Source organism: Mustela nivalis, assembly GCF_964662115.1.
Source record: "Mustela nivalis genome assembly, chromosome: 16".
Classification (NCBI taxonomy): domain Eukaryota; kingdom Metazoa; phylum Chordata; class Mammalia; order Carnivora; family Mustelidae; genus Mustela; species Mustela nivalis.
The window spans coordinates 65116128-65236358 of record NC_139035.1 but is presented as its reverse complement, the minus strand read 5'-3'; the positions used below and the strand labels follow the sequence as shown (position 1 = coordinate 65236358).

The following is a 120231-nucleotide window of genomic DNA, read 5'->3' as shown; positions in this document are numbered from 1 at the left end:
GATGAGCGTCTGCCACACCATGTGTGCTATGAAAGACCACCCCAGGCGGCTCCTTCCGTCTGCGGAGCGCAGTGCTGAATTTCATCGTGACAAGTCACGCCGTCGGGGAGATGCCCGCAGAGCCAAAAGGCTCTGGGCTCCCTCGGGCTTTCTGGATCATCGGAAACTTACCTGTTTCTCATTTACCAGCGGGAAGGCAGCCTGTGACCAGCTGGGAGAGCCGGACGTTGGGGACACCAGGTGGGCAACAGAGGGACAGAACAGCACAGGGGACTTTGACATTATCGTCCTCAGCCCACCGACCGTCGGGGGTGATGGAATTGGCTGCACGGCGTCACGGCCGTGTGGGGCAGACTCGGAAGCTGTGTCTGGGATGCCGGGATTGTCCCTCTCCTGACCACAGGGCCAGGACCTTGCTTCCTGGGTGGAGGCGGGGAGACTCCGGGAGCCCCGGGAGTCACGCAAGCCTGGGTCTGGGCACGACCTACAGCTTCGGCCTGGCTTTCCCAGGGACATCCCAAAGCACACGCCCCTGAGGAGGCAACTGCTGGTCATCGATGGAGCCCGGACGCCTGGACACTGTGGGCTCCACTCGTGCCCCAGTGCTGTTCCCTCCGTGTGCACGGCTCAGAGTACCTGTTCCTGAGCTATCTCCATTTATCAGCTGGATTTTCGTCGTCATCCAACCCACTGAGTCTCGCTCCCCCCCTCTGTCTTTTAGTCAGAGAAAGCACAGTGGTCTTGCTAAGAAAGGACGGTCCCGCATGGGAGGTGGACAGGTTTGCACAGCAGCTCCCGGCCGGGGTGACCGGCCACCTGCCCAGGTGCTTCACATATGTTTCCGTTAAGGCTGTTACCCTGTGCCAAGGGAGCAGGAGCTCTACCCACTCCTGTAGATAAGGAAGCAGAGGTTAGGAACCCCGTCAGGCAGATTGGCGTTCTTGGAAGGGCGCTGCAAGCAGTGTCCTCTCCAGCCTTCAAACCCCGGCCCCTGCAGGTGGCACAACACTGGCGCCCGGCAGCAGCGCACACAACTACACTCTAACCGGCAAGACGGCAGGAGGAGCAGGTGGGAGACCCAGAGGCGCCTCTAGGTTCCGGAGGCTTCTGTCTGGGGCTGTTCGTCCTGCCCAGCTGCAGCCGGCTTCCCTACTCAGTCTCTCTCTCTGGTTCTTCCTTCACAAAGACACCTCCCAGTTTCATTCCTTTGCTCTTGGGGCAGCTGGAATGCTGCACAAAGCGCAGGGCCACTCAGCTTGGTTCTTCAGGGTCTGGAGCAGCCCAAAGACATTTCCCCGAGCCTCCAAATCCCAAATCCTGACTGCGCCTGTCTGGAAGCTGCAGAGTGCCCCACGCGTGCCGGAGGCCCCTTGGAGCAGTGGCTGCCCGGAGAGCCGAAGAGGGCTGCCGACTTGAGGGTGCACCCTCGCCAGGGGTCTAGCAGAGGCTCACAATCCCAGCCCGCTCACCTGGCTGGGACAACTGCAGGCCCCCCGACTCCAGAGACCCCGGGAGATGGGCTGAGGCCCGCCGCCCCTTATGTCCACCTTCACCCTTTGCCCAGTCCGCCCCGCCCCCGGCTCCTTTCAGGGGCTCCCGAGTGCACCCTCCCAGAGCCACCCCACAGGCCAATCTCGTCTGTTTCTTGGGGGGCCAACCTGAGACAACACTCAGCCCCCACACCGGGCGTGTGACAAACGCTGTCCCTTTATGTGGAGTCCAGGGGCCCCGGGGAAGGTCTTTACCAGAAGGGCACCTGCCTGAGGTAGAAAGAACTCGTGAACTGGAAGTCAGGCAAGGAGCCCTGCCCCTGCCTCGCCCCACCAGAGGGGGCCTGGCCTCACGTTTCAGCACTTTGTGCCCCTTGAACTCCCTGACCTCCAGGCGTCTCATCTCTAGACTAGTTAGATATTCTCTACGCGCACTCTCGGCTGAGTCCAAAACTTCATCTTAAATCTTCCTAATGAAACCTCTGTCTTTCCTACAAGGTCGTATGAAGGTTACTTTTGTTTTGTTTTTGCCCTGAGCTGAGCATCTGACGCTCTCAGGTGTGACGCGAGTCTGGGGTCTTTCCGCCAGCGCCTGCATCAGATGTGGGTAAGGCGTGGAGCGGCTCGAGGAAACCTCTGAGCCGGCGAGTCTTGATCCCCTTCTGGGGTAAAGCTCTCTTTCCAGGAGATGCTGAAGATGTTCACTAGGAAACGCTCTGCTCAACCACGTGAGCCGGAAGGGTCTTGGCCACAAAGACTCAAGCTCTTCTGGGGTAACTTCCCACCGACCTTCCTTCCCTGAGCTGCCTCTTCAAATGGAAACGCAGGCTGGAACGGTGGGAAAGACGAATCAGCTGAGTGAGAAATTTTAGTCCGAAGCCTTGCAGAACTCCGCTTGCGAGGTCCTCTTCTGCCCTAGGAGAGCAGGGGAAAAAAAAACAAAACAAAACCCAAAAAACTCAGGAAAAGATAAAGCAATGTAAGTAACATAGTTGAAAAAATTTGTGAGATAAATTTTACTCACTAGCATGGAGGACAGGACTTCAGTGGGATTATAACCAAGCGTGCTTGGAAGGCCTCTGAAAAGAGCAGGGCTGAGTCAGTGCACAGTGACACACTTGTCACACGGGCCTGGGGGACCCTGTCTCTCCATTTTCATTTTATAGGTTGGGTTCCTTCCCGTGTGCCCTCTGGGGAAGGGGAGGAGGAACGCCCGTGATCCCTGACGACTCACAAGTCGCGAGACCACCCTGTATGTTTGGGGGCAAACAGCGTGTCGCCGAGGACAATGAACAACACTGCACCCATGGAAGATACCGGCGTCCCGTGCGTCCTCATCATCTCTGTCGCGGGAGCAGCCTGGAGGATAACGTGAATCAAGGCAACCAGCTCAAGGTCTCCTCTCTGGTCCTTTTGCACTCGGGAGGGCTGCAATGCAAATGAAGTGTTACCACGTGCCGTGTGTGTGTGTGTGTGTGTGTGTGTGTGTGTGTGCTCATCAAAGTGCCTGCAATTTCCAAACCAAACCACAAGAAGTGTCTTTGTCCCTCTCCATTGGAAAACCCGTCGTAAAGGGGTGGATATCTAAACCCATGTCATCTACAAAGACGTTCTGTCACGAAGGGGGCTTCAAGGGCACACGGGACACAGAGAACAGGAGGGAATGGTGTCCTTGGAGTTTCGTAAGGGAACGGGGGGCAGAGGAGGCAAAGAGGGAGTTTGTCCAAAGACACACACCCTCTCGAGAGAGCCTTGATTCTGCTCACAAATGAAGGAAGGACACGACCGACGTGACGTCCTTAGATTTGCCGGGACCTTACGGTGACTTAAAGGTGCTGGAAAAGAGAGAGCAAGCGCCATAAGGCAGCGACGCCCTTGCCGGCGCATCACCGAGGGAGCCCGGGAGTGAACTCAGACCTAGCGTAAGTGACTACTCAGCCTAACCCAAGCTGAACAGTCAACACTGAAAACGCGACCTGCAGAACTGAGAGTCCAACCACCAAAGGTCACTGAAGAGGAACGTGACACAGGGACCCGTGTCCTGTGTGATCTGAAAACAGGAAGTCACTCGGTGCCGTACACGAGATGACCTACGTTCTGGGCATATATATGCCGCAAGCGCTGGACGGCACGTAGTACTTTCCACCCTAACTGGGCAGAAATTAAACTCCACGAACATGCCCCACCATTACACAGATTAGCAACTCGCCTGCCCCACAGCATCAGACGGGACCAGGCCGAGGTTCTCTTCTGGCGGGGGGAGCACATGGGGCCTGGGGACACAGACAGCCGATGTGGGGAAGCTGAGAGGGAGAAGGGGCATCCTCCTGACTTTTCGGGGATTCTCCAGGCCCAGCCACAGCCCTGCGGATGGGACCAATTCTGGTGTCCGTCGTTCAGCCAGAGAAACGAAGGGTGAGGAGGCTAGGTTACCTGCCCAAGGTCACAAGGACATAGTAGACGAGTCAGAATTTGATTCCAGGAAGTTTTTCTCCAGAGCCTAAAATCTTAACCAAATACCAATCTGTTTCTGCATAAATAAAAAATATGACAGAGATGTTCACACACACACACACACACACACACACACACACACACCCCTCCGTGACATTTACAAATAGAAAAAGTATTGGCGGCCGCACGCGTAATTCCCACGGCCTACGGGTCCTTCAGCTCTCCTCCCTGGCTCTGTGAATATTCAAACATCTGGAGTTCCTGTGGGCTGGAGGAGGGATGTAGCCAGGCACGTGCGATGCAGGGGAAACGATTTAATCTCTACAACAGATTACCTAGAAAAAATATATATATATTGATACTGATTAGTGCCTCTGCAGGTGCTTTGAAATGTGCACATCTAGAATTCTGATTTGTAGATAGAATTCAGCCTAGAGAAACACTATGTGTGTGCGGTGGGGGGTACCAGGATTCTGTCGTGATCTAGCTGTTGATCATTCCCTCAGAGCCACGGAGAACCCTGGGCAGGTGTCTTGAAAACCCAGAGACGGAAGTGGACGCTTACGGATATTTTGGTCGGCACCACAGAGAACTCAGATAACCTAAAAGCACCAGAAAATTCATACACCAAAAATTGGCAGAATTAATTTTCCTCAAGTTAAGTTATGGAACAGGAAAAAAAAAATGTATCTGTGCATATTTGACCAGGAAGAACTGTGTTAATCGTACGTTGCATATTTTATTCCATATGAAATAAAAAGGAAATGATACCCATAAATCCATTTCAATCGATTGAAAACCGAGGTGAGAAAGACAAAATCGTAACACTTTTAGGTGAAAACATAAAACAAGAGCTTCACGGCCGTTGAGGGGCACAGGATCCAGGATGGAAACCAGAGGGAAAGAGGTTGATAAATTATATTACATTACAATAGAGACCCTCCGTTAATTAAAATAAATCAGAGAAAGTGTAAAGAACACGCCAGAAACGGGGAGAAGGTGCCTGCAGACCCATAACTGAATGACCATCCGTGTGCAGAACACACCGAGTGGTAAGTCTGCGAGACGGACGGAAGCCCCGCAGCAGACAAACGAGCCACGGTCGGGGGCGGCCCTCGGCACAGACGAACTCGGCAGAGGCCGCTGACCCTCCTCCCAGGGCATCCAGGAAATGAGCGCATCAGCCGCGGTGAGACTGAGCTTCACGGTCCGCAGGGAAGCAGGTGCAGGTCTGACCGATCCAAACCCGGGCGGGCGTGAGGCTAAACAGGAAATTCTACCCCTGCAGGCAGAAGCCTGGGGGGGCACGGTGTTTGGAGCAGAATGTGGCATTACCTGTTAACAGCAATTTTTGAGATACGATTGACCTACGAGTGTAACGTCCACGACGATGATTCAACATCTGTGTGCATCGTGAAAGGATCACCACGGTAAACCCAGTTAGCACTCACCCACACCCAGAGTCACAGTCCTTTCCCCAGTGATGAGAACGTTTCAGACCTACTCTCTTTGCTGTGACACGGTATTGTCACCTGCAGTCACTGTGCGGGACGCCACATCCTCAGAATGTTTCTATCTTACACGTTTGTACCTTCTGACCCCCTTGGCCCGAGTCCCCCAGCCCGACTCCCCGTCCAGCAACCATAAACCTGACCTCTGCTGGTATGAGTTTGGCTTTTCCTTCATTCCACCTGGAAGTGAGGGCACATAGTATTTGTCTTTCTTTGACTTGGCACAATGCTTTCCAGGTACATCTCGGAGAGAACGCCCTCTCGTGTGGCTGGATGACACCATTGCAGATACACCACGTCTCCGCTACCCATTCGTCTACCGATGGACACTTGTCATTTTCCTGTCTCAGCTACGGTGAGCAAAGCCGCAGTGAGTGCAGGGGTGCCCGGATCTGCCCAGGACAGTGATTTTGTTTCCTTCGGAGTTATACCTAGAAGCAGAATTGCTGGTTCGGGTGTGGTTCTGTTTTTAATTTTTTGAGGAACCTCCCTACTGTTTTCCACAGTGGCTGCGCAGTCTGCATTCCCGCCAGCAGTGCGTGAGGGTTCCCTTTCCTCCGTGTCCCTGCCAACACCTGTTATTTCTTGTCTTCTTGAGGATGGTCATTCTAACAGGTGAGAGGTGATATCTTACCATGGTTTTAATTTGCATTTTCCTAATAGTTAGTGATGTTGAGCATCTTTCCGTGTACCTGTTGGCTACCTGAGTATCTTCTTAGGAAAAGTCTCAATTCAGGTTCTTTGCCCATTTTGAAATTGGAGAATTTGTGGGGTTTTTTGCTATTGAGTTGTATATGAGCTTCTTATTTATTTTGGATATTAACCCTTATCAGATGTGCAGTTTACAAATACACACTGCTTACTAATTTTACAGATACACCTATCCTGGGGTGCCTGGGTGGCTCAGTCGTTAAGCGTCTGCCTTCGGCTCAGGTCATGATCCCAGGGTCCCGGGATTGAGCCCCGAATTGGGCTCCCTGCTGGCTGGGAAGCCTGCTTCTCCCTCTTCCACTCCCAGACCTGCTGGTGTTCCCTCTCTCACTGTGTCTTTCTCTGCCAAATAAATAACTAAAATCTTAAAATATATATATATACACCTATCCTATGACACAGCACTCCAAGTCCTAGAGGATTTTTAGAAGCAGTTTGTTAAAGCGAAAAAAAAAAAACATTAACCAACTCCCAAGTGAACAGATAAATTGTGGGATATTCATAGATTCGTGTACTGGGGTATCACACAACTAAACTGTGGCAACAGTCCTGATAAAAACACAAATCCGTCTTACCGAGCTGCAGAAGAATTGCACAATATGATTCCATTTATTTGACACATAAAAGTGAACGTATCAAATAATAAACTGTTGATGCAAAACTTGAAAGAAAAGGAGAAAGATAAATACCCACAAATTTCAGGTTTGTAGTTATTTCAGGGGAGCAAGAAGCGGCCAGGCCTGGAGAGCAGCGGGGAGTTCCAGAAATGACAGGAATACTGTATTTTATGTGTTGGGAGACTGGCGCAAAGGAATCCATTCTGCTGTGTCCTACTATTTGCATCTGAAACAGGGGCTGTGTTTATCTACGCCGTATTTAATAATTTTGAAGAGTCAAATGTTCTCAATGCTTTTTTTAAGTCTTGGCAGCTAGGCACAGCACAAAACTCTTCTGCAACTGTTTATAAAGATTTTCATTTTTAAAATTATTTTTTCCAAAGTTCAGGATTTTGTTCCACCTTTCTGTTTCAGATGTTCAACTTATTTTCAGCCAGTTGTTCCTGTTCTAGGCGTCGATGCGAGAAAAAAAAAAAGTAAAACAAGGAATATGAAAATAATTATTTTACTTTTCCTTTCATTAAGCTCATGCTGTTTTCTTTTTGTTGTTGCTACAAAAGCAATTGAAATCATGACTGAAAACCAGAAAATGTAGCCAAACAAATGCAGAAAAAAGCCAACACTCATAATCCGCCGTCTAGAGAGACAGGATCCCTGACCCTTCTGGGATGAGCCTTTCAGACCATTTTCCTCACTGGCTACAAGTCAGTGTAGTTAAAGGAAGAGAAGTGTTTTGTTGTACATGTTTTATAATCTCACATAATACGATCTATCATAATATAATCTCACATAATCTAATTCGAAGTGTAGACATGTCTGGGTTGTCCACTCTCTTTCTCCTCTGCATCCTAAGGGACTCGATCTTTTCCCCAGGGCGGAACACGCCAGAGTCGGGATGGAGAGTAGTTTGCGCCATTAGTGTGGACGCCAGTCAGCCCACAGCGGTTGCCTGGGTTCTGTTTTGACTCACTGGATAGGGAGGCAGCTGAGCCTCGGGCTCTGGGCTCCGTCCGCGCCCAGGGCAGGAGAGGCAGGACAAGGGAGCTCAGCCGAGTCTGCAGCCCTCTGTTCACACCAGCGCTCCCTCTGCTGTCTCCCAAGCTCAGTGCTCTCGAAGACTCTCCAGTCTAAACAAGGGGAGGTGAGAAGACTCGCCTCCCCTTGTTTATTTCCTACGTCACAGCCTGTATTGAAAGGAGCCTACGGCGCCTGGGTGGCTCAGTGGGTTAAAGCCTCTGCCTTCAGATCGGGTCATGATCTCAGGTCCTGGGATCGAGCCCCGCATCGGGCTCTCTTCTTGGTGGGGAGCCTGCTTCCTCCTCTCTCTCTGCCTGCCTCTCTGCCTGCTTGTGATCTCTGCCTGTCAAATAAATAAATAAAATCTAAAAAAAAAAAAAAGAAAGAAAGAAAGAAAGAGAGCCTAGTTCATCTAATAGCCCAAGTGTCTGCAACTTGAGCTCTCTAAGTACCACACTTGACTTGAGGTGGAAAGACCCACTCTTGAAGCATCATGGATGCCTGGAAATCCGCAGTGGTCAGAAACACTTAAAATTTTAATAGCCTACCTGGCAACACTGTACATTGTATACTAGCAAGAATTCCCCAAGGAGGAGATAAGAACACTGGAAAGAAAACATCGCAGCCTGGATTTGTCCTTTGTACTGATGAGTATAGAAGTTTCTGTTCAAGTCAAGGCCACCCCGGTGACGGGAGGAGCCAACCAGAGAAGGGACCGCGGACAGTATGGACTTGGACCAGGGTTTCACATATTAAATCTCAACGAAACTGGAGCCATCACATCACACCCGTGCATTTTCATAAAATCTCCCCGGTATCCTAAACCAGACTGTAACTCATCTCGGTGGAATAGGTCTTGGCTCTAAGAAGGGTCTACCACCAAAAGAGAGGGTGCTGGTTCCTGGAACCCCTGTCTTTAGAACCCGGTGCGCTGCCTCTGCTGTGCACCCACGGTGTCACTGCACACTGGGGACACCCCCTTTAGCTCGTCACCCAAGACGTCTCACTTGGGACTCAAGGCTGGCACACCAGTACAGGGATAGGAGCAGGGTCTGTACAGCGTCAACATACCTGTGCATCCTCCCGGCACCAGTGCTGGCCTTTGGGCGTATGGCTGAGCCTCTCTGAGTCTTATCGGAAAAGAAAGACATCGCGTCCACCTTGCAGGAATGTTGTGAAGAGGAGCAGCCCAACGTGCCACCATCACCCGGCCCCCAGGCTAGCTCAGTGGTTGCTGGCTGGGCCATGCATGGAAAGCCAGCGAAGAATCACCTAGGCTTTAACAAATCAATGTTGCCATTTATTTTCACTGGGAGTGCTTTATGGATTCCGATGCTGTTCATCCGTCACTTCCTTTTCCAGATTTCAGAGACATCTTTAAGTTATTGCTTTGCTGGGCAGCCGTTCCACATTTTGTGTCATGCCCGTGGCCTCCCGGCTCTCCCGTGAGGGGTGAGCACAACCAGAACAGCAGGTGGTACTTTCAGGGAGACACACGCAGGGCTCCTCGCTGAGGTCAGAGCCGGAGCGGGCCACCAGGAAGGCTGGGAGCCTCAGGATGGACGCAGCCATGAGCGCACGGCCATATACGTGGACTGTGGGTGACTCATCTCCTGGAAGGGGCTGGCCTGGCCTTTACTGACATAACCTATTCTGTGCTTATGATCTGGGTTACCTCCCAGACGTTTGGTTCCTCTGATATTAAGGCGACTCTAAGACACAGAAAATCTGAAATTGCAATAAAGACCTCAGGCCTCTCTTTCACGTTAGAGGAAAATGAATCCTTGAACTGCAGGGTATAGAAATGTCATAATTCCCCGCAAATCTTCGGTAACTCCCTAAGTCCTGTAACTGTGTAATCTCTGAGCTCTGGCACTGCTTAACAGCCGATGTGCCCGCATTTTAGGTTCTTTGCTATGCATCCTACTTCGTGCTTTATAAAGTCCTTCTACCCACACGTTTTATGTAATTTTGAAAACCAAATGAAATAAGTAACATTTCCCAAAACTTCATCAGTAAGAAACCAAAGGCTCTAATTCCAAGGTGAATTCTTTGCCCTCCAGACTGTGCGCCACCCCATGCCTTAGTCATTCAGCCCCTGCCCTGCCAGGTTGGACACGAAACCACTGAGTTTGGGAAGCTCACCCCACAGGCACGCACACGATGCCACAGCCCACGGCACACCCGCGGTCGGACGGATGAGCACGGTGAGGGCGAATACTGATTGTCAAGGCAACACAGCGAGAGCAGAGCCTCAGTGCGGGGGTTCAAACCCGTTCCTGCACTTCACTGACTCAGCACAGTGACCGCAAGCAAGGCACATGGCCCAGGTTTTAACTTCCTTATCTGTAAAGTGGAGAGAATGGTGGAACTCGAGGGTCGTGTAAATTAATGCGTATAAGTCACTTGGATGGACACTCGTTGTAGGGCTCAAACCTTGTTCGCTCACATCACTAAGAGGTAGTAGTCCATGCCTGGGGGGAGAGCCTTCATTTTTCTTGTTTTGGAGACCTTCAGACAACTCATGAACATGCATTTTAAAGAATGCGCCATACAGTTCAGAGCAGAGGCAGAAGCAGCATTTCTGTCAGGAACTCCTCTACCTGGAGCCTCGCACGTCTGCACACCTTCTGCACACACGATAGAAACTTCAATCTCTTGAGCTCCTCAGCACAGACCCCCAAAGTGCTGTGAAACAGAATTTCTTCACAGGGAGCCTCCATCTCAGCACTGTAGGGATCAGTCCGTAAGAGTCACACTGTCTACAGTTTTCCCGGGAACCTGTGCTGGGAACTGGGACAGAAGAGGGACCACGGTCCCTCGCCTCACAGAGCCCGTGGGCCCTCCAACAGCCATGCCCCCACCACACGTGGCTCTTTAAATTTAAAACTGAGTAACACCAAATAAAAGCAAATATTCTCTCGGTTCCTTTGGCCACACTGCGGGTGCTGGGCAGATCTCTCCTCTCATCTGCCCTGCTGGCTGCAGAGGTGACAAGAACTTCCTCCCCGAGTGCCAGGTCGGAAGCAGGGAAGGGAATTCTAGGAGGAGCGAGTTCCCTCTCTTTAGTTTCTTACCAATCCTCTTCCTCTCCCAAGTTCACCCACGCCAACTCAAGGGGGATGTGCAGGGCTTTCCGCGGAAATCAAAGGACTGATTCCAGAGCCTCATTAAGCAAAGGCTCTGGCCTGCAATCTAATCTGGCTATTCTCTCCACCCCAGATGGCTAAGAGAGAATCCAAGCTCCCTGGAATTCTCTTGTATGTTAAGCAGAGCTAGTAAGGAAAACCCACAAAATTTTTTATTAGTTTTATGACCGTGTTTACATTTCTCCAAGCATGATGTGGGACCTGTGTAATTCGGGACATTGGACGTTAATGCTAAAGATGAAGACGGGAATGATGGGCTGAATGTCTGAAGATCCAGAAAACTCAGGAGAAGAGGGTCATAAGAACACTCAGGAATGGGGCAAATGGGGCCAAGCCAAAATGGCAGGGGGCCGCTCCCAGAAACCAGAGCGGTCTGGCGTCATGGGCATGGACCTGGCCTTCAGAGCCCCCTGCACAGCAGCCACCAGCCACAGTTGGTTTTAATTTAAAAACTCATACTCGGGGGCGCCTGGGCGGCTCAGTTGTTAAGCATCTGCCTTCGGCTCAGATCATGATCCCAGGGTTCTGGGATCAAGTCCTGCATCGGGCTCCCTGCTGGGTGGGAAGCCTGCTTCTCCCTGTCCCACTCCCCTGCTGTGTTCCCCCCTCCCTGTCTCTCTCTGTCAAATAAATAAAATCTTAAAAAAAAAAAAGCTCATACAGTTCAGTGACTGGAAAGCTTTAGATATGATTGAAATAATTTGAGTATGGAAATCTGCTTTTTCAACTATATGCATTTAATGAAATCTCAATATAGTTTAAGTATTTCCGATTAAAATTTAGAAGCCAAACTGAGATGTGCTCAAAGAATAAAATGCACACCGCACTTAGAAGACTTACTACTAAACTGTGAACTATTAAATTAATAATTTTTATAAGGTTGCATATTGAAGAATTCAAGTTTTGACATATTGGGTTACAACGGAACACATCTTTAAAGTTCACTTCATTTGTTTCTTTTAACATTTGTTTCTTATTGAACTATAGCTGATGCCCAATGTTACGTTAGTCTCGGGTTTACAACATAGTGATTGCACACCTCTGTACCTCTGTACCTTGTGCTCTTCTCACCACGAATGTAGCTGCCATCTGTCCCAAGACGATGGCATTACAGTACCATTGACTATGTTCTCTATGCTGTGCCTTTCATCCCTGGGAATTACTCATTCCATAACTAGAAGCCTGTACCTCCCACTGCCCCACCCCTGGGGTAACCACCAGTTTGCCTTTGTATTGATGGGTTTGTTTCTGCCTTTGTTTTTGCTTTTTAGGTTCCACATATAAGTGAAATCCTATTTGTCTTTTGTATTTGTCATATCATATTTGTCTTTCTCCATCTGACTTACTTCACGTAGCATAATACCCTCAAGATTACATGGATGTTTCTTTTCACTTTTTTTTAAAGATTTAATTTATTTATTTGACACAGAGAGAGATCACAAGTAGATAGAGCAGCAGGCAGAGAGAGAGGGGGAAGCAGGCTCCCTGTTGAGCAGAGAGCCCGATGCGGGACTTGATCCCAAGACCCTGAGATAAGGACCTGAGCAGAAGGCAGATGCTTAACCCGCTGAGCCACCCAGGTGCCCCATCTTTTCACTTTTTAATGTAACTACTGGAAGATTAAAAACCACATGGGTCTTATATTTCTATTGGACAGCACTTTTCCGGAGCACTTTTCTGGGCCACGTGGGTTCAAATTCCCTCTCTTCCAATCTCTAACTGTGAGATGGGCTCAAATGTGCTTTTAGGACCTTTGCGGACATGGGCAAATAATAATGTCTGCTGTGGAGAGCTGATGTGAGATGTAGGTGAATTACCCACGCACTTGGAATAGTTCACAACACGCAGTGTGCTTAGTACAAGGTAACGATTATCACTATTGTTGTGTGTACAGTTGTCTTGGTTGTTAGAGTCGAGGGACACGGGGAGGGGACTGTGAAATATCATAAGAAAGAGATTTTTTTCTGTTTCTTATGAAAGCCTTTCATGAAGTGTCCATTTGGATCTGGATGGAAAATGCCCCTGGCCTTGCTCCTTTAGTGTCCATTCAGCTGTGTCTTGGGACGGGGATGGCATCCTGTCATGTGCTGTGGGTCACGACATTCTGTCTCCTGCATGCTTTCCCCAAAGACCCCAGAAGGCACGACTAACGAAAGGGTGTCCTGATGTAATTAGAAAGGGACATCAGACACAGGGAGGCACTAAACCAGGCATGGGAAGTCACTTTGCCACTTAAACACTCTGCTTAAACATAACTAGCCATATATCTTGCAGGAAATCATTATTCTCTCTGGATTATGGTTCCTCATAAACGGAAGAGGGATAATGCAGCATGCTATTATAAGGATTAAAGAAGACAGTGGGATTGGAGAGCTCCATAAACCACATAGCGTGACGCCAACGTTGATACTTTTTTACTTTTAGAACCATTTCTGCTGGTTTAGCCTATCTTTTAGATAAAATAGAGAGATGCTTCTGTGGGATTATTTCTAGGGATTCTAAACACTTGCCTCTTTTCCAGGTTTCCCTTAAACGGGTCTGTGACAAAATGGTCAAGTCCAATGCTGTAAAATGTCCCAGTACTCCTCTGGGAAATAAAAATAAAAAAGATATGCAGTTGAGGGAAACACTAGGAAGTCATCACCAGCTAGTAACCCTTCGGATCTTTACAGCTACACAGTCACCTGGCAAGTCTTTGGGGAAAACAGAACTTGACTTTTCATTCATTCTTTCAACAAGTGTGTACCGATGTTTACTGTGGGAGGCGTTCGGGGGCTTTTCTGATACACGAGGGAGCAGAAACAAGGCCTATGGTCAACCTATGTCTCACTGAGAAGGTAAAATTTAAGCAAAGACTTGAAGGAATTGATTATGCAGATAAGCCATGGAAGAGTGTTCCAGAAATAGAAACAGCTCGTGCGAAGGCTCTGGGGGCAGGAGCACAGCCATGGGCTCAAGGAACAGTGGGGGGCTGGGGACAGCTGCGGCAAGCAAGAAGGGGAAATAATAGGACAGAGAAATACATCGGAGGGGGTGGGGGCGGGGGATGGAGGGCCTTAGAGGACGAACAGACATATGCATCGTCCAAACTGGGCCCACTTCAGAGTAAACATGGGGCATTAATAATGACGTGGGGACAATAGCCACAAACCAGGCAAACCGGGACGATGGGCGGCGCTACGGAACAGACCTCTGGCTTTTACGTTAAAGCGAATGGGAAGTCACATGCAGAGCAACGTCTCCCTGTTCTCAGAAACCATTCCAGTGTCAGAAGGGTCCTTGGGAAGGGTACGTGCAGACCTTGCGCCAAGTTCCTGGAGGCGTGGGCGGGACAGATTCTGGCTCCGCAGAGCAGGTGCCTACAGGACCACGAACGTCGCAGAAGAGAGCCCTCTTCTATCCTTTGGAAAAGGAGCAGGATGGGCTGGCCATGGGCGGACGCAGGGAGGCTCGGCCGATAGCTCGCTCAGTGAGCTCCACGCTGCTGCCCTTTGCTCCACTCAAACAGCTTCCTTAATGCGACAAATATTGTTTTTTTCATTATTGATTTATTTTGCTGTGCACTCACCAATGGCAATACGGTTCAGAATATATTTTAGTGGGAGAAACAAAAAAAAAAAAAATGCGTCCGGTGGCAAGAAGATCAATGAAAAGAAATCAATGAAATAAAATGACTGAACTCGTAAATTAAACTCAGGTCATCGGAGCCGCCGCTCCTCTCAGTGCTCCGTCCACTTACCTCAAAGAGACCTCCGGATACTCAGACAGCTGCCGGAGAGCCCCACGGCCAAGGAGGAAGGGGGGTCCATCACAGAAGCTGTGAAGAAGAGAGAATTTCCAGACCCCGCGGTGTGTGTCATCCCGGGTGACCATGACCTTGCTGAGTCACGGGACACAGCTGGGCAGTGACCGGCCCACAGAACAGAGGCCTCGGCGGTGACAGGACAAGACAGCTTCAGTCTCTTCCTGATGTCTGAGCAGGTGGCTGAGACCAAGACCAGGGCCCTTCCTCCCCAGGAAGGAGGCCTTCTCCAATGAAGGCTTTGGGAACAAGAGTCTGAGCTGCCCAAAACATTCAGGCACAAACATTTATTCACAAAAATGTGAACATTTATTCAGAAAACGCCCCAACACTACAGTCTTCCGGACCCTTCCATTGTGCCCTTGGTACCAGGGTCTACGGGCCTCAAGTATCATTCAACAGCAACAACAACAATGCAAAGCTCCTGACACAGCTGTCCCCCACTTTTCGGCGAAAGAGAAAGCCATCAGCGCACAACCCTTATACCACCAGCAGCCCTTTGCCAGGGTGTGGGCGCCTCCCTGAAGCACTCGCTGACCGCAGTCTGAAGCCCCAGTGGACCCCACCCACCCCCCTCACCTACAAGCCAAACGTGTGGAAGACATTTTGTCCCTCCCCCAATTCCTGCCCCGTCAGGTTCCAGAAGTGGGGTCTGCACCACATGGAAGACTGAAGTCAGACCCTTCCCTGCACGTGGGTCGATGATATAGTGGCCAAGATGTCACCCATTGTCATCCTCCTCCTTTGCCGGACGCTCAGGACTTACCGTGTCTGCAAGGCAAGGGGAGACCGCGGGGCAAGGGTGAGGGCACCGGGCCCTGGCAGCTCCCATTCCGTGTGTGGGGATCACACACTTTCTCCCTAATGCACGCAGGTGGGGGGAGCCCATCAGCCTCCAGCCACACCCCTCGCTGGGCGTCTTCCTGGGATCCAGCGTTCGGTGTCTGTAATAAACACACGTCTGAAACCAGTGCAGTGTTCTACGTCCGTCACAGCTCAGTTTTAAAAATTACAGAATCAGGCAGGGGCGCCTGGGTGGCTCAGTGGGTTAAGCATCTACCTTTGTCTTGGGTCATGATCCCAGGGCCCTGGGACTGAGCCCCACATCAGGCTCTCTGCTCAGCAGAGAGTCTGCTTCTCCCTCTCTCTGTCTTTCTTTCTTTCTCTGTCCCTCTCATATAAATAAATAAAATCTTTAAAAAAAAAATAAAGTCAGTAGGACAAGACTCAGTTAGAAGAAGGTATCCTTGCTGACACTAGCTCAGAACGCGTCATATTTTGGAACTAGACAGAGGTGACAGCTGTACATTATGGATATACAACATGCTGTAGAATTACTCACTTTAAAATGGTTAATTTTAGGGGCGCCTGGGTGGCTCAGTGGGTTAAAGCCTCTGCCTTCGGCTCAGGTCATGATCCCAGAGTCCTGGGATCGAGCCCCATGTCGGGCTCTCTGCTCTGCAGGGAGTCTGCTTCCTCCTTTCTCTCTCTCTGCCTGCCTCTCTGCCTACTTGTGATCTCTGTCTGTCAAATAAATAAATAAGATCTTTAAAAATAAAATAAAATAAAATAAAATGGTTAATTTTAGAGTCTGTGAATTTCACCCCAATTTGCAAATGAGAAAGAACTTGTTGCTAGATACTCAGACAAAAAGGCTGCATCAGGAAAAAACTTGCTGGGACTAAGAAAATGGCGTGTGGCCACAGACACAGCAAACAGGGTTCAAGGGAAATGTGTGAATATCGGTCCTAGGAAAGGATTTTATTTTATTTTTTTTTAAGATTTTATTTATTTATCAGAGAGAGAGAGGGGGAGAGAGCAAGCACAGGCAGATAGAATGGCAGGCAGAGGCAGAGGGAGAAGCAGGCTCCCTGCCGAGCAAGGAGCCCGATGTGGGACTCGATCCCAGGACGCTGGCATCATGACCTGGGCCGAAGGCAGCTGCTTAACCCACTGAGCCACCCAGGCGTCCCCTAGGAAAGGATTTTAAAAAGAAGGATGTGAACCTAGACCAGAAAGCATAATATGAAAACAGATAGTAACACCAAGTCCAGACGTGTCAGTCCCTCCCCTACACATAAACTAAACTCGCCGGCTGATGGAGGGTGTCAGAGTGGATTGCGACGTAACGCAGCTCTGGGGCTGTTTGCAAAAACACACACTCAATGCATGAAAGCACCAAACCCTCGGGAGGCCAAGTTGGAGAGGAGATACATCAGCCCAATGTCAACCGGAGACAGCCAGTGTGGCCGCGTTAATGTCAGCCGCAGAAGACGCTAAGGCAAACCGCATCATTCAAGAGAGTTTCTGCGGCTGATTCAAGCTACCAAAGCCATGCAACCCCTCTCAACACGGACGTGCGTGACGAAGGAGACTCTGGGTCCACACGGCAAGTCATCGACTTGCAGGCATGATCTGATAAATCGCCGTGAACGTGGGAGCCACAGCACGCGGCTCGCCGTAAATCAGACCTCAAGCAGCCACCAACCTGCCGCCCAGAGAGAAGAGTCGAACGACACAATTAAAACTTCCATCCGACGGCACGTTTAGAAATGTTTATTATATTTTCTGTAAGGCTTTAAAGATGTCTCAGCAAGTTTTAAAGGAAAGTAATCACAGGACATGAATTTGTTCCCCAAAGTCTGGGAATTCAGCTGTGACTGTGAAAAAGGGGGCCCGATCTCAAATGGACGGAAGTAAAATTTCCGCCATCAAACAGACTACAGAAAATGGAAATGAAAATGTGGAAGAGAAAGCATTTAAAAAGACATCGTTCCTGGGCTCCTGGCTCATCAGGGAGACTGCTTGTCCCGGGCCCTCCCCTCCTGTTGGCTCTCTCTCTCTCTCAAATAAATAAAACCTTCAAAACAATATAAAAAAACCAAAGGACATTCTTCTTGCCTATCTGAGTTTGTGGAGTGGGAGTTCATCTGTGAGGCACTTTTTTCCTAATTGCAGGAATATCGTAGAACGCAGTTTTGTGCTCGGATGTCAACCTGCTAATAATTTTGTCACGCCGTGGCTCTTGCCTTTTCCCTGGGAACTGCTCCCCGGCTCTTAAGCTTCCCGCTCCTTCGGCCAGAAATCAAAAGCCTCCGAACACAAGCGCGTGTCGATAAGACACCCGCCGACCAGCACCCCCAGAGAAATCAGAATTCCTTTTAGACTCCATCTGGGTCAACCTCCTGCGCAGCATATCCTAACTCCCACCTCAGCCAAATGCATTTCCGTTGTTAAGGTCTCCGTCGTGGTAAAATAAAAGGTGACATCTACCCCCTCCCCGTCCCCTGAAGGTTTAAATTCAGACAACCCACGGCCTTTCCTTTTCTGGAATAGAGTCAGTAGCTGCTCTTCCTCCCACGGCAGAAACCGGTAACTAATGTTCTGATCAGCAACTGGCTCCCCAGAGCTTCTTCCAGAAAACCCCACCCAGGCCTTACCTGGCGTGGCCCTGGCTCCTCAGCAGACTTCTCCTTGAGCCAAAGGCTTCAGGGGGGACTGTTTGTCCTGGTGCAAAGACATGCTCGGCTAAGCTCTGCGTTTATTAGCAATGGGACATGATAAAAAGAAGGTTTTGAAAGACAAGGACAAGGCGCTGCCTGCTTGCTTCTACTTGCCAACTGGACCGGCTCCTGTAGGTCAGTGGGTGCTGAGCCCCAGAAGCAAGGGTCCTCTTACGGCAGGGCTGTAGGGCCCCTCCCTTCAAGTTCCTAGCCTTCTGTTTCCTTTTTCACTCAAGCCAGAACTGCTTTTCTCCTAATCACTTGAGACCTCAGCCAAAGGCGTTTCAGGAGCAGGGAAGCGAAAGCAGAGAGCTCTTGCTTCGTCTCCTCTCCCTGTTTTCGAGGGAGTTCGTGCTTAGGGTTGTGGTCCCTGGGCCAGCAAAGTCAGCGTCACCTGGAAACGTAGTAGAAACGGATCACCAGATCTAATAAATCTAAAGTTCTTGGTCCCCAGCAAGCTGTCGCCATGGGTAAAGTTTGAAAACCACCGCCCAGAACATGCCTCTTTTGTTAGGTTTATTCCTAGGTGTCTTGTGGTTTGGGTGCAACTGTAAATGGGATCGATGCCTTAGTTTCTCTTTCTTCTGTCTTGCTGTTGGTGTAGAGAGATGCAACTGCTTTCTGAGAATTGATTTTATGTCCTGACACTTCACTGAACTCCTGTATGAGTTCTAGCAGTTTTGGGGTGAAATCTTTTGGGTTTTCCACATAAAGTATCATATCTGCAAAGAGCGAGAGTTTGACTTCTTCCTTGTTGATTTAGATGCTTTTATCTTTTTTTTTTTTTTTTTTTTTGTCTGATTGCTGAGGTGAGGACTTCTAGTACTGTGTAGAATAGTTGTGGTGATAGTGGACAGTTCTTGTGGCTCTTATATTTCTGCTGGACATCAGCCTGGTCAGCTACTGACTTGAATTTACTATTTCTAATATGGTCTGTCCGATCATCTTGTACCTTGTGTTTGAGCTGATACCATGCTGGACATTACCATATGCAGAACCCACCTCTGGTGTGGGGGTGCTTCCAAGAGAATCTAGACATGGCTTTACGTGCCCCTGCCTCGGGGCTGGGAGAGTATCTCGATTTCCTAGTGGATCTGCCCACGCCAGCTAGAAGACCTCGGCGTCGGACCAGCGTGGTAACTGGTGTTACCAGCCCCCTCACTGCCCCGTTTCTCTGGTGGGGTTTGCCAGCTCACTCGCTGCTCTGCCTGGCTACAAGGGTAACCATGACTGCAGCCTGGACCTCACTCGAAGCTCCAAGAATGTATCAGCACAGAGAGATCCAAACAGGATCGTCTGAGGCACACAAAGCCGTACTGAGATTGAAAATTCTTGTCTACACATCCCAGAACAGGGATAACCCCGTTCTTCTGGTTGCAAGACTGAAACCCCAAGTGTCGTGACAGGCGCAGTCTCATCCGAGAGCAGCTCGGTATCCTGTTCTGAGACCCTCCCCCGGGCTGACTGCACCCTTAGCTGTCACCCGGAATCAGGGAGGATGCGTGGGGAGGCTGCCCGTGGCGGCCGGCAGGGCCGTGAGAATGGTCATTTAGCAGACAGCACCTGGAGGTCAGCTGTGCTCATTGCTCCGGGACAGAACGGCTTCCTTTCACTGCACAAAGCAAACTCCGGCATCTTCTCTCCCCGCCCCTTCTCCCCGCCTCCCCCCTACATATGGATCTATAACATAGATTAACCCTTCACATGGATTAGGTCGTATACAATACATGCTACAGTTTATACGGATTATGTGCGATCACATGACACATGATTTTGAGCTTGTATCGATGTTAAACTTAAGCTTCTTTGCTTCTGTATTTTCTCTTTTCTCATATAATGAAAACCTTGAGCAATGCACCTGATGGTCCGCAGATCTGTCTCTTGCTTCAACAGTGTTTGGATGGAACAGACCCAAGGATGCCCCTTACCAGCCTCCGACCATCTCCGACCTTTCTGCCAGTCCTAACCTTCAGAGCCCTCTCCTTGGCCACCCTCTGTCTCCAGGGCCAGCCAACACCCTATTTTGAGCTTCGCTCCTTATTAATGATCAACCGTGAGCTCCCAGATTCGACAGAATTATTCCACAGACGTTGAAGCCTCTGTCCACTCCTGATCACCCTCCATCTGTGGGCCTCCTACACCGGCCTCTCTCTGAGCTTCTGTTTCCACCAGGAGGGTGTGGATCTGGAGGGTGTCGGCCATTTCTGCAAGCCCACTGAGAAGTGTGAGGGTGCTGAGTGTCTCTCAAAGACGCAAACTCCTCGCCGCAGCCACAACCCTTGGCACGCTTGCACAGAAGCCACCCTAAGAGGAGTGGGGTGAAGCCTCCCTGATCTAGAGGATGAGCCTGACCAGACCGGTGTGGATCTGTATGGCTCGGGTTCTGCCCACGCAGACCCCATCTCTGTGCCTTCTCTAGCCACTTCCTAGACGAGGAGTGAAATTCACCAAGATGGTGCGCGACTTCCTGACTGGCCTCTGCCGCCTGCCTGGCCCCTCGGCGGAGCTGGGCAAGCGTCTCTGCAGAAGGCTCATCCCCAAGGGTGACTAGGAGCCTCTGGAGCCCAGCAGCCTCTGAGGGGCCCCCCGGCCTCCCTCTGGTGCTAAGGTTTGTGCCTGAGCTTCTCCCTACGGCCGTGAGGCAGCTTTTTAACTCCCCTGAGCCCTTTTCCAAACTGTGGGCCAAATGGAAACAATAAAGCTTTTTGCAGGAAAAAAAAAAAATGTGTGTATATATGAAATGAAAATATTGGATTCTAATATCACCAACAGCTTTTACTTATTTAGTTTATTCTACAACACACATACAATAATCTCAAAATTATAACACCTACAATGAAACAACTCATTTCCCTGAGTCCTTTTTATACTTAGAAAACATTGCCCCAAAAGATGTTTGGAGTCCTATGTGCAAAAGACACTTGAACTCACTCCTTTTCCGGGGCAGTCACATGTTACCTACCATACAGGCCACCCAGCCAGCTTGCCACAGCCTCTAGGAGCCTGGCTCACAGGAGCTCACAGGAGCCTGGAGGACCAGGCACATAAGGTCTGTCTTGCACAAGGAGCCTTGGGCCACTTGCTCAGGGGGCCAGTCTCCTTTCTAAAGGCACGTGGTATTGTCACAGCTGTTGTTCTGTCATTTGCTCCTAGACTTAACTGTCGGCCGCCACAGAGCTGGGGAAACTCGAGGTAGTCCGTACCCCTACACCAACTTCAAACTCTCCCCCACCGTTATAACTGAATATTAAACTGAATATTTGCATACATTGAGAATGATAACCACAAGAAATCTAGTTGACATCCATCACACAGTTACAAATATGTTTTCTCGTGATGAAAACTTTGTAGAGCTAATCTCTGAGCACTTTCCCTTATGCTGGAGTCCGTACGTGATGTGCCTTGTTAGAGTTCTTGAGCCAGACCTCCAGGCTTGGACGTGCGTGTGTGTAATGGCCAGCAGGGCGGGGCCAGGATTCCAGGGAAGACGGGGAGAATCCATGGGGAGAAGGGACGGAGCTGCCCGTGAGAGAAAAGCCTTGCGCCTGACCGTGCTGCTGGAAGGGAAAGCCTAGTTACGCCTGGCATGACGCACAGACTGGTCGAGTCACCGTGTCGTATACCCAAAGCTGACCTGGCACACCGTGTCAGCTGTGTTCACATGGAGGCAAGAGTCCGAGGGCACGATCAGCTGTGTTCCCTTCCAACAAAAGCCCCAAAAGGAGGAAATGCATTTAACTCACAACAGAAAAACAATAGCGATGGCCGATTGTGATCGAGCCGTTACCGTTATAACGATTCACATCTATTAGCTCGTTTAAGCCCTCTGGCAACTCTCTGTGGTAGGTCGTACGATTATTCCCATGACTGATGGGGAAACTGAGATAATTTGCCCCAAGTCCCAGAGACAGTAAGTGGCAGCGTCAGGCTTCCAAGCAGAGTCCCGTCAGAATCCAGCTCATCACGCTCTGTCCCTGGGAACCACGTGTTTGGGGACAGAAGAGTTAAAGGCTGATTCAAGACAGATGGGATTGTCTAGTTCCTCTAGGAACGAGTGGTAGGAGCTGTGGAGGGAGCCCTCACACCCCGTTCCCTGTTCCGGTTAAGCCGCTGAATCACTCACGGGACTGGGGAGGGATTTCCTTGCTTAGAAACCAGGCTTACCACTCGGCTGCTCAAGTGACAGACGCCCTGAGCACAAACTACTTGACACTGTGAGTACCCGTGAGCACATGCCCCTAAGTGGGAAAATTATGGGATCTCAGGGACTAGTCTGGTGTGCTTTTGTAAGAGCCTATTTTTGTTTGGTTTTCTTTCCTAGATTTTTATTAATTAGCCGAGTACGGGTGATTTCAGCCTTCGGCTTCTCTTCTTTCCAAGTATTTAAATCTGGGCTCTGGGCACCGAACACGATCTTAGGTGGGAACAACGGTCTGGTCTTCCGGGGTCAACCTGATATACCAGGTAATGACCATAGGGTGCTCCACCGACAGATCCTACATTTCAAGGGCACAGTGCCAAATAGAACATAAGAAATGAAGAAGAAACAACCCCCCTAGGTGTAAAGTGGTGGCAAACACTTTTCCTCCCGGCAACATGGAGTCCCACCAAGGGAACTTATGGACTTTCCCGCCACCCCGCACAGGAGCTTAGACCAGGTGCCCACCAACATCCGTCCCTGGGCCCCATCCAACTCCTGGGCTGTGGCCATGCTGCCCAGTCACGTAGAGGGAAAGAAGTGAACGGGTGAAAAACAGAATTCATGAGTGAAGCAATCATTGTTCTGTTCCCTTTGCTCTTTGTCTCTGTCATTACTCATCCGAGGACACGGCAGCGGGGAGGGTGGAAAGGATCCGGAGAGCGGAGGGAGAGGACGGGCTCAACAGGAAGGTCTAGTTGATCCCACATACAGAGAACAGAACAGTCTGGGAAGGTTTGAGAAGATCAGAGACCATATGAATCCACGTCCCAATAGCGGCTGCCCCAGAAAACCCCAAATCCCGCTGGAACACGGACTTGCTGCTCACATCCCAGTCCCGTGAAAGTGCTCTCAACCGGGCGGCTCTCCTTCAAGCAGGGACCCGGATGCCCCCTTTCCTTCCATCTGGGGCCCATTTCATCTTCAAGACTTGGTGTCATCAATGTCTAGTAAGCAGCAGACAAGAAAAAAGAAAGCAGACAAAAGGCTTTTGAAGCACGTCGGCTGTAAGAGACACACATCAATCCACTCACGTGCCTTGGCACCCAGCCCCATCCAGACACAAGGCGGCCCTTGGAAGGGGAGCATGGAGTTTGGGTGGAAACGTATCCGTCCGCGTCATCATAGCTTCAAGAGGCTTTGTCCGGACGCTGTTCTAAGAATATGTGTTTGGGGAAACACAGCCCCAGGAAGGAACTCAAAGGAAGAAAGGTCACCAGCTGTCATTCTCAGACACCCTACTTCTGGGCAGGACAAACCCGCCTCCATCACAGTCGTGCCACCCGGTGCCCAAGACCTTTGCTCTCTTCCCGAATGCCTTGTTCCCACCCAGTGTTCTTCTGACAGGCATCTGCTGCTTTCGTGGTGACCCCAAGCTCTCCAGACCCCTTCGGGGCAACTCTGCTGCTTTCCCTGAAGACACGGCCAGGGGACCAGCTAATCAGGAGCGAGGATGCCCACGGGTGAATCGGGTCCCGTCCTTGATACATTTGGTTTTAATGTTTCTTATTTTCATAACCTGAGGACTCTAGAGACTTCAGATCCCTGGAAATGATTTAATCGCGTTGTCACAGTCCGATTCTGCAGAAATCTGACAGGCAGTTTGTCCCTGGGAAACCCGTCCATCCCAGGACACAGCCAGGGGTGCGCCAGGAAAGTCAGCCAGCTACTGCAACACTAACAAGTAAGAATAAAACACTGAAACGAATAATATCTCTGCCGTAATCATAGTTCTTAATACTCTACAAAGTGCTTTTGTGCCCGTGTGCAAATCCAAACAGTGGAATGAAATAGAAACAAACAAACAAACAGCAACAACCCTATTACCTCCATCTCCTCGATGAGGAAACAGACTCAGCTGAGCTCACCGGCCGGCGGCCTCGGCTGGGAAGGAGCCGGCTAAAGACCAAAGCCAAGATACTTCAGGTCTCGGTTCAGGGCTCTTCCGGAATTCTGGGGAAATGGGTCTTTCTTGGGATGGCCGCTGTTTCTAGGGTATTTAAAAATCTGTCTTTCAAATTATCTTCTGGCGAGGAGTAGCCGGTTCCCCTGTGTTCCCACCTGGCTTAGCACGGGACCGTCCTTCCTCCTTTTCTCCCAGACACCTGTTACCTCTCAGCTCCTGTTTGGATTTTCCCCTTCGCTGCCTTGAACAGTTTCTGATGATCTGGGCGTGAAAACGGCTTGTGTTCTGATGAGAGTTACACCCCTGGTATTCCTGCATTTGCTTCGCGATCCACAGAGAACGTCCCGCAGCTCCTGCTGTCTCCTACGCAGCCACCGCTGCCTTCGGACGCCCCACGGCAATGGCTCCTTCCCCTCCCGCCGGCCTCCCTCTCTCTCTTCGATCCTGAAACGGATGGAAAGAGCATAAACCAGCCGGAGAGCGGCAGGAAGGTGAGTGAAGGGCCGTGACGGGTCATGGTTGAAAGAGGACAGCAGCGGCGGCCACAGAAGGGAACGAATCCCCACTCAAGTCCCCACTCAAGTCCCCACTCAAGTCCCCACTCAAGTCGCCACACAGCAGGGCGCGTGTCTGCCGGCTTAGGAGAGAGAGACTCTGCCTCGCTCCCTGCGCCTCCCCGGAGCCTCACCTGTGCTCCGGACGCTGCGGGCTTCCTCTCCCTTCCCTCGTCCGTTCTGTGTTGCAGAAACTGCTGCCCGAGTCGTCGCGCTGGATCCGCTCTCTCGGCTCGTCGCGCTGGATCCGCTCTCTCGGCTCACGGCTCCCCTCAGAACTGATGCATTCAGACGCCCACGGCGCCTCCCCTCCTATCCCGGGGCTCTCGAGTGGAGGGTGTCCTCACAGGGCTGGGCTTGGCAAGCGACAGGCCCCGTCAGCCTGTGGTCCAGCTTGGTAGGGATCCCAAGCTACGAACGGTGTCTGTAGTTTCGACGGGATTGTAAATCCACACAAAGGTTTATGTTCCACAGGACAGAAAGGCCCACAAAGCCTGAAACATTTCCTACCTGACCCTCGGCGGAAAATGCTGGCCAGCCCCTGTTCTAGACCCAGCAAAGCCTCAGGAGTCTTGTCTGTCGCCATTCCCAGGAAGCGTGATTGTCTGAGATGCTCTCCCCAGTTCGAGAGCAGACGATCCAGGTTCCAGCAACCCGCTGCCAGGGGAACTGAAGCCAACGGCCCCGTATTGGCCTTCCCGGGCATGACCCTCACGAGAAGAGTTTAGGATTCGTTCCACTCCATCGTCCTGTCTTGGGGCTGGCCACAGAGAACAACGCCTCAGATCATGGCCTGGACATTCCCGACGCCCACAGGGTCCGCTGGAGAACCAGGTGAAGCGGCCCCAGCGTGGGAGGCAGCAGGACGGTGCGCGGGGGGAAGCGCTGAGCCATTTCTCCTCCTGGTTCACCCCACGTGGTGGCGACTGGACGTCCCGAGCCTACAAGAAGGAGACAAATATTCCTCTTTTCCTACATTCGAGTGATATGGCCTCGCTCTGGCCCTGCCCCGTCAGCAGGCTGAGGTGTTCTCAGACAAGTGAAGGGCCTAGGAGGCCGTGATGGCCGCGTCCCCAGGGACCGGGACACTGGCACGCTGGGTGTGCTGTCAAGCCTGACTGCTTCTCAGAGACAATCGTCGGAGCCAGGGACGGGGGAGTTCGTGCGTTTGCACGTTCCAGGAAAGTCTCCACTAAGAGCCCCGAGCATTAGGAGGGGGGTATGATCTTGGCCAGCAAAACAGGGCGCGAGCAAAATAACACACGATCCCCAAGACACGGAAGCCAGCCTGAGAGCCAAGACCGGCCGGACGGAGGCACACGGGAGCGGCAGGCTAACCCCACAGGCAGTGCGCGCCGACCTCGGAGACAGACACCAAGACCATGAGCATAACAAGGTCAGGGAGAAGGACCCTGCGGGGTCCGGAACGCCGCTCTTACTAGCACGGACGGGGCCTCGTGGTGATTTTCACTGTTACACAAGGGGTTACGGGAACAGCTACTTTTTCGTCTAATGTCCTTGTTGAGGCCACAGGGCGACAAAGGACCGGACGACAGAAGAGCGGGGTCAGATTCCACAGGTGAAATCAGACAATGCGGATGCACTGCTTTGGACACCTCGAAACAGGTCCCCGCCCCCTCCCCGAACCTCTGTTTTCTCATCCCCGAAGTTAGCACGGCCCCTACTCTTCACGGGTCTTGTGAAGATTAGACTCTTTCTCTAACGTGACTGGCTCAGGGCTGAGCCTGCAGGGAAAGGGAGGGTGCACAGGGTGCGCAGGGGCCCGGCCCGGCGTTCCAGGAGACGCGGTGGCCCGAGCGTCAGGATGGCGCGACTTCCATCAGTGATCCCACACTTCTGTGTCCGTTCGGGATCAGTGACTCTCGCGGCAGCCCCACAAGGACTATGGAGGTCCCAGCTGCAGAATCCCTCCACTCTGGTCCAGGAATTACGGCCAAATGTGGGCCAGTCAGCCTCCCCCCATCCCAGGGCCCGACAGGCCTTCCAGACTCCCCAGCGCCCTCTGCCCTTTCTGCCTCTGACCTCTCACACCTCCTGCTTGCAGACATCCTCAGCCTCTGGGATGCCCCCCAAACACCTCCACGTGGTCAGAAATTCTCCTGTCTGAGAACAGGAGTTAGTGAAGGAAGAAAGGAAGGAGGAAAATGTGCGGCCAGAGCGTCTCTGGCCTGCAGTGTCCCCCATTTCCTGCAGTGCAGCCGTCTCCGGGAGCTGACCCGGCGGGAGCTCTGCCTCCACATCGGCAAAGTCTCTGGGATTATCGGTAACGGAAGTGCAATCCAAAATTGGGAGAATCGCTATAGAAGTAATGACACATGTGCCGGTAACAGTATAGCCTAAGATTCAGCAATCTCACTCCCGAGCGTATAATCTGCACAATCTAGCACTGGAGATACAAGACTATCCCAGCAGCATTGCTTATAAACGAGAAAGCGTGGAAACAGACCACGTGTCCACCAAAGGCAAGGTATGTTAGTGAATTGGGGTGTCTTCCTGCCATGGAGCCGTGTGCATGGATGAAAGCAGGTTAACTGTTTTGCCTCTAAAAGCCAGGATAAATCTCAAAAAACATAATCACTAGCGAACAGAGAGAACATATCTCCATGTATAAGAAGTTTAAAAGTAAGCAGAACCAGGTACCAGCATTTCGGGATAGCTACATTTGAGGTCTATCCACGCAGAAAGCTAAGGGGATGGGTGAGGGCTGTGCACGGGGGCTGAGAGCAAACACCCAGGAGCTGTCCAGGGAACGGGCAGGGGTCTCATTCCCAGCCCACTCGTTGGGACTTGAGGATTTTATGATTGAAATGACATGTTTTCAACTGTGTCTGTATTGTATAGTCGTCATTGGGTAGGAATAATTTATTTCACAATAAAGAATTAATGGAGCCCAGATGAGCACGGGCCCCTTGGGCAGTCCCCGCTCTCATGCACGCTATCCTGGGTCCAGCAAGGGCACCGGAGCAGCCTCCGGAGTCGTGGCGACTGGACTAAGTCTGCAGAGGGTGGAAACGCACTTTCTGTGCGGCACAAGGGCCTTTGCCTCACGCACCTCCATCCCGCTTCTTCTCTACGATGCTTGCAGGTGGTCCTTCCCCAACAGCCGTCTCCTCCAAACCTTCGAGAAGCCCCTCTGTCAGCCCTGGCGAGTTCTTCTCCCACTTCACAAGGCCCACCGGTCTGCCGGCTGTTGCCCGCAAAGTATGATATGCTGCCCCAGGCACCGACACAGAATTTTAAATCTCATTAAAAAAAAAATAAAATAAAATAAAGCAAAAACAAAAAACCCCAAAAAACACAACAACAACAACAACAAAAAACCCAAATAGAAACTGCCACAACCAACAACTTTCAGAAAACAAAAAGCACAGGTGAACAGGAATCCACTCATGGCCAAAAGCAGCAGAAATCCAAGACGGGCGTGGATGGTCTCTAACCAGCGAGTGAGTGTCAGCCCCACGGGGAGAACGGATGCTCCCTCGGGGAAGGACGTCACCTCATTGCTTGGTGAGAAAGTAGAACCGCTGGGTGCACAGTCCCGCCTCCTACCTAAAACCCACCTCCGAAGCCTCTCTTCTTCCGGATCTCCCCCAGATCAGTGCACGGCCACCCATTACCTGCCCCCTGTTTTGTCGTCGGCGCCCGCAGATCTGATCACACACATCAGCAAACCGAAATCAACGCTTATCTTTAGAACCCCTCAGACCTACAACCTTGTGTCTTTCCTGCCATTACTCCCTGGACGGTACCGTCCCCTCCGCTGTGATGCTCCTGCTGTGCCTCCCCTCCCCGCAGTACACCCTGGACAGGGACCAGCCCAGGTCCCTGCACAGCCCCGTGTGCATCCCGGGGAGGACAGGCCAGCCCTTTCCTCTGTCCCAAGCCGCCTCTGGAGGACTCCCCAGTTCCCTCCCATGTCACCCACTGACCAAGACGTCGAGTTCCTCTTCACCAAAGTAAGGCCACCGTCCTCTCTTACTTATTCCCGTCACGACGAACTCACTACAAAGGGCAACAACTCTGCTCCCTGCTTCCGCCGGCTTCCCCTTGCACCTGGTCAGTCTCTGCGACTGGCACCCCGGCCTCGCCAGGGTCGGGACCCTGTGGGTCGTGTTTCTCATCACGCTCCCGGCTCCCGGCACCGTGACCTGCATTGAAGCGCTGCTCCACGTGGCTGCAAGCGAGAGAAGGACAGACTCATCCTAAGCCCACAATAAAATGACATCAGTCTCGAAGAAGTCACCCCACCTCCTGTGTTAGTCCATTGCATGGGGGGACAGAAATAAAGGACAAGCAATCCCTCACGGAGAGCGCCATGGCAGGAGCACCGGCGATGTGATGTGACAGCCAGGGCGGGGGTGGGGGGGGTCAAGAAAGGCCCCAGGGAGGAGCGCATTCCCTGAGGGCAAGTCCCCTTCCTGGACCTGCAGGACGAGCTCACCCGAGAGGGCACGGCTCCAGCACCACAAACGCGCAGGGAAAGCAGAGCCTCTGCAGCCAGAGCTGGGACCCGCCATCCAGGAACCTTCCAGAACTGTGTGTTAATGAGAGGCTCCTAGAGCAGCAGTGTTGAAGGTGCACTTTAAAAAAAAAAAAAAATTATTTGTCAGAGAGAAAGGGAGAGAGAGAAAGAGCATAAGCAGGGGGAGAGGCAGGCAGAGGGAGAAGCAGGCTCCACACAGAACAAGGAGCCCAGTGCGGGACTCGATCCCAGGACCCTGGGACCACGACCTTAGCCCAAGGCAGAAGCTTCACCAACTGAGCCACCCAGGCATTCCAGTTGAAGGTGTTCTATCAAAACCTTTATTACTGGGGGTTTGGGGGAGAGGCAGGTAAGGAGACAGTGACAGACCCTGAGTGTAATCGCCGGTTTCTAAGATCTGCGGATTCACAGGTGCCGTTTCTGAATTATACTCCATTAAGAAGATGTTTCCACACCAAGAACTTGGAATTTTGCTTTAAAACACAAAAGTTATAATTAGAAGGACCTTGAGAAATAATCTTGTTCACCCTTCATTTTATAATTGAGGAGAGTAAGACCAAAATATTGAGATGATACGTGCAATCAAGGCAGTTGTGATGGTTAATTTTATGGGTCAATTTGACTGAGTCACGGGGGCCCCGACAGTTAGTCTAACACTGTTTTGGTGTGTGAACAGGTGGGCTGAGTAAAGCAGACTGCCCTCTCCAGTGTGGCGGAGCCTCCGCCGGTCAGTCCAAGGTCTCAGTGGGATTAAAGGCAGAATAAGGCAGAACTCTTCTCTGCCCGGCTGTCTTTGAGCCGAGACATCAGTGTCCTGCCTTTTGAACGAGTACTTGGACTGGAACTTACATCACGGACTCCTGATTCTCAGACCTTTGGACTCAGACTAGAATTATACAATCAGCTCTCCCTGGTCTGAATTCAGCCTCGGTCGTGTGGGAGCCAATTCCTTCCTCCCCTCTCGGTCCCCTCCTCTCTCCTCCTCCCCTCTTCTCTCTGTCTCTCTCTCTCTCTCTCTCTCACACACACACACACACACACCCCGTTGGCTCTGTCTTTCTGGACAATCTACAGGGATGACAGGCACCCCAGGACAATCACCGTGCCCAGCCTCAGCACCTCCTCCAGCCGCCCCCGGTGCTGGAGCTGGCTCTCACTCCACACCCTCAGCAGCCTCCTCCACGCTGGCCCTGCCACCGGCCCGTGGGCTCTGTGTCCGCACGGTGGCCTGTCCAGACTCCTGCCTTCTCCATGCTTGACTTTTCCATCTCTCAACCGTCTCTTTAATTCTGCTGCAACCGATTTCTTTTCTTCCTGTGAAACACTACAGCCCAAACCCCATGCTCTGAGCATAACTTTGTATGAAGACAGCCGGTTCACGGACTCCTCCCAGGGTCTGGCCTGCAGGGACCGTCCATTCACCCCGTCTGACTTCACTTCCCTGCACATCTGGCTTTATGTCCACGGCTTCTCTAGAAAACCACGCTCGCCAACATCCTGAACCCTGTCGGTCTCTGCCTTCCTTGGCACTCACGGCCCGCCCCAGACTAACTCAGCCGTGTCAGTGGTCGGCCCAGGCGGCTCATTGCCACCAGAGGAGCTCGCAGGACTCTATGCACATGACAGCTGACTTGCTCTGCACAAACACTCAGCCGGCTCCAGACACCAACAACAATTGCAGCAGGGTCACTCTCCGCAGAAACTCGATCCTTCCCCGTCTGAGTTCGCGCTCAGAAAATGACTCCTGTTCCTCCCTCCCAGAAGATACGGCATCCCTTAGGAAGGGCTCCCTCAGTTTTCTAGTTGCAGCAGGACACACAGGCTGTGCCCAGATCTTCCAACCCATGGACGTGACCTTATTTGGAAAATGCATCTTTGCGGGTGAGATGAAGTTCAGGATCTCGAGATGAGACGGTCCTGCGTTTAGGGTGCGTCTTCGATCCTGTGGCAGATGTCATCCCAGGAAAGGGGCAGAGAGGTTTGGGATGCAGAGAAGCCAGCCGCACGAAGACAGAGGCAGACAGTGGAGGTGTGCAGCCCCGCGTCAGAGAGCCCCTTTTCGAGATCTTGCTGGCCCGTTAACTGTAGACTTCCAGCCTCCCAAACTGCGGGAGAATAAGTCCCTGGGGTTTGTAAGCCACCCACTTTGGGGTAACCTGTGACGGCAACTCTAGGAGACTAGTAACTCCCACCACCTTGACACCTGCACCCCCCCCCCCACAGGGTCACAGGGTGGGGCTGGACATCTCCTACTTCAGCCTCCAGCTGGGCTGTGGATCCCGTGACAGGATCTCAGGGTTAGTGTCTCGAGTCTCAAGACAGATGCCTGGGGATGAGTCTCAGCTCTACCGCTCCCCTCGAGGCCTTGGCTCCTCCCAGTATCCAACCGTGCCTCAGTTTCCCCAACTCAAAAACTGGGGTCCTAACAGCAGCACCTCTCTGAGAGGGTCTGTATAAAAGGGACAATGCTCTCGGAACGGCTCCTGCATCCAGATGGGCACGACGGCGGTTGGATTAACTCTGGCTGCCTCCTCAGGGGCTGCGCTCCCTACGGACGACCCCCGCTGGATCCCTTGGCCTTCCGTTCTGTATGTGATAACTTCCGTAAGTAGTGACACACTCTCAGTTACCTCATTTCCAAAAACAGAACATCCCTCCCTCATCACCCCTGCCCCTTGCCTCCCATTCCAAAGGGGGAGATGAACTTAATCAACTCGCTGTCTCCACTTCCTCCCCTCCACGCACTGTGAACTCCCAGAAGCCCACGGTCACTCCACCAGGACCCCACCTGACAAGGCCACACTACTAAGTCCCAGAGAAAGCATCGGCCCCTCTCAGGAATGTGTACGCTCGGTCATCTGCACCCTTTCCAGAAGCTTCTCCCAATCGGCTCCACGCCGGCCCTCCTGGTTCTCTCCTCTTCTGACTGTCTGATTTGCTGGCTCCTTCTCCTCTAACAATTCGTCAGACGGCGGGGCCTCGGGGCTCCTTCCTGGCTGCTCTTCCTTGCTCACTCTGCCTTCTGGGAGCTGCTGACCACAGCCAGAACATCAATTCACTCCCTAGAGGACGGTGACTCCTAACTTGTATCTCTGGCCCAGATTTCTCTCCAGGGCACCGGGCTCCTTCCTCCAGACGCTCCCTGACATATCTGCCTGCACACGTTGATGTCTCAAACTCGGCACGTGCAAAGGGGAAACACTCATCCCCCGGCCATCTGGTGAGTCTACTTCTCATTCCGTACTCCCTGTCTTGGTAAATGAAACCTCCATTCTTCCCTCTGCTCAAGACAGAAAGCTAAGCTCTTCTCCTTCCCATACCTCGACAACCAATTTCCAACAAGTCGCACCTCTGCAACCTCTCTCCGATCCATTCACTTGTCTCCGGCTCCCCTGCCCTAGCAGAAGACGAGGCCCCATCACGCATACGTTTGTACCCACGTCCAGCCTGTTTCCCCCTCAGTCCTGCTCCAAACTTCAGCAAAAATAACCTTTCTAACATATAAGAACCTTCCCAACATAGAGATCTGAGTGTGAGCAGCACCTCGCTTACACATACACACTGAGAATCTACCTGGTATTTGCTCCTAAAATAAAGTCTTGGAATAAAGTCCAGGGTACTGGCCAGGGTGGGCGACATGGGTAAAGGTGGTCAAAAGGTGACAAATTTTCAGTTATAAAATAAATAAGTCCTGGGGGTGTAATACACAGTGTGTTGAGTATAGTCAATAATATTGCACCATATATTTAAAAGTTGCTAAAAGAGTGGCAGTTTCAAAAAAGAAGTTTTTAAAAACTTCTTAAAAATTCTCATCACAAGAAAAAAAAAAAAAAAAAAAACTGGGGCACCTGGGTGGTTCAGTGGGTTAAAGCCTCTTCCTTCAACTCAGGTTATGATCCCAGGGTCCTGGGATCGAGCCCCACATCCGGGCTCTCTGTTCAGCAGGGAGCCTGCTTCCCCCTCTCTCTCTGCCTGCCTCTCTGCCTGCTTGTGATCTCTGTCTGTCAAATAAGTAAATAAATAATCATTTAAAAAATAAAAAAATATAACTGGGGATGGATACTGACTAGACTTATTGTTAAAAAAAAAAAAAAAAAAAAGTCCAAACACCTTGAAAAAGCTTCTCAGCTTGTCCATAATCTGGCTCTCACCATTAGGCTTCTGCCCCACAGCCCTCCTGGCATCATTCTGTTCTCCCCTTCCGTCATGGTCAACACCCCTTCTTCCAGGAAGCCCTCCATAACTCTAGCTCCCAGGCACTGCGCCACGTTCTCCGGACTTGCCCCGCCAGGGACCTCACCGGGAGTCCTCTGGGATGAGCTCATCAGTGTCGCCCACACTGTATAGAAAGTCCCGCCAAGACGAGTGGAGCCGGTCCCGCTCGCTGAGCCCCCACGGGCTTCCCACCCTGACACGGAGTCGCCCCGCAGGAGGCCGCCGGGGCAGCGAACGGAGACTTGCTCCTCGGGGACGTCTCCGTCCCGCCGTCGGGCGCTGGTCCGAACCCCGTGAATCACGGCTGAGTCTGTATGGGTGAAATGACCGTAATTAAGAGTCAGTGACCGGACTGAAGGAGAGGACGCCCTCGGGGTGACTGGCCGCGCCCTCCCGCAGCGCGAGGGAATCAGGGGACGGGGACGGGGTTCCTGGACGCAAACCTGGACCCCGAGGGCAGTGTCGTGTGACCTGGACATCTCGCAGAGAAAACTCTTTGACGGACACGCTGCTCTGGGCCCGTCGGACTATGAAAAGGTCACTCGTGGCAGAGCACAGGGTCCTAAAGGGTCGCCCTGGAAACCCGGAGGGAGCCCGTGATGGAGCTGGGCGGAGCCGGGGACCGCGTCCGGACTGACCGCTGCAGAGACCCGCCTGCCCGGCCGGGACCAGCCAGTTTCCATAGCAACCGCGCCTCCCCGCGGTCCCGACGGCGGCGCCCGCTCCTGCGGCTGCGGGTGAGTCGGACGCGACCTTCTCCCGACGGGCGCCGCAGGGCGACGCGGGCTCTGGCCGACACCAGTCAGGACCGAGTCAGGGAAGAGCGCGCGGCCGTGTCCCCGCCCGAACGCGCAGCCGAGCAAGGGGGCCTCACGGCGCGGGCGAGCGGGGGAAGCCGCCGGCCAGAAGGGGCCTTTGCCCGGAGGAAGTGTCGTCGGGTCGCGCGGCCGGCGCCGTGGCACGGGCGGTCCGGCAGGTGGCGCCGCGCAACCATCAGTGGAGACCCGGGTCGCGCCGCCCCAGTCCCACTGCGCGCGCAGAACCGGGATCGCCTCCGCCGTGGGATCTGCGCGCTGCCCGCACTCTCGGGGCTGCGGGAGCCGTGTCCTCCGCGACACACGCGCGCGCGCACGGACAGATACGCGCGCACACACGCGCGCATGCACATGCACACACGCGCGCACACGCACAGACACACGCGCGCACAGCGCACAGACACACGCACGCACACACACGGACAGACACACGCGCGCACACACAGACACGCACGCACAGACACACGCGCACACACGCAGACGCTCCTCTGCCAGGGAGCAGAGCAGCCGCGCCCCGCCCGGAGAGCAAACACTGGACCGGCCGCGGCGCACGCACGCCCGATGTGTGCCACCGGAGCCTGTTCCTCCGGGCCAGTCCAGCTCCCGCAAACGGGCCTTGTGACCGTCCGGAAAGGGGTCCACGGGTCTCCGCACCGACTAAGCCCGCGTCCCGCGCTCCCTTCGAACGCCCCGCGCCTCCTGCTTCCACCTGCTCGGAGCCTAACTGAAAGGGAGGCGGCGGCGGCCTCGGAGGACGGAGGAGCCGCCGTCTCTCCTCTCCCGACGTCCGGCGTGCAAGCCCGCCCCGCGCACACCTGCACTGCACGCTGTCCGCACCGCAGCGAGAAAGGAGTGTCCGCCGGCTTCCCCCGAAGCCTGGGCAGGCCGGCAGTCTCCTCCCCTCCACCTTCTCACACCCTCCCAGACCCTAGCTATCCCCCGGCCTCCCTTCTCTCTCTCTCCATCTCTCCAGAATGTTCTGACTCCCCTGTGCGATGACCTGCTTCCCCGGGGACACAAACTCAGTGGGGTGGCCACCAGCCGATCACCTTCCAGACCGAGCCATGGCTCTGGGAGGGTTCCCGACACCATCCCGCCTGGTGTATTTATGTGTGAAAGTGTCCATAATTGGACGTTTAACGGTAAGAAAACAAGAAAGGCCTTTCTTCTTGTTTGGTGCCCCCGCCTTTGCCTTCGGGCTCACCAGCTTCTCAGCCAAACTTCTGAGAGTTGCTTCGACCTGCCTCCCTCCCGGCTGCCTTCTGCTCCCCCTTCAGTTCCTTGCTCTGACGCTCTGCAGATGCCCAGACGGCGCCCACGACCAACCTCCATGCCACTTAACCTAACGGTGGCTCGGGCTATGACCATTCTGGACATGCCAGGAACATGTGGCACCCACCACGGCCCTCTGTGGACACTCCCTGGGCTTTGGGAGTGGGGCGGTTCTGGTCCCCAACCTACCCCTCTTGCGTGACTTCTCTCTCTCTCCTCCGTGTTGGAGTTGTCTGACCTCCCTGATCCCTCTCACTCCGCACTTTCCGCCAGGTAACCTCACGCAAACATCTGTCCCCACACGCAGAGGACTCCCCAGATCAGATCACCACCCCAGGCCCAGCTCCCAACCTCACACACACCCTACATCTCTTGGAAATCTCCAAAGCACCTGAAAATGGGAAGCCCAAAGGTAGGCTCACCGTTTTCTGCCCTGTCCCTGCTCTTCTCACAGTGGTCCTTATCTTGGTCAGTGGGACACGAGCCAGAAATCGTGGAGCCGTCCTGGGCAAGTCCTTCCTCTTTCTACCATTTCCATTCTGTCACCAAGTCCTGCATATTTCAGCTCCCACACTTCCCTCGAACCCGCTTCTCCACTTTATCCCCACCGCCACCCCCACAGCCGCCACCGCCACCTTTCCCGAGCCGTGCCACGCCCCACTCGTGGCCACTCCGCTCCAGCGTCTTCCCCGGGCACCTTCTACACTGTTCTCTGAGCTGCAGAGGGATCATCTTCCTAAAATGCAAATCTAACCACGCAGTCTTTGGCTTAAACTCTCCAGTGACTTCCTTTCGTTTCTCAGAAAAGGACAAAACGCGCTACAGTTCCTACGCAGCCCTATGGGGTCAGCCCCTGAGTCCCTCTCTGACTCCACTCCCTGCCACCTTCTGCCTCCCTCTCCCCGGTGCGACCACCCTTGCCTCCCATCCTCTGCCCTCTCTGCCACCGGGACACCTCGAGTTCCCTGTTCCTCGGTCTAGGAAGATCCTTTCTTCGCTCTCGGCCTTGCCATTTCCCAGTGATTGTTCAGACTCCGCTCCAGAGCCGCTGCCTGGAAGAAGCTCCCGGCCTCCCTGAAGAGCTCAGCGCGCCGGCCTCGGGCCTGCCTGCCCCATGGATGGCCCCTTCACTCACAGCCCCAATTTTATTGTGATCATCTGTGTCATCTGCTCATCAGTGTGTCCCAGGACCTAGTTCAATGCTTGGCACGTAGTAGGCACTAAATAAATGTTTGCTGAATGAGTAATGAATTCATGTGCATTCCCGGCCAGGTTTCCAGCCCCTTACCCTGTCTCCAGAGTATCTACCCCTTCAGCTCTGAGTGGATGCTCAGGGGTCGCAGGCTTATTTTTCACAGGAATGTATTTCTTTTCTTTGTCACTCGGCTAAGCCAGGCAGCCGTATGTGCAGCACACCACGTACCAGGCTTATCATCAGATTTAAGGCCAGCTAATTATTTCTGTACTTAAAAAAGTGCAGCTATAAGGAAATAGAACCCCAAATTTGTACTAGAATGTAGCATAAAGGAATGTAAGCCTTCAAGAAAATGCTGTGCTTGGCCAAAGTCACTTTGCCTTTGCTCCTGACATCTGGGGGTCAGCAATCCTCTCCTCTGCTGTCAGGAGCAGGCTTGCATATACAGATTTTAACAAACATTGTTAGAAGTTTGTGCATCATTAAAAAAGAAAAAAAGTTTGGGATTCCTTCAAAATAAATAGAATCGGTACAGAATTGTCTGCTATTCTGAATGCTGCCGTTTCTCCCCCCCAAAGGGGTCTGTAGATGTAGCAGAAGCGAGAAGAGACTATGAGGGGCTGTTAGTGACTCCCGGGGGACGCGCGTCCCAGACTTGGGATGGAGGAGGGTCTGTGGCAGGAAGCGCTCCCAGGAAGGGCCCTGGGCAGGAGCCAGGAGCCAGGAGCCACTCTCTGGGCTCCTCTCCACACACCATGGGGATGGACTGGCCTCACCCCCGGCTTTAAAGCCCTGTGCTCCGCACCAAAGAGGCTTCCCACGGGCCTCTCCACAGGCCTGCCGAGGCTTGTTCCCCATCCCTGCACCGTCTCCAGGGTCAGCCCCAGAGAGAAAGGTGGGGTCCCCACAGCAAGCGCAGGGAGAGGACGTGCCCTGGAAAGGTAACTCCGTGCCTGTCTACTCCCCCCGCACTGCATGACAACCAGGCATTTCCAAGGGACAATGACATGTGGCCCATGGCCAAGTCCCCCACATCCTTACCACGGTCTCCAGGAAACCAGCCTGATGGCTGGAACACTGTCCACAAACAAAGGAAGCTGGTTTGTGTTCTTTCCCCTACTGGGTATCTTACAATCCAGACAGTTTGACATTTTACCTTCTTTAATTCTGGGAATGATTTGGCTCATCTCTAGTTGAGGAAACCAGGCTCAAGCGGCCTCGTGCACCTCTGGGTCATACAGCCAGCAAACAGCAAGACCTCAGACTGAGTCCCGGGTCCTCTGTCCCCCAACCGCCACTTCCTCCCCAAGCACCTGCTCCCAGGGTCATCTATCATATGCACGTCCCATGTCCCACCACTGCTCTATCAAGGACCCCTCCTCGGGGTGCTCAGGAAACAGCGTCCCCATCCCAGAAGCAGATGGATCCAGCTCCCAGGGAGGACACGGCGAAGTTTACAGACATCCGGTTCCATTATAATTTATAGAAATTACTGAGGACGTAGACACTGAAATCCTGTCTGGGGGAGTCAGTTCCATTTGCTATGGCTTTTAAACACAGACAAAACGCACATTTTTGCTCGTAGGTGACAACCATTGTAATGGCAATAAATAAAAGTAATTAGTTCGCAGACAAAACGTAAGTGATCCATGCCAGCTCCACTCTGCCGAGATGATAAATCACTTTTCTGGGCGGATATTGTTACAAAGCCTCTGCGGCCGGTGGTACCATCACACCACTTGGGGAACGCCGTGCCGCATCTCTCTGCTTCCACCTGCGACATGCCCCGTCCCCGGCCATGCTCTTCTCCACCCACAGCCCAAATCAGCCTCGGACCCTGTGAATGAGAAGCCATCGCTCCTCCGCTCAGACCTGCCGACGGTTTCCATGAGCATGAAGGAACGCCCGACCCACAAGCCTTAAGTCAGAGCTGGCTGGTGGGTCTCAAATTGCCCCAGGAAAGCATTTTGAAAATCTGGTGTAATTTCTGATTTGGTGAAGACTGGGCACCGCGACTCGCTGTAGAGAAGAAGGGTCCCTGGGCCTGGCGCGTCTCCCGCAAGGGGCAGGTGCATCTCACATGATTCAGGCTTGCCTCCTGCGTGTACTTCCTTTGAATGACCTATTGAAAAGCGAGCTGTTGGTATCTGGGCCTCGAATCTCACTTGTTTTTACATATAAATACAGAGAGCTTTCTGCATGGTTGAAAATGTCCTAAAATATCCATGAATGCAAAACGCTGCGATCTTTGCCAGAAGATTGAATTTTGTTTGGATCGCGAATTTATGGACAGCGAGCTCCAGTCTGGAAAGGGACAACAGCATCCCGTGGGGTCTTTAAGTCGCGCGGGAGGCGCGCCTGCTCTGTCCTGCCCTCACACAGCCCCAGCCCGGCCCTGAAGGAGACTCTTCAGGTCCACGACTGCAGGTATGCATACAGGTCAATTATTACAAACTTACTTCCTTTTACTTTTGTCTTATATTACAATGAGGATATTATGTTGATTTAATTTTGTGCACAGGAAGCTTACATGACCTAGGAATGTCACTGCTGGAAAGGAAAGAAGAAGCAAGTAAATCTGGCCTGACTTTACAAGGCCAAGTTGGGTGTGACAGGCCAACAGTATCACCTGTGTGACACGCCCCAGATTAATGTCTGACCTGGTCTCCCCATGCCTTCCTCTGCCCTGACCACGCGGACCTTGGTGCTATCCTCCAAAGCCATCTAGCTGGTGCCCCCCTTCCGGGTCTGATTGCTCCCTCTGGTTTCACTCATTCTTCACCCAAATATCTCCTCCTGAGACAGTCCTCCGTGATTGCCAGGCCTATCGGTCTACCTCTTCTCTTCAGTTAAGTTCCTCCCGCAGGTACCTCTACCTAGGATGCTACCGGGATGGTATCTGCCCATCTGTCCTTCATTTCAGCCACAGGAACACGCACCCACTGCAGGAAGTGGGCGATGGTGTTGTGAACCCCGGGACGGACATGGCAGGTGGCAGGAAGCAGGAGCCCGAGGAATGTTTGTAAAGTGAATGAATTCCTGCATGAAGATACTGCCTGTGTTCCTGGTTCCTAGAAGCTACATTTCTTTCTCTCCCTTCTACATAATTTATAGCCAATCTAAGTCAGCATTAATTCTCTAAATATATCCATCAAATGCCTACCATATTTCAGACACCGAGAAAACAATAATAAATAAGGCACATCTTGCCCGCATACCTGGGAATTAATGACCAGCTCTAGCACGCTGAAGCATTTGACTCCTCCACTGAAGTGACTTTATAGAAAAAAACCACCGACTTCTATTCTGCATTCTGAGTAACATGACAATACAGAAATTATGATCTTCATAAATCAGAAGTTACCGCTCATGTATTAAGAAGGAAGCTATTATCTCATATAAAGAAATTTTTACCAGTGTGAGAAATCTTGCCCCCAGGGCTTATGAGATCCTTCTACAAGTCCCCAGGACACCACTCTCAGAAACTGGCTGGTGTGTGAGTACATGGGAACTTCTAGTTCCCCTTGAGTGACAGAACTAGCGGGGACCTCAGCCTGCCTGGCTGAGACCCAGCTCCCAGCTAAGACACAGAGGGAGCGTCTCCTCTCTGAAGGACTCCACCAGCTGGAAAGATCAGTCCACCCTCTCTCCTGGGCAGCCCAGGGCTCAAGTTCAGAGAGGTTTTCTTAACCCAAGGTCTTCGAATTCCAAGGTCCCCAGTGGAAATGACTGGCTGAAAGCAGGTTTGGGGTGGTCTGTGGGCTTCAGTCCTCGCTGGCGGAGAGCCACTCCCAGGAGCTGGCCATATTGTACGCTCATCAGACCTGTCGACAAATCGGAGTGCAGTGCCTGCAGGGACACACAGCCCCTCCCTGCTTCCCCAACCTCCCACCCCCACAATGTCATGTGGAGCCTTTATTCCTCGAAAGCTTCTAGAATTGAGCAAACCTTGGAACAGGCCACAATGAAATCGTACCCTTGTCCTGACCTTGAACGACCTCTACCTCTCACTGCGAGCAGCCCTGTTCCAACAGAATGACAAAGAGGAACCAGAAGGAGGTAGTACGCTGGCCATGGCTGAAGAAGGTGACCGGCTGCTTTGCCAAACGCCCTCACCCCACCCCAGCCCACCCCACAAACACCGATTTTCCCTCTCAGGCCAGAGCTTAGAGCAAAAAAAACACCTAGCATAGGCAGAGCTAACAATAAAAGAAAGACTATGGAAGGGTCTGCCTGGAAATTTCTGGTCCACACGCGTATCCTCCAAAGGGCACATCCACGAGGCTGGTGGGAGAGAGTTGATATCTGAATTGATATTCTGCCCAAAGAGCTCAGAAAGGGAAATTTTTATGGGCTCTTAACGGCAAGAATTTTAGGTCCCTTTAAAGCACCAGAGTACTTCGAGAGAAGCTCAGGTGTTTCAGTTTGGTACAAAGATCAGGTGTCCTAAAGGCAGGACCATCCCTCTCCCACCCAAGTGCTCTCCCCTGTCAGTTCCCGCCTCTTGGCAGGGTTTGGTGGAACCCTGTGTGGATTGGCCCCCTCTCCCCACGCCAGCTTCCTAGAGCCTCAGGGCAAGCCTGTGTCCGCTGGATGCCCGTGCACAGCCGCACATCCCAGCAAAGGGAGGAGAGGTGTGTGTCTCGGGTTTCCTGGGTTCACCTGGGGTGGAGGTCACTTCCTGGCATGGGCAGCTCCCTCTAGCTAATAGGCTGGAGGCCACGATATGCAAGGGAGAGTGAGAGCCAGCCCAGCCCAGAATAGAAACCCAAGCTCCCGATCTTGCTGAATGTGGCCATTAGACGAGGCAAGGAGGGAGAGCAGAAGTGAATGCCAAGCGAGAGAAGGGTGAGATGTCGTGATGGAAACAGAATTATGGAAAGAACCCGACCACCGCCACCATCCAAGCTTGCAAACAGGCAAAGCTACCAACTTTTTGCAGGAGCATGAGACCTTTGAGTTTCCTGGGACAAGTTTGTCAGCGCTGATCATTCCTGTGCTGCTGGGCAGCTTATCCCACCGAGACAAAGAGCAATGAGTACCTCTCACCTTGTCGATGAAAAACTGAGTGATGAGCATTCGCACAAAAAGCCCCAGGAGTGACAAAGATGGTGAATAAATTGTCCTCTGCATGACCCCATCCATCTCCTGACCGACCCCGGTCAAGGCGACCCTTACCTTAGAGGACAGCTAGACATTTCCTCATAGGCATGGGGGTCCATCTGCCTTTTTGTGTTCTCAGAGGAGAAGGAGGGAACCACCGTGGTCCCAGAACCCGTGGTCTGGCACCTCGGTCCCTGTGTGCCCGTGATCCTCCTAAGAAGCACAGGAATCAAAGGCTGTGTCAGTCCGGCTGCCGACATCTGAGCCTTCGCTAGACAATGAAAATCCATAAAAGAGGAACAGAGAAAGAATGAAGGGGGAGGGAAGGGAAAAGGAGAGGAGGTCCAGGATTTCTGGGGAAAGGGGTTTCCTTTCTCTTCCCCAGAACCTCCAGGGACAGATAAATACAGTTATCAACCTGGCATGACAACACACAAAATAAAAGAGGCACCTGCCAGGTGACCATCTCTGCCGGGACTCGAACCCGGAACCTCTGGATTAGAAGTCCAGCGCGCTCGTCCATTGCGCCACAGAGACCTCACCACACACACAGCATCAGCACCAGAACTGAAAAAGCACATACCTTCTGCATCACCAGCCATCTCGGCATCCTGCTCCGAGCGGTGGGGGGGCAGGGACAGCTGGAAAATCCGGAGTGGAGAATCCACCCGCCGGCTCCGTCGGAGCTTTTCTCAACACTGTGGGTTCTGGGTCCTCGGGGATCGGAGGAATGGGGCGGTCGTCATTTTCAGTCCCAGGAGCTCTGATGGGGTAGGATGGAGCTAGAGCCTTTGCTCCTTCCTCTCCATCCCTGAGGGTGGATGCAGGAAAGTGTCTCTGTTCTCATGCTAATCAAGCAGAGCCGACCCAGCTCAGGGAGCAAACGGAGCTGCTCTACCTCCGCACCCCTCTCCCTCATTGTGGTTTCATCCCAATCCCGCTCCACTCAGATAGGGGCCGGGCAAAGCTGGAGGATTCAGGAAAGCCCTCCTTCCCCGAGACAAAGGAGCTGCTCCCGTCAAGAAGCCCTGTGAACGGCGGTGGCGGCGCAACCCGGCAGGGAAGCTGGGCTCCTGGAGGCAGGTCCAGCTCTCCGCTGTAAGAGCTGCATCTGTCAAGCCCAGGAAGAGAGACCCAGAGTCCGATGTGATGTGCCTTCAGCATCTTCACTGGAATGATGGATGGGAAGGAGACAGGAGAGTGGTGAGTGTTTGTGGTGTGTGAGTGTGTGAGTGTGTGTGTGTGTGTGTGTGTGTGAGAGAGAGAGAGAGAGAGAGAGAGAACACAGGGAGGAGGGGAAGACTGGCGCTCCCTAATGAAATGCAGGTGGTCCACACACAGCCCTCCCGGAACACCTACCTGCTCCCTTCCCCCACCGTCACTAGCTCCAAGGCTGCCATCCTTTCTCCCCAGGACTGCCTAATCTAAAGAGCAGGCTCTCTCAGCTGCTGGGTTCACAGAGGCATCCCAGGAGAATCAAATGGGCCAGCCCTCCGCAACCATATATAAAGACCTCCACACCCAGCCCAGGTCCAAGAAGACAGCTCCTCTTTTTAAAAGCCTCCTTGAGAAGATGCAATCCCTAATCCCCGCTGGTTGCGGTTTCACCGTCCTGCTTCTCAGGAATGTCTAACCCGAGTCCTGCCTGCCCCACCTTCAGCCCGCTCTCTCCTGTTTGGTTGCTAGATGCACCAGGGGACAACTGCCCTTTATGCTCCCAATGACAATGCATTGATTTAAAGACAGATTCAGTGTTCCTCAGCTCACTCCCACTCACAAGGTTACAATAAAAGCGGAGAACTGACTCGGGCTCCCCGCACTCCCCTCCCAGTAAGAGCTTCCTTGGCCCACCACCTGGGACACCGCCAGCTGACCCCAATCTCAGCTCAAGACCCAACCTTCTAACCTTGAGACTGGCTGATGGCCACGGGAAGAAGAACGTAGCAACACAACGTGGTTAGACTGGAAGGTCTTGACGGGCCCTTAGAACTCTGAGACTCACGTTTCCCTGCCCATTCTGAATGAGATCTGGGCAAGAACACGACCAAGATGCTTCAATCAGGTCAGGGGGTCAAGGAGATGACCAACGCCCAAGGGAAAGCAGCCACCCCAACCAAGCATGTCTTCCCCCTGGGACGCAGGGCCAAGAGCTCAGAATAGGGAAACTGATGTTGTATCTATACTAAACATAGAGCAAAAGAGCCCAGAACAGGCCATTCTTAATCCATGTACCCCAGACCACTCCAAGAGCCTGAAGCACGGAGACTTACACCGACCAGATATTGCATTACTTGGGGCAACTAGGAACAAGATGTCAGTCGAGAGACGAGTCAGGAGGTCCAAGTGCCTACAAAGCCCACATACCAGCCAAGAGCCACATGGCTGCCAAACAGGTTCTCAGGACATGTCCCACCAGGCTCAGTCAAAGTGCTCTTAGATGTAGACACACCCCCTGCTCTTCATAAAGATGTTGTCCTCCATGCAAGACATCCATCTGTCCTGAGCCTTGCCCAAAACTTCGTTGCGTCTGAGGAGCTCACGTGTCCTCCACCCCCTGAATGAAGAGACCAGGTCCCCAGCGGGTTCCAAGAGCCTCACTCATGGCTTGCCATGCTCCACCTTGGCGCTGGGGATAGAACGATGAGGGAAAATAAGGACACGGTCCCAACCTCCAGCACACTGTGAGCAGATCCCCATGTAGGGACTACACTGAAGGACGTATGAGAGAGAAGAAAACCAATCTTACTGCCCGCCAAATAAGGCGTCAAGTTTCCAAGTGTCCACAAAGACCCCAACTCTCAAAGCAGAAAGATCCAGCTGAAATAGCCAGCTGTAACCCACTGGCCTCAAACCCTGTGAAAATTACCTTCTAAAAGCCCACCACTTCCCCATTACAAAGTAGGGCCAATACTCGACACTATGGACACAGATGAGTCAAGCCTTCTCGGTGCAGGAGTCATCCTCTTCCTGCCCCACGAGTTACAAGTGTTGGCTCTGCTGCCTGAGTCACCTCCTTCCTGAATAACCTTCCTTTCTCTTTCTCTTTCTCTCACCCCTACAGCAATCCCCCATTCTAGCACAAAACCCCTTTCAGGACCCCTTAGACTCATCATCTACATCAACAAAAATCCTCCAGACTCCCCGAGGGCAGAGATGTCTTCACTTCATCATCCACGAATCAGCGACAGCTTCTTGATAAGTGTGAATAATGCCTCTAAACTTGTTTTTTAATTTAAAAATAAGGAGGGAAATAATCAAAGAAAGTGGCAGCTTTAACGAGGCAGGATGGAGGGTAAGCCCTTCCAAATGACTGAAGACAACACATCTTTTTCTTCTTTGAAACTAGGTGTGCCATTTGGGCTTATGCAAACCGAGTCGATTCCCCTTCCAAAAATTTTTCGTGCTGATTTAATTCTCTGAAGATCTGTGACTCAAGCATGACTCATGCTCTCGCTGAATACCACTCTTTGACCCCACAGACAAACTGGTGATGCTCATACATTATTTCATTCATAAAGTGTTGCTGGGATACATATGATAAATGCCAAAAAAATGTCTCCCGTTGGCCCAGAAACAAATACAGTTAAATCCTACACGCTACTGTGGTCTTACTCACAGCTTCCCTGGGGGCCTGTCCCGACCAGCCCGAGTTTTAAATGCTCAAGAATTTAGATGGAGTAGCACCATGGGCCAGACATTCGGACAACACAGCCTTGGACAATCCGTGGTAGTCTCACCTTCCAGGGCCCGCCGTGCCCCAAACCTGATTCATTCACCTCCACTGTGGGCATTTAGAAGGGGCTTAGATAGGCCATCTCCTGTGTCCCCAACCACCACCAGTCTCATCCCTTCTTCTGCTCCTCCCGCCCACTCCCCTGCTGAGCACCTCTCGGCAAAGCTGAAAAAGAGCTCGGTGAAGTCGGGCCCACTCGGCACAGCTCGCAGATGCGCAGCTCAGAACTCCCTGTCCCTCAGAGAAGGGTGGCATGGACATCCCTCCAAAACAAAGGTCCCTCCATTCTTTTCCAGACTTTTCGTCCTCATGGGGTCTTGCCCGGTGCTCGGGTCTCTCTTTCTCATGCATTTTTTCTAACCCATTATGACGAAGCATTAATGTTCCTAAAGCATTTTGTTTCCTTCCTTCCTCAGCTGAAGAACTGGCTGAAGATTGTTTATTCTCTCCTGGTCCCTTTTCCTATCCTCAAAGAGGGAAGAAGTGAGATGATCCAGGTAATTAGTGGGTCTAGAGTCAAGCCAAAGGAGGACGGAGGAGAGCAAATTCTACCTAAATCATTACATCCGACGTCCCAGGTCTAGCCCAGCACAATGGGTTACTCACAAGTTTGCCCGAAGTTAGACCTGGACCCAATCTGTCCTGACAATGGACCACACCTCCAGGCACTAGCCAAGGTCACAACAGAGTCTACGCAGAGGTCCACCCTCAAGGGAGTCTGAGGACGGCATCTTCCTGTTTGCCTGCCTGTTCCTCCACTCTCAGCCTCCTCTAGGAAACTGTCCAGAGAACTCTAGAGCCTGTGCTCCAAGGATGCAAATTCTCTGTGGTCAAGAAGCACGAGGAAACCAGCAGCATGAAATGAAAGGAGAGGCAGTGGGCTAGCACGTCCCACCAGATCCTTCTGGGAATTTGGAAGGAGACTCTGCTTTCCTCCAATTTTCCAGTGAGTGAGTGAATTCCTGGTGCTACCCCTCCAGCTCAACCCCCACTTTTCCTCTCTAGAATGCAGGCTCTCTCCATGCCTGTAATCCTGACCCCAGGCCACCATCCTCGTGTGTGTCCAGTACTAGCTCCCCACTCTGTCTTCTTCTTGTGCCTTGTCACGCCCTCAATCTGCCCTTCTCCTGCCGAGCAGACGCATCACCTATGGTCCGTCCTGACGACGCATCACCTGTGGTCCGTCCTGACGACGCATCCCCTGTGGTCCGTCCTGACGACGCATCCCCTGTGGTCCGTCCTGACGACGCATCCCCTGTGGTCCGTCCTGACGACGCATCACCTGTGGTCCGTCCTGACGACGCATCCCCTGTGGTCCGTCCTGACGACGCATCACCTGTGGTCCGTCCTGACGACGCATCCCCTGTGGTCCGTCCTGACGACGCATCCCCTGTGGTCCGTCCTGACGACGCATCCCCTGTGGTCCGTCCTGACGACGCATCCCCTGTGGTCCGTCCTGACGACGCATCCCCTGTGGTCCGTCCTGACGACGCATCACCTGTGATCCGTCCTGACCTGAATGCCCTCCCTCTCATCTCCCCCTCCGCAATGTCCACATGTCGTCGGCGTTCCCTAATCCTTCCCCGTGAGCTCCATCCTCTGACATGCCCAATTTCTTGGCCACTCCCATCCATTCTCATCTAGGGTCCATCTATTCCAAACACCACCGTCCACATGCGGCGTTCCTCGTCTCGGGCACACTCGGGCCACTGCTCCTGTCTCGGCCCCCAGTGCCCCTGGCCGTAAGGCTGTCCGATCTCCCAGACCTCCGTCCTGGCCTGTGATCTCTGGGTCTGCCACTCGCTCCAAAGTGTTGGCTTGTCCGCTCCTTGGCCATCAGGCCCCTCTTCCTTTCCTCTGGATCCCATGCTCCAGATCGCTTTACTTCCCACCCCACCCCGCCTTTCCGTCCAGATCTCTCCTGCTTCCCAAATCTTCCGTCCGTAGGACCCGTTCTTCTGAACCTCCTTCCACCCCATCCACACAGGCCACATTCCTGTCCAGAACGGCCCTTGCCTTGTCCACCTCCAGACGCCCGTGAGCTTTCTGCTCTGATGGGCACCTGTGTCTGCTCTCCCTCCGTGCAGCTTTAAAGCTGGGCCCTGCTGGTGCCCCAGCTCTGAGAGACCGTGAGGACGGCCCTGCTGGTCCCCCAGCTCTGAGACACCGTGGGGACGCCTGGCAATGAGGCTCCCCAGTCTTCACAGACATCACGGGGACCCTGGTCCATAAAAGGGCAGAGGCTCTATCTAGGCCAGATACTCCAGGCCAGAGGCCAGAGAGTTAGAAGACAGACCCTTCGAGCATCAGTGACTCTGGTCACAGGCCCAGGGGCTCGGCTGTGCCTAATATTGGGAGTAAAAGGGATTTCTTTGTCCTTTAGCTACCTCAGCTCCTCTTCCCATTCAGCCTGGAAGAAGCCAAGAGGAGAACCTCGTACGGAGACTCTGTAACAGCCGGAGGAGAACGGCGTCCATCTTCTGCAAGGCCTCAGTTTCCACCAAGCGGGACCAGGAGCACCTCCCTCCCAGGCACTAAGGCTGCCCCACACAGGAGGCCTCCGTCTGACGAGTCAGAGGAAGGCCTGCACCATTGTCCTTATCCAAGAACATCCAAGAGCCGGTCCTAACCTCCGTGGGACTGGCCTTCCCGAGGCTCTCCCAGCGAGCGCGCGGTCTGCACACTGGACCCGGGCTCAGAGGACGGGGTTTGACTTTGAGGAACCAGCTAATCTCCAGGCTCAGATTCTCTTCCTCTCTAAGGAAGGCGCGCTGCATTTCCACGGTCCTCTCTCATCCATCGAAGAGTCTAAGAAACAGCATTAACAGGGGGCATCGTGATGATAAAAGTCTTTTTAATTAATTAATTCTTTTTAATTCTTCATCTCATCATCAGAACTCTCCTCGATTATGGAAAGAGTGATGATCATCATCCTCGTTTTACAAAAGGAAGGCCTCGACCGAGGACAGTTTGGGGCTTGCCAAAGTCCTCAGCCGGGAAGCAGTGGGCTGAGCAGAGCCTCTGGTGCTACTCAGACCTCTACCCTCCGACCTCTTCCGCCACGGGCAGGTGTCCCCAGACGGTGTGCTCTGAGAGCCAGGCATCCTGTGACACTGGTCTGAGACCCTCCCCACAAGTCTCTCCTCTGCCCTTGTAATCGAGGGGTGGTGGCCCAAGGGCAGGACAGGAGGACATGTGTGGAGGGTAGGTCTGCAGGCCAAGCAGATCCAGGCTAAGCAGACAGAGAGTGGCGCCTGGTGAGGGTGAGTAAGCCCCTGCCCCGTGGTCTCCCCTCAGTGATTCCTTGTCCCTTCAGTCACCAGAGGTCAAGCAGAGGAACCCACGTCCAGATAAACAAACTGCCTTCCTCCAGGTCGGCCGGTCACTCACAGAGCTGCGTCCAGTCCCGGGCTTTCTGGTGGCTCCTTGAGGGCTCTTGGTACACTGCTATAGGGTCAGACCGGTGGAGTCTCCATGCAGAATGGAGTGTGGGGAAGGGACGGTATGCTCAGTCTTCGGTCATCACTGAAAATGAGAAAATCGAAAGGATCAAGTAGCCTCGTCTCGGAACCACTGAATGCCCAGAACGGAAAGAGATTTTAAAATAATTTAAGTTTCATGTTTAACATTATGCATGAGTTGAATTTTTACCATCTGATCGTATTACTTTAATAAATTAAGAAAAAAACTAGTTTGAAGATTAAGTCGATAATGCTAAGTGCGTAAATATTTGCTCTTTATTTTGTATATTTCTGGAGTCTATAATTTTTGTCAACCCTCTCATCTGTAATTACATAGATTAGTAAACTCATGCCCATAGAAATTAAATTACTTACCCAATATTACAAAAATAGACTAACTGCTGTGGTCCGACCAGAAAAATACAGACTTTAAAGTCCAGATAGACCGAGGTTTGAACCCCAGCTCCGTCACTTACTGCCTGACAGTGAGTGCCTCAAGGAACCTTCCTGGGGCTCAGCTTGCCTATTTCTTTCAGAACTCACAGAAGCGAGAGCGCCTGCCTTGTGGGCCCATCACAAGGCATCAATGAGACAAAGAGGAGAAACCCCGGCAGCCCCGTGCCTGGGTCTCTGTTTCTACAGAGGAGGTGCTTGCTCAGGTCGCTAATGGCCTCCTCTCCTCGCCATCAGATTCACAAGGATCCCGTCAACTTTCTGCAACATTTCACACCAAACCCACTTCGCTCTCCAGAACGTTCACTCCCCTGCTGTCCGTGGCGCACTGGCCTCTCCTATCTCTCGTCCCCTCCTTCTCTGGAAGGAGCAGCGGTTATCAGACCCCCAGTCAGAATGTCCGCAGCATTTCACATCATTAAATAGAAGAGACGAGAAATGGTAGCTTAGGTTAGGACCGGAGGAGGCAGAGCACAGTAGAACAGAAAACGGCAGAAGGCATCTCCTTCTAATAAGACCCTGGATTATTTCCTGAAACATTGTTCTAGTTAAACGTACAGGTCTTTGTGTAGACATGTGTGTTCTCGGTTGTAAGAAAAAATAAATTGATTTCCTCTGTGGGTTGTGGTCAAACACACTGCCCTCAAGTGTGCGTGGCTTCTCTTATCTTCTATTTTCTCCCTAAATCATCTGAAAAGACACCTCAGCACAGATTACCCACTAGGAGCTGAGCGTGTCGCTCTTCCCACCTGACGGCTGGCCTGGCTTATTCAGCAACCTGGAAATAACCGCCCCTCTGTGACTCATGGGCATTTCAGCGGTAAAATGTACAAATCCCAACTTACATTTCCCCGTAAATCTTCTTCTTTCCACGATCTACTGATTCATTTAATGGCAGCGCCATCCACCCCTCGTCTATTAGTTTATTTATTCTGCCAACCCATGAACATGTTCTCCATGTCGAGAGATGCGCTGGGCACCGGGAGCACAGAGATTCTGAGGAAGCCACATCCGCCCTCCCCAAAGTCAGAGTCAGAGACAACAACCGAGCAGAATCACATGGGAGATTCACGCAGGGTGAATGGTAATAGGGATTGTGGACAGGCTAACCCTGATGAGGGTCTGGGGAGGTTTGCTGGAGCCACAGACATTAGCTGTAGAAAGCAGGGAGCGGTGTTCCCCGGAGCAAAAGAAGGGGTTGGGTCAGGGAGTGTTTGCATGCACGGGCATGTGTGTGTGTGTGTGTGTGTGTGCGCGCGCGCACGCGTGTTGGGGAAACGGGCAGAACAGGGCTCTAAGAGAGGACAGCAGGATAGAGAGAGGCCCCAAACCCTCTATCTGTGTGAGAAACTACGAGAAATGGGGGGTCGCGAAGCCCGGAGTCCCAGCAGAGCGTGACAGCCCGTGGCTGGAAGAACAGATCGGGCAGACCTTCCCGTGTCATGTTCGGGGCCTTTGATGTTAATCCCACAGGAGATGCAGGGGCCTCGAAGGGTTTAAAGTCAGGGAGAACTGCGATCTGAGTATTTCAGAGAGATCGCTCAGGCTACCGTGAGCTAGAACATTCCCAGAGGGCACGTGGGGTGGAGACTTTGGGCCCTCGCCAAGGTAAGACCTAACAGAGGTCCGCACCCCAGGCATAGAACCGGCTACACACAGTGGATTGAAAGGATGAGACCGATTTGACAGAAAAGAGCACGAGGGAGACAGGAGCGGCCGTCGGGTCACCCACGCACGAAGCCTGGAGTCTGCGGCGACACCTTCCCTCAGTCGGTTCCCCGGTCACAGCAGCCCCGGAGCCCTGGGAGTTCTGCCTCTCTGGGACCCTCAGATCCAGCTGCCCCCGGCTCCTGGAATATTTTCATAACCCCTCGCTTGTCCACCTGCACCTGGCCCTTTCCCCATCCACCCTCTGCCGCACAGCCCATGGTGCCATGGTGGTTTTTCTGGAAGGAAAACCCGTAGCCTAGAGAAGAGCCCAATGGCGATCTAGAGTCTGACCCCCACCCCTCTCTTCAGGTGCCTTTACGGTCATTCCCCACTCACGCCTGGCCTCATGTTGCACGATGCCCAAATACTCATAATCCCCTAAACACACACACACACAAGCACTGTGCTGGCGATGCCTTGGTATGGGCCCTTTCCTCTTTCCAGAATGCCCTTCCCTTTCCCCGCTCCCACATCCGCCTGCTAACTGCTCCTCCTCCTTAAAGACTCAGGTCATTCTCCCCCAACACCCACACCAACCGCCGCAGACTGGAGCCCACCCAGCTTCACACGGCGACTGCCCCGTGCACACACGCCTCTTGGAGCACGGGGCACACGGCGCTGCCCTCACTGTATGCGCGTCTGAGTCCTGCGGGACATGAAGCAGCAGGAGCCCCTTGTGCCTTGTCAGTCTGCACAGCGCCTGGCCAGTGGTAGTTACTCAGTAAATGTGTGCTGGGGGAAATATGGATAAATAGTGGATAGAACAGGTCTCTGTCTCCCTAGCCTGGAGACTGTTCCAGAACACCATGTGTGTTTATTTTTATAATGAAAATATGACACGGGAACCCTTAAAATGAGACCTGAGAAGTTAAGACTTTTTCCACCCTTCTGCCTCAAAGTGGTGTCGAAACAGTCAGCTCTGTCCAGGACTCCAGTTTCTGCGCCCCGTCCACCGAATGTGTGGTGTTAGTGTGGGCCCCAGAAGCCCACCCTCAACACAACTGACACAGAACGAATCTCCCTCCGTCTCAAAGTACTACACCTCACGAAAAGATCCCACAGTTCAGCACCTCCCAGGTCCATCTCTCAGCCTGAGAGCGGCGTCTGCCTTCTCCCTCTCTCCTCCTACAACCACCTCCAAACAGAGCCCCTCCTTGTGTTCCCAATGTCACCATCCCAGCTCGGAACCTCCTGACTTCATCCCCGCATTTCTGTAATTACCTTTTAACAGATCTCCTTAGAATGAGCTTTTAAAATTGTTTTCTAATCACTCCACTCAGAAGCACGGGATCACTGTAAAAATATTAAATATATCATATAAACAATTAGAGTTCCCCTCCCTTATGACTTACCTCTCACTCCCACCCCAGAACTCCTAATTTTCCAGGATCAGAATCATCGGAGCACTCCTCAAGTGCCTATGTGCCATGTATCATTCAAGGAACTTTAAATAGATTAATTTATTTCCTCACACTCTACAACCCTAGGGGATATGATGATTATCATTATCTCTATTCTCCACACGGGGAGAATAAACACTGAGAGGTTAAGCACCTTGTCCAAAGTCACACAGCCGTAAGTAGCAGTTCGACTTAAACACACATTTACGTGGACATGAAATGTAACCGAGGCACATCTACTGTTCGAGGCTTCTTTCTTATTTTTCACAAAAAGGATAATAGCATGTGTACCTTCTTTGTATTTTCATTTAACAATGCATCTTGGTTATCTTTCCAACTTGGTATATATAAATTCACCTCATTCTTTTTAACTGTTATGTGTTATTACAAAGTATGGATATAGTATAATTTATTTAACCAATTCTCTATTGATGGATATTTTGGTTCTTTGCCATTTTTCACTGCTGGAAACAATGACATGATTCACATCTATGCACATAAATTACGGCACTCGTGTGTGACTAGACGTATAGCACAGATTTGTGGAAACAGCACCACTGGTGTTTCAATTTTTAATTTTGATACATTCTGCCAAAATATCTCTAAGACGGCTGCCCCAATTTACATTTTCACTAACAATAAATGAAGGTGGCTATTTCCCCCAAACACTTGCCAACACTAGATGTGATCCATCATTTTAATTTTTAACAATCTGATGGGTCTTTGATACTTTTTTAAAAATTGATGGATTTTGAAAGAGAGAGAGAGAGAGAGAGACCACACAAGCAGGAGGGGCAGAGGGAGGAGAGAGAATCTCAACCAGCCTCTGTGCTCAGTGTTGGAGCCAGGCGGGGGCTCAATCTCACCACCCTGAGATCTTGACCTGAGCTGAAACAAACAGCCGGATGCTTAACCCAAGGTGATACCCAGGTGCCCCTCGGTCTTTGATACTTTTTAACAATCTCAGATCTCTTTGTTACTTTGACTCCTATTTCTCCAAATTCAAATGCCCTTGACCATGTTTTCAGATGTTTAATAGATAAGTGTGTTTCTCCTGAGAATTCCTGCTCCCATACTCTGTCTAATTTTCATCTGGACTGTTTGGCTTTTTATGTGATTTATTAGGTATTTTGCATGTTATCCATGGAACACTTAGCTATATGTATTGTAAATAAATTGTCCCCTGGCTATAACTTACTTTTATTATTTTTTTTTAATCTATGGTATCTACATTTATATCATTAAAAAAAAAAAAAACAAGCAGTAAAACTTGTCAATCCTTTCTTCCATGGATTCTGGGTTTTGTGTCTGGCTTAGGAAGGCCTTTGCCACTCTGGGGTTAAATATATTTTTCTACAGTGTTTAACGATTTCTTTTGGTTTGCTTTGTTTATAAAATTTAGTACTTCAGTCTAGCTGAAATTTATTTTTGCATTTGGTATGAGGGAGGTCTCAACATACCCCATGCCAGTTGGCAGATAGATCATCTATTATTCTGATACCATACATTAGACAGTCTAACCCTTAGTCAGTGACTAGAAATAATGTATGATATAATGCATGATTCCTCACATACTAAATCTCCATACCATTTTGTGGCCATGACCTCTTCTTTCCTGCTCCCTTGAATCTGTTATGTGTTCCTGGACAATACTTCAGTGTTCTCATTGCCGTAATTTTAAAGTAACTTAGGATAGCTGGAGCACCATATCTCTAATCTCCCCGACCGCATGTGTTAAAATATATATATGTGATCTATGGTTATTCTTGACTTTCTTTTATAGGGAAATGTTAGGATCAACTGATCAAGTCCCATACAAATAAAATACTAGAGCCTAGGTGGTACAGTCAGTGAGGCATTTGACTCTTGACTCTCAAATAAATAAATGAATGAATAAAATCTTCAAAAAACAAAAATAAAATAAAATATTGAGATTTAGCATGGGATTGGCACTGAATTTAAAGATTGAGAGGGATGGGGCGCCTGGGTGGCTCAGTGGGTTAAGAGGATTTTTATGACTAAATAACCTATGGAGGGGCACCTGGGGGGCTCAGTTGATTTGGCATCTGCCTTCGGCTCAGGTCATGATCTCAGGGTCCTGGGATCGAGCCCCGCATCGGGCTCTCTGCTCAGCAGGGAGCCTGTTTTCTGCCTGCCTCTCCGCCTGCTTGTGATCTCTCTCTGTCAAATAAATAAATAAAATCTTTACAAAATTATAATCTACGGCAATATGCTGTTGTCTCAGCACTTACCGGTCAGTGCTGACTTTGTGTCCAACAAGCAACATCATGGGACTTTGAAACCCAAAGCGACCTCTCACCGTGTCTCCGGTGGCATCTCTCACGGATGAGATGCATATTACAAGGGATGAGGACTGTTTAGAAGAACTGATCTCATACTACCTGACCAGACAAGACCAAAATTAAACTGAACTCTGGTTTGTGTGTGTGTTGGAGAGACCGAGACCGAAGAGTCAGGAGCCAGTTGGCGAGGAAGCTGCGAGAGGCTGCACTACAGCAGCGCGGCCACACGAGGGGAGCAGAGGACCGGGAATGGGGCGGGGTCAGGGCGGCCACAGGAGGGGAGCAGAGAGCAGGCGGCATGGCTGCGCTCAAGGGAGGCGGGATCAAGGAGTTGGAACAGAATCTCTTGGTCCAGGTAGCACTTTCTACTCAGACAAGAATCTGTGGTCCACCCAGGCAGCCGGAGACAATCCCGCCTCCCTCTGCTCCAGGGCAAAGGGGCACAAAGAGAGGGACAATAGGTACTGAGCTCTTAGATCAGACCAGGATTTCCCATGAACATGCATGTCCTCCCTCTTCACCAGGAGACCCTGAGGACAGATGTCTCGTGACTAACAAATGAAAAGACTGATCTCAAAGGAGGAGGCTCAGTGGGTCCGTCTTCAAGCACAGGGGAGCCCAACTTCAAAACCCACAGTTTCTCCCTCTCCGAACTGTGTCTTCAGTGAGTCAGGAGTGGCTCCTCAAACTTGCTTAGGTTTCGTAGAACAGGACACAGTCACTCGGCCCAACACTAGCCAGAGCTCCCATGAGTGGAGTGAAAACACCCCGAGTGTGCCCCCGTGTCCGGTTCAGCCATGGGAACAGCAGCAGCACTGGGCAGCCCAGCAGGTATGCACACGTGCGCGAACTAGTCCACGAGGAAGCCCTGGGGTGACAAATCTCATCAGGTATCACCTGGCAAAGGTTACCCTTAGCAGCAGCAAGCTCTGGAACTGTAGGGCTTACAAAGGTGTTCAGACCAAAATGGACCATAACTGACCATGAGAGAGCTGAAATCAAGAACAGCCGAAAAACAGGGCACCTGGGTGGCTCAGTCGGTGAAGCATCTGCCTTCAGCTCAGGTCATAATCCCAGGGTCCTGGGATCGAGCCCCACGTTGGAGTCCCTGCTCTGTGGAGAGCCTGCTTCTCCCTCTCCCTCTGCCTGCCTCTCCCCCTGCTTGCGCTCTCACTCACTGTCTCTCTCTAATAAAGAAAGTTTTTAAAAATAAATAAATGAAAGTGGTCATCCCTCCTGAAAAAAATAAATAAATAAACAAAACAGCAGGAAAACATACAAGAGAGGCAGCAGGAGCATGAGTGCCTGTAATCCTCAGACAGGGCCTTCCTCACCCTCCAGGACCTGTTCTGAACCCAACGATCTAAGTGAGGATGGTCAGAGACGAGGTTCCAAAGAGATAAGAATAGGCAGGAAGTCAGGAGTTAGGACACACTCACCTGACACCCGGGAGGCTGAGGGGCAAGGTCCCAACAGTCTCAGAGCCTGTGGAAGATGCTACATCGAGCCTAGTGAAGACAAAGAGACGTTTTCTTTCATGAACCAGAGGGAAACAGCTTACATGGCGCATGATGAGTGAGAACGTTCTCCTTCGTGCATTTACGCAAACATTTAAGAAGCACCTACTATGCGCCAGACGTTGTTACGCGCGATATCCTTCAGCTCCTGGCAACACTTCCGATCCAAGCTGACAGGGCTCCCCTGCCTTGTGGAGTTTCCCTCTACCGGGAAAAGCGGCACAGACCGCGAATACGCAAACCAGAGACACATGATTAAGATTGTAGCCGAAAATAAGAGGTGTTTGCAAGGCGGTGGGAAGGCCTCTCAGAGGAGACGACACTGAAGCTGAGATGTGCCAGCGAGAGCAGACTCCTGCAGAGCAGAGGGGAAGGTCCCGGCTCCGGAGGGCACAGCAGCGAGCACCAAGGCTTGTGTGGCTTAGACGCGGATGCTCAAGGCAGAACCGTGTGGCCACCAGGTTACAGGGCGTCAGAGAGCTAAGAAAGGGCCAGAGTGCTCAGGGCTTTGTAGATAATAAACATTCAGCAATGGTTGCAGAGGAAAAGTCAAGAAAACTACTTCCTGAGAAACTCAGTCATGTTTTGCTTTTAAAACTTAACACAACTCGATTCTACCAAGCGACTTACACCTGGGGTCCTCTCACGAGTCAGCGGGGTCTCTGCGAGGAGACGTGGACTCAAGACTGTTGGGGTCTGGGCCTCCTCTGCGGGCACTTGCTAACAGTGAGGCTGGGAATCTTGATTATGAAGTTACGAAGCCAGGAACCCTGAGTAGTGCACATGCTGGATGCTGGTACGTCGGGCACTTTGGAGACACAGCGGCGCTGAGATCTCAGTTCTGCCAGGTAATGTGTGACTCAAAGGAAGCTACCACATTTCCTGAGACTCTTTTTTCTCATCTGGAAAATGGGAATAATTCTACCTCCCAGTCAATGAGAAGACTAAATAAATGAGAGAGCACCTGCCCGGCGAGCCCTCCGCGAACGCGGGATGAGTAAGTGAGCGCATGAATATCGGAACGTGAGCGTGAAGGAGAAGCTAAATGCACACGTTCAGCCTCGGCAATGCCTGCTCTCCTCGGTCTGTCATGTTCCCTACCACCAGCAGAGAGCCCAGCGCCTCGGAGAGGGGGGTGGGGCCCCGGGCAGAAGCCAGCCTCCACACTCTGTCTCCTACTCAGTCTTTCTCTCTTTTCCCTTCAACGGGCCCAGCTCTTTTGAATCACCACTATCCCCACTGACTCCCACCTCTCCCCACCCCTAAAACATGAACTAACTCAGCTTTCCTTCCCCTCCAGTGTGCCCTGGAGATGACCCCCGGCGGGTTGCCCGGGAGACGGTCCGAGTACCAGGTGCCACTGAGCAACTGTCTGTTGACCGACCACCCCAGTTTGTCCAGCACTTTCCCAGTCTTAGCACTGAACGTTCTGGAAAGTGCTTCAGTCCCTGGGAAGCAGGACGGTTGGCCTTCGTACCTACCCCCTTCCTCGACACAACCCTTTCCTGTCTCCACAGCACTGTTGAGGGGGGGTGCGGGGTAATACAGATGGCTGGGTCCTAAAGCTGGGCTCTGGGCATTATCTCTTCTCTGCCCACAGGATCAGACAAGCCCACACTCCGTGGGTCCTACTCAGTGTCGTGGTACCGGATCTGTGGTCCCCAGAAGGGTCAGTCTTCTGAATCAAATGATGGGCATCCTCCAGTCCATCCATCCACTACTGACAGAGCTATCGCTCTAAAATGCAAATCTGGCACTGACAGTTCCCTGCTTAAAACCCTCCAATGGCTCCTGGTGGGCAGAATTAGGAGCTATCTCTGGTATAAAATCGTTTCACAATCCAGCAACAACTGACCGTGCTGCTTCTTGCTTTCCTGCTTTTGTGCCCACTCTCCCCTCTCTTGTTAATGCCTTCATCCTCTTTATACCTGGTCGACTCCCAGTCCTTCCTTAACGTTTCCCACAAATGTAATCCCTGTCTCTTCTGTGATTCTACGGGCCATATTTGGAATCGCATCACAGTATTTATCACACGGTGTAGCAATTATGTGCGTACATGTCTATTTTCCCTACTGGACTCTGAGCTCCTTAAAGGTTAGTTTCAGACTTGCTCATCTCAAGAGCCCCGCACCAGACACTGACATTTTGCTGTAGCATTTTTTAACATTCACTCCTATCTTGTGATTCTAAAAAGCAAACCATTACTGCCAGACTAGTCTTAATTACCAAGTATTTTGAATCCCTGAATATTATCCTATCCCTGACTTTCGTATATTTCCTCACAGATAAAATAAGACTCAAAACTGGGTTGGAAATTGGAGAGGGGTTAAGAACAGCCACTGATCATTTTATTTTGTAATTGGAAAAAATAAAACCTGAGGGTTTACAGACTTTTTTTTTAATAGATTGCAACAAAACAGCTGGGTCAAAACACCCGATTTCAACTAGCATTGTGCACTGCACATAAAAACTCCATAGCTGCAAGTGAAAGAATGAAGGAATCATCAGAGAGTTCTATTCTTGGACATACGATCTCTTGTGTTCTTATATCCAAGCAAATATGTCCACCAGGTGTGAGTACAAAATGACAACACTCTTGCTTAATTTTGTTTGTATTAACAAATGGACCAGAATGCCATTGCTCAGAAATTTTCTAGAACTTCTCTTAAGAACCACCATGTTAGTCAACCAGTCATCTACTATTACCTCTCCGTCAAATCCTGTTTTTGTATTACCCAACACGAACCACCACTTATCCATAACGCTTGGATCCTAAGGACATTCGGCTATTTTCAAAATTAAAAGCCATCCTCAAAGGATGAATATTTTCCACAACTGAAGACATGCAAAGGATATAGCAAGCTCTCAAGTCAATTCCCAGAATGACAAAAATGGATCTTGAATAAGTAGTTGGAAATACGTACATGTATATTAGACATGTTTAAGTATACATGTATAAGTACATGTATATTCGAATCATTCAACTTATTTTGGATACATTGTATCTACTTGAAGGCATATGTAGCGGCAGGGGATATGCCAGTGAAATGTGCTTGGTTATATACATGTATGTACTTCTGGAGAAAAATGGTTCATCAAGCTTCTGTGTTTATAAATACGCTATTTCAGCTAAATGCAGTAAAATTAACAGAATCTACTATTTTTCTGTTTCTACACTAAGCACTGGGAATACAAGATTTGTGAAATACCACGTCTGCCCTCAAAGAGCTCACAGTCAGTGAAGAGAAAGACAGACAAATCCTTGCACCACCATGAAAGGTTAACGGGAGAAGTTTATTCCCCCTTTAGTGGTAGCACCTAGCAAGGAGTGATCATCTCTGGCTGGAACACTTCACAGAGGCAGCGGCACCTCATCAAAGTTTGGCTAGATAAACACAAGCGCCAGTTTCATCAGGCTTAATGAGATGAGCAATCCAGGTATAGGAAATAGTATGTGCAAAGACACTGAGGCATGAAACAAAACAGTGTGTTTGGGAAATTACAAGCCATTTAATACTGCTGGAGCACAGAACGCAAGGAGAAGGAAGCCGAGATACTCGTTGGAGAGGCTGCAGATACCCAAGTAACTGAAAATGTGCATTTCTGTTTGCAGATGATTCTGTGTGTCTACTGTCTTTCCGAAAGACATCAATCACCCCATTGCCGAAGAAATAGTGGCACACACATTTATTGCATGATTTTACATTTGCCTGAATTTATCACAAAAACCGCCCCCAGTCTCAGCTCGTATTTGTTCTCTGTCCCCGATGACTTGCACCTTGCGCTCATTCCCCTCCGTGTCCCGGTCATCCCGCTCAGTTTCCCCTTGCATGCCCCTCCCGGATCGATCTGCGTCCTCCTACAGGCTCTCGGGTCAGCCTCCTCTCTAATGTCAAGCAATGCCTCTTCCCTCCTGCAGAACAAAGCTCAAATGACCTCCTCTATCTAACAAGTCTGCGGGCTAAACCCAGGCGCCGAACACGTAGGCTCTGGGGTAAGACGCATCTGGATCTGAAACCTGGGTCTCTGTGCCCTTGGGCCAGTCGTTTGGCTGCTCCAGGCTTTTTCTCCACCTGAGGCTCAGACACGATCACGCCTGTCTGTCCAGGAGGGGTAATGCACACTGTCGAGAAAGCTCGGGAGCACCAAAAGGAATACTAACGGGAAAGAACTTTGTGTAGCACCTGGCATATCGTTGGCCTTTAACAGTTACTGTTAATCATAAATTCAAATTGTCTTGCGATTCTCATGCCTACGTCATATATGGCAATTTCATGGGCAGGGACTGACCTTGACTCTTTTTGCTGTTGTGATGTGCTGTGGGAGGCGGTGTTGCTGGACAAATGCAAGGCCAACAATGTCCCTCTCCCCCCTGGTGGAGGCTGGGCAGCATTCGATGAGTCTGGGAAGGAAAGGAGGCTTTTCTTCCAGAGTGTTTCTGTCTATAGTTTAATTATTTCAACTTCACAAATACATTCATGTTTTCAAAGTGTCAATGAGATTTCTGGGCAGGGAGATTTGGGCTTCTTCTTCTTTTTTTTTTTTTTGGTTAGTGTATTTGCTTGGTTTCTATTTTGTGCCACAATTCACTAAGCAAACAGATAAAAACCCTAAATTAATAATACACTGCAGGGAAACTCAGTATTTTAGAAGTCATTCTAGTCAAATTTAGTTAGGATTTTAGGAGAGGGTTGATCAGAAAGTATGTGTCGACAGAAAGAGGAATGAGCACAGGCTTTCAGCTCAAGCAGACCTTAAATAGTAGATCTGGACCCACTATTGACAAATGACATAATCTCTTAAGCTTTTGTTTCCTCATATTTGTAAGGCAGCTAATAATTCCAACCACTTTCAGGTACTTTCTAGCTCCTCAATGAGATACTCTGCACGTAAAGTACCCAGTGCCAAATGTGGCAAACATCGGACTCGGTACCCGTGATCGTTTTTGTTATATGTGTGTCGCTGTCCTAGTTGCTGGCTCATAGCAGGTTAGAATGAAGATGCTGGCTCAAATCGACAATTAAATTGGGGTTGGTATGAGGATTAATAGTTAGAGTCTGTAATAGATTAGGGTTAGGATTGAAATTAGAATTCAATTAAGGTTAGAATTAAAATGCATACAGAGGTGATTATTAAGGATGGGGTTAATTAAAACCGGATAATGGGAGAAGGAAGCGGTATGAGGAGTACTGGTCTAGTTGGGCGGAAAATTAAAGAGGAAAGAAATGTGGAGACCCACGTAGAATTCACTGATAAAGGGAAAGTCTCAGAGACGAGAAGGATTAGAGTCCAGAGCAGAACTGAGCCAAGGCTTCTGAGCTGTTTCCTACAGGTGCGGTCATCCCCTTATTGGATGAGTAATACCTAGGATTCCCCCTCGGCAGAGCCCCCCCCCCCCCACATCGGGAGCAGGAGCAGCCAGCGTGGGGAAAGGAATGCCCAGGGCCCACACAGCTGCGTCCAGCCCAGCACCGATGCCAACACATTCCACACCCCCCCCCCCCCCCGCTCCCCAGGCTGTTGCTGAGTGGACAGGAGCAGCCAGGAGCCAAAACCCGCCTTCTCCCTACCCTCCTTCTACACGTCTCCCCCTCCCCCAGCCTCCACTGAAACTACCAGCTTTTTAATCCCACAGACAACCTACTCCACACTTGGTGCAAGTCTCTTAGAAATGCATATTGTGTGTCACAGCATTTTAGAGTGGAAAGTAACCATAGAGATCACAACCCAACATGGATACTTTTATTTTACCTATTTACATGATGGAGATAATCCTTGTAGGTCAGACTTGCTTTGCAAAGACTCTCTACTCGTAGTGAATGGGACTGAGACGCTGGGTGTGCATGCATGTACAAAGGGCATTAGAATGATTATAGGCAAGGAGCTATTCCCAATGGAGACATCCACATCCGCAGGAGAAACTACCCTTGCCCTCAGAGACATGCAGGAGTGAGCATTTCCTCAATCTGCACGCTGTGCAGAAGTACTGACGATAATTCTCCTTATTCCTCCTGCCCCCGAGGGGACTATCTGCCTCCCTATCCAATGTGGGTAACCCCTTTCCTGTGCACCTGTGTGATCATGGGAAGTCACTTAACTTCTTCTCACCTCATCTTCCTCCCTTCAACAAGGGGCATTGATGAGGTAATCTTGAAGGTTGCTTACAACTCTAATACTCTTTCATTCTGTAATTCTAAGAGCCAGTGTCTGCTTCCTATTCCCAGGGCCTAAAGTGCTGCCAGACCGATGCTGATGATGCAGAAAAGGGAAAAGGAAGCAGTAGGGAAAGAGCATCCCGGAGTCTCGTGCGACAGCTCTTCAGAGTCCCTCCAAAACCGCTCTCCCCTCCTCCCACCCTGGGCCCTCCTCCCTCGAAGTTACAGCTCGGGGAGGGGGCGCGGCGGACCAGCAGTCCATAGCCAAGGAAGTGAGGACAGGCAGAGGGGATCACAGCAGAGCAGCAGATGGAAAAGATGATTAGTTAGAGGAGCTTGGGACCTAAGCCCTCATCCTGCCTCCCGTCTGCCCATCCCCTCCTGATGCCGCAGTAGTCACCCGTCCTCCCTTAAGCCCACTCAGATGATCTCTAAGGCTTCTTCTACCTCCAAAGATAATACTCTTTACCCATCAAGACCTTTAACTGGGAAAGCCTGATCCTTCCCTTCTGAAGCCCCATTCTCTCTGAAAACACACCCACTCCTTTTCCTCTGTAGGACCACACTCAGGCCAGCCTGGCGCCACCACCATCAGGAAGCCCGAACTTCCCTTTGGGCTTCTCCTCTCTCTTGCACCCTGGTCTGGACAGCCTTCAACCACACTCTGCCCCGCCCCTCCATTTTAATCTCTCAGAGATTTTAAAATGTCAGGGAACCCCAGGGAGCGGAATGGTTTAGAGTCACTGAAATAGGGGAATGCAAGCAAGTCAGACAGCCCAAGGTGGCCAAAAACATCTGCAACCAATTCCAAAAAACTACCCAGACACTCAGGAAACATGTAAGAGGTAAGAAGAGCTCTTCTCCCAGAGACCCCACACAGATTCTAGAAACAGAGAAACAGTGGGGCAGCATTCTGACCTCCTGAAGGGACTTGCCAGAGAACATTCACTGGCAACTCCATCAGTGACTAACATCGATAGAGAGCCTTCCCGATTATGGAGAACCTCCCCGATCCTTGTCCTTGAACTACGAGGGGGCTGACAGTTGAGCCCATCACAGAGGGCTGAGAAAACCTGTCAGAAGGGGCAGAGATGACCCAAACATGAAGGATCCACATGGTGAAGCACAGTCCCTGTGCAGAAAGGGGACTGGCGTAGGGGTTAGGAGACCTACTGCCCCACGTCCTAACCACAATTTGCGTTTTCTACTATTAACTGTCAGTGTGACCTGGAAACCTTGGAAAGGCAGTTAACCCCCATCACCTCAGCGGCACTTGTATAATGAGGGGTTCTGCCAAATGTTTTTAAGGAATCCTTACATAGCTCAAATTCTTTGATTCAGAGAGTCTAAGATTTGGGGCTGTATACCTAAAACCGAAGCTTGAGCAAAACTGACTTCCAGGGATCCCTTTCTGAGATGTACCAAGAGTCTTCCAGAAATGCACAGATCACACAGAACAGTAAACCCTAGGGACTGGGGCCTTGGAACTAAAAGCAAGTGCAAGTGCAAAGGCCCTTCCCTTCTCCCACTCTTACATCTGGCCTCAGGGACAAGAACCGCGCTCGCCAAGGAGGCATGGCTCCCTAAAGAAGGCCGATCAGACCATTCACCCAAGAATCTTCTTTACTAAAACTTGAGAAGAAGGAGCTCCTGGGGAAGACTGAGAAAGAAGCAGAAGCACTGGGGGGAAGCGCTGTTAGTGAAGGGAGGGTAGGCAGGACTAAGGTCAAACTACAGAGTTGCTCTGGACGCTGCTTGCTTGAGCAAGACTCTGGAGTGGGTTTTTAGAGGGGGAGTCATTTCTTGAACAAGGGGTTGAGGGAATTGTGGATTCCCATGGCCTGGGGGTTTGCTGGAAGAAGCCTTTCAAGGGAAATTGCCTGGGGCCGCACATTGTTGCTGGACAGATAACTGGGGGCTCTTGGGTCAGAGGAGCTAGGGAGGTGTGCGTTGGAGAATGGGCAGGGTAACTGGCTACCCGTGGGGAGATGTCGCTGGGCAACACTCCTGATAGGGCCCCCCCCCAGGCTCATGGGGTTCCCCAGTTGCCAAAAGAGGGAGGGCGGGGCCGAGGATCTCTGGCTAGTGGGCACGCCCTTGCCCAGGCCTGCAGTGGCCGCTCTCGCCAGCTGGCCCGAGGCCCTGCCCGGCTCCCCTCCCTCCACCCAAGCCTAAGAGGGGTGCGAGCCCGGTCCCCACTGCTGAGCCAGCTCCCTCCCTCGGCTCCACACCCGCGCCCGGCTGGCGGAGCTCCCGGGGGAGAAGGTGGAAGGCACCACGAGGGCGCGGAGGGGGTGTGGGAGGCGGGGGGAGTGGGGAATGCGGCAGCCTGGCCCCCCCGCGACCAGCCCAACCCCCCGCCGCCCCCCCTCCACCTCCAACGGAATGGTTTGCTCCGAGCGCCCTATTTAATCCCCGCGACTGCAGCAGCGCCGGCTCCCTCCCGGTCCCCGCCTCGGCCCCGGGCTCCGAAGCGGCTCGGGGCGCCCTGTCGGTCAGCGTCGTCGCCCACCCCCTGCCCAGCCCTAGCCCCCGGGGACCCAGGCTCGCCAGCGCGCGGCGGGGAGCCGGCCGGGACGCGCCATGGGGGGCCCCTCCGCCCTGCCCCTGCTGCTGCTCCTCGCCTGCTGCGGGGCGCCCGGTGGGGCCAACCTCTCCCAGGACGGTGAGTTTGGGTGGGGAGGGGGAGGCGCTGGGGTGGGGGGATGCCGGGGCGGGGGCTCCGATCGCAGCGGGGCGGGGGGAGCCTGTGGGCTTTGTCTAGAAGCGGGGTTCCAGTCGCCGCCGCCGCTGGACCCGGGTGGGTCTGCCCGGGCATCCGTGTCGGTGTGGGGCTGGGCTGTGCCGGCTGTGCACCTGCCGTAAGCCTCGCCTCGCTGTCTGCGTGTGCACCGGGGCTCGCTCTGCTCGCAGCAGCCCGGGCTCTGGCTGTGCCTCTGTCCGTGTGCGTGTGTCTGGGTGTGCGCGTCTGTGTTGGTGTCTGCCTCTGCGTTTCTGTGTCAGTATCTGTGTGTATGTCTGTGTCAGTGTGTGTTGGGGGCGGAGTGAGATCTGTCGCCGGTTCAGTCAGGGCGTGTGTCGGGGGTTTGTGTATGTGTCTGGAAGGGCTGGATAGCCAGTGCAAACCCCCAAACTGCTGTATGCAAACATCGCCCCCCCCCGCCCCGCCCGCCCCCACCAGCGGCGCAGCTCCGAGTGGGCAGGGAAGGGGGCCTGGGTGAGGCTGCCGAGGGGGGCGTGGGCAAGGAAGGGGGGGGGCTTCTCCTTGGAGCAAAACAACAACACAGGGCGGGGGGCCCCAGGATGGCAGTATCCCTAGCGGTGGCAGCAGCTGGGAAAAGAAACCCAGACAGGAGCGGAGGAGGGGGGGGGGGGGAAGGTTGGGCAAAAGGAAGGATCAAGATATTTGGGAAGGAGGATGCCGAGAAAAGCCAAAGCTGTCCTGGGCTAAGCACTGATTTTGCCAGATTTGGGGGTGGGGTAGCTCGCCTGGTCCCCTTTGCCCCAGGTGGGAACTCAAACCCTCTTGGGTTTGTCAGAGACGAGACAAGGAAGAGAGTGGGGGGAGCAGGGAGGCGGGGCCAGGGCAGGGGACTTGGGGAAGAGCCCCTCCCGCCCCGGACCAGGCTATGTAGGTCAGCGCTGTGGGGGCCCCTCGGTTTTCTTAAAGGCTGCTAACGGTTCATGGGGTGGCAGGGCACAGTTTGTAGGGAGCCCAGGAAGGGAGCCGCGGCTCTGAGCCTCAGGTCCCCAGAGGAGGGAGGGCAGGCAGTAGAGGGACTAACTAACGGAATGCATCAATGCATCGCTGGTCTTCGGCCCCCACCCCCAGTCGGAGGAGGGCTGGGCTGCCTTGGGGGAGAGGGGACAGGACCTCTGCGGAGCAAAGGGATGTGGGGAGAGTGAGGGAGAGGGTGGTGGCTATGCCCGGACAGATGCCAACGAAAAACAGAAAGAACCGCAGGGGAGGAGAAAGGGGAGGCGGCTCCTGGGCTATGGACCCAGTGGCCAGCAGGGATGGGCATAGGGCCAGGGCGGGGCGGGGGTGGAGAGGGGAGGGGTTGAAACTGGGGAGGATGATGTAAAGAATTTCATCCGAAGAAAACAGGCGGAGAGCCAGGGTGCCGGAGGAATAACTGCTCCGTCTCCCCTGACCTCCTCCCCCAGCCCTGTCTCCATCCCTGTAAAGGAGCTTCCGTTGGGATGAAGACGCTGGGGATCCCCTCCCTGTAGCTGGCTGGCTGACTCCGTCCAGGCCATCCCCAGCAACACCCCAAAGGGAGTCCCCACCCCAGTCACCACAGAGACAGCAGCCCCTCCCCTCCGTGGAATCCCCCTTCCCCAGAGAACTGCAGTCATGACCCTACTCACTGAGGAAGTGAGGAGAGTCCCAGGGGCCAGCGAGATGCAAGGCAAGGAGAGACTGCTGGTTGTACATCTCAGTAATGATTCTCTACTAGGCCTTGACTTTCAGCTACAGCCCCTGGATTTCTCATCTCCCTGGCTGCCTTCAGCATAGGCAGTGTGACCCCAAACTCCACCTGTTCAGCAGTGGGGATGGATGGTCCCAGCCTGGGGCCCTGAGTCACCCCAGAAAGCTGGGAGCTCTTCAGCTCTAGGACATAAACATCGTAGATCAGGGTTACTCTGTATATAGCCAAGTATTCCTTCACCAAACACAGTATTCTATCTTGGGCCTTGATTCGGGAGCCGGGCATTACTTAGGTGTCGGGTTGAGAGGACATTTATAAACACATCCCAGCAGTGCTGGAGGGAACGAGTGCGAGGCACTAACTTGGGAATGGAGAATTTCCAGAGCAGAGGGGAGAGGTCAGGAAGTCAGAGATGGGGAGGGAGGTCTGCTCCCAAGGAAGAGTCAGATGAAGCCTCCTTTTCCTTGTAGAGTGTTATCTGTCTGGATAGTGGACATATGTCTGATGTGCAATGTCTTGGGACTTACTGGTGTACAAGACACACAGCCACACACAGTCTTTACCTAAATTAATTCCACCTCTTAATTTCTGGACCTAAAAGGGCCAGCTCTGATGCAGGAGGGAGTAGTTCAGCTCTGAGGCTCATGGGTGGTGGTCTTGATGACCGTTCTGACCAGGATCATGCAGAAGGTGGGTGCGGTACCCCTGACGTGACCTGGGTCCCCTGGCAGAGGGCAAGGCCGTGTATTGTCTCCCTGACAATGTTTGCCCAAAACGAGATGCGAAGAAAAGCATGAGCACAACAGGTCCGAACACATGGAGGCTTGAGTGGTCTCGGGTGTGTGGTGGAGTGGCTAGTTCCTCGCAGTGGGAGCGAAACGAACGTCAGGTGCTGCTGGGATACAGAGAGCCCTGGAGGAGAGCACATTTTGAGGGTTCATAAGGCTGAACAGGGACTGAGAGGCTGGAGAAGGGCAGGAAATACTATGGGAACCTGACCGTTCGTGCTGTAGCTGGAGGCCCAGGACCTGTTTGCCCATTCAGTTTGCCACCTGCCCCTTCCCTCTCACATTTCCCCACTAGTCCCGGCAGAAGCTGGCAACCCCAGGGTTGGCAGGTAGGAACCCCATGAACTTAATGTGTTCTATGGTGATCTCTGAGAAGCAGCTCCATATTCAACACTGTGACCAACCTTCCTTGGGCTCCTCCTTCTCCAGTCATTTCCGGAACCCCGGGAGCTGAGCGAGTGTAGAGCTTGGGTGAACAGCCTGACTTTGCTTCAGCCTGTAGCAATTTAACCTTGCACCGCACGGCCCCACACACGAATATCTTTCCCTTTCCAGTGACCTTCTGTCCACTGCCATCCATTCTTCAGCCCCCTGGCCAGGTGCCCAGTGTAGAGCTCATGCCCAATGTGCCGGAGAAGTCCAGAAAGCATTCACTCCAGAGCTGCCCACGGGTCTGCTTGGCAGACCTCTTCCATCCTGCTTCTTCCTCCCTGCAGCTGTAACCATTCTGTCCCTGTTCCCATGCTCTCCCTAGTACAGCTGTAGCCCTTGGGGAGGAGAGACATGCGTTTCCTGGCACTGAGAAGTTGAGGCCTTCAGGGAGAGTCTGGTGTGGCAGGGATCTATGAACTCCATGCAGGACCAGTCTATCTGATGAGGGCTCTAAGCTGTGGCATGTCCACTGGCCATCCAGAGTCCCACCAAGGGCTCTGCCCCAAGCTCTCTCTGGCACTAGGCAGCACTGCTGGTCAAAGGATTTTTTTCCAGGATGAGGACAGTGGTTTTCTCACTTTAAGTTTTGAAGATGTGAAATTCCTTTATCACATAAGAAAAACAGATCAAAGGAGAATTGTTCTTCTTGAAAGAGAGAAGATAGACCTGTGGCTCTTTCACCCTTCTTCCTATCTGCCCCCTCCACTCCCAACAATCTTGACACCCGGGTGCTCTGCTACACACAGCTTGAGGTCCTCTGCCCTCGCCTGACAGCAAGGAAGCCTGCCCACTGCCCTCAGATGCTCTCTGTCCTTCTTCTTCCAACTGAGGAAGATGAGGTCCAAGTCTAATTTCAAGAGTGCCTTGCTGGAGACATTCCCTCTTCATTTGGAGAGTGACTCACAGTCCTGCAGCCATAAAATTTCACAGATGGCATCTTTTGGGTGTGCTGGTCACTTTGCAACAGCAGATTGGGTAGTTGTGCCATTGTTCTGTAGATATTGAGATCTGACGTTGGTACTCCTCACCGATAGTACTTCCTTATAGTCCGCATACGATGCAGAGGGGGATTAAAAGCTGCTTGTCCTTAAGTCACATGCTAGGACCAATATTTTCACAGTTATCACTAAAGAGATAAATCCTCTGGGAGGATTGGCTGTGAGGCATGACATTCTTTGTTGTTTCCTGCTTCAGTAAATTGCTCTATGATCCCTACTCTGTCATCTGCTTCTCAGTAAGGGAATGTCACCTAAGGATGGTGACCTAGGATGCAGATTCTCCATGAAAGCAACTGGCAGCCTGGACTACCTCCTTACTTGACCAGTGAATAAACATCCCCAAGGCATTAGAAAGTTTTGGTAATTATATCTCCCTCTCTCATTTTTCATGTTAAAATTTAACATTTCCTGTTTAACCACTGGCTATAGGCCCATATACTGGAACATTCTGTTTCCTGGATGAGGTCATGTCCTAGAGGTCTATGCATAAACTCTGAGAACAGCAATCCCCATGGGAATGCTTATAAGAGATAGAGAGAAACAAACCATCAGAAAAAGAACCCGAAGAAACAAGCCATCCAATATTCAGGTCCCTAAAAACTCAGTCAAATTAAGAAAAAAAGAGAAAAAAAACAAAAAACAAGCAACTATAAAATAGAGAAGAGTTAAGTCTCTGGGACCAAGGACCTGCCTCTTCCTCTAGGATCAGCAGTAGTAATGATTCCTTACAAGGTCAGAACCAGCTGGTGCTCAGAGTTCCTATAATCCAAGTAAAAACCCAATCCAATCCTGTTATAACGAGGAGATCCATCCCTTCTAGCACTGAGAAGCCAAGCCTTCAAGTGTCTCAAAGCTGCTGACACTTTTGCAAAACAGAGGTTTAGCAAAGCTACATATTCTTCACTGCAGCAACAAGTACTAGAGAGAGAACTAGACTTGTCCCTTTACCAAAATTTATCTAAGTGTAAAGAGACTGACCAAATGTCCCAGCTATGTCATGAACACAAATGCCTTCTCAAGAGGCGTGATCCATTCCTCTTTCCCACGCATGATGAAGACTGGACTGTCCATGGCAATTTGGGGAAGGTTCAGGGCACCCTGACTCTGGCACATCTCACAGCCTATCTGATGGTAAGACACACTTTGGCGTTCTCATGCCCTGGTGTCTCTGAGGGAACACAGGTCTGTGGCACTCTTTCCCTCATTAGAGAATACTTTTATGCATAATTGACTGTGGCAAATGAAAACCCCCTCCACCACCACTAATACTCAGGTAATCATAATAATTACTAAGGCTCATGTTGACAAACTCAGTCTGGTGGTTGTCCTCACTTTTTTTTTTTTCATTTTATTTTATTTCGTTTCAGTGTTCCAAAATTCATTATTTATGGACCACACCCTGGTCCTCACTTTTTATATGATCTTGGAGATATATATCCATATATATATGTACATATATATGAATGACAGGTTCGAACAAAGTATTTCAGGAGGGCTTTTAGAGCAAGTGATGGGTATAGCACGTTCGTAACAGAAGTCCTGATGTCTGTGGTTTCAGTCTGACTTCTGGCCAGCTGGATGCCTTAACCCATGATCCCTGTTCCCCTCTGCTTTTTGAGGAAGGAACTGGAGCTCTGAGCTCTCCATGGTGCTAGCCCCCACAGCCACTACAGGCTCTCTTTGCTGCTCTCCGTGGTCCTGCCCTCCCTCCAGACTTCCCAATTTCCACCTTTCCTAAGGTGCATCTCCTTGCCCTCACCACAAACACATATGATCTTGGCTATGATCCCTGACCAGCTCCACCAGGAAGAGGAGACCAAACCTTGAGATATACATATGAAAGGTGCTCACAACCACCTAAACAACTGTAGGAAGGGGACAGAAAGAGCAAGGGACCCTGAGGTTGAGAAGAAGAACTGTTTGAAATGCTCAGGAGATGAGGGCCTACAGTGACCTCAGATGGCCTTGGAAGAACTGGATGTTTTGCCACATGTGGAGTCATAAATGAAAAACAGAACTACAAGTAGTCCTGTTTTAGATTAAGACAGTATTGCTCATACATAGTAGTACCACATCTGCCCTGTAAGTGTGGAACACGTAAATGTGCCCACCTCAGTTTGCTAAGTATGCCCCTCCTAACGCCACCCTGAGCCTGATGACCAACTCAAACTGTCCTGTCACAGTGCTTATTTTGTCTTTTCCCTCAGCCTTAGCAGTGAATACAAAGATCATACATAAAGATGAGATATCTGAATAGATAAGGGAGGAATTTAAGATACGAGAGGCACCAAAACAAATACCGAGACCCTGACTCACATCCCCCATCTTTACAACCATCTTATCCCAGAGGCCAAGTCCTTGGCCAAATCTCAAGAGGTACGTCTTTAAACTGGACTCTGCTACTCTTTGGGGGTATCTGCCAATACTGATGATGTCATATGCAGCTAGGAGCGGAGAATGCTCAGCCCCTGCCAGTCTGAGACTAGACAACCTGTTCCTCCCATTATGTTGGAACCACACAAGCTTATTGTCCCCTACATGCTGATTTCCCCATATCAATTTCTCAGTAATAGTTCCTCTAAGAGATAACACTGGTGAATGACCTACAACAGCATCTAGTTGGGGAGGCAAGCTTCCAGGATGAATTTCCAGGGCCCCTCTTCCATCTCCTTATGTGAAACAAGGAGAAACTTCATTCCTCAAGGACAGGTAATGGAAGTGATTTATCTCCATGAGTGAGCCTTCAGGAAGACAGAAGTTGGGTTACAGTAACAGCTGGAGTATCTCCTATCTACTCATCTCTCTGAGCCCCCTGTCCTCCTGGGCAGCAGACATGTTTCAGAAAGGATTCTAATGCAGAGCTTCCAATATTTTTTTTTTTTCAAAATGTGTATCATTCTTCTGCGCTGAGTTCCTCCCTCTGGGATTCCTTAAACCTCTCTCTCCCTGTCTCCTAGAGATCTCCAGGAGAATGATAAGAAAGCTAAACAACAAAAAAGAACTTAAATGTAGTCTTCTCTAAGGATTTATTTTTCCTTACCCCAGCTAGACCTGCACTAATTGTGTATTGATTGCTAATTATAAGCACCTTTGGTTCATTTACTTCCAGTTCAGGGTCAGGAAGGTCAGATGCATCACCTTGCCCTAAGGGAAAAAAAGGAACAAGAAATGAAGGCTGCTTTCTCGGCCATTCATTTCTAAGCTAACCACTACTTAGCTCTGCACTTCCTTCATAGAATCCCAGATGTTAGCTAGGCAGAGTAGGGAACCAGTACTTCCAATACCAGATTTCATTGTGAATATGCAAATCCTGGCTTCCTAAACTTATTTGTCTTCTTCTGTTACCCCGATTCTTTGCTTCCAATCCTGATTCTAGAATTCCAGCCAAAGCCTCATGGTAAAAAGCTTCAGAGAGTGAACTGGTTTCTAGAGTGTCTGACTCAAATACCTGGTACTTCTTAGAACCCCAGCAAGACTCTCATAATTACACTGATGACAAGTAACTTGAGACTTAGCATGGCTTAGGTCAACCTCCGAAGAGCCTAGAGCCAAGTTCTTTCCTTATTATGGAACAAGGGGCCAATTTTGCCATCTGCTCCTAACCAGTTGTCCCTCAGCAAATGCAAAAATGACAGTAGGACAATTGTATTCATTCTTACTAACTCTTACTCTAATTCCTAAGGCTGAAGTCTCTCCAAACACATATTATGTGTTTTCTCCTCTGATCTCTATTCTGTCATCTCAATCAAATATAAAAACCACCACTACTAAGCCCGTGGGCCTCACATATTCTCATTTATCCTCAATTACTGCTTCATGCCAGCCCTCTTCTGGTTTCCAAGCCCTGGAGTCCAGTGTCAGTGACAGATGGCCTGAGCCTCAGCCCTTGGGAGGAGAGAGGATTCTGTCCCTCTCCTGGGGAGCTTGAGCAGAAGAGAGCGCCTAAATTCTGCTTTGGGGAGAATCTCTGAGTTTAAGCCATATGGTTTTCTGGAAGGAAGGGGCTCTGACTAATAATGGGCTGCGGAAAAGGGCTCTGTATCTGGGTCATAAGAAAAGCTGTGTTTGTGTCAGAAACAAATAAAAGCAGAGATACACATAGTGAAAACTCTAGCGTGTGATGTGTGTTGAGGGACACAGGTTGAATGAGAAAAAGAGGATAAGTCGCTTGGACTATATGTACATCAGGGAGAACAAAAACTGAGTATATACCCTCCTCAGAGAAGGGACTCCATGAAGGTTTAAGAAAAGAACAGGAGATCTGTGAGGCCCCGTTGTGGGGACCATGAAGTCTGTCGCATGGAAGAATATGTCTGTTTCACAGAAAGTCTCAGCTGCCCCCGGAAGGGCCAAGTCAGGCTAATTGGACAACGTGCCACCCTCAGGAAAACACATTTTTTTTACGTGAAAAAAGTGAAAGGAAGAGATGAAGTCTGTTAGGACGGAGCGAGGGGGCCTGGAGCAGCGTGGGTGTGCACAGCCGAACATATCTGTCTTCATGTAATTCTCCTCGCGGCTGCCCTGAACCCCCCGGCCACACCTGACTCTCGTGACGCAGGAGGGAAAGAGTAGAACCAGAAGCAGCAGAGATGAACACTTGCTTGCCTGACTTCAAACAAGCGAAACTCTTCCCAGCATTGTTACCCCCACACCAAGCCAGTGGGCTGAGGCATCTAAAGTAGGACTTTAGCGCCAAGGAGAGTACGAGAGCCTGCGGAGAAAGGGAGGCCGTCCCTGCACCCAAGCAGCCTGAGGCTCCGCAGGCCAGACAGGGCCCCTCAGGGAACCCGCTCTTTACCTCTCGCCCATGCCCCCCGCTACCTTACCCATCCCCAGTCCCTCCTTTTCAGCAAACGTTCTGTCCAGGAATCTGGTGGAATTCTGCTTTCGTGTACTCCCCCCTGCCTCTGTTAGGTGTCCTTTCCTATGTATGTTCCAAGACGGGAGATTTTTCCCCAGTTCTATTCCAAACCTGTGAAAGCAGAAAGGAAAACTTAGGGGAGGGGTATGAAGTGCCTGTCGCTGGTTCAGGGGGACATCTCAGAGTTCAGACAAAGCCCGGCTTCCTGACTCCCGCATCAGCCTGCAGACCCCGGGTCCCACCTGTCCTGATGTCTGCGTGCGTGAGCGTGTGTAGGAGAGGAATGAGGAGCTGGGCGAAATGGACGCTCCCAAAATGGCTCAGAGCTGCTCTCCAGGGAGTGATGTCATGCCCAGCCTTGCAGGCTTACCTGAGCAACAACGGGTGAGACAGCCCCCTGCACAGACCCGGGCCTCTCTCCCAGCAGCTCCTCCCGAGGTGTCCTCTTTGTTCTGCCTCATTCCCTCCCAGCCTCTTAGTCCGGAACACTAGATGCTTGTCCCCAGGACACAGCCCAGTCCTGCAGGGAAAGAGCTCAGCCTGGGGAGGGGCTCTTTGGGGATCAGAGACCTTCCTCTCTGCCTCCCAAATGCAGTTCTTGCTACGAGACAGTACTGGCTACAGAGGGGCTTGTTTCTGCTGGGGGCCAACCCGGGGCTCCCTCCCAGTGCTCCTGCACCGAGAACACTGACTCAATAGCAAATCAAAGCAACAGCTGTCCCCACCTCCTTCTCCGCCACCCACTTCCCAGTCTCCGCTCCTCGGAATCTTAACTAAGTCTCTGAGGGGCCCCCTCAGCCTACCACAAGCCCACTTCTGCCTCCAGATTTTTCTCTCTCCTGAGCTCAAGAATAGGACATGCTCCTCTGCTTTTTCCTCTCTCGGAGCTGTCCCCCTCCTCACAGCCAGCCCTGCATCCCGCCACTCTCCACCGCCAGAGGCCAGCACACGTGTGTGCGCACACAGCCTGTCCTCAGCCAGCCTTTTCACAGCTAAGGGCAGGGAAGTGCCTTCTGCCTCTTGGTTTCCCCTCTGGGGAGACGTGGAAGCAGCCAGTAAGGCCCTGAGTCTGTGAAGATGCCATTCCTCACGGCTGCAGGAGCTCACACCTCGTCTCATCCCACCTCTAGCCTGCCTGGGGTTTAGGAGGCTTCCCTGCTTTGAGGTCCAGGGTGGGGGACCTGCTACCATCCAGAGGGGGGGAGCAGAGAGGGTAGATGTCACAGAAAGTAAAATCACACCAGCTGGTAACTTCGCCTCTCAATCCCTTGGCCCACAGGACTGCAACCAAATGACAGTAACCACTGGGGACGGGCTTCTAACCATGGGTTCCACCGACTGCCTGTGTGACCTTGCCCAAGGGCCTCAACCTCTCGGAGCCCTGGTTTTTCTTCTTTAAAATGAGATTTGCATTAGATGTTACTATGGGTTTGCATCACCTCTCAAAGTCTATGCTTCTAAGAATGATAGAGGAGAAAATATTTTGGGGAGGATTAGGCATAACAGAAGGAAGAAAGGAATTACTATTTGCTAAGAGGGGGTCAGAAAGGACATAGATTCCATCCTCTGTGTGAGAGAATCAAAAAGATTTTAGGATTAACTACCTCCAGCTATTAGGGGTCAGTAAAAAATGACCAGATGAGTTTTAGGAAATATACAAAATGTATTTATTCATGACATATTAGAGTTTGGTACTTTTTGCTAACATTTGGGTAAGACAAACCATTTGGAATAATGAAGTTTGCTTTTGGGGTTTTGGGGAGTTTTTTTGTTTTTTGTTTTGTTTTGTTTTGTTGCTTGGTTCTCTTTTTTTTAGTGAAAAGAGGGTTAACACACAGATAAGCTTTTCTTCTTAACCCCACCCTCACACCCACCACAGGCGAGCTAGCCAACGAACCCAAAGTTCCCTCCTCCTCATTCAGCCTGGAAAAGCTTAGCCACACACCATTCCAAGCCCAGGAAACAAAAGCCTTTCATTTTCAATGACCTGCTTAGGATGGAACCAAAAGGCATCTGCCAACGTTCAGTAATAAACCTGTTGGAGCCTGGACCAGCCCCTTCCAAACCTAAATCTCTTGGACTATCTACTAGTGTAGGATCCCTGGTTCTGCAGATCTGAACCTCTTGGCCACGCTTCAACAGGCCACGGGGCAAGTCAGCATAACGGGCACTTCTTCTAGTGAAGGTTCTCTTTCTCACTCTGTTTACCATCTATTTTCACTTATATCCTGCATGCCTCCTGGGACAGTACAGCAAGGCTGAGAGAGTTGTGCCTTCTGGGCCCAAGAGGCTGCTGGGAGCCAGAGGGAAAGGAGGTAAACACGACTCCAGGAGGAAAAGCCAGGCGGCAACAGAGAGAACGGAGGGAGGAAACAAGCAATGGGGTCTCAGTGGCCCTGCCACAGAGAGGGTGGACGGGAGGCCGAGGTGACAGAGGCAGGCTGCTGGGGCGTGACTGAGCTCGGAAGTCCCACAGGAACCATGAGCTGGAGCATCCCTGAGCTCAGCCAGGTCACCCTTTAGGCGATCCTGCAGCCTGGGCGGGGACAGAGGCCGATCCCAGTGGAGCCACAGAGAGAGCAGGAAACATACCTGGAAAGACAGAAAATCCCAAATTGACAAAACTCCCACCTCTCATGACCCCAGCTTTTGTCTGACTGCACTATAGTGCAGAGAGAAAGAAAGAGGGATTGAGAGCTCGGGGGAGGGCAGAGTTCGAAAGGGACAGAAGGTTTAAGTAAGAGTTTTTCGACACTCAGGCCCTCAGTGCCCCAGACAAGAACCACCACAGTAACATCAGCAGAAGTAGCGTAATTCCCGGCAGCACACAAGGAAGAGTAAAAGTATGAAACAAATTCTTTTTCAATCAGGGTGTTGTGCTCTAAAGTCTCTCGGGTCAAAGGGACTCCCACCAGATCTCAGAGTCCGCATCTAAATCAGGACCCGCACAGGACTGGCCCACCTTCCTCCAGACACAGAATCGGACATTCACTGTTAAGCGTGAGGCTCTGGGCACACAGCAAAGGTCCAGGGGCTGAGTTCTAAATCTGATTTTGCCAGACCCATTCTCTTCTGGGTGTGATCCACACGTACACAAGGATTCACGAGTAGCTCAGGTCAGGGAGGAACCCGAGAGAGATCCCCTGGCCGGGACGCCTCGCAAAGGGTGTGGGTAAATGAACCTAAAAGTGGGTCCCTTCAGTATTCTGGGCCACAGCCCCCAGTGTGTTTTTCCCTTGGAGATAACACTCCTCCACCCACCTGTCATGGTAGTCGTGAGGAATAACAAGTCGGCTGGGATGAAGAATATTTTTAACCGTGGAGTTAGAAATGCTGACTCATCACATCACCATCACCATCATCATCAACTCCTACTCAGGGAGCTGGTTTTCTCTAGTCAGGAAAGTGAAGCTCCGGACCCAGGTGTCTGCAAGGCCGGCAGTGGTGACCTGGAGTGCTTCATCCCTGTCCCCTCACCCAACCTGTGACCCTGTTCACGGGCCTCAGGGCAACACACCATAGATTCCCAGAACAGACAGGGCAGGGAAGACAAGAACCAAGCCGTCGGGGCTCATACTGGCCCATTCTCTTAGGCTTCCCTCCTAGCATCCCTCAGTCAAGAGACATCCTACATTGCCATTCATTGGTGTCGCTCTTTTATTTATTCAATAAATATTTATTGAGCGCTTACGCTTTGTGAGGACAAGTGTTATGAGTGAAAACCTGAGTCACAGGTAGCACTGCGCTCCAAGGACATGCTGCTCAGTCCCCAGTTCCCACCTCTGCTACTCTTAATGTGAACAACCCATCAGAAGGACATGGGTGGGGGAAAAGGCTACTTTGTCCTTTAAAATGCCGGGAGTCCTAAAGATACTAGAACCCACGGGTAAATAAACCAGGAATTAAAAAACCCCCAAGGCAACTGAAGGCAAACAAGACACTCTTTTGGTTTTCAGCCCAGACACTGGAGTCCCATGAAAACGTGAGAGGATTCTGTTGGTTTTAACTACACGCATCTGCTGCTTGGTTAACGGAAAAGTCCCCCATTGTAAAGCTCTTGGGGGTAAATGAAGTATCCCCCAGAGGTATAGATGAAGCCACATGAAGAAATCCAATTAACAAGGAAATTCGGCGGGTGTAAGCCATCCCATCACCACACAAGCCCCCATTCCCAACTTGCTACATTGTTACATTGATCATTTTACAGATGAGCCTGTGAATGTTGTTTCGTAGCCACCCCAACCAGCAAGGAAGGAAGGAATCTTGACCCCTAGAACCCCTGTTCTCCCCCCTACACACACACACACACACACACACACACAGGGGGAGACAGTGCAGCAGAGATGTGCATGAAGTCTGGGCTCTGAGGTCAGAGGGGTCTAAGTTTGATGACTGTCCCATCCCAACATTTACTGGCTACGTCACGTGGATGAATTATTTAGCTTTTCTGAGTCCTCGCCAACTTATCCTTAACGTGCGCATGATAATACCTCTTCTGGATAATGATTATAGAGCACCTAACTTGGGCTTTGACGCACACAAGGTGATCAATAAATATCGATTCCCACCCTGTTGTAGCTCCTAGAGCTTCAGCCTCAGGATGGCCTACCCTCTCCTTTGTCCTACTGCTGCCTCCTCCTGTTTGGTTTGCTGGTCCCTCTCAAATGGCACAGGCGAGCCTAGTTCTCACAACAGAAGATGCTCAGCATCTTGGATTCATTTATTAAATATGTATTTATTATGCCCCTCCCTTGTGCAGTGTGCTGCATTAGAGTCAATGCTGGATACGGAGATGAATCAGATATCAACCCCACCTGTGGAATCTTTATAGTTAGGAGGGAAGCCAAACTTCCTGTACCGCACAGAGCAATGCACAGCTTAAGGATAGTAGATCAAGTGTTGCAACTCAGAGAAACCGGAAGCTAGTTCCATGTGGGACAATTAAGGAAGACTTCTCGGAGGCAGTGCCACAGAGGGTAGGCTTTAAGCACTGGTGGGGCTTAGATGTATGAAGATGGGTGGAGGGCATTATCAGCAGGCTTATGGTAGGAAAGGGTATGTAGGCAGGAAAGCCAAGGGTTTATAGAAAACTCAGACTGGCATCATGCCTGGGATATGGGTAGGATAAAGGAAATACAAAGCTGGCAATCACAATGGCATCAGACTGCACAATGGCATCAGACTGCCTAGGATCTCGAAGGCCAGCCCAACACATCTGGGTATTATGTGCAGGCCATGGGATTCAGTGAAGGCTCAGAAGCAGAAAGACCATAAGGCCCATTTGAATAGAATCTCTTCACCGATTTTCCCTATGATTAGCCTGATTTCTACCCCCACCCAACCCCCCACGACATACACACACAAGGGACTCTGTGGTCCAGACTGCACGGCCCTCCGGTGTCCCTGCCTGAGCAGAAGGTCAACTGTGTCCACTGCAGAAGTGTCCGATGCCACCCTTTCAGAGGGCTCCTGAGCTTTCCCGTGCAGCTGGAGTGCACAGAAGGAATCTACGCTGATGTCATAAATGAACAGCACGATCTGAACCCAAAGTCACAAGGTCTTTGCAACCCCGGTCATAAGTTCTGCTATTTATCCATGTTTCTGTTAATAGCATTATAATCTCTTGTCCACTGCTGGGGGCCATTCTGAATTTATCATTACAGGTGCACAATGCTATAAGAACAGTGAGGAAACTATCAGGCATGCTAACAGACAGTTCTCAAGAGAAGACATGAGATCATAAGTAGTTTTCAGAACTAGAGGGAGAAATATCACTGCAGTGGGGGAAAAAAAAATACACACAGTTATATGTTCACCTGCTTAAAACGCCACAAACCAGACTGAATTCCCTGGAAATCTACAGACAATGTAGGCCATTTATTGGAGAGTATCCGTTTTAATTCTCGGTTCCCTCATCTGCACCATTCAATGTGGTTTGAATGGCCTACCTTCCCATGTCCCATATTCATCCTACAGAGGAGGAGAAAGCAACAGCCGGGAGGAGGGGAGAGACGGAAGAAAGAGAAACAGGGGGGAACACCAAGGGAAGGCAGCAAAAAGCACTGAGGAGAGAAGGAGCAGGAGAGTGGGGACGAAATCCGCGCTGCCCTTGGGCAGATCCATCCGCTGCCTGACCGCGCGCACGCCCAGCACTGCACCAGGTGTGTCTGAGTGAATGACCAGAGCCAACTTCATGCACCAGGAACCCGATCCGCCCTAAGCGCTGAAGCTACGAAGCTGAATAAAGTCAGGCCTCTGCTCTTCCCCAGCTCAGAGTTCAGATGGGGAAACTGATCGGCAAACAAGTGGACAGCCGCACCATGGGCAGAGATGCCACACGGAAGAAAAAGGAGCTGCTGAAAAAGCTTTGAGAGCCCCCGGGAGAAAGAGAAAGCGGACTCTTGAGAGGCGTGCTGTTTGTGTGCCTCTAGGTAAGCCACAGGACCTCTCTCAACCTCATCTCTAAAAAGCGATTGTTTGGCTGCCCGTCTCTCAAGGTCGTTTTGTCAGCCCGTGAACCGGTGGCTGAAGATCCGCCCTGCAAACTGAAAAGTCCTGTGCCAAAGTTTCAGAGGGCTCTTCCCTCGGCTCACCTGAGCAAAGGCCTGTTCTGTGCCCACTGCACACAGCACCAGGACTGGGGGTGGGCACCTGAGCACCCACTCCTCTCTGGCTTCTCCTTGTCCCTCTAGCACCCCAACCTGCCTTTCCGCCCCCTCGGTCCAAGCACCCACAAATACACAACCTGGAGAAGAAGATGAAACACTCACCAGCATCGGGTTGCCTCCAGCCTTGAAGTCCGGGGAAGGCAGCGGGCAAGGGCCCCGCGCGGCTGGGGTGGGGTGGGGGGCACTGCAGGGTCTGAGAGCGCCCCCCCACCCCGTGCCAGCACCGGCCACCTCTCCGGGCAGCCTCAGCCTTCTTGCCTCCCTTCACCAACACTTTGCCGCCTGCTTCTCTCCACGGGGTACAGGTGCTCCGCTGTCTCTACTCCACTCTCCTCCCCATTTGGGCATTGGTGCTGCTCTTGGAGATGCTTTCTCGGGTCTCCTGGAGGGTGTGTGTGGGCCGTGGAGCCGCTGACCCTCGGAGGCGCGCTCTCGGACTCTAGCCCTCTTTCTCCGCCTCTCCCCTTCCTTCCCCTGCACCCCCCGCCCACCTGCCCCTTCTCCCCTTCTCCCCTTCATTCGAATTCCGCAATGCCCCCCCTCGTCCCACTCCCTATCTTGAGGCCCACTTCTCGGTCTGGTCTCGCACCCCTGGCCCGCATCCCCGACCTGCCCAGCACCGCGGGGGCAGCGCTGGCCCGTCCGTCTCCCGCGCGCCCGCCGGTCCGCCCGCCAAGTTCCCGCGACTCCCGGCCCGGGACGCGCGGCGGCTCCGGACTCTGCTCGGCAGCCGATGACGTCACCGAGCCTTGCGCCCGTGATTGGCTGGTTCCGGGCCCGCGGCGGGAGACTCGGCCGACTCGCGGGGCGGCTTTCTTTGTCCCCCGCGCCTTCAGGTGGAGCCGGGGAGTCGGGCCCTGGGCGCCTGCGGCGGGTGTGCGGCGGGTGCAGGGGCCGCGGCCCGGGAAGACTAGCGCTGACTCAGGCCCCGGGGTTGGCTGTGGCGGGCAAGGAGCAGAGCCGGGGGCATCAAGGCGGCAGCGGCCCGGGCGCGGGCGAGGGTCCCCGCTGCGCGCTAGCAGGTGGCCGCGGGGGCTCCCGGGCCCGCCCGCAGTCGTAGCGGCCTCAGCTGGAAAGCAGCGGAGCTCTGCACTTGGGATCAGGCTTGCATTGCCAGTCTTCGCTCTTCCGTTTGTATGACCTTGGGCAAGTCACCGCAGCCTGTTTCCACGCTGCAAAACGGGAACCAGCGCGTTTATTCCACAGGTCTACGAAAAGGGTTAAGAGTAAACCAAGAGTAATCTAATTGTTGGATCTGTTGCTATTTTAGTAGATAATATGGTGTAGCCGAAAGGATCCTGGATAAGGAATGAAAAATCTTCCTTTATCTTTTCTTTACTGGGATGACCTTCACCAAAGTGACTTTTAACCTCTGTAGGCTCCATTGTCCTCGTTTGTAAAGTGGGAGAACCGGACCAGAGGACCTTTTTTTTTTTTTTAAGATTTTATTTATTAATTTATTTGATAGAGAGAGAGAGAGAGAGATCACAAGTAGGCAGAGAGGCAGGCAGAGAGAGAGGGGGAAGCAGGCTCCCCGCTGAGCAGAGAGCCCGATGTGGGGCTCGATCCCAGGACCCTGAGATCATGACCCGAGCCGAAGGCAGCGGCTTAACCCACTGAGCCACCCAGGTGCCCCGAACCAGAAGACCTTTACGGTCTCTTCTGGCTCTGACGTTGTGCGACTGACTGGTAAAGCTTAGCATTCTCCGTTTATCCCGCCTTCGGAGGAGGAGCTCACTTCCTTCTTCGGGACTCTCCTTAAATCTCTCCCCGTTGTGAGAAACCCACTTCTCTTAGGGATCCTGGCAAACCTTTTCACTAAGGGCCTGCCCTCTCCCCCCCGCCCCCAACCACCAAAGTGTCCCAGACCATAGCAGCAAATAGGTAGGGCTCATCCTTGATGGAGATTCTCTCCCCAGGCTACAGGCAGGAGCAGGATTTGGAGCTGGGAACTCTGGCTCCACTCGGCGAGGCCATCAGCTCCACAGTCTGGAGCAGCCCTGACATGCTGGCCAGTCAAGGTGAGAATCCAGGCCCCTCATCTCAATGCCCCTCGGTCCCCTCCACCATCCTCACATCATCTCCCACTCATGTTGCCTCTGCCCTGTGTGCTCACACCCCTCATTACCACGCAGCTCCATCCGACCTCTTAGTCCTTAGTTCCACACCACCGACTTCTCTCGCACCCACGCCTCTTCCCTGCTCCAGTGTAGAGCCCTCTCTATCCCCTCCACCTTTTCCCCCCAAAGTAAAATGACTCCAGGAGGAGGGTATTACTCAGAATAAAGAGGATCTGGAAGACACAATCGAGGTAGAATTCTTCAAAGGGACCCACAGATACGGGGATCGCTTGTCAAAACTTGGTATAGGGTGAGCGGTAAATGACAGGTTTCCCAAACCTTTTGTTCAGATGCTTCAGGGATAAATCACGTCCTGGTTTACTCAGCCAGCTCCGTCTCTGGCTCACTAATCTTGAAGTCATCATTTAAATTTTCAAGCCAGGCAGTTACTTGAGGAACAATCCCATGAAAAGGCCACTGCATTGAGAGTCGAAGAACAGGGGCGCGGTCCCCACGGGAGTCCCCGGTTAGCAGAACGATCGTAGGCCATCATTCATGTCCATGGTCTCATTGTCTACATCTGTAAAATGAGGGAATTGGATTCCATGATCCCTAAGCTCCCCCTCAGTTCTGTAATTATTCTAAACACCAAAACCAGCGGCCAGACTTTGTGCTCCCACGTGGAGACGGACACCCCAAAGCACCCGTGCTTCTTATCAAGCCCAGCACATGCTGCCTTCTCTCCTTGGGGCCCCTCCTCTGCTAGGAGCATCCATTATGTATTTCTTGGAAACGGAGCTCTGGTGACCAAGGAGGAAAGGAATAACAGAGAGGACAGGGGTAAGGTCAGTGCCAGGGGGAGAATGGGGACTGTTTAAAACTACTCAATTAGGGAATGCAGGAAGTAAGTTTCTTGGCTTCTGATTCAGAGAATAAAGCTGCTGCGCTAGCTTAGCCCCACCGGAGGGATGGTGAAGACGCTTCGGAACCAGCCAGAGGGTGTTGTGGATTTTAGTCCTGTGGAGGCCGCTGCTCTCAGGTCGCAAAAAGTCAGTCCCAGAGACGGGGGGCTGAGCCTGGGGAGCAGAAGCCATGCTGTGGGGAACACGGAACTATGTCGAGGGGGAGGGCTCCCGGCCAGGCCAACTAGAGGGCCCCTCCCTAGGATACCTTGCCTGTCCTTGGTTTGTTTGTTTGATTTGCTTAAGAAGAGAGGGGTGAGAAAGTATTTCCTTCGCATGGCAGAGAAAACTTGAATCCTCTAAAATAACGGGAGGGGGGTGACTTGGGTTGGTGTGTTGAGAGGACGGTTGTCCTGGTAGCAAAAGAGTGTCAGCTGATGATGAAGGGAAGTTACTGTGGGAGGAAGTAGTCTGTGCCAGAATGTTTCAGCTTTTCTTTCTTCTTCTTCTTCTTTACTTATTTATTTTTTTTTTGAATCTTTTTGTTCCTTATTCCACAGTTTTATCAGCTCCCTCTTATGTAAATGAACGTGGGACCCAAGGCTGGCTTGGCCTTCCCCTCACTTTTAGTTTGGGGATTACTTGTCTCAAGCGCCTCTCCCGTCCTTGCTCGCAGAGGCAGGCAGAGGCAGGGAGGCGGAGCCTAGACTGACAGGTGCGTGTGCGTGCTTTCAAAGTGAGCGGCAGCGCCTCTCAGGAGAGTTGCTTGTGCAGTGCTCTGTGGGACGCCTGTGTTCCCCTCCACTCAGCAAACATTCAACAAATGACTGTTTTTCTGTGTATTGCAAGCCAGAGGAAATAAGGTCTGTCTCCCCTTCCCCACCACCTCTGCTCCTTCTCCCACGATGCCTTACGAGAACACAGACACGGGCGCCGTGGACCGTCCGGGTTAGATGAGGCGCGCTTTGCCCCAGAAGCGGGTGGAGGGGCCGGCCTTCCTCGGGATGCTGACCCTCTTGCGCTCCTGCAGATAGCCAGCCCTGGACGTCAGATGAGACCGTGGTGGCTGGAGGGACGGTGGTGCTCAAGTGCCAAGTGAAGGACCACGAGGACTCGTCTCTGCAGTGGTCCAACCCTGCCCAGCAGACTCTCTACTTTGGAGAGAAGAGAGGTACTGCCCCAGGTCTCCTCTCTCCAGGGGAGCTGTGGGCTAGGGCGGGGGTCCGAGGAGCCCAGGGCAGCATGTGCCTGGGGTGCGGAGGCTGGGCGTCTGGAAGGTGTGCTGTTTGAGGGGGCAACAAGCCAGGGGCTCATCTGCACGCTCCAGAGAAACCATGGTGTGACAGCTCCAACCTGAGCCGTGCACCATCCTCCGGGGGCGACACCTCAAAGCAGCCCCAAGACTTAGCTGGTGTCGAGTGTTGCCCCAAGTACTTCACAAGGCACCTCCACGAGATTCAGGCCTACTTTTCTGAGCATCCCTGAGGCTACTGTGCCTGCCCAGTGGCTCAGGAATGTGAGGGCATAAAGAGGGTTCAAACTCAGGAGGAGTTTCCCCCGCCCCAAACCATGCTAGAGCCCTTCTTCCAAAGACGCTGGCCTGGGACTGGAAGATGACCGTGGAAAGTGCCGGTCAAAGCCCTGCTTCCCGTTCTCCCAATGTCCCCAGCCCTTCGTGATAATCGGATCCAGCTGGTTAGATCCACTCCCCATGAGCTCAGCATCAGCATCAGCAACGTGGCCCTGGCGGACGAGGGCGAGTACACCTGCTCCATCTTCACCATGCCCGTGAGGACGGCCAAGTCCCTCGTCACTGTGCTCGGTGAGGCTCCCTAACCCCAGGGGCTCCGCAGCATGCCTCCTTGCAAACACAGCTCCTAGGTGAGCCCCCAAGGCAGTCAGAGGCCCAGTGAGTCTCTGAGCATTTGGGGAAACTTCAGTCTGTGCTTCCTTTGCAATGGAACAAAATGCCGAGAGTACTGGGTTCTGATCCTTCCTGCTCTACTTACTGTGTGCTCTGGGAGGATCCCTTACTCCCTCTGAGCCTGAATCTCCTCAACAATGATAAAAAAGATGCTGACATCTGTTCTGCGTACCTCCTAAGACTGTATGAGGGAAACACGAGAAGTCTTTGCAGTGTTGTTTCTAAGGTCCAAGTACCCTCCTGCTGCTTATGTGCTCTCAGCGGGTCCTGTGTTTCCGTTTCCTTCTTTGCTCTCCTAGGCTTCACATCCTTTCTGTAGCCGGCCAGGGGTGCTGTGCGGGGCCGCGCTACGTACTAGGTTTTCCCTGTGGGTTCTCAGGGAGGAGATGGGAGAAAAAGATGCTTTCTCTAGTCTTCTAGGCATTCTAACCCAAAGTAGGACTCATGCATTCTGAGTCCCTGAGAGGCCATCTCTGCAGGCAGAGCTAAGGTCACCTCATGGTGCCTCTCCTTCCTACCTCGGCCGTCCCCCCTCCATGGCAGGAATCCCACAGAAGCCCATCATTACTGGCTACAAGTCATCATTACGGGAAAAGGAGACAACCACCCTAAACTGTCAGTCTTCTGGAAGCAAACCTGCAGCCCAGCTCACCTGGCGGAAGGGCGACCAAGAGCTCCACGGTAAGTTCTCCCTGCTTTGGGGCTCGGTGGGAGAGGGTAGGATGGGTGAGGAAGAGAGGGGTACACGTCTGTGTGTGCGCACATCAGCATGGTGTAGGAGGAGGAGGACAGGTGTTTTGTGCACCCGTGTGTGTGTGTGTGTGTGTGTGTGTGTGTGTATGTTAGGACCCACATTCTCCCTGTGTGTACATCAGCATTTCACAACTTTCTAAGTTTGTCTAAGTGGAGACTCGCCATCTGTATGCCTGCCGTGGGCCCACACTGTCTGTATGTTAGGGCTCACTCTGTGTCTGTGTGTATGCGCGTGGACGTGTCTGTTCTGTACTCCAGGAGAACCAACCCGCGTTCAGGAAGACCCCAATGGTAAAACCTTCACCGTGAGCAGCTCAGTGACATTCCAGGTTTCCCGGGAGGACGACGGGGCGGACATCGTGTGCTCTGTGAACCACGAGTCTCTAAAGGGAGCTGACAGATCCACTTCCCAACGCATTGAAGTTCTATGTATGTGGTGGGCTTGTGGGTGAAGAAGGGTCAGGTATGAAATGGGGGGAGGGGACGAGAGTGCGCGTGGCTACACGCAGCACCTCACGCAGATCAGCGATGAGTCCACGGGTGACGGCACCAGGCTAAGGGTCGGCAAGCTTCTTGGGAGAGGGCCCAATAGCGAGTATTTGAGGCTTTGGGGGGGGGGGTCACACAGTCTCTGTCTCAACAACTTAATTCTGCTGTTGCCGCAGGAAAATAGCCATAAACTGTATGTCAGCACATTAGTGTGGCTGTGTTCCCATAAAGCTTTATTTACAAAAACACACAGCTGGCAGGATTTGGCCCCAGGGCAAGTTTACCAAGTCCTGAGCTAGGCCAGGGATGTACCGCTAGCCCGTGAGCTCTGGCGGCGACTGTAGCAAGCCGGGAATTGGAAGACACGGGGCTGGTCCCCCACCGCTAGGGGCTGTACCAGCTTAAGGAAATGGCTTCGTCCAGTGAGCTGGACTCTTTCTTTTCTCTAAGAGAAGATGAACCTGGTGATCGCTAAGGCTTCTTCCTAGACCAACACACTGTGATTTTAGGATCCCAGATCTTCCCTGTGGTCCTCATCGTCTGCCCCAGCCCCCAAAACCCAAGGGTTCTCGGGTTTCTGACCTACAATGACCACCATCACTGTCCCTTCTCCAAGCCTTTCCAAGGGTCCTCATTTCTCTGTGGACTCTGCCTTGAGTATGGACAGGAAACTTTCACCCTCTCGTGAGAAACTGGAAATTTTCTGAGTGCGGGAACCAAGAAAAAAGAAAAAGTGCAGAGACAGAGTACAGAGAATCATAAAACAATGCATTGCTTGTCCTGACTTCTCTAAGGCTGGTCATTATCCTCAAATAACTCAACCGCTTAACCTTCTCTTTTATGGGAGATCCAGGACTGACTCTGGTGCCCTTTCAAATCATTAGACCCCTTGCTGAAAGCTGGACGTGAGGCAGGTTTCCGGGGGTGCCCCTTCCCATTTGGCTGCAGATGGCCCGGATTCCTGTGAGTGGGACTGCCGCTGACTGGCTCTGCCTCTTTGACCGAAGCTTGCCCTCTCCCAGGGGCTGCTGTGTGCTTCACTGATTAGCAGGAGGGTCAAGGGGAAGATCCCGAGGAAAGAACTCAGCAGACTTCAGAGTTCTCAATCACCCTAAGGTGTTTCTCTGCTGATCGGTCATGCGTGCAGGGCCCCCGGCCTTGGGGTCCCCTCTCCCATGTCCGAACCCCACAGACTGCCCTGCCAGGTACTAGACCCTCTGGCGCTGACTCTCGAGGCCCAGCGGTGATCAGCAGTCAGTCAACAAGCGCTAGACTCCAGGCAAGGCACTAGAGGCTTCGATGGGGGTGGGGCCCCCGTATTCACTAACGTATGCACTAACTCACCTGGCCTGATCTCTTTGTCCTCTTTGATTTGACGGAAACACGTTCATAAGCAGGTGGTTAAGGTTGGCTCTGTCCGCAGGGGAAGCTCGGCGCCTTTATCTGTTGTTCTAAACCAGCCTCTGGCTGTATTTGAGCAGCCATCTGGCCCTGGCCTCCTAGCAGCCCTCTGGTGCCCGTGGCAGATGCCATCCGTTCTTCCCAGAGCACATCTCTGCAGCCTAAATATGACCCCCATCTCTTGTTGTTGGGAAACTTCCTTCACTTTTGCTCTGACCCCTGAAAATGATACTCGGCGCTCACAGGCTGCTCCCTAGGAGCAGAGGAGAGAGGGTGGGGAGATTGTGAGCTCAGGAAACGACCCAGGTCAAGTTCACTGGCTCCATCAGAAATGTGCATGAAGTCCCACTTCTGTGCCAGGCCCAGGTGAACCAGGGGCCTTCCTCGGCTCTCTGTTAGGACACTCCTTCGGTGTCCACCACAGACAGAGCTTCAGAAATCCTACCTCTATGAGGTTGCAATGCAAATCCCGTGCACACTGAGTAGTAACCATGGAATTTGCTCGTGAGACATTGGGGCAGGAGGTCTGTGTCCCCAGCCCCGCCCACGCCTGAGACAGGTAGGAGTCGAAGCCTTAATGCACAACAGGGTGACGGCGGGACTGTGGTCCTTGGTCTTCTCCTGGACGGTGTGGCAACGGTGCACTGACATCATTTCCTTCTCCACAGACACACCCACGGCGAAGATCAGGCCAGACCCCCCGCACCCTCGCGAGGGCCAGAAGCTGCTGCTCCACTGTGAGGGGCGTGGCAATCCCGTGTAAGATCTGCTTCCGGGCCTGACACCTCCACACCTCAGACCCCCATCTCCCCTTGCAGTCTCCCCGTCTCCCCCCCGTTCTCAGCCTTTCGCTTTCCCTGCCCCCTGCCCTTCACCGTCCATCCCTGGACGGCATCTCCTGCAAAGCCGCAGAAGAGGGGCCTCCCCGGCCGCCCCCGAGGTCCCCATGGGAACCACCAGGACACAGCCAGACATGAGTTAGGAAACCTCCCTCATCCTGGGGTCAAATCCCGAAGGGTCACCCCTCCCTTCAGCAGCTTGTGCCTGGGGCGCCCAGAGCCCCTGAGCCTGGGTCAAGCCGTCATTGAGTTCCTCCTCCCAGATATACGTTTGTTGTTCCCTTTAGCCCCCTGACCTGCTCGCTCCCAAACACGTGTGCTTCCTCTGCCTCTGCAGCCCCCAGCAGTACCTGTGGGAGAAAGAAGGCAGCGTGCCCCCGCTGAAGATGACCCAGGAGAGCGCCCTCATCTTCCCCTTCCTCAACAAGAGTGACAGCGGGACGTACGGCTGCACGGCCACCAGCAACATGGGCAGCTACAAGGCGTACTACACGCTCAACGTGAACGGTGAGCCCTCCCGGCCCTCCGCGGGCATCCCCCTCGCCTGTCTGCCCACCCCACGCTCTGTGACTTCCTCTCCTGAGAGCAGCCCTCGGCTGTGCCTCGAGGGCAAGAGGGCCGACCGTGGGAGTGTGGAACTCGGGCTCTAGGTCTGCTCTGGAATGTGCAAGACGGACGCCGTCCGCAGAATGGCGGGCTCCGGTGAGCCCTAGCGGTGCCCCTACCCCTCCTCTCCCCGGGGCAGCACTAACTACGCCTCTGTGTGGAGAGGCCCCAGAGTCTCGCCAGGGCCGGTATGGGGGTTCCCCTCTCCAGGGGCCTGTGCCAGGGCTGCTCTTCTGGTGACCAGCAGGGGACCCGTGGTGTCACCGCCACTTCCTGGCCGCAGACAGGGTAGGGTGGGTTCAGGCAGAACACAGACGCCCGTTGGTATGATGCTGAGACACTGGCCACTTTCTCCGAGGCCTTATCTCCCAGAGACACCAGTGATGCTTCTTCTCTGAAATTCTTCCCACAGCTGTGACCACAGAACCTCAGGAGCAGTGACAGGCTGGCACAGAGGTCCCCTTATTGGAGAGCGGGCAGGATTTTTGAAGATCCTAGTGGCAGCGGGGTCCTGTCAGAAAACCTTACAAGCTCAGAATAGGGGAAATGCATTGTCGGGGGGAACACTAGAGGCTCCCATACCGGAAATGACCGTTCAGTCAGTGAGGTGACAGATAAGAGACCTGAGACCTGGGGACCGGGGTGTTTGTGCAGATGGGGTGATTCTGACTCCAGGGTCAGAACTCAGCTCGTGGGAGCTGCCTCAGCACCACAGACAACGCTGGTGTAGGATGCCGGCGGTGAGGACCAGCGTCAGCCCCCAGAGCTCCCCCGGCCAGTTCTGAGGGTGACTGCCAGGGCGCTGAGTGTTCCTGGCCCCTGCGGTTGGTGGTTGGTCACAACCGCCGGCCCCTCCCCCACGGTCCCGTCTCACGGTGACCGCGACCAGTGCTGACACCCGGCGGTGGGAGGAGGCTCTGCAGCTCCTTCCCGGGGACTCCAGAGCAGCCCTGACCCTATCAACAGGGAAGGGAAAACAGGGGAGTTCCAGCAGAGACAGGGATCTGCAACTGAAGACCCAGAGGTCCTTTTGGCCATGGGAAGCTCTGTTTTTCGGAGGGATTTCCCTTTCCATAGCCTCTGGAACAACTATCCAGGATGATGATGATGATGATGATGATTTTTTTTTTTAAGATTTTATTCTTTTATTTGTCAGAGACAGAGGGAGAGCGAGCGAGCACAGGCAGACAGAGAGGCAGGCAGAGGCAGAGGGAGAAGCAGGCTCCCTGCCGAGCAAGGAGCCTGATGCGGGACTCGATCCCAGGACCCCGGGATCATGACCTGAGCCGAAGGCAGCTGCTTAACCAACTGAGCCACCCAGGCGTCCCTATTATTATTTTTTTAATGTGAGACTGTGTGCACCTACTGCCTGGGAGAAAGACAGGGGTGACATCCCTCTGCTCCTTCCCACTCAACACCTTCCCACCCACCCCACCGTATCATGGAGCCCCTAGGCCCATCCTCTCTCTCCCTCCCCAGCAGAGCATAAAAAATCAGAACATAAATGTTTTCTTTTCCAATTAGGCGTAGACAGTCAAGGAACGAAAAAGCTGGCCCAGTCAAGCTCGAGGAGACGTGAGGCAGGAAAGACAAAATATATAAGGAGTCAGTGAGGCATCAAGACTCAAGCTGACTCTGTAGGAAAATAGTGGCCTCCCCGTGGGTGGGACAGGTACACCTAGGGCTCATGTAATTTTGGACGCATCAGAACTGGGTCCCGGGCCTGGGCGCTGTCTCCTCGGGTATTTGGGATTTGGACGAGGCTGGTGCTGACCTCGTCGTGCCTGGCCCAGTGTGCACTCTGAGGATCTACGCCCTCCCCCACCCTGCCGTAGATGCTGCCGTAGAAGGAAGATGGCGGAGACGTTGGCCATCATGGGAAGAAGCTCAGGGTGTGGGTGGGGGAGGGGCATCCACGAAGGAAGTCCTTGACTTTCCCACAAGCCTCTGGAGGCTGGGATGTGACGCTGGAGTCCGAGGCCTCCCGGTGGAGGACTGCGATGTAGTTGGACCCCAGAACTGCTCTTCACACGGTGACCTCAGTGCATGGCCTTCTGGAGGCGCCGTCAGAGTTCCCCTTCGCAGCTTCATCAGTGTCTCACTGTCTGGGCTGGGGGCAACGGGGAATAGGCTGGGGGCCCCCGAGAGAGGCCAGCTCTGAAGGGCAAGCGGTCAGGAGACAGAGAGAGAAGGAACAGTCTGATCCCCCCGAAAGTAAAAGCAAGAGCGAGAACAAGAGACAACATGGTCGTTAACAGGATGAATTTGACCTGAGCTTCCAGGCCAGAAACACAGCTGAAAGGGTTGAGTGCGAGCAGATCTGTCAACTTATTCACGAATACACAATTTTTAAGGAGAATTACTGCATTCCAGACGGGGTGTAAGAAAGAAGGGTGCAAAACCAGGCATGTCCCCTTTGCTGTTCGATCCAGTCCGCTCAGCGGATGTCAGCCCGTGTCCTGTGCCGTGTCAGACGGCCCACGGCCGGGCCAGAGATGCGCTCAGACCAGGGCTCTTCCAGGTCTGACTGTGCCCCCCCCCCCCCCCCCCGCAGACCCCAGCCCGGTACCCTCGTCCTCCAGCACCTACCACGCCATCATCGGCGGGATCGTGGCGTTCATCGTCTTCCTGCTGCTGATTCTGCTCATCTTCCTGGGCCACTACTTGATCAGGCACAAAGGTCAGAGGCAGCAGGGAGCCGGGGTGGGGGGTGGCGGGCAGGGAGGCAGCAGGGAGCTGGCTGCTCGACCTCCTCTGGGGACTCCACTGGCCCTTGGAAGAAAGAAGACAGCCAGCCCTGTGATGACTGAGCACCACCAACCCCGCAGTAGAGCCCCATCACTTGGTGACTCTCCAAGTCAAAGGGACCCTCCATCTCAGTCCATGCTGCACCCCCCCCAGCCCCCGCCCTGCCACTTTGCCCCCAGGGCCTCCTGCTCGGAGAGGAGACCTACCGGTCCCATCTCTTCCTGCACTGGCTTCCTTTCTCCACTCTTTGTCCTTCCGTCCCACAGCGTCTCTGCTCCTCTCCCGTTTCCACGCCTGCCCACTCCTCAGACTTTCCCCTCTGTGCTACTTCAGCCAGCAGCCCCGCTGCACGGCTGACCCAGACCTCAGCTTCCTGTTCACGGCTGACCTGCAGTTTCCCTGTCCCCACCTAGGGTGTGCATGTGTGCACACACATGGAGGCACATATGTGCACACACATACACAGACGGGAGCACACGTGCACAGAGGTCCATGCCAGTACTACACGTACAGGTGCACACACACCCACGCACACGTACCCACAGGTACACACAGACATACACACACCTATCGGCACACACCTGTACGCTCATACACACCTGCACGCACGTACCCACACATGTGCACACACATGCGTGCACACCCAGGTGTGCACATGCACACTCATGCAGACTTGTGGGCGCATAGGCGCATGCATAACCCACACACACGTACACACATGCACACACACATGCACACATGCACAGATGTACACGCAGGTTTTTTCTTGTTTTATGAATGAGATTCTAGTTAAGGGCAGCATTCAATCACTGTCCATGGGTGTGGTCAGGTGATGGGTGTTGGCAGCAGGATGGAAATTGGCTCAGGTGGGGACCTAGACAGCTCCAGGCCGGAGAAATGTTGCAGGAGCAGGGGGGGCAGTGCACCATCAGGGCAGGGGTTGGGGTGGGCTTTGGAGGAGTGGAAACTGCTCCTGCGACTGACGGGAGGGGTCTCTCGGTCTGTGCAGGAACCTACCTGACACACGAGGCCAAAGGCTCTGATGACGCCCCAGACGCAGACACGGCCATCATCAACGCAGAAGGCGGGCAGTCGGGCGGGGACGACAAGAAGGAATATTTCATCTAGAGGCGCCCGGACCCCCCCTGCACCCCAGGGGCCCCACGGGGACTGCTGGGGCCATCACCAACCTGGACTTGTACAGAGCGACCCCAGGGCCGCCCCTCCCGCTTGCTCCCCAGCCCCCCCCACCCCCCTGTACAGAATGTCTGCTTTGGGTGCGGTTTTGTACTCGGTTTGGAATGGGGAGGGAGGCGGGCGGGGGGGAGGGAGGGTCACCCTCAGCCCTTTCCGTGGCTTCTCTGCGTTTGGGTTATTATTATTTTTATAACAATCCCAAATCAAATCCGTCTCCAGGCTGGAGGGCCAGGGGCCCCGGGTGAGGAAAGCAAAACCCTGGAGTGTAGGAGGAGAGCGAAGGCGGAGGGGTAAGGATAGGGAGCCAAGCCGGGCTGGTGTGGGGGCCCTGCCCCGCAGCTCTCCGTCCTCCCCCGCTTCGTGGCCTCCTGGGGGAAAGGGGAAGTGGTGAGCAGAACCTGGAGGGGCTGGAGGGGGCTTTTCCTCTGCTAGTCACGCACCTCAAGTTACAGACAGGGAAGCGGGCCGCCCGGTCACCCCTCCTCCTCCATGACAGGAAAGGGGTGAATGGGGGTCCCCAGGAAGTGTGAGCCAGCAGGTGGAAGGCAGCCAGGCAGGGACCCAGGGCTCCCACATGGGAAGGACACAGGTCCCTGCCAGGAGGGGGTAGTTCTGCAGGGGGAGGCTGGCAGAGAGGGGCCTCTACCCCTTGCACCCGATGTCCAGTGAAGCCCGGCCCCAGGGGCGAGCGCTCTAGCAGCGGTGGGAGAGGCGCTGCTGCGGGCCCCTGGCTCTGACCCGAGCCCTGACTGTCGCACGGCAACCGCTGCTCCGTCTTGTACGGCCTGCCCTGCCCCTTCCCGCTCCCTCAGCAGCCAGGCAGACGTAACAACAAAAATACTAAAAGGAGCTTCAGTGCACTGAGCTGTGTCCTGCCCAAACGAGGGAGTGATGTGAACTCTGTGAGCGTGTGGTTCTCGTGTTTGTGCCTGCATCTGTGTGTGTGCACGCGTGTGGAAGAGGGCCGGAGGGAGCGCCCAGGCGGGTGGGGGCTGCGGGACGCTTCGCAGAGGAGGGCTTCAGGCGGGGAGGGCTCTGAGTCCGGCTGTGGACCTCACCTGGGCTGTGGCTCCGTGCCCGTGTGTCCCGGGTCGCCCTCGGTGCCCATCTGTCATGGAGAAAACAGTCCCAGGGGGTGTTTTGCTCAGTTGTCCATCTCATCTGTCCCTGCCTCAGTTTCCCTTCTCAGAGCCACAGAGTCAGGGCCACAGCCTTTGCTATGCACCCCTCAGGCCTCTCCCCGGCACTGACCCTGGAAGGACCACTGTCACTTCTTCCCCCCCATAGTCTGACCCCCGGGGGGCGAGGGCCGGGAGCGAACCTCTGTCTCCTTCCCGTCTCCACCCCCGCTTTTGATTTTCTGTCTTCCTGCACTGCCGCGGTGGAGATGAGGTCGCTCGCCCTCCCTGTCCCGGCGGGGCCCCGCTCACTCCCTCCAGCGAGTCTTCCCTGCTGCAGCCGGCAGGCCTGTGCACCCCCCTCGCCTGTGCACCCCCCTCAGTTCAGGAAATATCCTCGGGATTCTTCCAGCCGCTGGTTAGGGCCCTTGGGCAGCACGGGCACCCCCCCCACACCTCAGCCAGGGCCTCCCCCCTCACAGCAGCAAGGCAGCCTAGGGCCCCAGGCCTGTCGGCTCCCTGTCTCCCAGCACCCGCTTTTGGGAAAATGACCTTTCCTCTTTGAGCTGAACCACTCTGTCCATATTACACAGAAGCCATATTTGTACGGGGGCGGGGGGGCGGGGCTGTTGTGCGGTGTGTGTCTGTCTGTGGGTGGGGGAGGGAGCAGGGAGGGGGTCGTGTATCTTTATAATCTTTCTAACTCTCCTGTGCTAATCTCCGAGGGGCCACCCTCAATATATCTGGATTATCCGTGTCGTCCGGCTGCCTCCTTCTTGCTGCTCCTGCTCCAGACGGGGGGTGTGCGCGTGAGGGGGGTTCTGCTGGTGTCCCCTGCGCCTGGACCCCCCCCAGGGGAGGCCCCCTCTCCCAAGGGCATCCCTGCGCGGAGACAGCAGAGCTCTCCAAGGGAGAGCAGGCTGTTCACCCCCTCCGCCAGGGTCCTTGCTTTCTCGCGTGGTTGGGGAGGGGTGTCTGCCTGCTCCCCGCTGCCCCCCACCGGGTACCGGAGAAGGACACAGTGACGGCAGAGACGCCACTGGCCCCACAGCAGGACAGACCTCCCCAGGGCTACTGTCTAGCCCCGCTCATGCTCACGTTGAACGTGAATCCGGAGCAGTCATCCTGGGAAGAAAGGGGTTGGCGATCTATGTAAGGCACCCACCTTTGCGTCTCGGCTCCCCTACTCTGACTCCATGCACCCCTGCCTGAATGCAAAAGGGCTCCTGGTGAGATTGCATTGAAACACCCCAGGCTTTCCTGGAATGAGATAGTGTCGCCTAACCAGCTCCTGAGACCCCGTGACCTGAAGGTCTGGCCGTTTCCCCACCCAAGAAAATGCAGGGAAAGAGAAGAGACGGTGCAGAAGCCCTGGAGGGGTGAGGCTGCCGGCAGCAGAGGTGTGGGTTCTAGGGCCTGCATGTGCAGAGTAAATGCTTTCACTCTGCCAGCCAGAGAGAAACAGAAGCCCCACCCCCGTAAGGAACTGCACACTTCGCCCAGAGGCCCGCCAGTGAGTCCGTTCAGAGCCTTTCTATCCCCAACACAAATATGATCGAGAGCGCCCCATGGGCGACAGTCCCATTGTAGAACGTGCTGCCCCATTGTCCCCCAGAGCCTGCTTTAACTCGTCAGACAGCGCATCATGCTTGGTATGGAGAATGCGTCCGCGGCGCCCATAGGTGGCTAGACCAACGCCCAGCCGCTCCCTGAAGCAGCTTCCTCACACAGCCTTGACCGCTGGCCCCCAGCCCTTCCTGTCCTCACACTGAAGCACCCAACACCCACCTACCGCCTAGCCCTCGGCTATGTGCTCGCGACACACGACACACACAGCCACACACAGAGACGGCATGCGCAGCGCAGGGCTATCAACGGGGGCCGGTCCGACCTCGGGCACCACTCACAGCCCCTCCCTCGAATGTCCCCCTGGAGCTGTCTTTCTTTGGATCCAGTTCAAGGGGGTGGAGACTCGGTGAGAGTCATCAGCTGCCCCTTCCCTCTGCCTTCCCAGCAGGTCTCTTATCTCTGTCTCACAAGTCACCCCTGGCCCCTCTTCCTTCCTGGTGCTCGAAGACTCCATCCCTGCTGGAAACCCCCCTGGCTTCTCAGCCCCCCTTTCCACCTTCGGGAAAACACCCGCTATCTGCCGGCCATCTTTTTCCTTTCCTGAGTGCAGGTCCCCACCAGTGAAATCCAACCTCAAAACAGGAAGCCCCGGGCGATTGCCCCTTCTGGGCCTGAGCTTGAGGCGGGCCAAGGGTGTGGGGCGAAGGCTTCCTGAATGCCCGGCTCCCCCCCACTGCCTATCCCCTGGCCCTGCCCAGAACTGATGGCCTTCATTAGCCCCTGGCACTTATCTTGGAGCCGCAGCCACCCACGGGACGTTCCCAGCCCTTCTCTCTGCCTGCCCTTAGCCCAGCAGCACCATGGGGAACTGTCTGCAGCACCAGGTGAGTGTGGGGCTGGGCCCACAGTCCTCCATCTCTTTCCCCCACCACCTCTTTCTGTCTGCCCCAGGGCCTTTGCACCTCTTTCCTTCTCCCCTCGCCTCTTACCCTTCCCTCTGTTTCCTTCTCCTCCTTCTTACTCTGGGCTCCGGGGTCCCTCATCCATCCAGGTCCCTGGCGCCCTGACCCGGACCTTGTCCGGCTCTCGCAGCCTGTCCGTTCCCGTCCCCTGCTCTTCCTCCCAGGCTCCGAGGCTCCTGTGCCATCCTTTCCTGCTGCCCCCACTGCATCCCCTCCTCCAGGCTGGCCTCCGCTCCATCTCCCCCTCCCGCTCCCTTTATTCCCAGGGACTCTTGAGCGGGGTAGACAGATGATCTGACTGTCCCCTCTGGGGCTGTCCTCCAGGTGGCGAATGAGGACGCTACTAAGTTCACCTTCGAAGATGACATTTGGGATGACTTTAATGATTCCTATGGCCTGAACTATAACTACAGCAACGTGGACGCCGCTGCCCCCTGCCGCTCCTGCAGCCTGTTGGACGACTCCTCCTTGCCCTTCTTCATCCTCACCAGCATCCTGGGCATCCTGGCCGGGGGAGCCGTCCTCCTCGCCCTCCTCAGACCTCTCTTCCACTGGCAGGTGTGCCCCGAACGGCCTTTCCTAGTACAGCTGGCCGTGGGCAGCACTCTCTTCAGCGTTGCGGTGCCCTTCCTGGCCCCAGGGCTTAAAGAGCTCCAGGGCACCCCTCTGTGCCACCTGGCCCACATGGTCTGGTACGGCTCAGCCTTCGCCCAGGCTCTGCTGATAGGGTGCCATGCCTGCCTGGGCCCCAAAATGGGCACAGGTCAGGTCCCCAACCTCACCCTGAGGCTTGGTGTGGGACTCTGGGGAACGGCTGTCCTGCTGGGGCTGCCGGTCACCCTGGCCAGCGACACTTCTCATGGATTCTGCTCCCTGACATTCAGCAAGAGCCACTGGTTTCTGCCGCTGTCACACGCCATTGCCTGCTGCGCCATCTTCACCTTGCTGCCGCTGGGTTTGCTGGGAGCCAAGGCGATAATGAAAATACGGAGCAGGGGGCAGTGTCCCTGGGCCAATGTCCTGTGGGCCTGGTTTGTGTTCTGGTGGCCTCATGGGGTAGCTGTGGGCTTGGACTTCCTCGTGAGGTCCAAGGCCTTGGTCCTGTGGACATGTCTGGCCCAGCAGGCTCTGGACTTGCTGCAGCACCTGGCGGAGGCCCTGGCCATTCTGCACTGTGTGGCCACACCCCTGCTCCTGGCCCTGTCCTACCACCAGACCGCACGTGCTGCCCCGCCTCCCCTGCCCCTGCCCCTGAGACGGCCGTCTCATCTGGACGCCCAGGGAGGAAAGTCCTAGCTCTCTTCCTGCCTGTCCACCTGAATTAAAGTCTACGCTGCTTTAATGAAGCTGTGGTTTCTTATTTTATCCGGGGACGTAGAGCAGGCAGGAGAATGGAGAGAAACCGGACCTTCCTGCCGGCGTCCGTTTCTCTCGCCGGCCTGGGGAGAAAGTGAATGACATACAAACTTCCGCAGGGTGCAGAGATGTTCTCCAGAGGCATGAGGTTATTGCCGTCTCAAAGGGGAGGAGATTCACCTGAGTATGAGGGGAGCAGGGCGCCTGAGAAACCAGAAGAGATGGAGGAGGAAGAGCACCTGCTCGGGAAAGCAAATGAAACAGGACTCAAAACAGGAGAGAGAAGACCAGAGGAGAGAGAAGAGCCGAGAGCATGGCCCCCGTCCTGTCCGACTTGTCTAGCCTTCCTCTCGGACTACTGTCTCCCGGACTGCTGTTGGCTTTGCTTAGAGATCAGGCAGAGAAGCATCCCAGGGGGCCTCACTTTGTCCGGGGAACATATCGAGACAATTCCAAAAGCCACTTCTTAGGAATCATCAACCCGAGGTTTGTTTCTCGGCAGGACACTAATCCCTGTGTGTGTGAGTGTGCATGTGCATGTGTGTGTGTGTGTGCATCTGTGTGTCTCCATCTGTTGGAACCTACATCCTTGCTGGGTGCAAGCACGGAATCGCGCGGTCCACATGTGGGGCTGCCTCTGCCCCGCTGCCTGCGCCGCACCCCCGCGCGCCTTCCCTCAGACCCTCCCTCCTGCGGGCTCCTCCCTCTACCCTTGTTTTCCGAATGTGGAATCAGGATTAATGACTCACTCCCTTCCCCAAATGGGTTTTCTTTCCCCTGGCTTCTATGCCGAGCCTTCTCTGGGTGTCTGTGTGGGATGCCTACAGGGAACTAAAAACCAAGAAGTCAAGGGGGTTGAGGCACTTTGAGGGGAGGGGCCTGATCTGACTCGTCTTCTGCTTAGAATCCTCTGGGTTTTTTCCCCCGTTCAGCTCCTGAGACGGGTCTTTCTTTCCATCTGTCACACCACAGCCCCATGCCCTGCTCATAGTCATAGTCCTGGAGGGTTTTTCTCCAAGTCTGGGTAGTGGTTGGAAGGACAGTGGATAGGCCCTCTCCGTAAGGGCTGCCGCCGACAAACTCGCCCTCTGCCCAAGAGGCCGCGGCCCCAAGGTGCCTCCAACCCAAGTGAAAGCTGGGCAGACTTGAGGGAGCCTCCCCTCTGTCTGAACCCCGACAGCCTTCCCGGGTTGTACAGATGTGCTCTAGCCGCTCCCCCTGCGCCGGCTCCGCTCCACTCTGGGCTTGGAGACGCGGCGAGAGCGCAGGAGAGGCCCAGGCCCAGCCGGAGCATCCTCGGGAATTTTCCCGGGTGGGTGCGTGACCAAGCCTCCGACCCCCCCTCCCGTCGCTTAGCAACCGTCAGGGTAGCGGCTGATTGGTGCATCCTAAATTGAAAGGCGGGACTTAGGGCCCGAGGAGCCGCAGGAGGCGTTCGTTCTGAGACAGGAAAGAGAGAAGGAAAATGAAGAAAAAAGAGAGAATTTACAAACCTACATTATGCTAAGGCCTCCGGCCACAGTTCGCGAAGGCGGCACAGGGATTTCTCTCTCAGCCGCTTTCCAGAGAGGAAGCCCCTCCCCATCTCCATCCTACCTGACATCCCCCCACAACCCCTCCTCCAACGACACCGGACACCCCCCCACCCCCACTCAGGGCCCTGCCTAAGAGGCTGACCTAGAGGAGGGGAAGCGCAGGGTGGTCTCCGTCCCAAACTTTCCAGGGTCAACCTGATGCTCAGCGGGCTGTCCCCCGGCCTCTGGGGCGCTGTGCAACCCGGCCTGGCCCCAGCCCCGGCGACCCCAGCCCAGGAGACACAAACTGCGCCTGCAGGGTCTCCCTGGAAAGAAGCCCAGAGAGCCCCCTATCACATCCCTCACCAAGCCAAGGCCGAGGCAGAAGCCCGGGGCTGATAAGAGGTCCTGGAGGCTGGGGAGGGAGGTCTGGGGAGGGCCTCCGCACACTTATCTCCCGCCCAGCCCACCCCTGCCCTGCCGCTTTACCCCAGTCCTTCCCCGCGACCCTTTCCTGCACGGTCTCCTGCCCTGGGATGCTTCTTCTGAGTCTCATCCCGACCTCGGGTGTTTCTTCAAGGCTTTCGTGGGGTCCTCCCGAGCCCAGGCTGTCACCCCAAGCCCAGGCTGTCACCCACCACCTGCCACCAGCTTCCCCAAAACTGGTCCGAACCTGGCATCTTCCCAACAACCCCTCAGGAACCCAGCTCCTGTTTCCTGAGAACCCTTCAGAATTTCATCTTAGGGTTGGCAGGGACGTTCCCTGTGTCTGAGTTAGGGGGCCTCCGGGCTAGGGGAACAATTGTTTCCCAGAGAGAAGAGCAGGGAGCAGGCCAGCATGGGGCGCTCACCAGGCCCTGGGGAAAATCCACCTGCACTCCTGGAGGGAGACTTATTCCTTTGGGGGAAGACTGAAGATCACAATGACACCCACAGGTCATTTATTCCAGGCCCGGGGCCCCTCCCAGAGGTTGTAGGAAACAGATACCTGTGCTCACACCCTTTTTCCCACTCGCATGTCCTGACCCCACAGCCCCATCATCATCTTCCCCCAGAGGTGGCCCTCTGGGGAATTCTGATTGAGAACTTCACTGGGATTTCAAATCCAATTCATCGCCAGCTCTAATTGCCAGGGATTTGCATGAAAACCATCGTATGCTATCTAATTATTCTGACAAGAGCAGCCCGCCGTCTGGGCACAAGGAGAATCGCAGCTTTAATTAACAATAATGCACCTTGTAGACGAATGTGACTGTTTAGGTTAATTAACAAGTCCAAGTCCTTCCAGATCGAATCCGCACATCATCTGGGTGATTTGGGCAGGTGGGACGTGGGCCAGGAGACAGGACTGGTTGAGAAATGAGTTCAGCAGAGGTGGGCGTCAGCTTTCTCCTCCCCTGTGACTACCGGTTGGTTGTAGGATCTCCAGAAAGCCCCTTGAAAAGCTGGTTCAGGGGAATTAGAGGGGCACAGCTGTAGGGGATTTCAGCCGTCTTGATGTTACACTTAGATTTAGGACATCTTTCAGACACAGTTGTATAAATGAGAGGAAGAAGTCGTTGCAGTTCCTCAGATGTGCCTAATGCACCGTCCAGGTGTTTGGGAACCAGGCTCTCAGCATTAGAGCCCCATCTACCCAACACTGCCAAGTCTCTCTGCCTTTCCTTGTATCACATTTTGGGAGCACTGAAAGTTGCCTACTCCCAAGATTCCCAGATGATGTTCCAAGTCCCAGCTTTGTCCTCCTCCAGGCTAATGGTTTGAACCTTTTTCCGGCGTCATTCCCTAGGTTCTGAAAGAATGATACACTGTCTATGGCTGCAAATGGCCTCTTTCTGAAGGACCTGAGCCTGCTTTTCTCCCTCAAAGTTGGGTATTACTAATGCTTGGGGAAGGGGAAATCCTAAGTCTCTTGGAAAATCCAGTGAAAGTGATGAATCTCTCTTTAGGAAAATAGAATATTACACCCACAATTTGGCATGGAGTTCTTCCCCACAGCCCTTGGAGTTAAACTCAACACAGAAATTTCCGTGATCAGACAGTGGCTTCGTCTCCCGCTTGCTCAGGAAGCTTGAGGCCCAGGGACCTAAAGTACTTTCTGTTCTCTGAATGGGCAAGTCCCGTTTCTACTCTGGGCTTTGCACTTGGCGTCCCTTCTGCCAGAAACGCTCTTCCCTGTGCATTTTCCGTGACTGGCTCCTTCTCATCCTCCAGATCTGAACGCAAATATCACCTTTCCTGACATCCAATGAGAGAGAGCCCCCACCTACGCGGCCCTGTTATTCTCCACCAGCTCACCGGGGATGTTTCCAGCATGGTGTGTATCACACTCTGAGACTGTCTCCTTTCTTCATTGTTTAGTGGCCAGTTTCCTGCTCCTCCGCACCCCCCCACCCCCAAAAACAAGTGTCAGGAATGTGGGAACTTTTTCTCTTTTGTGACTAGAAATCAGAGCTCAGGAAGTAGGTGCTAAGTATGTGAATTAATTAACTTCACACAAATAAAGTGTGGTGCTCCAACCTGGAGGGCTTACAGGCCCCTGGGACTGAGGAATAAGTAAGCACAGGATTCCCCCAGAACAAATGTCAGGACATGGCGCTCCTCCTCCCGAAGGCCTCCAAGGCATCTCTCCCAGCCCTAAATCATCTGTGGGCTGAAGAGACCGGAGGACCATCAGCACAAGATTTCTGGCCTGGGTAGACGGAGGCCCGTGGGGGGATGGGGTGAGTGGGGGGTGGCCATCGAGGGGCCACTTCTACATAAGTGATGAATCACTGAATTCTGCTCCTGAAACCAGCCCCACACTCCGTCTTAACGAACTTGAATTCAAATAACGTCTCAGAAGAAAAAAAATAAAAGATTTCTGGCCTGAGAACCTGTTTTCTGTGTCCACAAGGGCCAGCGGCAGCCAGGGGACTCTGGACTCTCCACAGGCCCCAAGCCCAGGTCGGAGGAGCGAGGCTCACTTTCCTCTGGGACAGTACAGCTCCGGGCGGCAGGGGAGGGCTGGAAGGCCTGTCACTCTTCATCTTTACTTGAGGGAAAGTGAGTCCCCAGGGACGTCCCGAGTTCAAGGAGACAGTCTTCCAGTGGCTCAGAATCCAATTTGGAGTCCAGCAGCCTTCTCAGATTTGATCACACTCAGGGAGGGAGCCCACACTCTGCATGGACCTACGAGACGCTCTGGCCTCCCTGCTGCTGGCTTTTTATCCTTCCTTCTCCTCCGCTTCAGTTCCAGCTCAGCCTGTGGCCCCCACTGCCCATTGCCACTGCCCCCTCCAGACCTCTGGGCTCTGGCTCCTTCTCCAGCCTTCTGGAACCCATCCCCACCCACCGTGGCCGATTCATTCTCTCTGCAGTTCTGGGCCCTAGGTCAGGTTAACCCTTTAAGGCACTTAGGGGTATGTCACGCATTTCATTTAAAGGATGTACTGAGTGACTCCTAAAGTCAGCACACTGGGAGAGGTCCCAGAAGACACAAAAAGAACCCAGACACAATTCTAGACATCGACATCTCCCTGAACCCACCTGGCCCCTCCCTGTCCTCTTCTTTCTTAGGTTGTCAGGACTTCTCAGCTCTCTCCTTAATAACCTTTCACGAATCTGGGTCCCAGGACACATGGACACCCCGCAAGATCCTTGGTCACCTTGATGGCTCAGTCCCGGTCCTGGCTTCTATTTCACACCCACAGACCCTTAGCCAATCACAAAGCCCTGCATGAGCGGGTGGTCCTGCCTCCCTGGGGTGGCCGGGAACATTCTTTCTGTACAGACACAGAGAAGATGCAAGAAGATACAAGAAGGGGGGGGGTGTTTTCCCTTCACACTCTTCCAAGGTGGGTGTGGTGGATTATGAAAGTCAGTACAATGAGAGCAATTACCCAGAGGACAGGGAAAGGGTGGGGAGCTTCGGGGAAGAAAGCCCTTTACAAATTAGTCGGTCCCTTTCCGTCTGTGACCCGAGGAAGAGATGAGGACGAAGTGGACTGTCTCTGCCAGCAGCCTGCAGGCTCCAAAAGCACGCCCCTGTTTCTCCTCTGTGGCCACTCCTTGAGTCTCCAGGACAGGGCTGCTCCCGCCACGTTCTGGGCTGACTGACAAGGAGAAATCCATGGAAATCTCCGGGAGCCCAGAGTCGGAGGGACACCCCCTGGGATAGCAAGAATCGCAGAAATTAAATACGAGTTAATAGAAATGAAGGCAAAACCTGTGTTAAAAAAAAAAAAAATCAATTGCACCAAAACAAAATGGAAGAGACCTGGCTCGACAGACGTTCTTATTAAAAAAAAAAAAAAAAAAAAAAACAACACCAGCTTAGAGGTTTCACTTGGCCACAGGCTAAAGATGATTCAGTAGTGTGTGCGGCAGCCAAAAAGCTAATGCAGACTCAAGCTCAAATTGGGGACGAGGCAGGACGAGCCACCGCTCCTTCCTGCCCTGCCCTGGCCAGTTCGGGAACCAAGAGCTCAGCTCTGGGGCCCACACTAATGAATTAGAGCTTTTTAAAGGGGAATGGTCGAAATGACAGACCCCCACCCCTCACAGAAGGGCTGAAGGAGCAGGGGAGGTGGGCGAGACCCTGACTCTGGGCGGACGCAGAAAACACCCAGCTATCTGCATGTCACTCAGGGGCTGTGCTGTGAAGGGAACATTAGAGAAAAGTCAGCTGTAGCTTAGAACTAGGGACCCTGGGTCGGGGGGAAGTAACAGATTGGTTTAGGCTGAACGTTAAGAAAGTCTTTCTGCAGTTGGAATACAGATGACAGGGATGGGCTATGGCATCCTTGTTACTATAAAAAATACATGCACACGGACGCACTCACGTGTGTGCACACACAGTCCTCCACACACGCACACACTCACACACGGAGCTCCGCACTGCTCTGTGCTCTTGTTTTACTGTGGCGAACACATGTGAGGACGGCCTGGCCCTTGTGGACTTTAGAGACAAATGTGAGCGGCCGAGATGAGACACGAAACACGCAGATAACTTGCACGTGCTTCTAAATGCTGTTACAGGAGAACAGAACTGGTATCTTGCAAGAGAATAAGAGGACAGATCTGATTTGAGTTATGAGCTCACCGTTACAGAAAGGACTCAAGCTGAGGCTGAACAGTAACAAATCATCAGACACAGCGGAGGGATCTCCCATGCACGGGGACCCAGCCAGGGCTAGTCCAACTGCTTTCTCCCAAATTGGCAGTGCATCCGAATCGCCTGGGGAGAGGCTTTCAATAGTCCTTGACTCAATTCAAGATGTTCTGAATCAGAATATTTGGGGCCAGAAGACTCTGAAATCCCTGGGATGATACGTTAAATGAAAGAGCTAGTAATTCTTTGATTCCGGTGTCTGGGTCCCACTTGTGATGATTTTAATCTCTTTGCTTGGATCCTTGAATTAAAGTCCTCTGGTTCAGAGCTAGGATACTTTGGTCTCTTCCAAACCGGGTCTGTAGAACAATGAAGGATTCTTAGCCAGATAAGCACCTGACCTGAATCTTTCCAAGAGGTGGGGACCATTCCAGGCACCAACTGCTGCAAAAACCCGAAGCTGGTGCCTGGGGTCCCTCTAGTGGCCAGAAGTGGTCACTTCGACCCCTCGTCTCTCCAGACCCAGGTTTAGCTAGAAATTACTAGTTGATATGGGCCCTAAGAGGACAAAGGAAGGGAAAGCAGAGAAACCAAAATACGTATTTTTAGAAAGCCCTCAACAGAATTAGCATTAAGAAATGGAGGTGTTAGAATGAAGGCACCGCTGACCGATTACATCCACCTGCCCCTTGTTGCCAAGCCTGGGATGATCCTAACCTAGACCCCCTCCACTAACCGGAGTGCACCCCTCCGCGGGACGCCCAGCCACCAGCCAGGGACTCCAAGGTCGCCTCTGTGCCCTGGGAAGGTACACAGTGGTGAGGACGCGGTGCTTGGCCGAGCGCTGGGCTGAGATGGGACGGCCAGGTCCAGGCGTTCTGAGCCCGTCACTGGGCTCTCCAGGCTTCCGTCTGCCCACTTGAGAAAAAGCTGATACTGATGCCAGTCCTGCCGTGCTCCCAGATCTGACCTGGAGATCAAATGAACTGACAGACGTGGAAGCTGTCAAATGAGTTCCAGCTCGGAGGAAATACACCACCATTAGTACTAAGGAAGAGTCTGCCCTGCAGGCAGCTGGGAAAGCCTTCGGGGCCGCTCACGCCCCCGGCCCATCAGCTCCACCAGAAGGAGCTGGACTGCTGGTTGCTCTCCGACTCGGCTCCTGGGTCTCCACTTGGCCCGGGGACCGAAAGGCTACCACACTATGCCCGAGACAGCCTAACAAGAAACTCCGAGGAAACGTTCCTTTAAAACAGAGGCCAGCCCCGCAAAGGTGACAATGCGGCATTTTCCGGGCATTTGGGCAGGCTTTGGCTGCATTACAGTATTATTTAGGGCAGAGCATAAAATGTTCTTGGACTGCCAAAAAGCAGCGATACCTCCTCCGTGCTGTTTATGATACTGAGCCCTGCCCCAGGGACCCCAGTGTGACCACGCCTAAGCTCCTCGCACATGGTCGCCTGTGGTTTCTCTCCCTCGGAACACGGGTCCTTTAGGAGGCTCCTTGTTGTGGGAGAACCGGTCCGCTCGGGAGACGCTGAGCTGCCCTCAGCAATCTGGCAGTAGATTAATGGCACATGTTCTATGCCTTTGCCACTCAAAATATGGGCTGCGGATCCCAGTATTGGCAGGACTTGGAGCTTGGAGGAAATGCAGAGTCCCAGGCCCGGCCCCAGACCACGGCTGAGTCAGAATCCGCACTCTCACAGGATGCCGGGCAACTCGGGCAATTCGTTTGAGGGTGAGGAGCCCTGCACGCTTCGGCGGGCGGTCACCCCCCAGCCCTCACACCCCTCCCCCAGCGGGTGAAGGCCTGGCTCCTAGGATGTCCCCCTTCTTCAGTCTCCTTGCCCTCCAGACTGGACTTCAAAGTTCAGACCTTTCCATGCACTGGCTCTGCATGAGCTTAGTTCCCACAGTTTAGAAAAAGTGAGAAAAGAAACAAAACAAAACAAAACCCACAAAAACACTTTCTCGTTCCTTCCCTGGTCCCCTCATTCCCAGAAGGAGAGACGACTGTCTCATCTTCCCCCACAGGGCACAGGTTGGAGGGCGGGGTGAGGGAGAACCGACCTTCCTGCCTTTCTGTAGTTCCCATGCTCGTGCTCGGGCTGGGAGGGACCTGGGAAGGCGACTGTGGGAAACGGTCAGCCGACCAGGGGGGCAGTGAGTGTAGGCACAGGCAGGACAGAGCATCTAGGGGCCCCGAGGCGCTGGCCGCGAGCCGCAGGAAGGGAAGCATCCCTTCCTCGAGGTAGCGAAGACCACAGAGCGTCACGCGGAACACAGGGTCTCACCCCAGGCCACGCAGTCAGGGGGCAGGTGGGCGCGCTCACATGTGCGTATGTGTACACGATTTGTCGATGCAGGAATTGTTAGGACTGTGTGTAGACACAGTCTTCGGCTTCTGACCCCGATCTGGGCACCTTGTCCTCTAGCAGAGGCCAAGCTTTGCTGCGTCTGGTGGCACAGAGCCGACCCCAGCAGGCGGGTCTCTGGGCAGCAGGAGGCAGCCTCGCCCTGTGACGGGAGCGCCGGGTGGGCGGTGGGAGGGCCTGGCGGGTCCCTCAGACACCTGCCCTTAGCCTTCCGCCTCTCGCCGGCCAACACCTCCTCTCACCCAGGGTTCCCGTTTTAACGCAGAGTCCCTCTAAGCCGGGCCATGAACTAAAGCCCGGACCATACGTGCAAGTTCGTGTATTCGAGATGCCGTTGCAGGGACGCCACGGGCCGCAGAAGAGAACCAAGCGGCCGAGGCCCATCAGGAGCCAAAGGGAGGAAGCAGCCGAGATGCGGACCCCGGACTCCTCCCTCCCGGCCTCGCAGTTGGGCCGAGGCGCAGCTCTGGCTCACAGGGCGGGATGTGGGCACAGATGCGCCTTCTCTGGGGCCCGCGGGGGGACTAGTGTTTCTAGCCTCTTGATGGGCTTCCCGGGCCCACCATGACCCGTCCTGAGCCCACGCCCCCCGCAGCAAGAGAGATTCTGAAAACACACCCACCGTTCCGCCGGCAGTCACCGGCTCCCCACCATCCTCGAGGAAAGCCCGGCCTCAGCCCGGCACAGACAGCCCTTCCTTCCTTCCTCGAACCCGCCTTGCCAGTCACGCGAAGTTCCAGACACCATGTGTGGCGAGCTGCTCCCCAAAGGAAGCCGCCTCCTGTCAGGCCCGGCGCCTCTGCGTGGGGCTGTTCCCCTGGACTGAGCCCTCTCTACAGCCCCTCCCCCTTTGTCTGGCCAACGCCTACTTGTCCTCCAAGTCCGCCTCAGGTGTCCCCTTACCTGTGGCCATCCTCTGTGCTCCCAAAGCATTCTGGGATCTTAGCACCCCGGGTTATGTCACCTCTGTCCTTGGGTGCCCCCTCCCCCCAGGTTAGATGTCTGAAGGACAGAGTCTCCCATCCAAGTACTAACCAGGCCCGACCCTGCTTAGCTTCCGAGATCAGACGAGATCGATCGGGCGCGTTCAGGGTGGTATGGCCGTAGACTGAAGGACAGAGTCTATGGCTTCCTTGTCTTTCCGTTGCTAGAACCTTGCCCAGGGCTGGACACAAAGCATGCATTTGCACTGTTTGTGGTATATACTGATGCATGTATGCAGGACAGAGGTCAAGTACCAAAAGGGAAAAATGGGACCCTTAAATCAGAAATTATGCGATTTGTCGATGCAGGAATTGTTAGGACCCAGAAGAACCGGAGATCTGAACCCAGGCCCGTGCTGCCGGCTGACTTTCAAGCCTGCTCCCTTCTCGCTCGCATCCAAGCTGCTGGTGAGTCACATCCGCACGGCCCCGTTGCTCTATTTTCCATCACAGATCCCAGACATTCAGATCCGAGCTTCTGGGAGGGACCTAGAAGCGAATCAGGCTCAGCCTTCTTGTTTTCCAGCCCTCGGCTGAGCCTCAGGGGTGTGGAGGTTTCCCCGGTCCTTGTGATCCTCCCGTCAGTGCCGTAGCGGCATCACAGACAGCCGGGGTGGGTTGGGAGGGGCTGGCGATGAGGAAGGGGCCAGGGAACAGAAGGCCCGCTGCTCCTGCTCCTCCGCTTTGCCTGGCCAGATCAGGCTGATTCAAAACCAGAGACGTTTATGGGGGGGGAGCCTACCCAGGGGCCCTGCCCCCTCCCCAAAGGGCTCAACAGAGCATCTGTTTCTCCAGCCACGCCCACCGCCCAGGGGAGAACTGGACAGAATCCACCACTTGGAGCCCACTTCCTTCTGGCCTCACCACAAGGGGCCACAACCAGATGGAGAAAATAGTTAAGAGGGTCGCACATTTGCATACATTTGCATGTGTTTGCATATCCGCACAAGAACATGCGGTTCATTCTCAGGCAGTTTTCAAGTGGATGTGACTATTGCCACCAGGTTGTCATGGGTTGATTCTGCTCTTCTCACCCGCCGCCCACAGGCCCTGAGCCCCGACACTGGATGCCTGCGTGTGGTGGGGTGGGGAGGACAGGGCTGAAGGCGAGCAGCAGCGCCCAGGGTCGGGTGGCGGGGGAGGGGAGGCGAGGGCAGCCGGTGAGCCTCCGAAGAAGCAAGAAGCGGCTGGATCATATCTGCCGTGCTCACATGCAGCGAACCTGCAGGGAACAGCCTCGCAGCTTGGACTCTGGGCAAGGGGCTCTCTCTCCCCTGTGGCCCTGGCAGTGCAGTACCTCGACCCCCTGGGCACGCGGGACAGTGGCCCAGGATGTGCACTGTGTGCACAGAAGCTGGGAAGCCAGGCACCAAGCTGTCCATCCCGCAGAATCTTACATTCTCCCCCTTCTCAGAACCACCCTTCATACTGTTTGGCTCACACTGCGTTATTCCCAACCATTTTAATGGTGCCAAGGCTCGAAAAGGCCCAGAGGGGAGCCCGTTTGGTCTTCCAGGTTGTAGAACAGTTGGCAGGCCTGGCTGGATGGTTGGAGAATGCAAGAAAGAAAGGGCAGGCTGGGTCCTCGCTGTTCTCCCTGGCACCGAGAGGCATCTGAGAAGCAAAAAAACATCAGGACTTTCCTTGTTTGGGTTGTTAAGTCAGAGAAAAGACGGTCTCTGCTGATGATTCCTGTGAGTTTGAAGATTCAGCATATAAATTAAACAAGAGTACAATTTTACCAATTGCAGAGATGCATCACTCTCCTACACAAATTTGCTGACCAAACCGTTAACAAGTGTCTTTTGGGTGTCTTCTGTAAATCCGGAGCTGACTGGCCGACCGCAGCCGGCATGGCACGCATGCTGCTGATTTTGTCGACTGAGTAGACATAGTGCGTTGACTATGACCATGAAACACAGAAATAAAAAACATACGGACCTTGCCATCCAGGAGCTCGGGGTCTCCAAAAACACTTGAAATATCATATGAGTATTTAATAATCAAAGGGCTGTAATATGGTCATTGAAAGCAAAGGCACTGAAGACCGAGACCCGAGCTGGATTCCCAGCCATGTGACCAGGGACAAGCCCCGAGACCAGAGCTAGATTCCCAGCCATGTGACCAGGGACGAGCCCCGGGCATCTCAGGGCCTCAGTTTCTACCAGAAGTGTGCAAGCAAGCACCCCTTCCAGGGGTTCCCTGAAGACTACACTGGCCTAGCATGTGAAGTTCTCGGCACCGTGCTTGGCACGGAGTCTATGGTCCAGAAGTTGGATGCAACAGGAGAAAGCCGTAATTAAGTACCCAAATGAGTGATTTGGAGTTGGTCAATTTTTAGAATTAGAAAGAACCTTAAAAACCCTCTAATCCAATGTTTCCCAAATACTGGTCTGTGGATTCTTGCCAGTTTGTGACAAATCTTTTCTCAGTCTCCAGCAAGATGTAAAAACAAAAGCCGATGTAGTAGTAAGTTGTTCTTTCTTTGGCCTTGAATTTTCTTCTTCTTCTTCTTCTTCTTCTTTTTAAAGATTTTATTTATTTATTTGAGAGAGAGACAGGGAGAACGAGCGTGGGGAGGGGCAGAGGGAGAGGGACAAGCAGACTCCCTGCTGAGAACAGGGCTGGATGCGGGGCTCAATCCCAGGACCCTGAGATCACGGCCTGAGCTGAAATCAGACACGTAACCTAATGAGCCACCCAGGTGCCCCGAGTTTTCTTTCTTTTAATGGGCGGATGCAGGGCAGCGGGCAGGATGGTGACTCCCACATCAGTCCTCCGTTTGGGATGATTACTGCTGGTGGTGTTCTCTTGAGGGAGTGTGAATCTAGCAGGCCAGCCTGGAAGCAGTCACCAGTCCCTCTGCCCCACATGAACACTCCTGGCATCAGGTGCTGTCTCTGCTGGGACGTCCTGCCCCTGCAGAGCGCAGACGGGCCCCCCACACCCCGACACAGGGGAGTCCTCTTTTCTACCACTGCCCTCCAGGCGCCAGAACCCGTGGTTAACTCCGTTCCAGGTCTGCAAGCATGTTGACCCCTCCTCCAAACCGCCGTTCAGTAAGCCTGGAGCATCTACTATGGAACCGTAGTGTGGGGACCAACACGATGATGCGTGTGGCAGCACTCTGGAAAGGGTGACATGCCTTGTGACTGTCACATGCGTTGTGACGGGGGAGCCCCGTGGCCACCAGGAGGACTTCTTGGTACAGCACCCACCCTTCACCGTCAGCTTTATTCCCCTGGGCACGGGTGGCATGGGGGTGAGTGCTCCCTGCCAGACGTCACACGCAGAACTGAGCCCCGTCCAGTCAACCACAGGGACTAAAACAAGACAGCGGCAGCAGGGTGCGTCTTCAGGATGGTGAGTCCCAAGACGGTCACTCCTTCGCCCCTCCCACCCAGGGCTCCCGTTTCCTTTCTGGCCAGCTAACAGAATCCCCAGGACAGCTATGATTTTGGAGCAACGAGAAGCTGTTTTCTTTTGCCATAGGCTTCAATATCACAGCATGGGTTAGTCTACCTGCTCCCACTTAAAACTCTTCGCTTTGGACAAAAGGGCAACACAAGAAGCATTTCAGGGGAGCCTCTCAGAGCCGTACAAAGCGACTGCTTTGCCGAAGACCGAGGCATTCGGCCCTTTCACCTACTTCTAGTGCCCTGAGAAGCGCTGTCCAGAGTGTGGGTCCTGGAGGCAGCTCGCCAGGTTCACATCCCAGCTCTGCTCAGTGTTGGTTTTTGACCTTGGGCCAGTGACTTAACCACTTTGTTCCTTAGATTACTCATCCGTGGGAACAAGATAAAATGTGCACCTACTTCATCACGTTCTCCTGAGGAAACCGTGAGTTAATATATGTGAAGTGCTGAGAATGGTACCAGGCACCCAGCAAATTGTCAGTAAATACAGGGCATTAATGTTTTTCCTCAGCTTGCAGGACTATGTGAACTTGCGGATTTGCTAGGAGTTCCACTTTCCTAACATCTTTTGTGCAGGTCTTTATTCAATCTGAGCTCATCAAAGAGCTCTTTATGAAGCCCCGTGGGTTTTGTTAGCTGCCTTCTCTTTTTATCAGGATGACTCATGATTATTTTATTTGGATTTCATGTCTCAGAAGTGCCCATCCCATTAAAGAATGGAGTTCCATTACTATTTTGCATCGTGGGTCACAAGATCATAATCCTTCACTCTGAACTTTTTGAAATCGGCTCTCCTGGTGTCTGGGGTACACTGATCTGAATATTTTAATTAACTTATTCATACATTGCCTGTTTCCCAAAAGGAATGGAGGTGGCCGCCATGTTTTATTAGAACAGGGCACGCTATCCTTTATTATTCGTTTTTGGAAATGCCAGTCACTTGCCTACAACAGGCACATCATGACCCAGGTCTTCTTTGCTGGTCATAATTAAGTCCTGAGTACCTGTTCCCCCTCATTGCTTTCTCTACCTACAGAGAGATTAAGTTGTCAGCAGGGCAAGGCAAGAATTCATCAGATGTTCTGCATGAGACTTCCAGCAGATGTCCTGCTAGTTGAAGTCCCTCATCACCACTAGATCTTGCCTCTCTGCCAATTTTTGCGATTCGGAGAAAGGAGATAGAGTGATATCCATGTGCCAACGGCCCATACGCCTGCCTCATCTCCGTAAGAATGAAAGTTCCCGAAAGACTCCCTTTTCTAACGGACCTGTATGCGTCCCTTAGACTCTGCTACATGTCTTTATTTGTTGAAAATAAATTCTCGTCTAGACTTGAGGATGTTTCCTTGACGTGCGGCTGATTTGAAAGGAGCATCTGTGAGCCGCCCCTTTGGTATCTGACTCTGTGCGGGGGTCCGAGTACTTACCACCCTTCCGCAAAGTGGGGACCTCCTCCAGAACCTGGAGAGAAGGGAGAGCACGTGGGCTCCTGCCGGACTTAGGAGAAGCCCCCAACTCATGCTGAGTCATCACAGCTGGCCAGTCTGCTCATCTGAGCTATTAGTTGTTGGTTAGCTAAATATATTTCTGTGTCTTCCATCTGCATAGTAATTCTTGGCGTCTCACCTACCCCCTCATCTCAGGAAAGGACCGTTATTCATGGTAGTAATAGTTAACGTTGCATTGGATGTAAGACCCTTGAGGGCATGGGTCAGCCCTTGCACAAATCCCAGATATCAGAGGAAGGCATGAAATCCAACAAAACAAGAACCGTCCTGTCTTGAGCATCTACTGTGTGTTGGGTACTGCTATTGGGATAAAGATCACGAAGGTGAATAAAGCACAGCTCGTGCTCTCCAAGACTCGGGCGTGCTGGAGACAGGCGTATGAGCAGACCTCACAGTGTGGTGCCGTGAGGGCAGGACCAGAGCCGTCTCTCGCCTTGTTACGGGGCACGGAGGAGAGGCATGCCGCCCGGCCGGAAGGAGAGGGCAAGTCTGCTGGTCAGAGTGGCTTCTGGTCAGTGCTGATGCCCAACAAAGCCTCCAAACTCAGCAAAATGCACTATCGTAAACAAGTGTCATCAACTTCTCTTTAATTAGAGAAATACCATTGTGGCACAAAACTAACCACTTCTTCCTCTCATTGAGAAAACGATCAATCTTTGGGTTTAAAGGCTGGACAGTAGAAACTACCCAGTAGCTGTGGATGGCCCAGGCCAGAACCTCCTTAATAGGCTTTTAGGTTAACGCTTGGGCCCTAAGGGGCCAACGCTCCTACTGTGTAAGGAGGATGGAGTCCGTCCTTGTGGAGGAGATGTGGAAAAGGGGAGGGCCCGAGGGAGACATCAGAGAGAGAGATAGAAAGAGAGAGAGAGAGATGCGTGTCAGGACCCTGAGATCCTGAGAAGGCAGAGCAAGGATACGGAGCCAGGAATGGCCAGGGATGAGGGACAAACGTGCAGGCTGCCTAGAAATAGTGCCACGCAGAGGACAATTCCAGCAGGGCCTGCTTGGGACTGTCCTCCTGAAGGCCAGCGAGCCAGACCACACCCGGAGGCACGATAGCTCTTGTCTGGGGACTCAGAGTCCCTGCGTGCGATCTGGCCTCTGCCTCGGAAACACCACCCAGAATTTTTCAGCCAGCGCAACAGATCCATAACATCACAGATTGCCTGATTTGACTCCCCTGCGTATACCCCTGGTGACCGAATAAGGTGATGGGAGAATTACATGGGATTTTTTTCTTTCACCACCGCTGGGGTAAGGGGCTCAAGCGCTGTGTTCAGGGGACGGGCTGAGGCAAGCTGGAGGCAGAACAAAAGGGACACCAACGGCCGACTGGGACTGGCCAGGGGAGGGGAGGCGCTCCGGGCACAGGGGAGAACACGAGGCATCGTGGTCTGAGCACCGTGTGACAAGTGGGTCATGCCCCAGTAGCACCAGGGGCACCAGAGGGCCAGGCGGGCCGTGACGGGGAGGAAGGGAAGAGTTGGTCCAGAGAGGTCTGCAGAATAACTTGGGCTGCATGTGTTTATCCAGGAGCCAACAAGACTCATAGGTCGATTCTAAGCAGAAAAATGAGATGATCTGGTTTGTATTTTAGAAGTTGTGGATCCGTCACTTTGGAGGTTGTACAGGAAGCTGATAAATGGGCCGGAGGAGGAAGAGGCAGTCTGAACGGGGAGGTGGGGGAGAGGAGGCGGATCTGAGGACCGCCTGGGCGGAGGAACCAGCAGGACGTGCTTGCAACACGGGGCAGTGGAGGCCGTGGCCAGTCAAGGGGGGCGCCAGGGTCTGCAGCAGCGTGGAAAGTCATTGTCACCAGAACCCGCCTCGTGATGGGGGTTGGATCAACAGTAACGCAAACGCAGCCCCCTGGAGCGACGGTGGCCTTTTCTGTTATGGGCAGCGACTGGGACCGAAGTGAGCACTTCGCGGGGAGTCGAGGGACCCGATTCCGGCTTCAGGCCCTCGCCTGTGAGCTGAGAAAGTCACACCACAGCCTCCGTAAAACGGGAGGGTTTGGCCGGATAAGTTCTGAAGTCCTTTCCATCTTTGGCTTCTGAGGCAAAATACCATGGATGAGTATTGGGAACAGAGTGTAATTTATGACAACGTTTCTGTAGGTAAATGTACTCCAAATTCCAAACAACTCACTTAAAATTAATTTTCGGAAGAGGTTTCTAACTCAAGGACTGCCAGTAGCCTCTTATATCACTTCCTTTCCCCCCTCAGGTATAATTTCTTCATGAATCGAAGCCTTGCCCCTCCAAAAAATTTTAGAGACGATGACCTATGCTTTGGATCCCTCTATAATTTTGGGTGCAGTGCCAGGAAGGAACCTTTCCACCACTCCAAATTTCCTTGAGCTGAATGAAATCAGGTCTCTCTGCAGGGGCCTGATTCTGACCTCAAGGACGTCACCACTTCAAGCGCAGCATTTGTCCGTCGTCCGCCAACGCGATCAGCAAACACCTGATGGCACGTGGGGAGGGACCCAGAGAGTCAGACAGCACCAGTTCCCTCTGGGAGCGAGCAGTGCAGGGGAGGGCGTGGGACGGAGGTGCGGGCTTCCCCACCGTGTGCAGGCAAGTGTGTGATGCCACGCGGAAGGGCACCGATGAGGTGACGTGAGAACAGTCAGTTCCGATGGAAAGGTAGGACACCGGTGTGTGCCCCCGTCCCACAGCTGAGCAGTCCGTAGCCCGGCTGGCAGGTTCACAAGACCGCTGTGATGCAGATGAACAAGATCGCTGATGGGACACTGGGATGCCCCGGCTGCCCTGGGGGCAGGTTCTGCGGGAGTGAAGCTCATTAGAAGAGTCAGCAGCCAAAGTCCAGGCAGGGGTTCACAGGGGAAGCCCCATGTGTACAGAGCTCACCGCAGGAAACCAGCTTGCCTGGGGACCACACTCACCGGTAGACACTTAGAAGTTTTGTGACTTTTGACGATTAGTTTGACTTGCCTTCTCCTCCAGCTGTGGCATCTGAAGGGTCGCCGGGAATGCCTGTTCTGTCCTGTGAAGGTCGATGGTCACAGTGAACGTTGTAGCTCATGATCACTGAATATTTGCCACGTGCCGTGTGGATGTCCAGAGCACTTCAATGTATTAATTTATTTAATCCTCACAGTGACACATTAAGGGGGTCCTCTTATATTCCCTTTTGTAGCGGTGGCACCACAGAGCCACCAAGATCCTGCAGCTAAGGTGTGGTGAAGGTATCAAATCCAGGCAATTTGCCTCCTGAGCGCACACTGTTTGATCCTTATGTCCTATTAACTTCTCGTCCAGCATGAGGGCACTTTGCGAGCTGTAGACGACAGTCAGTGGGAGCCATCACATTGTTCTAACACAGTAGGCTAACCAGTCCAGAGTAAAAAGAAGTAGGAACACAGTTGAATAGGAAAAGATGCACATTACATAAATCTTCAGCATTAGAACGAGTCCTCTTAGACTAGCTTCTTGGTGGGTCGCTCTGCTCAGGAGGTAAAATTAAAAATGATATGAATTTCTTCAAACTCTTAACCCTTGAAAATCACATAGGGCTGATCTAGCTTAGCCTTTTCATCGAGTATTTCAAGATAGACCCAGGAACTTAAGTGACTTGACTAAGGTCCCACAGTCGGCAAAGCAGAGAACACAGAACCATTTGGTGATTGTCAAGTTCAGAAGTAAAATAGTGGGACGCTCCCCTGAATTAATGCTTTCACGTGTCTCAGGATTGGTGATGGACACCCTTTTGTCAAGGTGAATTTCTCAACCACTGAATTACAGAATTGCTTCTCCAGGTCAATGCTGGAGGCATACACTCTTCACGGGGAGTCCTGCTTGTAAAAGATGATGTGGGGTAGAACCCGACTGCTCTCTTTGTATTAGATTACTTGATTATGACACAGAGAGTCTACAAGTTGACCTTCTTTGGCATTGACAGCACTTAAAGTGGCGACTGTCTCCAAGTGTATGACAAGAAGCTTTACCCACGTGGGTGGCTTGTTGTTTTCCTGTCACAGTCATTCCAGGTGTTGTCCTGTGTCTGGGACCAAGGAAGGGTGGCCTCTTCCAAGCTTCTGCTGTGAGTGTTCTTCTCTTTGGAGGCGAGGGAGACTGTCTTTCCTGACCAGGTTCCAAGGCTCCCCAACTTCGGTTTCTGTTATGTGAGCGAAGCCAATCTGAGGAACTCATTTAAGCTGTGTTCTGGCTGATAACTGCTTTCCGTGTAATTCCGACGTGTCCCTCGACAGAGAGTCCCATAAAAGGATGGTAGGGTCCCAGGACCCCGGGAGAGAGATGGGAGCGTGGGGCAGAGGTTGTAAAATAAAACAATCCATGGAAACTACTAATAAAAGCATAAGCAAAGTTGATCCTTATGAAGTACTTGATCTGTGGATTCTGAATGGGATTTCCTTCAATGCCCTTTGAGAGAATCAGTTAAAGATCAGATTTTTTTTTTCCCTGGCTTTATTTTCTGTTTTTAGGGTATCTTTAGATGAAACCTGGACACAGGACTGGATGGCATAAGGGCTCTGAGTTTTCTATATATCATATTCTATTTTCTCAAGGAGTTTAAGTTTGGGAGAAAGGAGAATTTCATCTTGGGGTGGGCCAGGGTCAACACAGTCTTCAATCTTTCTTACAGAAGCCTTAAGTTCAGAAGCCATGTTTTAGTTAATTAAGTAACGAAAGAATCAACTCTTTTTCACGGAATTACAGCACATTTTCCGGATACCATCCCCTGAGAAGGATTTATTCAGAGACAGACCGAGCCCCTTTCTGTAGGTCTCGGGGCTCCCGCCAGGGAATGGTTTTGCCCTGAGTGTCTGGGCTGGGGGAAGGGGGTGCTTCCCACACAGACAGCAGAGTCGAGGACGTGAGAACTACTTGCAGGCTCAGGCCCGCAGCTCTGATTTAGTCAGGACATAACCCTTTGGCTATGCTCAGGACCCAGGAGTTCAAGATGTTGGCACAGAAACAGGTGGCGTCCATCTGGGCTGGAGAGAGCACACAATCTCTCATGAACATGTGATAAAGCAGGTGCCTGGGGCAGCCCCTAAACAGCAGGCTCTGTGGCCGGGGTGGCCACTGAGCCCATCTCCACCACCACCACATGTGGGGAAAGGGATGGCTTCTCCAAACATCAAGTGCCGGAACCCACATCCTTTCCCCTTCACTTCTGCTCCGCCTCTCCCCCACAGCTGTTTCAGAGGACAAGGACGTTTTACCACAATACCCACAGCTCTCAGGATACAAATTGTATCTGGGTGAATACTTTTTAAACACAGTTTTACTCCTTCAGTTCGGCATTTGCTGCCACACAGAGCAATGTTGGGTCATCTCCCTCCTGCCTCCCACTGTTAACTTTTGTTCTTCCCAGCCCCCAACTCTAAATCCAGAGCTATTTTCTCTGCTTCTCTGGGTCACTGGGGAGGTGACATCTCTCCTCCCTCGTCTTGAGGTCCACATGTCATTCCGAAGCTGAAGCCGTCACCCTGGCCGATCCCAGCGTGGCGAGTCCATCATTTCTACCCCTGGATTTCCCTGGAAATCCTGATAAACAGCATGTGTGTGAGAAAGCTTATGCTGTCTTGCAAGCAGGGTTTCAGCCACTTCCTGCCCAGACGAGAGAGATAACCATGCGAAGGGAAGGTGGCCAATCTTCATGACATTTCCCTGGTCACATCACACCTCCAGTGTTAATTACAGGGAACTGGTCTGTTAGGGAATGGGAATAGTGACGGTCTGGGGCCACATAACGGATCCATTTAGAAATACATACTGAGACGTCTACATTAATAACAACAGCAAAAGATATTTTGGAGTGTTTAGTGTGTACTAGTCATGGTTCCTAACACTTCCTATGGAATTTCTAATTTGACCTTAAAACCCTAAGAGCTATGAAAGGCAAATGTAAGAGTTATACTTGACTAAACCAACTAGGAAAACATCCAGGATCTTGTTGACGGAATAAGTGGGGAGACATGGTGGACAGAGTCATGGAACCATGGAGAGAAAGGCCGCGGAGACATCATGGATCTAAGATATCAGATCAAAGGCAACAGGTTTTTGTTTCTGTTTCAATGTTTGCTCGACGCCTGAGCAAGAGGAGGATGGAAAGTTAGGTTTTAGAGTCAGTGTTTCCAGGCTGTGAATGGGGCTTGGGTTGCCCACTACCTGTATGATCTTGGGCAAAACACTCCAACTTTGTGAGCTGATATTTTGTAGCCATGAGAATAACACACATCTCAGAGAAGTTAATTAAATGGTGGAGGAGATGGTAAGTGCTTCCATATATGGGGGAAAAAAAAACAGTAAGTCTTTGTTAGCCTCATTCACTCTTTTATTCAATGTCACAGGGATTTGAGTGGGGAAGTCATATGGAAAATGCTACAGGGAAGTACATAAAAGAAAAAAAAAATCCGGAAGCCAGGTGGGAGGAAAGTTGTGTATTATTTGGAACACTTTGGTTATGAGTGCAAAAATTTAACCTGAATTAGA

The 120231-nt window shown here is 52.9% G+C and overlaps 2 protein-coding genes and 4 long non-coding RNA genes across 7 annotated transcripts; 3 read left to right on the top strand and 3 right to left on the bottom strand.

Moving 5' to 3' along the window:
- Positions 1–4686: 4686 nt before the first annotated feature.
- LOC309850011 lies at positions 4687–42674 on the bottom strand. The gene is made up of 7 exons (XR_014304014.1): positions 42600–42674; positions 42092–42229; positions 15518–15695; positions 14689–14766; positions 14250–14461; positions 8872–9077; positions 4687–7231 (listed from the first exon to the last, which is right to left on the bottom strand). It is a non-coding gene; the product is annotated as an uncharacterized lncRNA (long non-coding RNA).
- On the bottom strand, positions 21028–25141 carry LOC309850013. Its single transcript, XR_014304016.1, has 2 exons — positions 25047–25141; positions 21028–24802 (listed from the first exon to the last, which is right to left on the bottom strand). It is a non-coding gene; the product is annotated as an uncharacterized lncRNA (long non-coding RNA).
- A 455-nt stretch (positions 42675–43129) lies between the features above and the next one.
- On the top strand, positions 43130–48221 carry LOC309850012. Its single transcript, XR_014304015.1, has 3 exons — positions 43130–43219; positions 46166–46695; positions 48133–48221. It is a non-coding gene; the product is annotated as an uncharacterized lncRNA (long non-coding RNA).
- A 938-nt stretch (positions 48222–49159) lies between these two features.
- Positions 49160–81531, bottom strand: LOC309850009. Its single transcript, XR_014304011.1, has 4 exons — positions 81031–81531; positions 56516–56584; positions 52595–52666; positions 49160–49274 (listed from the first exon to the last, which is right to left on the bottom strand). It is a non-coding gene; the product is annotated as an uncharacterized lncRNA (long non-coding RNA).
- On the top strand, positions 65173–95724 carry CADM3 (cell adhesion molecule 3). Of its 2 annotated transcripts, XM_082703106.1 has the most exons (10): positions 65180–65413; positions 82848–82949; positions 84921–85061; positions 85560–85712; positions 86358–86495; positions 86826–86996; positions 89126–89216; positions 89634–89803; positions 92457–92582; positions 93660–95724. In XM_082703106.1, exons 1-10 carry the CDS (start codon positions 65332–65334, stop codon positions 93776–93778), a joined length of 1293 nt encoding a protein of 430 aa, XP_082559232.1. In that variant the 5' UTR covers positions 65180–65331; the 3' UTR covers positions 93779–95724. The 2 variants fall into 2 exon arrangements, with proteins under 2 accessions (XP_082559233.1, XP_082559232.1); XM_082703107.1 differs by lacking the exon at positions 82848–82949 and having other exon boundaries at positions 65173–65413.
- A 113-nt stretch (positions 95725–95837) lies between these two features.
- ACKR1 (atypical chemokine receptor 1 (Duffy blood group)) lies at positions 95838–98842 on the top strand. Its single transcript, XM_082703108.1, has 2 exons — positions 95838–97418; positions 97821–98842. Exons 1-2 carry the CDS (start codon positions 97395–97397, stop codon positions 98790–98792), a joined length of 996 nt encoding a protein of 331 aa, XP_082559234.1. The 5' UTR covers positions 95838–97394; the 3' UTR covers positions 98793–98842.
- The last annotated feature ends 21389 nt before the right edge of the window (positions 98843–120231 follow it).

Bases quoted from the DNA above. Each gene is read 5' to 3' on its own strand.
- ACKR1 (XM_082703108.1), top strand. From the start codon at position 97,395: ATGGGGAACTGTCTGCAGCACCAG. The intron at 97,419-97,820 runs GTGAGTGTGGGG...GCTGTCCTCCAG, and splicing joins GGAACTGTCTGCAGCACCAG to GTGGCGAATGAGGACGCTAC.
- CADM3 (XM_082703106.1), top strand. From the start codon at position 65,332: ATGGGGGGCCCCTCCGCCCTGCCCCTGCTGCTGCTCCTCGCCTGCTGC. The intron at 65,414-82,847 runs GTGAGTTTGGGT...TTCTCTCCCCAG, and splicing joins GGCCAACCTCTCCCAGGACG to GCTACAGGCAGGAGCAGGAT. The intron at 82,950-84,920 runs GTGAGAATCCAG...GCGCTCCTGCAG, and splicing joins TGACATGCTGGCCAGTCAAG to ATAGCCAGCCCTGGACGTCA.